General features: G+C 39.6%; 1 protein-coding gene across 3 annotated transcripts; it reads left to right on the top strand.

The window, feature by feature from the left end:
• The first annotated feature begins 14,450 nt into the window (after positions 1–14,450).
• MIB1 (MIB E3 ubiquitin protein ligase 1) lies at positions 14,451–115,699 on the top strand. Of its 3 annotated transcripts, none has more exons than XM_084620434.1 (21): positions 14,451–15,053; positions 22,422–22,593; positions 27,347–27,476; positions 29,892–29,996; positions 35,374–35,440; positions 36,295–36,499; positions 38,697–38,880; positions 42,584–42,728; positions 45,193–45,326; positions 46,449–46,556; positions 46,699–46,896; positions 50,498–50,649; positions 77,948–78,080; positions 79,043–79,129; positions 90,522–90,683; positions 95,799–95,980; positions 98,345–98,537; positions 100,149–100,227; positions 102,240–102,353; positions 103,723–103,823; positions 110,958–115,699. In XM_084620434.1, exons 1-21 carry the CDS (start codon positions 14,825–14,827, stop codon positions 111,096–111,098), a joined length of 3,021 nt encoding a protein of 1,006 aa, XP_084476560.1. In that variant the 5' UTR covers positions 14,451–14,824; the 3' UTR covers positions 111,099–115,699. The 3 variants fall into 3 exon arrangements, with proteins under 3 accessions (XP_084476560.1, XP_084476562.1, XP_084476561.1); XM_084620436.1 differs by lacking the exon at positions 110,958–115,699 and adding an exon at positions 107,277–107,527; XM_084620435.1 differs by lacking the exon at positions 110,958–115,699 and adding an exon at positions 107,274–107,527.
• The last annotated feature ends 8,753 nt before the right edge of the window (positions 115,700–124,452 follow it).

Genomic DNA, 124,452 nt, shown 5'->3' with positions numbered 1-124,452 from the left:
AAGACCCTGTGAAGTGACAGTAGTAGGTGTGCCAGTAACTGTTCTTCCATACAATGTTTCTTTGTACATAGCCCGTTTAAGTCTTCTAGTAATCCTCTGATATCTTCTCGGAGATACAAGAGAACAGACCACTTCTTGTTCCTAAGTACCCAATTCCAAGAGACACTAGAGTTGGGGGAGGGGAGGGAGGGAGAGAGGGGAACCCGGTGTGAACTTTGTTTATAGCTTTTTCAAAGGAACAGAGTCCAAAATTCCAAAGATACTTGCTACATTTACAATGCTCTTTGCCCTCCATTCCTTAGATACCTATTGGATCAACCTAGCTTTAACAGATTTAGAGGGAAGCCACAGATTTTTCTTTGATTTTGTATGCTTGTCTCTAAACCACGTTATTCAAACAGCTTACTCAACCTATTGTTTGTCTAGTCTCCTCTGTAACTAGTTGTTTTGTAAAAGTAATTTAAAAAGACCTCACTTCGGTGCTCTGCTATTTTTGCTGCAAAGTGGTTATGTGATGATGGGGGGCTTTGGGGAGAATTATTGGGTTTTTGGATTAGAGATGGTCTCCAATTACAGAAATAATGATCTTGTGGGTGGAGGGAGCCTAGCTAATTCCTTTTGTACTAGTTTCTTTTTTCAGAGGAAAATCAGGTGGCTATTGGAGCTGAGAAACCATCTTGAAGGAAGAGGCTGGTGGGGAGTAGCAGTCTGAGGGGAGAACTGGAACAGTGACAGGAGAATCAGGGTGTCTGGAAAAGGAGGAGTTGAAGCAACAGCCTGAGTAGGGGAGGAAATTTGAGAGGCAGCTTTGGCATGATCTGTTGTCATGGCCACCAATGGACAGGCCAGCTGGCCATAGTGGATAGTTGAAGAGGCTTGTGGGAAGAATTACTTGCAAAATGAAGAAGTGAGAAGAGTCTAGTGAGGAAGAGGGACTGAGGAAGAACAGCAAGAGACTGCCCAAAAAAAGCATCTGAGAGCAAATCGTTTGTAGCATGACAGGAATTTTGCAAGTTCTTTGCTCTCACTGTGATTCTGAATGGGCCACTAAATTGCTGCAAAAGTATGAAATGCTTAAAGGGAAAATTAGGCTTATGCACTCTGTTTCTTTGTGAGGAAGTTCTGAAAGTTTTTAACATTAAATTAAAAGAGGGTGCTTTTCTGCTTATCATTCAAGTCTTGTTTACCCTGGAAGACACTCAGGGGCTGAAGCACCCACGTGGAAAAAATGGTGGGTGCTGAGCACCCACCGGCAGCTCCCTCCCTCCAGTGCCTCCCACCAGCTGGCAGCCAGGCAGATCAGCACCTCCCACTTCCTCCTAGTGCCTCCCACCCGTTGCAATCAGCTGTTTCGTGGCACGCAGAAGGCTCTGGAGGGGAGGAGCGAGGATGTGGCGCGTTCAGGGGAGGGGGAGGAACTGTGCGAAAAGAAGTGGGGTGCGGGTGGGGCGGGAAGAGGTGGGGCAGGGGTGGGGCCTTGTGGGAAGGGGCGGGGTAGGGGCCGATGGGGCGTGGGGCAGAGCCAGGGATTGAGCACCTTCTGGCACTTTGGAAAGTCGGCACCTGTGCACATGGTTGGCCTGGGTCAGCTGTCTTGGGCTTGTAACGCTCAGGCTCTGGGGCTGAAAAATTGCTGTGTCGATGTTTGGGCTTGTGCTGGAGCCTGACCTCTGGGACCCTGGGAGGATAGAGGATAAATTACATTCAGCATCATGTGAGCTAATTGTCATTAAACCTAGCTTAGGCCACTGTTTAATCATTTTAGGTGACATGATGCCGAACTCTATTTGTACTGGTTTTTGCATCGTGTCTGGTCTCTGCATCGTGTCATCTAACGTAACTGTTCACAATCATGTTAAAATGGTAAAATTCTGTGGCATATACCAGGCTGATATCAGCCATGTTTGTTTGAAGTGCCCCCACTCTATTAGTAAATGTTGATCTTTCTGAGAAGGTTTGTGTTTGCTACTTCCTGAGCAAATGCTAAGCTGCAGAAATGCTAGAATATTCCTCAGTACTGTGGAACTTGCTGTAAAATCCACTTCTTGCCACAGGAATATGATCAAAATGTCATTTCTAGCCCTTATAGTTCTGAAGATTACCTCCAAAAGGTGACCTGAGTACAAACCAATTCAGCGGTGCCTTCCTGAATTTAAAGACAGCATGAAACAATAATTCAGAGATGGAGGAACTCCCCCATGAATTTGATAATTCTGAAACCTAAAGATGACAATTTGTGGCCTACTGACAATGTGAGACAGCATAAACTAAACTAAATTAGTATAAAAATGAACTACTGCATTGGCTATATTTCTCATATTCATCTCTAATCCAATTAAAACAACCATTTAAAAAAATTATCTGAAACTGCCACAGAACTTTGACAATTTTTACCAGACTGCCACAGAATCTAGGGACTTTCCCATAGAATGTGGGTTAAGTTTGCTGTGGAGTACATAGACCCTTGTCTATAGCTACAGTTGATGTAACACTCCCATTTAAACTCCCCTATTTTTAGTCCCTTATAAATATCTCAATTTTTTGTCTGAAAAGTTGCATGCTTAAATTAAGCACAGAAACAGAACATATTATACTGTTTTATAAAACTTTTAGTTATTTAAAAAACATCTCAAAGCAAACAGTGAAATTCTGGCTTCATTAAAGTCAATGGTAGCTTGGCCATTGACATCAGTGGAGTCAGGATTTCACACAAGGAGATTTTTTCCACCGAAAAAATGGTCTAGATTTCCTTTTGCATGATAGCTATGAAAACTACTTATAAAACTTTTTGTGTAATCTTGAATGAGGTGTGTGTGTGTGTATACACACATATATATGTTAAGAGTATGCACAGTGTATAACGCATAAAAATGCAGCAACATGCATTAAGGTGTGTGTTTTAGGGAATTTGTAGGAGCATTTGTTCATAAATGCATATCCAAATAACCACACCTGGTATGTGTGAAATCTAAGATACTAATCTATTAAAACTTACATTAATGTAATGTCAAGGTTGAGACTTCAATTGTTTATGTTAAAACATTAAAAAAATTAAGATTATTGTGTATGCTTGGCTTCCTCAAAGTTCATCATTACTTTAACAGATGATTTCATAGCAACTAAGCCATTGTTTGTCAGATATTATTTAGTACTTATATGGGGCCTGATCCAGGAAAGCCCATATGGACATGCTTAACTTTGAGCACATGGCAATGGCAGTCCTCAGGCACTTTTAAGTACATGCTTGAATACCTTGCTGTAGCCGGCCACTGATCTTAGCTCTTCAAAGCACTTCAGGAACACGAACTAATAGATTCTGACTTTACCCCTGTGAGTTATGTAGGTACAAATTACTATCACTTTTAGAGATGGGGAAACAGATACAGAGAAGAACTGAGTTCCTGGATGCCAGTCCCCTGATTGGACCATGCTTCTCTCTAATTTAAGGAAGTGCACTTTTTCCTGTATAAGCATAGATGCACGTGTTGTATGAAAATGTAACAAAACCCTACTGCATAATATTTGAAAGCATTTAATTGGTACATAACTTTGAACTCTACTAAAATACATTGGACTACTAGGCTGCACGAAGAACTTGTACGGCAGCACAGAGAATAAAGTAATTTACAAATAGAGAAAGCTGGTGTATGTGCTATTGTGTATATGTACGTCACTGGGTGGACTGGGATCCAAGAGGAAACTGGTTCAGGCCACTTGAACCTCATTAATAGACTCTGGAGAGGGCAGCTGGTCTCTGTAAAGAGCCAGAGGGGAACGGGAACCAGGAAGAAGAAGTTGTAGCAGAGTGAAGCTATCGAGAGTTAGAAGGCTCCTCCAGGCTGCATTGCATAGAACGTTTCATGAGAGTCTCAGACTTCAGGGACCAAAAAATTCTCACCAGGTAGGTCTGGGAGGTCTAGGCCTGCCAAAAGAAGGGAAGAACCAGAGTGAAGCTGGAACTTGAGTTAGATTCTCTCCTGGGAAAAGCCCCAGGACTGAGGTTGAGATGTCAGGGCAAAAAGACTCTAGCCATAGAGGGCTGGGAGTCACCTACCAAAAGCAAGGGAAGACTACCAAAAGGCGGGAAGGCCTGGCAGAGGTGCACAGGAGAGAAGGCTTCTCTCCTGGGAGAAGCCCCAGGATTGAATGTGTGGAATTGGTTATAAATAAATTAGGCCCAAAGGGAATGTTCTACAGACTCTGGACTGGCAGAGTTTATTTAAGGAGCCATGAAAAAGGGGATAGCTGATGCAGAGTATGGCAGAGCCACCCCTGGCTATGAGGAGGTGCTGGGGGGCAGCTAGGGTGACCAGATGTGCTGATTTTATAGGGACAGTCACGATATTTGGGGCTTTTTTTTAATATGGACTCATATTCTCCCCTCTCCCCCCGTCCTGATTTTTCACACCTGCAATCTGGTCACACTCAGGCAGCTGACCCTATTGCGTTGCACTAGATTATTAGAGGACTCTTAACTCTGACTTTTTGTCTGTCTTGTGACTTAAAATTTCAGCCTTCACACTTCATTAAGATTTTTCTCCTCAGCATATAATATAGATCAGCCTAGTAAATGGTTATAAAATCCACTTGACCTGTGAGAGGATCCCAATTTTTGGATTCTAAAGATGTGCCTGCCTGAGGTGGGAGCCCAAACTCCAAAGTCTACTCCAGAATAGGATCTAAGAATTCATTATTCTTCCCCTCAATCTGGCCCACTTTGCATCATTTTCTGTTGCCTATTTAAAGAGCACAGCTGCAGCTGCCATCTTGTTTCTGTTTGTGTGTGTGTGTGTGTGTGAGAGAGAGAGAGATGGGTTTGCAGGAGGCATAGCTCTCTAGAAGTAGATCAATAGCTCTCTAGAGGTAGAGTTTCAAAGCAAATAAGAAAGAAAACCATTCTAAGAGTCTCATGAGCCACGGTTACCTGCCTTAATGGTCCCTGTGACCTTGTCTTCACTAGCATTTTTTGTACAATCTCCCACTATTGCAGTTCCACTGGAATGGCAAAGGTGGGAACACTTGTGTAGACAGGCTGGTGTTTTAGGCCTGAATTAACTGTGTAACTTTAAAAACATCAGTGGTACTAAGCACATGCTTAAACACCCTGCTAAACTGGGATCCTAGCCACTTTTTCATTGAGATAAGATTAGATGACTTGGTGGTTAAAATGCTGAGAGCCTGTCTACACTCCCACTCCCACTTCTGGAAGTGCAAAAGTGAGAGATTTAAGAAAAATGATCATGTAGATAAGGACTCAGAATTTGTCCATATTAATTACATTGCATTTTGTGGCCACCTGTTATGGCCAGAAAAATAGCAGCTCCTTTATGGCCATTATCAACTGACTGTACTGTAAGTGATTGTGACTTTAGTTTGTGTGGGAAAGAACAGGATTAGCCGGGCAGAGTATTGGTATTCTTATGCTGAGGTTTGAAAAGGTGTAATAATAGTTTATCCTTGCCACTGACTGAGATAGTGTTCCTTTATAGTTCGATAAATGAAATTTACCATATCATTTAGCACTTATGTAGTGCTTTTAACTAATAGATTTTAAAGTACTTCACAAAGATAGAAAAGCATTTTTAGCCCACATTTCATGGGGAAGCTGAGGCAGACAGTGTCTACATGACTTGTAATGAAGAGGGTGAAACTGAAACAAAGTGCAAAAGTCAGCTCTCCAACATCACTTTCTACAAGCCATTACCCTCTGATCCCACTGAGGGTTACCAAAAGAAACTACAGCATTTGCTCAAGAAACTCCCTGAAAAAGCACAAGAACAAATCTGCACAGACACACCCCTGGAACTCCGACCGGGGGTATTCTATCTGCTACCCAAGATCCATAAACCTGGAAATCCTGGATGCCCCATCATCTCAGGCATTGGCACCCTGACAGCAGGATTGGCTGTCTATGTAGACTCCCTCCTCAGGCCCTAAGCTACCAGCACTCCCAGCTATCTTCGAGACACCACTGACTTCCTGAGGAAACTACAATTCATCGGTGATCTTCCTGAAAACACCATCCTGGCCACTATGGATGTAGAAGCCCTCTACACCAACATTCCACACAAAGATGGATTACAAGCAGTCAGGAACAGTATCCCTGATAATGTCACGGCAAACCTGGTGGCTGAACTTTGTGACTTTGTCCTCACCCATAACTATTTCACATTTGGGGACAATGTATACCTTCAAGTCAGCGGCACTGCTATGGGTACCCGCATGGCCCCACAGTATGCCAACATTTTTATGGCTGACTTAGAACAACGCTTCCTCAGCTCTCATCCTCTAATGCCCCTACTCTACTTGCGCATATTGATGACATCTTCATCATCTGGACCCATGGAAAAGAAGCCCTTGAGGAATTCCACCATGATTTCAACAATTTCCATCCCACCGTCAACCTCAGCCTGGACCAGTCCACACAAGAGATCCACTTCCTGGATACTACGGTGCTAATAAACGATGGTCACATAAACACCACCCTATACCGGAAACCTACTGACCGCTATTCCGACCTATATGCCTCCAGCTTTTACCCAGACCACACCACATGATCCATTGTCTACAGCCAAGCTCTACGATACAACCGCATTTGCTCCAATCCCTCAGACAGAGACAAACACCTACAAGATCTCTATCAAGCATTCTTACAACTACAATACCCATCTGCTGAAGTGAAGAAACAAATTGACAGAGCCAGAAGAGTACCCAGAAGTCACCTGCTACAGGACAGGTCCAACAAAGAAAATAACAGAATGCCACTAGCCATCACTTTCAGCCCCCAACTAAAACCTCTCCAACGCATCATCAAGGATCTACAACCTATCCTGAAGGATGACCCATCACTCTCACAAATCTTGGGAGACAGGCCAGTCCTTGCCTCAAGACAGCCCCGCAACCTGAAGCAAATACTCACCAGCAACCACATACCACACAACAGAACCACTAACCCAGGAACCTATCCTTGCAACAAAGTCCATTGCCAACTGTGTCCACATATCTATTCAGGGGACACCATCATAGGGCCTAATCACATCAGCCACACTATCAGAGGCTCGTTCACCTGCACATCTACCAATGTGATATATGCCATCATGTGCCAGCAATGCCCCTCTGCCATGTACATTGGTCAAACTGGACAGTCTCTACGTAAAAGAATAAATGGACACAAATCAGATGTCAAGAATTATTACATTCATAAATCAGTCGGAGAACACTTCAATTTCTCTGGTCACTCAATTACAGACCTAACGGTTGCAATATTACAACAAAAAGACTTCAAAAACAGACTCCAACAAGAGACTGCTGAATTGGAATTAATTTGCAAACTGGATACAATTAACTTAGGCTTGAATAGAGACTGGGAGTGGGTGTGTCATTACACAAAGTAAAACTATTTCCCCATGTTTATTCCCCCTCCCCCCTACTGCTCCTCAGATGTTCCTGTTAACTGCTGGAAATGGCCCACCTTGATTATCACTACAAAAGGTTTTCTTCCCTTCCCCCCCACCCGCCCAGCTCTCCTGCTAGTTATAGCTCATCTTAAGTGATCACTCTCCTTACAGTGTGTATGATAACACCCATTTTTTCATGTTCTGTGTGTATATAAATCTCCTCACTGTATTTTCCACTGAATGCATCCGATGAAGTGAGCTGTAGCTCACGAAAGCTTATGCTCAAATAAATTGGTTAGTCTCTAAGGTGCCACTAGTACTCCTTTTCTTTTAGTCAAATATATACATATCATGGCTTTAATGAATGACTATATATGGCCACAGGAAGGCAGCAAAGCCTGAGGAATAATAAGGCTCTGCTGTATTTTAAACCACAGATAGATTAAATGTGGCCTACAGAGGAAGCCATGACTGCCCTACAGCTGGTTGCAATTTTTAATGTCCATTTCTGATTAAAAAATTTTTAGTTGATCAAAAAAACTAAATTTTAGCTGGGCAAAATTTTCCACCTGAAGCATCAAAAACTTTCAGTGTTTGTTTTTTGTTTGTTTGTTTTTGACATTTCAACCCTTGCCCTCAAACAAAAGAATTGGTAGAGAGTCTTTGGCTAAAACAATTTTGTTTTGTATCAATTGTTGTCATGGGAATTTATTTCTCCTAACCAGCTCTAGGCTCCCCATAATTCTTAAAATAGAGATGGGGCCTGAGAAGACTGCAGGTCCCAGTTGGCAATGGTTGCTAAGGAGCCCCGGGGGAGGAGAGGAGATCTGGGATCCGAAGAGGGAGGTCCTGTGCTGGTAAAGTGGCTGCAGTGCAACCGTGAATTCCCCCACTTAGTGAAAGATCTTGCATTTGGCTGAGTTTGCTGAAAGATTTATAAATGTACATGCAATCGGACAAAGTCCAGTTACATCCTTCAATCTCAGTGACTCAACTGAGGTTTCATCCAGCTCATAACATTTCTATAGGCTGCATCTGTGTATTTAAGACAGGACAGCTACCATCTATTCCATTTTATGTCCTCAGCTCTTGAATAGTTGTGTCTGCAGCCTTCAGTGGAACAAGTTGGGGCATTTCTGCTTTAAACAGATAGTCGTAACTGACTGCAATGATACTAGTCATGTAACCAATGACTACTCAAGTAAATGTGTTTGAAGGATCAGGCTCAGTGCTTCTAAAAAGGTAATAACTGTTTTTATAGGAGTTCTTTAAAACCGAAGTGTGTCCAGAACTTAATTGGGAGACTAAATACCCTTTCTTTGTAAAGTGTAACACACAAGGCTAGAGTCTCACCTACAATCCACACATACATAACCCCAGAAAACAGAATAATAAAAACTAATAGCAATGTCTGGATTAAACGGTGCCTTTTAAAGGGCACTGCTTTTCTACGGAAGGTTCACTGGATAAGATAGGCCACAAAACGAAGTCTTGATTTGACAAAAGAATCAGAAGTTTTAGCCTTTCAGTTAGTCATGTAATCCTATCCCAAAATCAGCATACCAGGAGAGTATTTCATACACTGGATGGTATAAATTATATTTGGGAGCTTCCCCAGATGTTAGTCTTTGTCCGATTGCATGTACATTTATAAATCTTTCAGCAAACTCAGCCAAATCTTTCACTAAGTGGGGGAATTCACGTTTGCACTGCAGCCACTTTACAATGGTTGTGTTGCTAAGGAGACCTGGGGGAGGAGAGGAGATTTGGGATCCAAAGAGGGAGGTCCTGTGCTTCTTGCAGATCCTGGGGAATCAGTGAGATTTGGGGGCTGCCACTGAACCTGCCTCCACAGGAGGAACCCTGGAGAGCTTGTCCCCTGTAGTTTTTCCAGAAGTGTTTTTTCTCCCCACATAACAGTGACTAGTCTGTGCCATCTACTGGATGGAATCTGAACTGTCCAATGACAGGTTTCAGAGTAGCAGCCCTGTTAGTCTGTATCTGCAAAAAGAACAGGAGTACTTGTGGCACCTTAGAGACTAAGAAAGTTATTTGAGCATAAGCTTTCGTGAGCTACAGCCCACTTCATTGGATGCATGCAGTGGAAAATACAGCAGGAAGATTTTATATACACAGAGAACATGAAACAATGGGTGTTACCATACACACTATAATGACAGTGATCAGTTAAGGTGAACTATTACCAGCAGGAGAGAAAAAAATCTTTTTGTAGTGATAATCAAGATGGACCATTTCCAGCAGTTGACAAGAACATGTGAGGAACGTGTTTGGTGTAGCTTTAAGAAGACTCAACAGAGGGAGGGGAAGGGAATAGTTTTTGGGAGAACTTTTTTTTTAACTGATCACTTAGTAGTTCTGTTTCATATTTTTCTTTCTTTGATACCAGCCAGAGGAGAGATCATTAGAGTAGAGATTAGTAATAGAACGTTAACCAAAAGAAGTGAATTTTGAGAGGAATTTGAAGGTTAATTGGCTCACAGAGAGATGGGGGCTATTCAAGGACCTGACTTGGAAAGAAAGAGGGAAAGGTAGGGGCACAGCCGGACATGAAAAAGTAAGTAAAAGAGAACAAGAGCAAAGAGGTGAGTGGGTGGAGGTGTACATAGGACCTTGAGTATAAAGATGAAAAATCTGAATTCAATGCAACAAGAAACAGAAAGTGACTAAAGTGACATTTTCATAGATATTTGAGAATCTGCATTTTGTTTAGTGTGGGAAGAGAGGCAATGAAGCCATAAGGGAGAAGGTTGAAAAGGTCCTTATTGTGATTCCAGTTAAAAGTATTGACTTCTGCTTTTCACAGGATAAGCACATTTGGCATAGTTTCAGTTCTCTCTTAACAGGGTATCTGGCCCCTTAAATGAAACTGAGCCCAGCTCTCCTATCCCAGTCCAAGTGCATGGTCGATTGGTGAAATGGGGAGGGCAGGGCTGCACTTGGGACTTACAAATGAGAGCGAGCCTAAAGGCAAAGGAAAGGCCAGAACTTAGAGTCTAGAGAGAGGGTCAGAGTTCAGAAACAGAGCTGGGCTGAGAGCTGAAGAAGGGAGTGGTGAGAGCTCCGGAGTGGAGCCAAATCAGGCTGATGAAAGGAGAAGGCAGTCAAGGGGTCACCTACAAATTTCCCCAGGCCAGAGAGCCATGGCCAGAGAGGGCAGAAGGCTGATAGCAGAAGAGGGAGATGTCTGCTAGCTCTCTCAGCCAGCGAGATGAAGCTGGAGATCCCAAGGGGCTGAAGGCTAGGGGATAATGATGAGATCAGGGGTGAGCCTGCTAATGTCTCCTGGCAAGAGCTAGAACCAACCCTGAGAATGAAGCAGGGCAGAGATGCACCCCAGCTAGAGGGGCTGGGGTGAGAGGTGGTGAGAGATGCAGCACTGTATCTGAGAGTCTAGGTGGGGTGAGATACTGGAACTGTACCAGAGAGCTGGGACATGGTGAGAAATGGCAGAGCTGTATTTGCTTTTTATAGACTGTTGGACCTTGAAAGTAGTGTTTGGGTTTTGCTGGGAAATTGTGGACTATGGTTGTGGGACTCTTGTAATTAACCTATCAATGGGTTATTTATGTTTAGAAAGCTTGTGTGGAGTTACTGGGGACTCTGGAAGAGGGAAATAGATGTCGGGGCTGCTGGTGTGGTCACCCTGAGGCCACAAGGGGGTACCCTGTAAGCCACTTCCCTATGACTGGTCTCTATCTAGGTGTGTTCTCTTGTCCTAAGGATCGTTGAGACATCATCATACTTGTTACCTCCCAGGGGTCTTTCCTCACACAGCCTCTACACCTGTCATATCTAATTATGTGCTATGGATAGCTCATTCCTTGAAACCAGAATTTGTCCATACTTTTTGCAGCTTAATCTTGTTAACCCAAGAATTGTATTAAAAACAAAATATCCCACCACATCAGTTCTTTTGTTAACATGAGTACTCATCTTTTCAGGACCAAGATTTGGAAGGGACACTATTATTTAAAAGCACTGAACTCCTCTCACTCAGGCACAAGGAAGACCTCCTCAACAATTTTAGCCAAAGGGTAATAAAAAGTATGTGTTTTAGATCATCCTCAGCAAGGAACACCAGCTCTACGCTTGCTGATAATCAATATCTAAAAAGTAGAATGAATCAAATGAGAAAATTATGATCCTAGGGCCATCAATGGATCCTCAGTACATCAAAGACCCACAGTTGGAAAGAGAAAATGTTCTGGTAATTTGCCATTCACAACTCTTATGAATTTATGTACCGTTCTGGCTGAATGGCTGCAAAACGCCATATACTAACGTAATAAGCTTGGTACAAGCAAAATTCACTCTCAGCATAAAGACATCCAAGCAGTTTAAGAATGACACACCTTCCTGGCATGATACATGTTAATCTTTTAAAACTTCCACTGAAGAAGTGGAAATCAAACTCTGTGATAGGGAATGGATGTACAGAGGATACATTTTCATATTAAAGAAGATATTCCTTATGAGCAAATACTTTGGGGTCTTAGTATGGTGGAGGAAACAGTGACTAATGGGATCAGTGCTATAGTTGTTTAGAAGTTTTGTGTCACTACTGTGCTATACTGTGAGAAAGCTGTTTGCAAGAAAAGTCAGGAAATGCTTTCATAAGCTCTTCTACCGCTGGTGTGTAAAGGAAGTACAGAAAGGGAAATAATAACCTAGTTATGAGGCAAGCACAGCTACCTTTTAGCAGTTATTTTTCTCTTCTGCCTAATCACTTAATCCTGCCTAGGATGCTTAATACTCAGCATAGCAAATCCTTGTAAGGACAGACAAGAACAATGAGATAACATCAGTCAGTCTTCTTTTAGTTATATCTTCTGTCAATCACAATTTGGTTTCTTATTAGAATTGAAGGGGAAAACATTTTTTAAGATGGATAAACATCAACATGGCATGTGTGGAATTAAAGGAAACCCAAGAATAATCTTTAGAGTGAAATATGTGTGTGTGTAGATTTATTAAGAGCCATATTCTAGATCTTTGCGCAAAGTCGGGGTTTTGTGCAGGGGAACTTCATGGTGGGCCAGAGTTGGGTGAGGGTGCATACTCCTTTCCCCCTCAGTGTCTGAACCATTAGCATAGCTACTATGATAGCTTCTGGGCTGTTGTGCCTGCTGCATCCCCACCTACCTTGGGGTTTACAAAGGCACTAGCTCCATTGCCTTCTCTGTCCTGCCACTCCTCCAACACACACACAACTCCACCTTCTGCACTGCTGCAGAGCTAGAGCTCCAAAGTGAGCATGGAATACATAGAATCCTGTCAGACCACACCTCAGTCTACTTTAACTGCATAATGGAAGGGCAGGGTTCCATTGCCTTTAGAGATTTGGCCCTAAATATGCATGGAAATTCTGATAGATGTTCAACATTAAGGCTGTGGTGAAGTATTCCTTCTATTTGGTATCCCCTGCACAGGGTCCTATGCCAAAAAAGCTAGTGAACTTTTTATTTAGTGGATTGTCATGCTCTTCGTTGCCTATTAGACTTGTCATAAAATGTGAGTAAAAAGAAAAAAAAAGGATATTTCCTGAGCCTGTAATCAAGCAGCTGTGAAAAAAATAATCTTCTCACAGTGATGATCTCATATAATCTTCATCTTTTCTCTATTTTAATCTTGCTTTGAACACGAGTTTCATAGTATGAGGGCAAATGTGAGTTCAAAGCCATTAAAGATCTGGAAGAAACCCTCGCAAGGGGGAATCAATATGTTTTGTATTCCTGATCCCAATATTCTGATACAAATAACTACACAAAAGGCAATTCCTATATTTGCATGCTGTGATAGTAAAGGAGAGTGGGTCCTCATAGCCTTCTACATTTCCTTAATGGAGTTTGTCAACCTCATCCAATTAAATCTGTTGTTCTCAAGCCCCCATTTCCGATGTACAGTATCTACACTTGAGTCTCTCTATCCCCAGCACTCCTTACATTACATCTTGCACAGGTGTCTTCTCCTTTTCTCTGCCTCTCTCTCAAAGCTATTATTTCTCCTTCTCTCGCTGTCTTTGCAGTTCTTTCACCGTATTTTTTTCCAAGCTCCCTCTCTGTTCTCTTTCACCTTCTTTCTCTCCTCCATTTGCCTCTGATCTCTCCCCTTATTTCTTTTTCCCGGTTTCACTCTGCTTTCTCTCTCTCCCAAAGCATAGTTGACAACATGTGACCATTTTTGCCAGGAACAGTCCTCCTAATAAGCAGGGTCCTGCTGCCATTAGACAACCCTCCCCGCAGTCAGTGGATAGGTTGATGGGCATGTTGAGGAATTTTAGGTTATTTTATTTTTAGAAGGTGAGAATCAAAATGCCCCAGACAGTTGGCTGATTTGAAAAATCATCCCTTGAAAACAATGTTCCTTCCCACAGCTCACCATTCTCCTCCCCCCCCATCCCCCATGGTTTCCCTTTCCTCCCACTACAGTGACATTTACTTGCAGGGACAGTATATGCTTTCCTCTTGACTGTGCCCTACCCTCTTCCCCTGCTCCTCCCTCCAATGCCCATAACTGCCTGGTAGCAGCTCCATCCTGTCCTGGCTGAAATCAGTATAGCTGTAGAGGCAGATGCTGGCAGGGCGAAGCCGACTGCCATGGTCCCAAAACCATGTGAATCCTCTTCTAAGAAAATGAGGGGAAACTTAAAAATATCCAGCTGCAGGGGGGTGCAAGGCACCACTATTTTATTACGTATGTGTACTGGCTAGAGGCCCCGCTTTGGGAACGAGGACTTTTACTACCCGCAGCAAATGTAAAGCTCCACAGAGAGCAGTGGATGTGCATGATACTACATCAAAGAGGTTGGGGTGGTGCCCACCCTGCCAATAGACTGAAGCCAGGGCGGTCCACGCGCCCCGCCCCCACGCCGTGTGCAACGCTCGACTCCTCTCCCTAGGTGGCGCTGATGAGCGTCCCGCTCCTGCGTGGCACCGTTCTCCTTTCAGGCACAGGGGCCTCAGACGCGCATGCGCCGCGAGGGGCAGGCAGGCCGGGCCAGGCGGCCGCGCATGCGCCGTGTGTGTTCCTGGCCAGAGGATGAGGCGGCGATGGTGGTCTCGCTATTTCCCCGCCCCCCGGCTCCCGGTCGCCGAGGTGCCCGGATGTAGTGGATGAGGCAGCGTCAGGCTCGCTCCTGCCCCTGGGACGTGTAGACGAGTGGCGCGCGGCTCGAGCCAGGAGCGCCCAGCGCGGGGACCCGGGGGGAGAGCCAGAGCCTGCGCCGACCCACATCCTGCCCCCGCCGCCCTGCAGAGCGACCGGCCGGCTGCCCCGGCCAAGCGGAGAGGCCCCGCTCCCCTCCCCCAGTGCAGCCCCCGCGGAGACGCTCCCCGTGGCCGGGCCTCCCGCCGGGCCTCCCGCCGGGCCCCCGCCTCCTTCCACCGTGCGCGAGGAGCGGCCCCGGCATGAGCAGCGCCCGGAACAACCGCGTGATGGTGGAGGGGGTCGGGGCCCGGGTGGTGCGGGGCCCGGACTGGAAGTGGGGGAAGCAGGACGGCGGCGAGGGCCACGTGGGCACCGTGCGCAGCTTCGAGAGCCCCGAGGAGGTGGTGGTGGTTTGGGACAACGGCACCGCGGCCAATTACCGCTGCTCGGGGGCCTACGACCTGCGCATCCTGGACAGCGCCCCCACCGGTAAGGGCGCCCGGCCGCGGAGCGGGGCAGGGCGCTCCCTTCTTTCTCGCCCCGTTTGGGCAAGGGGCAGGAGGGGCTGGGGTGCTCGGTCAGAGCGGGGGTGCTGTGGACTGGACCAGTGGTTTCTTTCTCTTTTCCTCTCCAGGGTCCGAAATCCTCCCGCTGGAACTGATGGGATGAACTTCAGCCGCGGGGCGTTGTAGGCTGTAGGGGAAGTAGCCTGGACGTCTCTGTTGTGGACTTTTAAATCGTGATTAGATAAAGCGTTAGTAAATGTACAATAGGGAACAGTTCTTCTGCAGGAATGGGTGGGGTTGGAGGGAGGCGGTGGGACCCAAGATTTCTTTCATCTTTACTTTTTATTCTAAAAATCTCTCTCAAACTGGTTCAGTCACTTTGTATTGAGGGCAGCAAGATGTCTGGCAGCAGCCCTTTGTTAGAGCTAAACTCATCAGCTAATTTAAAACATACCTTACTTACATTACACTTTATTTCTACTTTGGAAACAGCCAGAGAATGTTAACACTCAGTTAAAATAATTAAGTTTTTAAAATTTGCTTATCTGTTTATGCTTTGAATTTACTCAACTTGGACAATGAGTCTAGAGCTGTTTAACTCTCATGTTCTCCTGCACTGACACTATGCGGCAAATTTGGTGGTGTAAATACTACAGGGAATGTTCAGGCTAACAAAAGCCAAACCCTGTGTTTTCATTTAAACTTTCAGAAAAAGAAAAATTCTAGTGGGCTCTTCTTTTCTTTTTTTTCCCTTCTTTTTTAAATTAAAATTTGGGCATAAGCTTACCTGACAGGATTGGTTCAGAGGAAGGATAATTGGTCAGATTTATTGGAATTTCTAGTGTTTTCATTTCATGTCTCATATTTGCATTTTGCCTTGAGAAGAGAAAATGAATGGGAGGAGGAGAAGGCCACTGGTCCAAATTATAGATACAAAGAAAAATGATGTAGAAAGCTTATGATGTTTGTTAATTTCTTTAGCAGACTTCATAAGATACAGAAACACAGAACTTATTAAAATTGTTAATACAAATGTGCAATAGAGAAAAAACTTTAGTCATATTGAACACTTGAGATGGATACCCATGATTCTAAATGTGGCACTGTTCTTCTCTACATATCCTTTTGCTGTGGTAGGATTGGACTAAGTATTCAGTAGGGATATGGTTTAGAAACGTAAGCTGAAATTTTTTTTGAATTGTTACAGAAACAATAAGGAAAGAGAGTGTGTGTGTGTTTCAGTCTTGACTGATTTTGCAAATGTTTATGCTTGTGGTTAACTTCATTCACATGAATGATCCTACTGAAACCCGTGGGCCTGCTCCTGCTTAAAATTAAGTATATGCATGTGTCTGCAGGGTTGGTACCTTAAATGCCTGCTGTTCTTGATCCAGTGTATAGACTTCAAAGGAGTATTGTCAACTTGAAATGTATCTGAAAGTTCTTAGCTACTGTAGTTGCAAGTGACTGTGGAGGTTTTCACCATTTTTTTTTTGCTATTTTTCAGTTTTTGTATTTTTGACTTGTAGATAGTATTTATTTCTGTCTCATGTATTAGCCTGATGACAGCATTCTTCTGCACTTGTTTGGGATAAGCTCATATTTTTGCTTCATGTCAGGCTCCACATGAGGGTGTTTGCAATAAAAGAGGAGTTAGGGGAGTTGTTGTTTCTGAGTTTTAGGCTAATGGATGTCTCTTCTTCATAGAACACCTGTATGGAGCCGGGGGTAGCTGGAGTTGGGATTGAGTGGTAAATCTCTTCTTCATGTCACAGTTCCTTTTGTGGAAGCGATAGAAATTTGGAAAGAAGGGGATGCAGCGGGGAGGTAGTATAGTCTAATAGAGAGGACACAGCATTAGGACTCTGGACCTTTAGGTTCTAATGTGTTTTGTCACTGTCCTGCTGTGTGACCTTGCTTGGGTAAGTCATGTCACCTCTATGCTGGCTTCTTGTCTTATGTAGATGAAACTCTTTCTCACTGTGTAATTGTCTGTCTAGCACAAGGGGGCCTTGATCTCAGTTGTGATGTTTAAGTACTATTGTAATACAAACAATAGCAAGAAATTGGGGAGGGGGGTGTTAGAATTTGGGAATCAGCACTTTAGTACTGTTAGAGTGGCAAGTGAGAAGGAATCCACAAAGGGAGGTTTCAGAGTAACAGCCATGTTAGTCTGTATTCACAAAAAGAAAAGGAGTACTTGTGGCACCTTAGAGACTAACCAATTTATTTGAGCATAAGCTTTTGTGAGCTACAGCTCACTTCATCGGATGCATACTGCGGAAAGTGTAGAAGATCTTTTTATATACACACAAAGCATGAAAAAATACCTCCTCCCACCCCACTCTCCTGCTGCTAATAGCTTATCTAAAGTGATCACTCTCCTTACAATAAGAAAAGGAGTACTTGTGGCACCTTAGAGACTAACCAATTTATTAGAGCATAAGCTTTTGTGAGCTACAGCTCACTTCCTCAGATGCATATCGTGGAAACTGCAGCGATATGCATCTGAGGAAGTGAGCTGTAGCTCACGAAAGCTTATGCTCTAATAAATTGGTTAGTCTCTAAGGTGCCACAAGTACTCCTTTTCTTTTTGCGAATACAGACTAACACGGCTGTCACTCTGAAACCTCTCCTTACAATGTGTATGATAATCAAGTTGGGCCATTTCCAGCTCAAATCCAGGTTTTCTCACCCCCCCCCCCACCCACAAACCCACTCTCCTGCTGGTAATAGCTTATCTAAAGTTCCTTACTGAAAAGACCACTATAAACATCAGCAAAGGAACAGAAAAACCTTCCTTTTTAAGAGAGAGAGAAAAAAAGAAAAAAGTGTGGGGTGGGGCGGGGGTAGAGGGAAGGGATGGAAAAGAAGGGGGGGGAAAAGCCCAAGTGGGACATATTGTTTGAATGGGGCTGTATCAGAAACTGGATATTTTTTAAATTTTAAGAAAATTTGAGTTGACAGTGTGTCTGAGGTTATGTCTTCACTGCAGAATTCAATCAAGTGTAGATAATTTGAGTTAACTCCTCGCAGGTTAGCCTACTTCCAGTGAGAGCACCATACTTTGAAATAAGTTGAACTACACAAAGTAGTTGTGTTAGCACCTGATGAATTGTACTAACTTGAGCTTTAACCTGTACCCCTCTACGGGCCAGCCAACTAAGGTTAAGAGCACTGCCATACTTGAGTTAAGGGTTTTTGTGTATAGATAGGGTTCAAGTTAATTCTGCAGTAAAGCAAGCCCAAAATATGTTTTATATGTTTCTGGAGATATACAAATAACTCTGATGTTTTATTATAATATATAATAAAATTAACCGATTTTACACTCCAACATTACTACCAGGATAATAAACCACTGAAATAAGTGCATTACAGCGTCTAGACAGATGAATAAAAATATAATTCCATGATTTTTCATTATCTTAAAATATTGATATTCATCTTGATTAATGCATAGGGACCTTGAAATGAAATTGCTTGTCTTGTAATTCTTTGAGATATACTGTTAAAATACTATTTATAAAATAAAAATTCAGTTGGTTTTCAAATAACTACAAGCATGCTAGCTCAATTTTATATTCATTCCTCATTCTGAATACCTAATAAAAGGAATTCTCAGTATAATACACACTGTGGATTTGTTTCCACTGTTGGAACTTTCTAGTTTTTCTACCAGATTGCCACAAAATCTATGGACTTTGTATAATCAATTCTGTTGATTGAAGTTCTTGAAGCCAAAATCTGTTCCTACTGTCAATCATAAAGAAACTTGAGCCCTGTAAACAGATTTAGACTTCAAACATAATTGAGTTTATTTTCCAAAAATGTTTGAGTTATATATAAAACGCTGAATTTAACCATTTGATTTCACTACTCACAGGCCTGTGCACTTGTCAGAATACAGCATTTTGTAGGCACATAGTAATTGACAGATGCTCTATGTATTTAAAAATTACTTATTTTAAATGTTTGACAGTAGTTATATATTTTAATCACTACTGCAAGGCTATATTAATGCTTCATAAGTATCAAATCTTGCAATTCCCTAGCATTTCTGCAATTTCTGTCTTGGTTAAAATGAAAATTGTCCTGCTGGATCATGGGGGAAAATGAAGCTTTTATTGCTTAATCAGCAATCTTACTCCAGACCAGAGTAACATTGCTTACTAAAACTCAGTGTTGTCTGAAGATTGTTCAGTGACTTCTGAAATGAAGTTCTTAGTCCGTGTCTAGAGGTATCGGCTAGACACCTCCATTTCAGGGACAAGCTACATTAGTGAGGCAGTTTTGGGAAACGTGCTCTTGCTGTATGTGTGTACTTCTTCGTTTTAGAGTAGCAGCCGTGTTAGTCAGTGTCCGCAAAAAGAAAAGGCTACAGCTCATGAAAGCTTATCCTCTAATAAATTTGTTAGTCTCTATGGTGCCACAAGTACTCCTTTTCTTCTTTGTTTTATGGATAAATAGAGATGGAGGCCTCAGTCATGACATCTGTATGGATAGACTTTATGCCATCATGGAGACCCAGTGGGTCTTGTGTGCTGGTATAATGTCTGATTGTAACCATTCAGTGTTCAAATGGCAAAGAACAAATCTGCGCCTTGACTTTGTCTCATAGGAAGCATTTTTGTGTTAGCTGTATTTCCGATCATGGTGATATTTCACTATGATATTGTATACTTGTTCAGTTTTTACAGGTTTGCTATTTATCACGGTTTTCTTCCACAAATATGTTTGTGTTAAACAAAAAAGGAACAGGAAACATACATAAATCTCAACTACAAAAATCTCAAAACCATTTTCAGAACTTTTTTAGTGCTAATATAAGGCAAGATTTATCAAAAAATATCACTGACTAATCTGTGATCTGTCAAAGTTGTAAAGTGAGTTTCTGCTTCTCTATTGTGAATATGCACATGGTTAGTATAAATAATTTATTGGATTAAAATGTCAGACTCTTCATTAAAAAATCTAACTTGAAGAGTCACGTTCCACATTTATTTACACCTGTCTTAATGGTTAAGTCCTGCCTTAAATATTTTATAATTTCAGTTGTTGAAACTTTATTTTCATTTAAGTGAACAATAAAATGTTTTATGTTGATGTAGCAACAGACAGCTTGATTCAACCAAAGAGAGAAATTGTGGATTGCCAAGATATTTGAGATTCATCATAACACCATGTGTTTTGGTTATATTTCTTCTGTATTAATTTTGATCAGATGAATGCTGCTGATAGTAAATAAACCAGTATGGAATTATATTAAAACAGTGGGTTTTTTTAAAGCTAATTCCCCCATTTGCTGCAGAATCACCTTGATTTTTTTTTTTTAAAAAAAAAAAGTCCTGTCTCTTTACCTCCCTGTCTGTATCCTTTCTCCTTGATAGGGCTGCCAGTATCTTGCATGATGTGAAGGTGGGGTGCATATTACTTTTTTAGAGTAGTCAATTGTAGCCCAACTTCAATTAAAAATGACAAATCCCTTTGCACCCCCCCACTTTCCCTTTCCCATTTTCTCAAGGAGTATAAATTGGTAGCCTCTTGGTGATCATTATTTTAACTTTCTGTATTGCACTAAACAAAATGCAATCTTGAATGTGGAGGGGGTTACTGAGTCAGGGATGTAAAAAGGAAGAGGATGATTTTAGATCAGTCAAGGAATTTAAACAATGAGGAGAGAAAAAAATAAGTTATTTTCCTTTAAGTCCCTTTGAGGTCGGCCCTGGGATGACATAAGAGGCAGAATAGGAAGTGGTTAGAGATTTTGCAGACTCTACGCGCAAAAAGGATTCACTTTTATTCACTTGTCCAATTGGCCGCGTCACTCCATTAAGACCTCAAAGTAGGAAATAAGGAGTTTGGTGCCTTTGAGTCATTTTTACCATTTAGTGTGGTTAAAAATGACATGCCTACTATACCTGGGTGTACAAGGGGGTCCTCAGAAGGCAGCCTTATGACTGTTTTCCACTGTTCCTGGTCTGGGGGAATCTTCACACGCAAGCTTAGATGTTTGCCATATATCTTTATAGGCAAAGAATGACAAAAGATGGGGTGAGAGGATATTTGTTTCGGAGCAGTGGCCAGGTGGGAAGGCAGTTCTCTTCCTCCCTTTCGCGGTCCCTTTCCCTCAAGCTGTTGGAAAAGGAGTACTGGTTCCTACCACTGTGGCCACTTTGCACGAGGGTTCCATCTTTCAAATCAGCATCTAGCTAGTAGGTAGCTGATAAATTTGAAGCCCTCACTCCCAAACCACTGTTCCTTCTGGACAAGAGAAGGAACCTTTTATTTTTTTGTCTGTTTCCTCTCTAATGTCAGAGATGCCTAGTTGTCTCAAGGCTGGGTAGCTGGGGCGGATTCTCTGCTACTATAACCCTTGTCTAGCATCCATTTTTGCGTTGTCCTGACTACTGAATAGCACCACTGCTTATCGCTTCTGGTGCTCATAACTTTCCTAACAGCAGTAGAATGAAGCTGACTAGATTCTTCTGCATTTCACTGCTGTTCACAGGGTTCTGAACAGCAGCAGTGAAAACTTTTAGGCCTGCTTGGTTCTTACTCTGCTATAGCTTGGAAAAGCTATGAGCATATGGAGAGGCTTTGGAGCTCTCTTTTGGCAGACTTAGGAAACAACGCTCCAGCGGTTTGCACGTGGTTCAGGTTTGCAAGTTACCTTAATAACCAAAAGAGCTAGCAACTTAATTTTTTAAAAATCAAAGCATAGATTCTATTGAATAATAGCAGTTGTCCATGAGAGCTTCCTACTGATCACAGGCAAGTACATTTTTCAAACTGTGGTTAAAAATATAGATGGACAGAATTTAAGGTCCTTTGTTGTCCTGCAGCTGTTAAATATAAATCAGACTAAAACATCAACTGTTAGATCCTTAACATAAACTGTGTCACTGCACAGTAGTTGTTACAGTTCCTTATTGAGCCATTAGTAGAGAATTAGCCTGACAGTTAAAACTCCCCAAGAGATTAGTATTTTTGATGGGGATTTCTGACAATTTAATCTCTAGAAGTTAAGGGAAACTTCATTATCTTTCCTCTTAGAATATCTGTATTGAGTATGTAGCTGGGAAAAAAAGAAATGTGGTCAGTAATATATATTGTTGAGAAGGGAAGGACCTTTCAGCCATGGACTAGCAACCAGAAAGATGAAGGATAGTCCCCAAACCTCTTCCCCCATCCATAATTCCTTGATTGGCATGGGCTAATATGGTTGCCCCTAGTGAACCTGCTTGCTCAAGTATTCTTTGATAACACATTTAATTTAATTTTTAATGGCAATAAAGATCTAAGTAGTATTTTTAAAAATCATACTGGTGTTACATTCTTGTTTTCATAGGTATCAAGCATGATGGGACTATGTGTGATACTTGTCGACAGCAACCAATCATTGGCATCAGATGGAAATGTGCTGAATGCACAAATTATGACCTATGCACAGTCTGTTATCATGGGGACAAACATCACTTGAGGCATCGTTTTTATAGAATAACCACACCAGGAAGTGAAAGGTAAAATGTGTGTTTTTTTTCCTGAGTTTAAATACAGGAAATAATTTATTGTAGATACATACTTTGTCTAACTGCTCATTTGGTTACTGTAAGTTAAGCGATATAACATATTTGCTCAAGACACAGATTCTGTTCCTGATTCTGCCACTGATTTATTTTGCAGCCTTAGACAAGTCACTTAACCTCTCTGTCATGCTTTCTTTCTGTAAAATGGGAATATGGTACTTTCCCTTTGTTAAATGCTTTGAGAATTACGATTAAAATCATTATGTAGGTGCTGAGTATTATGGTGTCTCAAACTCAGTATTTCTTTTTTTTCTTACAGCATTCTGTATTATTACTGTGTCAGAGTCCTAATTCACTAGCTGTACTTCTGGTTGTGATAAGGAAAGAAGGCAGAACAGTGTATTTCTTCGTGAAAGAAAAAGTTTCATATACAAGTAATGTCCATGAAAAGTCGTCATTCTTTCTGTGAAAGACTGAGACTGTTTTTCATATATTTTTCTGAAACAAATACACATTAAGTATAGTGTTTTCATACCTGAGCTTTTACATAGCAGGTATACATTTGGAGAGACATGAAATTTGAGCTTCCAAACTGTCCAGTAGAGTTCACAGTGTACTTTTCTGTTCACTTATCTTTGAAGCCTAACCATGACCACTTAAATGCCAAAAGTAATTGCTTTATTAACAATTCACCTATCTGTGCATTTCTGATGTTTGTACCACTGTAGTATATAGGCACCAAAATACATAATGTCAACAGGATAGCTGAATTAGAATTATGACTTCGCTGGAATATGAGGCATAAAGGATAAGTTGGGTCAGGGAGGGGAAGATGTCTTTTTCAAACACAGGTCTTTAATAATATTTAATAGAACACAGAAAGTGACCTGGAAGAGAAATTGATTTCTATACAAATATTTTTTTTTCAAATCTGCTTCTGTTTAAAATCCCATTGCATTGATAGGCAGAATGGTCTTCTTTATATTACTTCAGAGTGGTAGCCGTGTTAGTCTGTATCAGCAAAAACAACGAGGAGTATCTGTGGCAGATTAGAGACTAACAAATTTATTTATTTATTAGCCCACAAAATCTTATGCCCAGATAAATTTGTTAGTCTCTAAGGTGCCACAAGTACTCCTTGTTGTTTTTATATTGCTTGATAGTTGAACTTCCGAGTCCCTTTTAAAAAGAGGTATTTGATGTAGCCAAAATGTTTCTATGAGTTAGTCTGTTCCAGCACATGCCCTTTTCGTCTTGTTTTCCGAGGTAAGCAGTGATAGCAATCCATAGGCTCACCATATACTTATGCGCTCTTAGTGCTCATCCCCTTAGCTTCTTCCTGTAGCCCAGTTTGACTTCTGCCTTGATGCCGCTCATATACACAGAAAGGATGTGTTAGCTTCAAGAAACCTGTTGCTGTTGGAGCCACTTTAGCTGTGAAAAATAAACTGAAAATATGTAACTTTTTTTTGCCGTGGAATTTGAAGGAAGGTTCGAAAGAGGTAAGTGTTTAGAGATATTCCATTAGTGGGTGAAGGTAAGCTGAGAGCTCAGCCAATTTAATTCATGAGTCCAGAATAGTATGATGAACTGCATGCTGATGTCAAATCTACTATTGATAAATCTCTCAGTTTTGTAGACATTTTAAAAATTTTTTGACAGAAGGCTAAAATCCTGTTCCAAACAAAACATCTCTTTATGGAGTCCGTCACTCTCATTCATTCGCTGGACAGAAAAAGTAGAAGAAATCACTAATCACTTGATCTGCTGTTTGCGTAGTTTGCAATAGCAGCTTATTCCTTCTGTGGCTCCTCATCTGCTGACTGTGATAAATTCAGCAGAAGAATTTTATTCTCTTCCTAAAATGGTTGCGGGACATTGGGGGTGGATAGGAGAAATCTACAGTTCTGCTTAGATTAAAGATATGTTTTGTCTGCCAAAAAATCTCGGGCTTCATGCCATCGTGACTTTTAGGGAACAGAGTACGGGAGTATGGGCATTCAGAATAGTGACTCTTCAGAGAAAATTTTAATTTTACCTATTCAGGTCTGTCCCTATGTTATACCAATAAATTAAAAACCAGCAGGATCTTATTAAAGGGGAAAAGGCAAAATACCACATTCATTGTGAATACAGAAAGAATCATAGTAAGCAGTTAGTTATTGTTGTAACATTCCATTCAATCTCATATTTACACACACACACGTTCTGCAAGGTTGTTATCATAGTTACCAGCCTTAGAGTTGCTCAGGCCAAGCCACTGGCCAGGTGGCCTGGATATGAGGAGGGAGCAGGGCCTTGTCAGATGCTAATCTGATGCTCCTGGAAGTTGGTTTGTAGAATCAGACCCCAAAGTTCTCACTTTCTAGAGTCCATTTTTATAGGAATTTCTTCCTATGCCAGTCTATGGGAATTGCTTCATCATGCTGTTGCTGAATCAATCAGCAGATGAGACATTCCTGACGGCTCCGTGCTGCTAGATGTTATCTTGTTCTTTGGTTCTCTCATTCTTGAGGCTGTTGGGTGGTTATTTCCACTTGACGCCTTCTTCAGGCGATGGACACTGGATTCTTAGGCTGGCACCTCCCTGATCATTCAGTTATTATCCACACCAAGCATCCATCCACATACATCCTCTATCTCTATTTTAATCACAATTGTTAATACAACAAAAGGGTGGGGAGTCTCTGGGTGCTGTTTCTGTTACAGAGTATTGCTTTGAGTCTCTCTCTGTGTGAATTGCTTTGAGAACAGACTCTGTCTTAGAATGTACTAACACAATTAGCAGCTTGCAATTTTCACACATAGAGGGAGAGGAACAGTACCAAAAACCAAGAGACCTCTTAATTAGTGATATCCTGGAATTTAAACTATGGGGAATCAAACTCATTTGTGATTTTAATACAGAACTTCTTTAATATGATCCAACACCTACCTCCACTTGCAGTCAAGGAAGTACCCTGTTCAGGCAGATCCACTGGGGACATATAACTTACATTCTGCAGAAAATTGAGGGTGGGCTGGAGACGAGATTTTGAGAAGTGCACTACAGACAAATAAGAGTGATGGAAGACAAGTTGAAATATTGAGTGAAAGATTCCAAAATGTGCAATAGGAAGAAAAAAAATTGTCAAATGACCTCCAATATGAAAGCAAGGGGGAATAATAGCCTGATACCAAAATATAACTGTGATGGGTCCTGCCACCTGGGGTGCCATCTGGAACTGGAGTACAACTGAGCCCTCTGTTTTACCAGTCTGGGTTCCCTCCTCACACTCTGATGTTGTGACAAAGTGCAAAGCCTTCCAAGCTTGCACTCACACCATCATCCACAGGCAGGGGCCACACCCAGCTGTGTATATGAATGCATGAACTAACAATAGAGAGGCTTCAGCCAAAATATCCCCAGCCTAGGATGCCAGAGCTATATTGTCCTGCCCTGGTCAAGAACGTGACCAGTATATGAGAGTTATTACCCAGTCCGTCCCTTCCATCGATGTGGAGAGGAATAAGCACAAAGCCTTTGTTAACTGAGCTGAGATTTTTCCCCAAACACTTCACTCACACTACGCTGTTTTAGGTAAAAAAAGAAAAAAAAAATATATATATATATATATATATATATATATAAAATAGATTTATTAACTACAGAAATACAGCTTTTGAGTGATTGTAAGTGACCGCAGACAGATCAAAGTAGGTGTGTCCAGGTGTTGCGTTGTAGAGGGAGTGAGGCCTCTTGGTGATGTCACTTCCTCCTTTTATAGTTTCCTCCATATGGCGGGAACTCTTTTTGTTCCAAGCCAAGTTCCCAGCCCAGTTTTTGGAAAAATACATGTATCAAATGGAGTTCAGTAATCATGTGGTCTGGTCGCATGCCCGTGCATGCTTGATGAGTCATGGCAGCCATTATCCAGAGGCTGTCTGAAGCATCCCCTGGTGAGGGCAAGCCTTTTCCGTGGCCATTGTCTTTGTTGATGTGCTATTAGCATTGTCTAGCTTCTTCATTGTGGTACCTGAAAGGCTTGCTGTGGGTGCTTCCAACTTCACAACATCTTTAACAGACACGTAGCAAAACTTCATAACTTCACATACGATAGCACATACAATCCAACAGGATATTAACATTTAACAGATCAAGACTTTTAGAATGATACCTCACAACGCATACTTTGTACAAAACATACCATAATTATATGACAATGATGAATATGGGGGGTGCCAGGGTGTCACAATAACTATCAGAATAAAGAGGATACAGAATTAGGGGAAAATATAGATTTACGTAGATGTTGAAATTTGCTTAGAGCTGGCCCTGACAGGGGAAAAAAATACATTGTTTATAAATGAGTTTGCATTCTGCTTTACTGACTTTAACAATTCTGATAATACCCATATGTAGGTGTTAATACATTTTAGTGTTTTGGCAATATGATGCTACCAGGAACCCTGGAGATACAAACCAATAATCTTAATATTACTTAAAATATTAATGGCAAAAAAGTAAAATTTAGACATGGAAAGAAGAGCTTTTCACCATGTGATTTTTCAGAATGCTGAATTTTCAATACAATGTGCTGAGATTTCTCATAAAGATGAACTTACTCACTCAACCCTGCATTTCCTAGTTCTTTTCATTTTGAAGGATCTTTTAATGTTCAGTAATGTTAAGTGTTGGTTAAATGCTCCATTTCAGGACCTCTTGTGAGTTGCTTTTATTAACGTGTCATTTGATTTTTAACTTTAGGGTGCTGTTAGAGTCTCGTCGTAAATCAAAGAAAATTACAGCAAGAGGAATCTTTGCAGGTGCCAGGGTGGTACGAGGAGTTGATTGGCAATGGGAAGATCAAGATGGTGGCAATGGACGTAGGGGGAAGGTAAAAATGAAAATGGCTTAAGAAAATACATCACATATTACTTATGGGTAACAGCTGTTTAGATTACGTTGCTGTAAACTTCTGAAACTTAATGTTGTTTACCATTAAAGCGTTTGTTTTAAAGGGGTACCACTTATACTGCTGTAAGTTATTCTAGAACAGGCGTTCTCAAACTGGGGGTCATGATCCCTGAGGGGGTTCTGAAGTTATTACATGGGGGGTTGTGAGCTGCAGCCTCCATTCCAAATCCCACTTCACCTCCAGCATTTATAATGGTGTTAAATATTTTTTAAAAGTGTTTTAATTTACGGGGGGGCGGGGGGGAGGGTGTCACACTTAGAGGCTTGCTGTGTGAAGGGGTCACCAGTACAAAAGTTTGAGAACCACTCTTATAGAATGTAGTCTTAAGCTTAAATGATCAAAATTGAAAATATGAGACTTGCAGATTACCTGAATTCCTTGTTTTTGGAATGTTCATAAAAATAAAGATTATGGGTGAGCTTTAGGATCATTCAGGAGTTCATGTAAAAACTAAACATTCTCAGACATACCCACTCAATGAGCCTTTACAACACGGAATTTTGCTTTCTCTTCACTGCTATCAGACAAACCAAGTTGTCCTGTATATCACTGGCTCAGCAGGTTATTTTAAAATTTAAGTGCTTACTTAACAGGTTTCTACTTTGTAATCTGTTGTTTTGGGGGATCTTCCAGTTTTATTAGATTTTGGCTTTTTTGGAGTTTAGACAATTCTGGAAGTTCTTTAGTTGGAGGTACTACATTACTGACTTGTTCATGAAATAGCTTTATGTGCTAGCCTGATGTCTTGGAATAAAGACCTCTTCAGCATGTTAGAACTTAATATAAAATCAGATGCAGTTCTGTTAATTGACAAATCATGGCTCTAGGAAACAGAAACCGTAGAACATATGCAGGAGAATTAATTATGTGCCCAGAAGAACTTGATATAAATGTGGATTTTAAACGGGAAGTAAGGCATAATACAATTTCTTTCAGAGAGATTATAGAAAATGAGTAACTTTTATTATTTTAGTGAAATGATGCATTGAATCAAATTTATTTTGCTGTCTAAACATAATTTAAATAAAATATTTTGCTGTGCAAGCATAGTTACTGTGTATTCTTGTATTATGAAAAATCTATATACAATCTGGAATTAGCTATTTGGGGATCTGGTGATTACTAAAGGGAAACAACAAACTTGAAATCCAATTTTTAAAACATAAGTTAAAAGGAGTTTCAGATACTGCACCTTCAGACTAGATCTCCCTGACAATTTTTGTGTTTTTTCCTATTACATTTTCCTATTTTTTAAAACGATTTAAAATAAATAATTGATATATGAAAGATCTACACAGAGGAAGTTACAAGCAATAAATGGGAACTTAATTAAATATTGAATGGTCATTTTCCCCATGAAACCTGAAAAATAGAAATATTTCTCCTTTTTCCATTGGTAGTAATTATGGGTGTTGTAGCCATGGTAACGCATCTGGAGATGAGTGGCTTAATTACATAACACCATATCTGACTATGGCATGTTACAAAGCAAAGGTGGCATTACTGCTCTGAAGAGCTCACACACTTTAGGTCCTTCTCCTGCAAACACTTGTTCACTTAACTTTAACTAGTGGGACTATTTTCATGCTTAAAGAAAAGCACAGGAACAAATATTTTCAGGATGGGGTCTAAGAAAAGAGGGAGACAGCAAATAGTGAGAGAGGTGTTTGGATAAGTGTTAGGAGAAAGACAATGAAGACAATACATTCAAAAAGATGCTTGTGTGTTATGGATGCCTCTTCAGGGTTGCATTTGTTACATGACATCAGTATTTCAGAAATGCAAAGAAAAAATACAAAGACCCAATCTTTTCATCTTCACTCCCCTTCTATCCTAGTATTTAAAGACTGGGATTAGAATTAAAATTGGGTCATATAATACAGACTGCTACCTGCGGGCCACCAGCCTGATGTAACCAAAGTAGCTTAAAACAAAAACAAGTGCTGAGAATAAGTTGTTGCCATTTTTGGTATTTTCAGTGAGTTGTTTTTTCTAGTAAGGACTTGTAAAAGCGTTGTAAACCAGTAAATTTCATTTTGTACTTCTCTACCATTTTTAAACCAGTTTACTTGAAAAATATGTATCTTATGGAACTGGCAATCTGGATGTTTATTTCCTAGGGATAGCATTAATTAAGGTGTATGAACGTTGGTTTCGGTAGAAAATGATAAAATGGAGTTGGGGGACCTGGAGTTCTGGTTTTAAAAAAAAAAGCTTAAGTAAACTCTGCTATATCATGCTTTTAACTATAGGTAGAAATGGTAGAGGAAGTTTAAAGTTCAAAATATGTTGCTAAACTCTTGTAACCCATTTATCTATTTTTAAATTCAATAGGTAACTGAAATCCAGGACTGGAGTGCATCAAGCCCACACAGTGCAGCATATGTTTTATGGGACAATGGCGCTAAAAATCTTTATAGAGTTGGCTTTGAGGGCATGGTAAGGAGTAAAGCAACACAAAGGGTAAAATACTTGGAGGGGGGGAGAGGGTAGTAAGAATAGCTTATGCTGTGCTTTTATTCTCCTTTTGTGATATCCTTCTGTCTGTTTGCATGCTGTTAATCAGTTTATTGTGAATACAGCTGGATGGATCATGAATATGCATTAGGAAGGAAGTCTGATCTGAGACTTTATTAAACATCGGTGCAAATCATTTAAACATTTAAACAGAGCTAGCTTCTGCCTGAATATAACAGATATTTACATGTGCAAATGTAGTTTGCCTCCTAGCATTAATGTTTTACTTCAATTAGAATTGGTAAAAAATAGAAATATTTATTTATAAACTTCCTTAAAAGGCCCTTACTTTTTCTTTAATGCCTCAGAACTTTTTTTGAAAATCTCCTCAATGCCAAGTGTCGAGACTAGAACACTGCAAGTCTTTCAGTTGTCATTTAATTTTCACTGTGAAGAACACTCAAAACATTTTCAGATAGTTTGAGTATTTTTTTCCTACTTTGGAGTTATTGTGTTTCAGACTTTAGCATGAAGTTTCTCATTTTGATTTTACAACTTTTAGAGTATAACAAGACCACAAAAAGTGGGTCAGGTTTGGTCATGAGACTTCTGTTGATATCTTTGTTTCCTTTTTATGTGGTCTTACCCTAGTGTGAGCCAACAAAGTTTACTTGATTGTCAACTGCTGAGACATATTAATGAGCATTATCATTGCATTATTTCTGTTAATTTTTTTTTCTTGGTTATATATTGCAGAGAGGAGATATACTAACTTACATTAGAATGTCCTTCTATCATATTCCTGCAACAAGAATTACATTTAACAGGATGACAAAGCAGCTTTTGTAAAAATAGTAAATTTTGCACCATATCAGCACTTACAGGATAAAGTCTAGTTTAATTTAGGACAAAATCAAAATATAGCACTTTGTTACTTCTCCATCTGATTTTAATCTGATTATACCTCTTACTTGACTGAACAGGTTCATAATCTCAAAGGGGAATATTTATAATTGGGGGAATTATCAATATTCGTAGAATATCAGCTAAATGGATATTAGAGCTCTTAATAACCCAACCATAAATAGAATGGTTTAGTACGTGGAAGCCTCTTTGATAGATACTATCTTATACAAACCAGAGATGTTTGATCAGCCATTTAATAAAGAATAGTAACCCATTTTTACAAAGAACCTTCGATTAAAAAAAACCTGTGCATTGGCATTTTTATATCAAATGTGCTTTAATTTTCCATATTGACAGTTTATTTTTGACACTACATTTAAAACTTGCTGTAAATCAGTTTCTTCAGTAACTTACTATTTGTTTCAAAGTGTTTGTGTTTATCAGACATAATTGTGGATGGAAACAGAACTGAGGCTTCAACATTGTCTGCAGCAAACGGGCACTGTCCACGTTACAAGTTTAAATTATAATTTTGTGACCAGAAAGTGGACATGATCACTTAAGATACTAAGAAATATGGTTTAATGCTGCCATCACAGCCACCTTTGTGTATCCACACCTACCAGCTACACCATATTTATATGATAGGTTTCAGAGTAGCAGCCGTGTTAGTCTGTATTCGCAAAAAGAAAAGGAGTACTTGTGGCACCTTAGAGACTAACCAATTTATTTGAGCATCAGCTTTCGTGAGCTACAGCTCACTTCATCGGATGCATTCTGAATTCTGTAGCTCACGAAAGTTGATGCTCAAATAAATTGGTTAGTCTCTAAGGTGCCGCTAGTCCTCCTGTTATTTTTGCATATTTATATGTTAATTTTGGGATAATTAGGGCAGTTATCCGATGGTGCCTAGGGAAGTGATCGACTGCTAAAAGGATGTGTTCAGAAAAGCATTAACAGCACTGGGTGCAGCACAGTGTGGTGGACTCTGCTGCATGCAACTGGGGAGAAGAAGGCCTGCACTCAGACAATATGGTGCTGGTTAAAGGAACACAGCCATCTGCCATCTTAGCTCACTGGCAGAGGTGAAATGTGGTTAACTGACCATGGTTGCTAAAAGATTTTAAACATTTTGTTTGGATCCAAAAGCAAGTTAGAGCCTGTAACATGTTACAAACATGTTACCGCTATGGGGTGCTTTAAACCTACACATTTCTAAAATAGATCTTATGCCTTGGGAATTCACTTATTCACTCAGCTACCAAATTTCCTTTGCTAAATAACTTTAAAGATTGTTTGCATTTCTTCAGTGTTTGTTCTAGCTTCCCCCTTTTCTTTCTTTTCATTACGAAGGGCCTTCCCCTCAACTGTGGAGAGTTTGGAAGAAATAACTTAGGTTTAACATCCATTAATGTCAGAGTTCTCTTTAAGTTATCTCTATGTGGGGTATTTTCAGCAAGATTTGAATAGTTACAGTGCTGAGAGGGTGAAGGAAACTGAAAGGATCCATTGCCCTTGTTTTCCTTTGGGCATTATTTTGTACTTTTTCTCTTCCTGACTGCCATTTGAGGCCTGTTCATCCAGACACATTGTGGGTTACCTTAAAGTAGTAGATCAGAATTCTCTAAGAGGATTAAAAACAAAGCTTTTTGACACAGTTAATTTTTTGAATAAGAGAAATCTGTCATTACATCTAGGACATTGCTGGAGAATTTCATGCACAGAATTAGGGTAGTACACTATAGTAGAGGAAACCGCTTCATGGATCAGACCAGTGGCCTGTCCACTCCAGTAACTTGTCCCTGGCACTGATCAAACCTGATCCTTTAAGAGGGGAGTTGCAAGAAACCATGCAGTGTACAATTATGGAAACTTTTCATAGGGGTGTTTTCATCTTAACAGTTGCGGTTGGCATACTGCCTGAAGCATACGGGTTTTTAATCCTATCTAATGTTCTTGGCTTCTTTTGCCATATAAATCCTTTTTTTGAAACCTGCTAAACTCTTGGCTTCAACATCAAGTGGCAATGAATTCTATATATTAATTATGCATTCTGGTAAATATATTTCCTTTTATCTGTTTTAAATTTGCTGTCTTTCAGTTTCATTGAAAAGCTCCTTGTTCTTGTAGAGAGAGAAGAGAGTAGCTTGGAGTGTCTGATACACCTTCTCCATATCATTCCTTACTTGGTGTACCTCCATCTTTTCTCTAAACGGTCCCAATATTTTCAGTCTTTCCTGATACAGCAGACACTTATTGATTCTAATTATTTTTGACAGTTATCTCTGAACACTTGTTTCTGCTGTCATTTTTGACATGGGGTGATCAGCCTCATTTCTTGTTTTTAAATAGCCATCTTTCTAAAGTTTAGTGTCAGTACTAAGTTTTGGCATGATTCCGTGGCATGAACAACTGTAGTGAGGTACTGGTGGGTTGACCATTGTTACTGCTTCATTCAAGTTGTGTGTCTTTTAGGATTAAGTTAAAAATAGAATTAGTTTTAATAGGCTGCCCTTTAAATCAGTGGTAGAAAATTGTTAGTTACTACTTCAAGAAAAAAAAATCTACTACCTGTCCTTTGGTGCACGAAGTATCAATATTTTTATTATCCTGGTAATCAGGAAAAATCCTTGAGCGAAAGGAGGAGTGGAATTTTGAACAGCATTGGTTAAGCATAATATAAAGAAGAGGGAAGATGATCGTTCTATTGGTTTTGACTTGAATATTCCTTGTTATGTTGACAGAACATTGAGAGAATTGCTGTAGTCTGATACAATCTGAAATTTTGCTTACTTAGAATACATATGTATTAAAGGTTATCTATCCAAGAATAAGCCATACATATTGGAAAGCTGGCTTGCTTCTGCAAGTACAATACCAGATTCTCTAAAATACTGACCAAGTTACGCACTGTAGTGTGCAGTGAACGCAAGTATATAAAACAGACTATTATATGTATATATTTACCATATAAAATCCTAGTAAAGTGCATGAAATCTTGAAATCAAATCTTTTTGTGGACTCTGTAGTACAGATATTCTGTACTGACCATTGTATCAGAGGAGCTGTAGGAGTACAAAATTTGGTGCAGTTTTAAAAATGAATATATGCTTATACTGGCATCTGTTCTCGTGGATGTATATATAGTATCATTATTAAATAGTGGCATATAGCTTTAGGAAGCTGAGAATTTATTCGAGAGAAGGATTCAAATCATACTGTTTCTAGCACCTAGAGATAGTAGTGGCTAGGAGGTGGTATTGTGTGTTTAAAGGGTTGTAAGCATTATATTTGTCACTAACTTAAGGATCAGGAGAGGCATGAATGGATTTCAGTTCATCTCTCTTGCTAGAGAATAGTCTCATTGCAAGAGGCCTGGGGAAGCGAGAGAATGAGATACAGCCTTTATGAAAGCACGTTTAGCTTATATATCTTCCACCACCTGTTCTTTTGTTGTCTTTCTCCCATTACTATAGTCTGAATTGCATTGCCCAATCAGTTTTCTCTTCCCATCCCCATAAACATAGAATGACCTTTGCCTGATGGGAATTGTGTTCCATAAAGAGTAACACCAGATGGCAGCAATTTGGATTAGGGGATATGCAGAAGCTAAATGAAGGGGAAATTATGAGAACTTTTAATTGGGTTTATACAGTAGCTGTTCTTCACATTTAATTTTTTTCATGTTATGGAAGAGGCCCTTTTGGAGAAATAGCCAGTAGAACTTTTTAAAGAAAAAAAATCTGATTTTAGTTAAACACAGAATTCTGAAAGCAACCAAAATACCCTTTTATTCTGCTTTTTCTGATATTCTCCAGGGCCCAGAAGTTAGAAGTCAGGTTTGACTCTATAATAAGTTAAAATGAATGTCATAAACATCTTAAACAAAAAATGTATAGGCTTTATAATGGCAACACTGACACATCCTTACCCAAGCTGATGCTGCACAGGCAAGGCTATCATGTCCAGTATGGTATTCAGACATTCCTGAATTCTGTAGTGTTAATTTTGTGTTCTTCCTCTGCATGTATTGATTGCCTTTTTTTTTTTTTTTTTAAAGAAAGGTAATGTGAAACAGTTTAAAGCGTCTCTGTGCAATTCTAATAGCAATTATGAATATGAGGTTTCTTGGTCAGTGTAGTTTATTAGATTCTAAAAGCGTTAATTTGAGCCTTAAATTTAAAGCATTTGATAATACTGGTAACATTTATCAAATCCTATCAATGCCCAGCCCTACCTTAAAGGAATAGGTAGTAGAAATAGATGGGTTACAATTTTGGAAAATATTTGAAATTTTCTTTGCATTCAGAATTGGAGTAATGCATTTATTTTTGTATGCATGAGCTTTTCAACCTCTAATATTTCAGTGTATTTCTGTTCTGATTTCACAGATTTATGTCAACCTGCAAGTTCACTCTGTTAAAACTAAAATTGTCTAAATATCTTTCTTTAGTCTGACCTGAAATGTGTTCAGGATGCCAAAGGAGGCTCTTTCTACAGGGACCATTGTCCTGTGCTAGGTGAGTTGGAGAAGGAAAGAAATAGCTAGTTTTAAGTAAACAGAAACATTTCAGTGTCCCAAGTCAGTATTTAAGTTTGAGAACTGAACCAAAGTTAATCAACGTTCCTTAGTGGGATGCACCAAATAATTGAGATTTGAATGGTGGCATTTCTGTGCATTACCATGGTTAAATGCTGCAATGATAACTGGTATCTTAACTGATATGTTTCAACTGTCTGTAGATATGTTTGTCAAACAGTATACCAAATATGTAGCTGGTAAGTTGTTAAAGTTGGCTGTCTAGTTAATGTTTCTGGCTTACATGTGCTCAGCTTTTACATGTTTCTCTTAATAGCTAAAGATAATTGCACAGTTTTGTAGAATGGTTTAAACATCATTTTAATGCAGTATTGCAGATTTGTAAACATGAAGTCATCAGCATTTAAGTTTCTAACTAAATATCTATAATTAGTCGTACTGGCTTATTTTGTTACATAGGTTGTGAGCTATTCTATATAGGTTCTATACATATTCTATACATTGAACTCACCACTCTAGTATCTAAGCTGCGTGGTGGTATATGGTTGTACTTTATTACAAAAGTAGCTGCAGTTTTGTTTTTGAGTAGTTTGGTTTTTGAGGTGTAGGTGAGTTAAAAGATAAGGTCTAGTGAGGTTTGGTGCAGAAGTTCCTTAGTATATATAGTAGACAACATATGTAAACCTTGACTTAAGAGGGAAGGGAATGTGCCAAGCAGCAGATCTTTAAAACTAGGCACTTGGCAGGTGTTAGATATCTTCTTGAAGTTACCTTTATTGCACTTACCGATGTTGATTTGTATATTTCGTGTTCTTGTTTTTCATTCAATTTCAGGTGAGCAAAATGGTAACAGGAATCCTGGTGGGCTGCAGATTGGTGATCTGGTAAACATTGACCTTGATTTAGAAATTGTACAGTCTTTGCAGCATGGTCATGGGGGATGGACCGATGGCATGTTTGAGACCTTAACCACCACTGGCACAGTTTGTGGCATTGATGAAGATCATGACATAGTAGTACAGTATCCAAGCGGCAACAGGTTTGTTACATATTCTCAAACCTTTCCTATGACAGACTTCCTTTAACTTCACAAGTTGCAGGGCTTGAAAATTTTTTTTTTTACCCTTCTTTGGTTCTCACGACATCCCACCATCCAAATAAGAGTTTCTGTCTTCTTCCTGGCTTGTGTAATAAGGGGTTCCCATCTGCCACATCCCAATGATGATAATCTTTATAGCATGTGTGAGAGGTTTTGATGGGAAAGAGATTATTTGCAATTTTCTCACCTTTAACCTGCCTTCAGTTAAATATTCATGGTGTTTATGATATGAGGTCTTTTTTTCTAAAATGTCACTTTGAGTTTTATTTTAATGTATGTTGTCTGTCAGATAATTGTATTTATTAAAGTTATTAATTCTCTAAGTAATTAAAATGGTTACTTCCAAAAATTTCACAATATGAATATTTCACAGCTCCATGCACTAACCATGAAAACATGATTGCATATAGCTCTCAGTAGTGTTTATTTCTTTTGGCTGTGTCCTTAGGGAGCATTTTTTGAGAACTAGTGTACTACCATACAGTAGAGGCTAATGTGATAGTTATGTCCAGCATGAAGGCAGACAATCCCTTGTTTCATATATAATATGTATTGCCAAATGTGACCACTGGAGAACAAATTAAGACTCCCAGTAATTTCAACAGATCTATACTATAAAAGTATACTTAGTTTTATGTTTGGAACAAAACAGTAAAGATAAATAGCCTTGCAGAATAAATATACTCCGAGATGCTTAAATTTATTGTTATGAGATTTCACAGCAGAGCCCATCTACTCAGTGTTGTATCCTTGTTTCTCTTCCAAATTGTTAATCCAAGCTGCAAATTTTATCGCCTCTTGGGTTTGAACAGGTTCTTGCTTTCTGAAGATGCTGCTTTTACAAAGGAGAGTGAGGCGTAAGTGGTTCTGATCATGAATGACTAAGCTCTAGAGGATATTGCTTTTCTGCTATGTGAGCATGCATTGCCTTCCTAGTTTGTTAATGTAGTAAAAAGCATAAGGAAAAACATGCGTAGCTGAAAGTGATCACTTACTTTTCTCAACCTGAATATGTTTGTGCAGTTACATTAAGTTACAATAGCTAGTTATTTGGGTTTTGTTTTCAATAAGTTTTCTTAACTTTTAGGCAGCCGCCTTTCAGCAAACCATTTAGTTGAAGGGAGAAATGGTGTAAATCCTCTAGTCTCATGATTTTTTAGACAATATACTTTGTGTGATGATATTAAAAGCCAACCTGTAACTTGTTCATTGAAATATAGAGGTTTCTTACACAAACGTATATATTTATAATCTTTATATTTCTCCAAAATAAGAAACCTCCCATATTTCTAAAACAAAAGTGAACGGAAAGAGAATTGTATAGTGCTCAAAAGTGTTAGGCACTTGATGAGAACAAATGCATTTCCTACCATAGTAACCTTTTAAGCAACAGTTTGATTACAAAATCTGCTTTTGGTTTTCTGGGGTTGTGGTACTAGACACACATGGACCAGCTGCAGAAAAATAGCTCTGGACGCACATGTTTGTCTGTCATGTGCTGCTTTTTTAAGTGAATGTAAACTAGCATAACACGAACTAGGTGCACACAAACCAATACATTGCATGGTACAAATCAAAATAGTTTAACCAAATGTCGGGCTGCAGGCCGTACATCTGGTTGAAATAGCATATTCCTATCTGTCCAACCCCGTCTCTGAGGAAAGAAGAAAACCCTGTATTTAGATTCCAAGCCCTCTCCTTTCCCTATCAATTCTTGTCAGAGCAATCCATCCTTATCAGTTATCCTGTATTTTGAGAGGAATGCCAGACTCTCAGGCCACTAATCCCTGCCCTAGGTAATAAGTCCACACACACCCCTCCCCAAACAAACAAACCAAAACACAGTCACAACACAGCTGCCATTTTATGGCTGGCAGCTTTTTCCCTTAGGCTGCAAGAACCAACCATGGGAATGTTCTGACTGCTTCAGGTGCACCTCTCAGAAGATTATCCTTGCAACCACCAGCTGGTAAACTAAGTGGAAGGGATTAAAAGCAGCTAAGCCATAGTGTCCAATCACAAAAATTTCTGGGCACAAAAGCACAATTTAAGGCAACAAGTAACCTTTTAAAATATAGCCCCCACTTTTTATATTAAAAAAGAAAAGATCATTAATTTGAAATATATTATTTTCTAGGTGGACATTTAATCCAGCTGTTCTCACCAAAGCCAATGTTGTCCGAAGTGGAGATACTGCTCAAGGTGCAGAAGGAGGTACCTCACAGTTTCAAGTGGGTGACCTCGTTCAAGTTTGTTATGATTTAGAACGAATCAAGCTTCTTCAGAGAGGTCATGGAGAATGGGCTGAAGCAATGCTCCCTGTAAGTATGTGTGTACATACAATGGTATGTTGGCAGGGCTGGCCTTACCATGAGGTGAACTGAGGTGGCCGCCTCAGGTGCCAGACTGGGTTTGGGTGGGGTGCCGCTAGGGCCCAGAGTGTAGAAAATTTTGTCTGCTGCTGGTGCATATGTATTCTCTCTGCTGTAGATGCAGAGAGAAGGTGGAGTGCAGTGCTGGAGGAAGGAGGGCACAAGAGACATAACAGGCAGGCAGGAGAAAAGGTGAGAGGGAATAACAGAAAGCAGCAGGAGCTGCAGGGAAAGATAAGAGGCTCCTCCTCCTCTGTATGTCTCTAGTACCCCCAGGAGCCTGGACTGATTAGCTTCTCAGGGAGCTTCCTGTTTCTTGCTCTTTCCCTAAACCCACTTGAGGAGAAAAGGCAGTCAACTGAAGTAGTAGGAGCCAGTTAGGCCCTTAAGAGGCTGATATCTTCCCTTGCTCAGGCCCTGTTACCAGCCTGCGTATTTGTCCCCTTCAGTTGAATGTTGAGAGCCCCTATAGCTGGCACAGAACAGCAGTCATGAGTGAAAGAAGAAAACGCCCCTCTGGGGCAGCATTCAGAAAAAGAAAGAAAGTAAAGGAAACTTTTCTATCTAAGCAGGAAGGAGCTCTCCTGAGATACATAAACACAAATGTTCACGGTGAGTCTTCTGGCGCCAGTGAGGATGTGAGGAGATGCCTGATCTTCCAGTTAGTCAGAGTGCAGGTCACCTGGCAGCTACTGCAACATCCATATCTCCATCTCAAATGGATGTAACCATACACATTCCTGAAGAAAAGTGTAGATCAGAGAAGAGTGTGGTGGAGGCGCAAGAAACAGCTGTTGCTGAGTTTAGTTCCTTAAGTCTGGATGATCCAGGACTGTGGACCCACTTGAGCAGTAGCCTGAGGGACTTTGTGTTCCCCAAAGACAATGAAAATAGAAGTTTCCATGCAACACATTACTGGTGTGAAATCCCCAATGGTGACAATGTGGAGAGGCCATGGCTTATGTACTCAAAAACCCAGAATGCTGCATATTGTTTTTGTTGCAAACTCTTCCAGTCTAATGTTCCAGCCACATTGGGTTCTACAGGAACAAAGGACTGGAAAAATCTGGCTAGAAATCTGGCATGCCGTGAGAAGGCAGCAAATCACCAGAGAGCATTCCATAGGTGGAAAGAGCTTGAGATGAGACTAAGGTTAAAGGCCACCATAGATGATCAGCATCAAGAGAAGATTGCATCAGAGTCTCTTTACTAGCAAAATGTTCTGAAAAGGCTCATTGCCATTGTGAGCATGCTTGCTACCCCAAACCTAGCACTGCGTGGGACTTCAGATCAGCTGTATGTGCCAAACATCCTTAAAATTGTGGAGCTGATGGCTGAGGTTTGATGCTGTACTCCAGGAGCATCTAAGAAGAGTCACCACCCAAGAAATGTAGACACACCACTACCTTGGAAAAACAATTCAAAATGACATCATACAGTTACTGGCAACAAAAGTCGAACTGAAGATTGTGGCAGATCTGAAGTCAGCAAGATATTACTCTGTTATTCTGGACTGCACGCCTGACATCAGCCATACGGAACAAATGATTTTAATGGTGCCTTTTGTAACAGCAACAAAACCTAGTGAAAATGTCCCTGCAATGGTGACTGTCAGAGAGCATTTTCTAGAATTTATTGACATTGTCATACCAGCTTGCATAGTATCATCAAATGTGCTTCTTAAAAAGTTGGAAGATACAGGAATTGCGATAGCTGACATGAGAGCTCAGGGCTACGGTAATGGTGCCAACATGAGAGGAAAGAACAGAGGAGTGCAGAAACGGATCTGAGAGTTAAACCTGCAAGTTTTTTTTTGTCCCAGGCAGTTCTCATTCATTGAAGTTGGTGGTCAGTGATGCAGCATCAGCCTCTAGCGAGGCTGCTGAATTTTTTAATGTAATTCAAATCATCTGTGTATTTTTCTCTGCCTCAACTCATTGATGACAAATTTTGAAGCAACATCTGGGAACATCCTCTCTGACACGGAAACCACTGAGTGCCACACAATGGGAAAGTTGAGTGGAGGCGATAAAACCTATCAAACACCAAATTGGGAAGATAGATGATGCCATAGTTGCCATTATGGAGGCTAATGCTATGACAGGAACTGTTGTGGGAGAACAGTGGCAGAGAGAAATGGAATCACCAGAAACATACATAACTTCAAATTTCTGTGTGGCTTAGTGTTGTGGCATGACGTACTATTTGAAATAAATGTTGTAAGCAAGAGACTCCAAGGTGTTGACCTTGATATATCTGGAGCAATGGAACAACTGGACAAAGCAAAGTCATACCTACAGTCTTACCGGTCAGATGAGGGATTTCAAAATGTTCTGAAGAGTGCACAGAAGTTGGCAGAGGAACTTCACACTGAAGCTATTTTCCCACCCATTCAAGAATACAAGAGTCACCGAAGAAGACGACATTTTGATTATGAGGCGTGGGATAATCCCATAAGAGACCCGAAACAACAATTCAAAGTTAAATTCTTTAACCAGGTGCTAGATTTTGCAGTACCACCAGTTCAGGAACGTTTCATGCAGCTCAAGGAACACAGCAGTATATTTGGGATGTTGTATGATATTCCCAAACTCCTCACTGTATCTGAAGAAGACCTACACCAGCAATGCAGGGCACTAGACAGTGTTGACACATGATGGATGACATGTGCGATATTGATGTGAGTGATTTAGGTGATGAACTGAAAGCCTTTTCAAGATAGATTTCAGCAGGATCAACTCTAAAGGCTGTTCTGGAATATATGTTCACAAATAAGATGACCACCCTCTTTCCAAATGCTTTTGTTGCTTTTCGTATAATTCTAACGCTTCCTGTAACCGTTGCCAGTGGAGAACGCAGCTTCTTCAAGCTGAAGTTAATAAAAACATATCTACGCTCCACAATGACACAGAAGAGGCTGGTCAGCCTTGCAGCCATCTCAGCAGAGCATGAGCTGGCCCAGACTGTGGACCTTCAGGAAGCAGTTCAAATCTTTGCGACCAAGAAGGCACGGGAAGGACCACTTTGATTATTCAAACAGATAAAAATGCCAGTGTTTACTATGCAGACAAGAAAAGTTACATTTGCTGTTCAGGCTTTTGAAAGTTAAGTGTTACTTAAAATTTTTGAACAAGGCATTTTAAGTTGTTAGTTCTCCTTTATTGGGGTAGGTAGCAAAGCAGTACCATGAGAGGGAGTAGAACAGGAAGAAGGCAGAATTGAGACCTTTCAGAGTTTTGGCCCAAGTGAGGGGGGCATGGGAGCGTCATTTGAGCTCCTCGCCTCAGATACCAAAATGTGGGCTGGCCCTATATGTTGCTATGGTATTTTTAATTACACTTGGAAATGGTTAAACCTTCAAATTATTGGAGTTGGGGAGACATTTAGGCCTTGTCTAGACTAGGAAAAAAATGTACTTTTTTCAGTTGAATTAGGTAAATTGAGCTAGTATAATTCTGTGGAAAGCCCCACTTGGCAGCGTAGACTCAGTTTAACAATCTGTCTAGCCTATAACTCAGCCTGTTAGAATTAAGGTGAAGATGTTACTGATGTTAAAGTGGGGTTTCAGAAACCCTTTTACTTTATAAAACTGCCCATATGCTGTAATATGTTAACATCTAAATATCTTTACTTGGTCTCTTCCTTTATATAGACTTTAGGTAAAGTTGGCCGTGTCCAGCAGATTTATTCAGACAGTGACTTAAAGGTAGAGGTTTGTGGAACCTCTTGGACATACAATCCAGCAGCTGTCTCAAAGGTAGCATCAGCAGGATCGGCTATAAGCAATGCATCTGGTGGTAAGTTTGTGTACTATTTAGGAATGTGTGGTTTTGATAAATAAAATTGTGTAAACTTAAAAAAAATTGATGATAAATATTGGTATGGCGCCTATATGAAGCAAGAATAATAATCTCCAGGAAAGTAGTTCCTACTGAGGGCTGGGGAATACTCCTATTGCAAAAGAATTTCCATGCTGGATTGTACCTATTGTCCATCTAGTCCAGTATCTTGCTTTAGAGGAAAGTACAAGAAACCCTGTAGTAGGCAGATGTGGGATAATCCACTTCTCAAAAAAGTAATCTTCACCTCTATTAGCTAAAAATCTAAAGCACTGTTTATCAGAATACAAAGAAATAGTGCCTAAAGGCCCTGAGTCAGGATTGGAGTCCTATTGTGCTAAGCACTGCAAAAATATATAATAGTGTCTGCTCCGAAAGCTTACAATCAAGAGATGATAGGTGGGAGTGAGGTAAAGATGTAAAATGGATTCCGTGACTTTCAGAGACCTCCATGATATTTTCTGCTTCATCTTCAGCCTGGTGCCCTGGGGCAGTGGGTGTTCTGGAGCTGTTAGTCCCCCTTCCCTCACAGATAGGGGTGCCCCCCCTTTTTTTTAAAGTAAAAGTCACAGCCAGGTCACGGGCTTCTGTGAATTTTTGTTTATTGTCCATGACCTGTCCATTACTTTTACTAAAAATAACAGTGACAAAATTTTAACCTTCATTATGAGGCAGGAAGAATAGAAGTACCCAATCTATCTTCTCCATACTGTTCTTTATTTCGAGATGGACTTCTGAGAAACTTCTTTATTATTAAACCTGTGCTTTCTGCTTTGGCCATGCCTTGAGTCTCCTCTCCTAGCCATATTTGGCTTTGATGCCTCAAAAACATTCTGGGTAGTTCTCATACTTTCTCCCATTGCCTCCTATAGATGAATGCTAAGTCCCGTTCCCCTAATACATAAAAATTTCCTGCGAGAGATACAGTAGGGCTGCAAAAAGAACAGGAGTACTTGTGGCACCTTAGAGACTAACAGATTTATTAGAGCATAAGCTTTCGGGGGTTACAGCCCACTTCATTGGATGCATAGAATGGAACATATAGTAAGCGGGGACACACACACACACACACACACACACACACACACACACACACACACACACACACACACACACACACACACACACACACACACACACACACACACACACACACACACACACACACACACACACACACACACACACACACACACACACACACCATACAAACTGTAAGAGGCTAATTAATTAAGATGAGCTATTATCAGGACAAAAAAACTTCTGTAGTGATAATCAAGATGGCCCATTTAGACAGTTGACAAGAAGGTGTGAGGATAGCTAACATGGGAAATAGATTCAATATGTGTAATGACCCAGCCACTCCCACTCTCTATTCAGACCCAAGTTACTGGTATCTAGTTTGCATATTAATTCAAGCTCAGCAGTTTCTCGTTGGAGTCTGTTTTTGAAGCTTTTCTGTTGTAAAATGGCCACCCTTAAGTCTTTTACTGAGTGGCCAGAGAGGTTGAAGTCTTCTCCTACTGGTTTTTGAATGTTATGATTCCTGATGTCAGATTTGTCTATTTATTCTTTTGCATAGAGACTGTCCGGTTTGGCCAGTGTACATGGCAGAGGGGCATTGCTGGCACATGATGGCATATATCACAGTGGTAGATGTGCAGGTGAACGAGCCCCTGACGGCATGGCTAATGTGATTAGGTCCTATAATAGTGTCACTTGAATAAATATGCGGACAGAGTTGGCAATGGGCTTTGTTGCAAGGATAGGTTCCTGGGTTAGTGTTTTTGTTGCGTGGTGTGTGGTTGCTGGTGAGTATTTGCTTCAGGTTGGGGGGCTGTCTGTAAGCGAGGACTGGTCTGTCTCCCAAGATCTGTGAGAGTGAGGGATCATTTTTCAGGATAGGTCGTAGATCTTTGATGGTGTGCTGGAGAGGTTTTAGTTGGGGGCTGAAGGTGACAGCTAGTAGTGTTGTGTTATTTTCTTTGTTGGGCCTGTCCAGTAGGGCTGCAGTAGCTGTAAGATGAACTGTACAGCTGGCATGTCACTTTGTGCGTAAAGCCCTGGGGGAAAGTCTGTATTTTTAGTTAACTTCCTCTAAAAAAGCAGAAATCCAATACACCGGCCTGTAAATCATTAACATTTTTCCTCTAAGTCCTAGTCCCATCTATTTGTGTTGTCAAAGCCAATCAGACAGGAATCCTAACTGTAGAGTGAAACTGATCATCTTTGAGTAAATTTGAAGTTTCTGAACTGATGAGAAACTGATGTCAGTGAGTTAGAGCTTTGTAGTGCTGAAGTGCTATACTAAGTCATAAATTGAACAGCTACTTGTGTAAGTCTCTTCAGATAGGAAAAACAGCCAAATTTGTTGTTCTCTGTTTGGAGTTGTGATCTTACATGCTTTGTTTGATATCTGTAGAGAGATTGTCTCAACTTTTGAAGAAACTGTTCGAAACACAAGAATCTGGGGACCTCAATGAAGAACTTGTTAAAGCTGCTGCTAATGGAGATGTAGCTAAAGTGGAAGATTTGCTAAAGAGACCGGATGTGGATGTGAGTGTCTTTTGTGTGTGATTTCTAACGCACAGGAAACGCAAGAAATCCCAAATCCTCTGCTAGGGATTCCCCTTGCATGGATGAATCCCCCGTGTACAGAGAGCTGGCATACCTGGTTCCTGTCCCTCTGCTCCATAGCCTCTGGAGGTAGGGAAGGGGCTAGAAACCACTGTGTTGCAGCCATCCACAGTGAACATATTTTTTTGTGCCATATGCCACCTGGCATGAATTAGAGCAGCCTTCAAGCTACTCTAAGTAGGGTTGAAGTAGAGAATTGAGTAGTCGTAAATGGTGGCTGTCCTTAACTTCTCTTATCTCCTGGGTGGCTTTGTGGGGTAGGGAGAACCATCCTCATCAGGCACTTCCCTAGACTGCTGAGCCAATCAAGCTGCTAGCTTGTTCTTCCTGATGTTCTTGCAGGACAGTGAAGAAGCTTCTTCCTCCTTCCTATAGTCAAAACACTTAAGAATCATAGGGCTCAGCTTGATTTAGAATGTGTTTCAGTTCCCAATCAAATACATATTTTCTTTTTAATGCATTTGCTTTTGAGGTCCAGAGGTTGGTCATCACTGGCCTTAAATGTTAATTTGAATTTTAAATTAGTTCAGATTTGTACAAGCAATAAAAAGGAGTCTACATGCATGGCTATAAGTCCCCTACCATAAATTAGGGGAAAAATAAATTCTGCAGAATACAACTGATTCCCTTCCAAGAAACCTGATTCTCTTTAAGAGTCCACTTTTGCAGCAGCCTGACTAAAATCTTCAAGCTAGCAATTTAATATTAAACTTTGGCATAAGTAAAAATCAGAATAATGTTATTTCTTCATTCTTGCTAATGAATAAGAAGTGTAGAGATGGAAAAGGCCTAATAGATTGTACTGTCCCCAAATATGGTCTTGACTTTTCGTTTTCCATTATTTGAAAGCTGCTCTGATGTTTGGTATGTTAGCCCTGATGGAGATGATTTAGGCAGAGTGCAGGTGAAATGAAAGTTTCACAATAAACAGTTTTTATAACACGGATATTTGCTGATATTACTGGTAGTAAATATCTGATGTTCATGTGTATGTATTGATGTACACTGTAAGTTAACTTCTCATTCTTAATATACTTTCAGGTGAATGGGCAGTGTGCTGGACACACAGCTATGCAAGCAGCCAGTCAGAATGGACATGTTGACATTTTGAAATTACTTCTGAAACAGAATGTGGATGTGGAAGCGGAGGTAATTTAATTTAAAATATGGACTGGTTTTTCTCTAATGGTGGAAATGCAATAAAGATCCCTTAATTGGTCATTTTAAAGTAAGCCTTTTATAATTTTGTAGTACAAAAGGAATTTGTTTTAAATCAATGTTTACACTTTAGGACAAAGATGGAGACAGGGCTGTTCACCATGCAGCTTTTGGAGATGAAGGTGCTGTGATAGAGGTTTTGCACAGAGGCAGTGCAGATTTGAATGCTCGCAACAAACGCAGACAGACTCCACTTCATATTGCTGTTAACAAAGGTCATTTACAAGTTGTAAAGACCTTGCTGGACTTTGGCTGTCATCCTAGTCTCCAGGTAAAACAAATTTTGACTTTCATTTTTTGTCTTCAGACTGTAAGATTTATGCAAGTATGGTATATGCAAGCTGCATGTAGATGTATAAATCTTCCTTTTAAGGCTGATGCATTGAATTGTTTTCTGTATTTCATATTGAGATTTAAAATGCACCTCTCTTGCTCTAGGCATGTGTATAATATTTTAAGCCTATATAGATTGGGTCAATGTACAAATATGTTTGTTTAACATGCAGATTAACTCTCTTCATCCAGTCAGCACCCCTTATCTTTCCCCACATATGTAATCTGGTAAGAGAGGCTTTGCAGCATGACCTGAAGGCCATCAGATTTAGACTGTCAGAAAAAGGTAGAAAACAACGTCCAGAGTTGAATCCATCAGACAGTATGTCTGCCACCAGACTTCCATTCAAACATGATGTGTGTTACTGAGAGCCTCTGCTGCTATGATATTACACAAGGAGGAAAAACTGCCTCTGTAAACTAATTGGAAACTAGTGGAAACGGTGCTGCAAAAGGGAGAAATACTGCCTCAAAAATGAACAAATAAAACCACACTTCTAAATAAGCAGGCAGCTACATTCTGTCTGAGCTGAAGCTTCAGCATAGCTGCATGCACAGTGCATTGCACATGTAAAGCTAAAGATGAAAAAAGATGGATAAATGTGCTGAGGTCAACATCTGAAAGAAAGGGTTGTAAAGCCTTAGGCAAATATGAATGATACAACACACACTTACTGTTGCCATCTGGATATCCTTGTGCTTCAAACTCCACCCGTTTTTCCTATTTGTGCACCTGGGAAAGAAGAGTTGAGAACTTTCTTAAAGCAGATAATGTAGCAATTGCTATTTTCTCAGTTTATTTCCTCCTGGCTGCCTACTTCCATCTTACAAGGGCTGAGGTATTATTTACAAGTATTACTTCCATCTTACTGAAGTAGAGTCTCAGGTAGCTAACTTTAATCCAGACCCCAGTTTCTATAAGTGTTGGATATAACAACCAGCCTGTTCTATTTGGTTCAGTCATAGGGACAATTCAGTGAAATTCAAATGGCCTGTGATATAAAGGAGGCTGGACTATATCTACTGATCCCTTCTGGCCACAAACTCAATGAATCTATGAAATTATACCAGCCAGAGCCAATGAAAATCAGAAAATCCCTGTGACAGTAATACATTGTCAGATTCTGCACATCTGAAGAGACATCTAATGCAGATTCAGTTAAGCAATTGATTTCACTGAGATGGATGAGAATGCAGGAGGCATTTGGGGTTAGGACTTGGCTGTAGCTAACTGGCATGTTCTTTAACTCTCAAGCCAACCCACTGCACAAAGGAAAACAATTTAGTCTACCTACAATAAGCTCAAGAAATCTGATTAGTTGGAATGAGTAAACTATATCATTTCATTTTGGTGGGCCAGTGCAGGATGTCTGCCAAATTTGGCAGATATTTCAATTTTGGTGTCTGCTATTCCCACAGTAAAAGTTCTAAGGGATCCTTTTTACACTATGCTGACGTGTGCTGCTAATTGATAAGCACTAGTGATGAAATCCTGGCCCATCTGAAGTCAATTGCAAAACTCCTGATGACTTCAGTAGGGGCAAGATTTCACCCAGAAGCATGAATCCTGAGAATGGGTCTGTGCAGCAGCACAGTGAACTCAACTAAACACATTTTCCTACTTCAGACATTATAGAACACTTATTTTTAATTTGAATTGTTGGGTTTTTGAACAAATTATGCACAAGTTGTTTCGCTTTTGGAGTAATGGTATATTTTTTCTTTAATTTGGACTTTTCAAAACTAAAACCCTGGCAAGCTAAAAAGTGAATATAAATTCTTTGGTCAGGTGTGTGCTGAAAAATTTCTGGCACCTTTGAACCATGTATTGTCTGGTTGGTACTAGCCATAAATTATTTACAAAATTTAATGTTGCCCTATGAAATCTGTCCTTTTGCTTCATTAAGAAGACAACCTTGTACAAGTTTAACTATCCTGAGGGGTGCACGTTTTTCATTGATCTGCTTTGTTCATATTATTTTTATTAGAGGAGGTTTTAGCTTGAATTTTTGTATGGCAATTATGTCTCAAACGTGACTAAACTTATGTATATATTTGAAATTTATGCTAGTAGACATTTGAATTTTTATAAATCTTGAATTTTTATAAATCTTGAATTTAAAGAATTGCTTTAATGTCTAACTTTTTTGTGATGCATGACACTTTTTATAGCAAATGCATGCAGAAAAAATGGCAGTTAATGACCTTTGTAGGTGATACTGAACTACAAATTGCCTACATACTTGAAAAATGTGCATAGCTCTTCGTTGTGTGCAGATTACACAGATCTACCTCTACTCCAGATCTGAGTCTGTCTAGACTGAGATCTGTGCGTCTCTCTGACATCTCTTCATGGATATTCAGCAGACAGCTAAAGCTCAACATGACTATAACAGAGCTCTTAATTTCCTTTCTCCCTACTTCTTTCTTTCACTCAGTGGTCAACACAACCATCCTATTGCTCAGGCCTGTAACCTGGGAGTCCTCTTTGATTCAGACCTTTCTCTATGTCCTCACATTCAGCCTATGTGTAAATCTTGATTTTTTTTTTTTCTGCATAACATCTCTCAGATACAGCCTTTCCTACCCATCCACACAGTAAAAACTTTTGAGCTGACTCTGATAAACGCATGTCTCAATCATTGCAGCGTTCTTTTCCCTGGTGTTGATGTTGCATTCTTGCCCCAATCATATCTACTCAGAATGCCGCTTCAAAAGTCTTTCTCCTAATGTGTTGCTTTGAGATGTTGCCTGTCTTTGCATCCCTCCACTGGCTCCCTCCTCTCTATTGTATCAAACATAAACAACATGTCTTCATTTTCAAGGCCCTTGATGTCCTACCCTCTTCCTACCTATCATCTCTCATTCACTATTGAGATGTCAGCTCCCGCCTCTGCTAGGCCAATAATTCCAGCCTTGTTAATTTTTCAAAAAAGCACCTCCATGCTTTCTCATGTGGTGCCCTTGCTATTGGGGCAGGAGCTCCCCATAAACAGCTGCAAAGCTACCTCCTCCAAATTCCTCCCTAAAACTGTATTCTGCCATGTTACCTACTTAAAGCTTGTGAAGTGGGCCACTGATATGCTGAGACAGTTACCTATCATGCTGATTAATATTGTGTCATTGTTTCCTTCTACTTCCCTTCCTGTCTTACATTTAGATTGTGGGCTCATTGAGGTAGTGACAGTCTGTTCTGTATTTTGTTGTTTTATGTTTGTGTAGTGTTTAGTAGTGTGGTGTCCTGGTCCCTGATGCTATGGTAATACAATTAATAAATAAATACATATATATTAACTTCTCCTTCAGACTGTCCTTATTCTGTGATTAAACTTCACCAAAAACTATTTTGACCAAAAAGCAGTATAAGTGTGCAGCCTGGACTGAAGTTATAATTGTAAGTGCTGGAAAATGGTATTAAAAATTATCTTGTATTTGCATCTCATTAGTTCCTATAGTGACATGTGAGACCTTCTTTTCCCATAAATTTCCTTTTTAAATAGGTAAATGTGGAAGCTGAAGAAAATAATTTCTATTTTTAGGATTCTGAAGGAGATACTCCGCTTCATGATGCGATAAGTAAAAAGCGTGATGACATCCTGGCTGTACTGTTAGAAGCTGGGGCAGATGTTACTATTACAAACAATAATGGATTTAATGCTCTCCATCATGCTGCACTAAGAGGGAATCCCAGGTAAAGTCTTGTTATCTTTAGTGTTTAGTTCATGATATTTGATTAAAGGAGGAAAAATAAGAAAAACATTCTGGTATTGCTGTAACTTTTATAGTAGATTTATTACACTGAAATGTTGCAAGCCAGATTTTTATCCAAAAATGAAATTTTGGAGAGAGACTTTGTTAAAATGGTTCAGCTATTGAGTATGAAAAGGAAGAGTGAGATGGTTGGCTATGTGGTGAGGGGAAGCAGATGCTCTGCCAATCATTTTAAAAAACTTTTTTTTTGTATACAACCATTAACCTGAGGGTAGAAAGTTGAAATTTTGAATGGAACGAACCTTTATGAAGAAGAGCCATTGAGTATTTCAGTGAAAATTTGAGATTTGGGAGTTAAGAGGCTTTGAAAACTGCATTTTGCACATGCACAGTAACTGAGATAGAGATATTTTTATTGGTTGGGTTGTGCCTGCATGTATGGTAGATAAATATACTTGGGAATGTGGGTATTTCTGAAATTGTGCAGTGAGCAAGGGCTCCATAGGAGCACAGTGATTTGCATGGTTAATTGTGTTCTCATATAGTTCAAGGTATGCTCAGAGTGAATCAAAGGCTGTCCTGGCCTAATTAATTAATTAAATTAATTTAATTAAAAATTAATTAAATTAATTAAAATATTTCGCCTAGGAAATTTCATAAAAAGTACTTTGAGGGAATATTAGGCTTTCAGATATGAGAATGCCATGGTTGTGGTTCCATGTGTAACCGTAACTCTGTCCCCTTGTGTGATTATCACATTCCTGTCTTGAGTCTTTGATCTTAAGTTACTATTTTTCAAGTAATAATGTAATATAGGTTTATAATTTTTTTGACCTATGCGTAACAGTTCATTCTTTAATTGTTGACTTGTAACCATATTTTGTTGTGTTCAGTAACTACACATTTTTTATAAAATCTTCATTTGTATATAATTTTAGTAGTTGGCTTTTTTGCATGATTTAAGCTGTTTGGAAAGCTTTCACTGTCACTGCTTGTGAAGATTTATTTATGGATAAATTACATTGTCCAGAGTTTCAGTCCAGCACTTTCATTAGCATTAAGTGCAAATATAATGGAAAATGTGATGTCATTTGCATGCAACTAAAGCAGCATTTTATGAATAAATGAAGTGTTAATATTTTTATTTCATTGCTTGTTTGAGCTGAAAGGTAATGGATTGTTTAGTAACAGAAAAGCTAATGGAGTTGCACGTGGAATTGTGGGTATTGCTTGGCCTGTAGAATCTTTACTAATTTTTGTGGCTAATACATGGGAAGAGAACCACGACTGACTTTTAACTCTTACATTTTCATGACTGGCGGTTAGGAAAATATTTACTTGTAATTTGTAGTGTCCATATGGAATCAGACACACATAATAAACACAGAAGCACATAGTAACATTTTTAGTTGTGTTGAATGCAACTACACTTTAATCCAGTGGAAATGATGTTATGAAGAATAGGAAAAATTACACTCAATTTTTTTCTACAGCACTCATCACCATAGTATCTAAAATAGGAAACGCTTCAAGGAGCTAATCAAGACACTAGACAACACAATAGCTGCACTCATTTGAAGGCACTTGCCTTTCAGACAGAGTCTGAAGCCGTGTTATTTTACTAGATTAATCAGTGCTCCTTGTTATCTAGGTAGCAGCAGTAGCCAAAAATACCAACTTCTGTCTCCAGCTTGCCAGGATTCAATGGGTCTTGCTCTGAGGACCCTGTCTAGTGACTGTGGTCCATGTGTTATTCACCTCAAGATTAGATTCCCTGTATTTGGGGTCAAGACCACTCTTACTCATTGAGACTAACTGCTTATTGGGCCACTGAAGCTGTCTGATCCCAGGGGGGAAATTTTAGGAGTTGGAATCCTTCTCTTCCATGATGGAACCCAGTGTGTCATCACCCCACAGTAGATCCAAATGAGCTCTACTCTGACAGTTCTCAGAGTGCGGTGCAAACCCACATTTCATAGAAACATTCCTGCAGTAACAAGCTTAAGAACAGTGATTGAGAGGTGGGAACATATTCCAGGTATAAGTGATTGATTGAACCCTGCGGTGGTACCTAGATACTATTGTGACTGAAAAGGAAAGGGTAGATTTATGTAGGTAACTGAGGTGCTTGTATGGCTCTCATATATTTATATAACTGAATACCTCCTAAGTGGTTTTCGTTTTAATCTTTTTCTTTTTTCCTTCTTTCTTAACGTATCGAAGAAATAGTTTGATTATTTCATACAAAAATGTATGAGTGGGTGAGTATTTTCCACACTGATACGAGAAGAAATTAAGAGAAAATCTCATGAGGTTTGCATTTTGTTATGAAATTTTCATGGCCCCTCATCTCTTGCCAGAGTGGTTTGTGTAGTCCCAGGTGCAGTTTTGTCTGCAGCAGTCGCAAACTTCCACTATTGGTTGTCCGTTTCATTGCCCCTCCTGCTAGTCTCCTTCCAGTTAAAACTAGGGACCTGTTAGCTCGGATACTTCGTTCTTAACTGTTGTGTTGTATCATATATAGAGTGGCACTTTGTTAAATAGAAGGAACATAAACTATTTAAGGCTTTATAAGTCAAAACCAGCACATTAACTGGAAGTAAATTTAAAGGTAGTGCCGTCTTTGCACCTGATGAGTTCCCGTGGTGTCGTGTGAGATCTTGGTGTTTTACTAGATTATCTGTAATTTTCACATATCTTGAAGCCATAGACTTGTGTGGAGAATACTGCAGTAATCCAGTCTCAAGGTGACAAGGTCTCATGAGTAAGTGTGAAGACCACATCACAAAAGGACCCAAACCTCTTGCCAAATTTAGATAGATTTAATTTACTTCAGAAGTGCTTGGATTATACAGCAACGCTTACTATTAAGATTAGATGGATGATGGCAAGAGATCCCTAGACATCCAGAAGCATCCAGAAGCAGCTGTGCGTCTACTACCCCCCTACATTCCACTTTGAGAGGTTGCTAGTCCTACTAATAAACAGCAGGCAGACCTCGTTAAGAGTAACTGTGTAAACTCTACTAGAATCTTCAAGTGTGTCAACACCTTGTCAGTAGTATTGAAGGCAGTTGTTCTAAAAGACTTGTCATAGACATTTGACTCCAAGATTGTTCCCAACCACAACTATTGTGTTTTTCTCTCATATGGGGAGACTCCAGGATGGTATGGAGATGGGGTCAGACAGCTAAGGACTCTTAGAAGTTTCTGGAAGAGTTCTGTCATGACTCAGTCTCTTCTCTCCCCCCACAGGAGATTTGTGATAGTTGATGTATCAGTAAAGCAATGTTGTTTGTTTGAATAAAGGTTTAACGGCCTTTTTTAAAAGTTGGTCTCCAGCAATGGCCTTAGCACCTCTCTTTTGGCATTCACCTGCAAGTAGAGGCCTGGAACTAATGCACATTGTGGCTCATACATTCTAGCACACCAAGAGTGCCAGTGAGCATCGTGGCTGAAACTCAAGCAAAGATAACCCCTCTCCCCCCAAAATAAACCAATCAACTAACAAGCTGTTTTATGCTACGACTCTAGAGACCATTAAGTTAACAGAGCAATACACTTCCAGATGCTTTACCTTTAGCCTAGCTCTCACAAAACCTCGTGCAAATTTGGTCACTGGAGATAAATCATTGAGGTAAACGTGGTTCAACTTTGTTGATATTATTAGGCTATTATATCTAGCACATTGAATTATGTTGAATTGCAAAGTTTTAATATATTGCCATTTCAGTTTTTAATTTGATCATTGCTTATTTCCCAATGCCTTCTTTCTAATGTTTTGTTTTAATTGACAATCTGAAAAATCACTAAATGTTTAATTGATTTTTGGATATTAAGTAGAAAATATTAAATTAAAACAAGGCAGTAAATAGTTAACTGGTTTATAGTTTTAGATAATTCAGAATTTTTTTCTCCGCATTTGTCCTTCTATGAAAGTGTGCTTGTGCGGATACAGTAAGTGTGTCTTAATGATCATATGTTGATTACGGTCAATAATCAGAATCCTAATGCTTGAGTTTTAATTATTGTAACAAGTAGGATATTTTACCCCTATGTGTGTACATGTATGAAAGAACAATCAGTGTAGAATAACAGTTTTCTTGGCTTTTATAGTAGAATGTAAAATGTATACAATACAGTAGACCTTATTTCGTATGTGCCATAGATATACTTGATGCTTAAAGGAATTGCTGAGTAAGAAGAATCAATTATGTTCAAGATAGATGGAGGAAGTGTGTAGAAATTTCATTTTTATTTAACAGAGAACCTTGTTACAATTTTTGAGTCCACCTAAATAGACCACATTGTTACAAACTCATTAGCTTCAGCCTTTTAACCCTAAAGATAATGAACCCCATTGATCAAAGTTGTAAAGACATTTCTCTAATTTTGAGATATGTCCATTTCTTACATTAACCAGCTTTTACAAGAACCAAATAGAAACAAAAATAGGACTTGAGTATATATTACGGGTCAATCATATATTTTCCAAATTACCATAATCATGGTTATATTTAACTTGTCCAGAAATCTTCTGTTGCTTCAAATATTTTGAGCTAAAGAATGTAGCTGTGAAGAGTGAGTGAGTGCACTTGTCCCCATAGCCGCAACCGTCTTGATTCTGCATTCTGTCTTGGGAATAAAACTTAAAGAATAGTGGAATTAACATCTTAAATTGAATAGTCTTTTTGCACAAAAGAACTTCTTAAGTAATGGCTGTACAGATTACCATCCTTTGTTGGGCATCCATATTACCAGTTCATCAAAGGAATAATTCAAAGTTATAATTTTAGTATAGTTTAGCTTTAAGTGGGAACAGAAGCTGAATGTCTCACAGTTAGATGCACTTTTCAAATACTTTTCTTTAGTATTGTATGCCATATGTTTTGCTGCAGAGACTAATTTGTTCACAAACTAGTAATTACAATTTGGGAGATTATACATGTCTTTAAAATGGTGTTGGAAATCCTTTTGCTATTATCTGTTTTGGTATTTGTATTGGGTGAATTCATGTTATATATGGGTGAGGTACTGAACTGGTTGTTGGTGGTGGAATAGAGAAATGGGATTTGTCAAAAGTATGTTTAGCGTAAGAATTACAGGAGTACTTCGCGGGGGAGGGGGTGTTATTCTCAGACATATTTGGATGACTAAGTTGCCAGGGCAATAAGTTGGGTGTAGGGGAAGTGCTAATATTTTAGTAATTTTTCTAAAAGGATGAAAATTATCTTGACTTGGTATTTGCACTTAATTCAGTAAGTGCATGTGATCCAATTTGGGAAGCTGAACATAAAAGACATTCGCTTAAAGAAGGTATTAAAGTATAGAAATAAGTTCTAAAAATGCTTTCACAGAAGACTTTTCTAAATGTGAGTGGGGAGGGAATATAATCTCTCAGGGTTAGACCTGCGATTAGGTAGCGAATTAGAGTGTAGCATCAAGGTCAGTGACAAATTTATTAGCTGTTAATTGTAAATAATATTCTCAACATGTACAAAATGCAAATACACTTGCTACCCTTAGGAATTTCCTCTCTAGTACAGTATTGTTAGAAAAAGATTATCTGTGAAGCAGAATAAATATGATGATAGAGTACATTTCCCCCTCTCCCCCCTCCCTTTGTATGTGTTTTTAAAGCAGGAGGGAGAAACCTTTAGAAAAACCAGGAAGCAATACATGACTGAACAATCAATTTATTTGAATGCCTAATTCTTTTCTTATAGAAATTACCATTGGTACCATTTTTTTACTAAATAAGAACAGAAAGCGAAACACAAGTAATTCCACAATTAAATGTTTATCTAGAAATACAGCCTTTGGGACATCCTGAAGTATAACTGAATACCATACTTTCACATTTGTTTCTTTCTGTTGACAGTGTGCATTTAATCTGTCCAGAATAGTTGAAGCATGTTCAAAGTTGCCATTATACAAGTGTTAAGTCCATTATTGAAAATAGTTGATATCCTGTCGTGATCAATGCATAGCTACAGCTGGTTGAAGGGGACCAAATCCATTGAAGAGGTGATTTGGTTCCATTTTACCAGCTTTAGCAAAGCATTGGAGTGCAGGAAGGCTGTAACTTTTTATAACAACACAGCTGGGTTTTTTAACTGTACATGTATAATTTTAAAAGTACACACATTTTTCAGCTATAAATGTTATACTTATTGACACTTTGCTTTTGATTTTTAAAGTAATTGAAGATTTAACTTAAGTCATTTTTGGAGGGAGGGCAGGAAGGAAACATTTACCCCAGAATGCCTTATACAATTTACCAATCTGTTCTGTCTTCTAGCACCTTTGTAGGCACAATTTGTAACTATGGGTTAGCCTCATGTTAAAGTACAGTTGCAGTGTTAAAAGTTTTTTCTTTTGATTAATTTTGGAGTCGTGTTTGGATTTATGTATAGCGCCACTTATATTTATTCCTTTTACTCATTAAATTAAATTGCACTGGAGAAGGCAACACTCTTCCTGTCTCGCCACGCTCCCCCGCCCCCGCGTTATATCTTGCTGCTGCTTTAGTACAATAGTTGATTAGCACAAGTAACAGATTAGGTTGTGGAAAGAGGAGTATTGTAGCCTCTCTCTTATAAATGTCAAGTGCTTTTAATTCATTTTGGTACATTTCTGCTTAGCGTTCACTTTAGGAATTCCCATATATACACTATAGTAGACTGGAATTTTTTTCTGTTGACACTTCCTTTCTCTTTCTGTACAAACACCTGATGTTATCAATCTGGAATTTTCTTTATCTAAAGCCCTTTTAGGTGAAAGGTTCCTTAACACACTACATATCTTTTATAAGTAGAGTTAAACGTGCTTCTATTTCATGCATTTTCTTAAAGGTAATTTGTGCTGGTAAACTGCAATAGATACACTAAACAGACAAATATTGCATTTGAAGACCTGTGGGGGTTTTTTAAGCTTTGCCAGGGAGACATTAGTTCAAACCATGCACTAATAATGCTCCTGTCAAGTGTAGTCTTCATCTGTTTGTTGTGAAATCTAGTGATGAAATTTATGTAAATATATTTTTTACACCATCTATCCTAATAGAAACCTAGCAGGTGCGTCATTTGAACTTAAGCATTAAAGACAGCTATAAAAGTGGCTTCTATTTTTACCGGTTATACAGGAGCTGTGTTACAGATCCAGCTGCTCAAGTGTGCTTTTGGATGGCAATACAGTTTCATGTACTGGCCATATCGGGGCAAAAAAATGGCCATGGAAAACAGCAGTGTAGCATTTGATAATGTCAGCATCTGTTATCCCTGTCAGTCACACAGTTGAAATATTTGAGTTACAACAGTGTCAGCAGATGCCCAGAGTTCAGCATGTGCTCAGTTAAAATTGAACAGCTGACCTAAGTGATGGATGTGACATTTTAGAGTGACTGAGTATATTCTTAGAGATATGTTAACATGAGCTAGCAAGAAGCCATGTCAATATATAATTTTAACTTTTATATCTCTCTGAGAACTGTCATTTTGTTTCATAGTAGAATTGCTGTCTTATTATGGCCTAGCAAGAGAGGATTCAGCATCAGTGGCTCGCTATAAAGAGCCTGTCACAATAAGTTTGATCTTTAGTAAAGATAGTCAGATATGTAGACTGAAACCTACATATCAATTGCTGACATAAGAAGGAAAGCTTCAGAGAAGTAAATGAAGTTGTGTCCACTTACTCCAATAGTGAATTTGGCTCTGTCTGTAAATCTGTCAGTTACGAGCCTAGAAGCTAAACAGCATTACGAAACCCAGTAGAGTTGCTGATAGTTCAGCTTTTTTCCATTATAAAACAGCTTGTAATTTGGAGGTTGGAGTTCTATACAGGCTGCATTCCAAGATATTTGATCATGTGGAAAATAACTTTCAGACCAATTTATTAAAAATTACCTTATGACTACAGTTACATTACTTTGATTCCTTTTTATATAAGTGTAATTCTACAGTTCCAGCTCAATACTTGTTTGTAAAAAATATCTGGTGATACCTAATAATTTTTGGTATTTCGTAGTGATTAAAAAACATTTCATTTGAAAAATGGCACACGTATCCAATAAATTAATATTTTTGAAGGCATAATTATCCATTGGATCTCTTACATTTGAGATTTTCCTTTCCTGACACAAAAAATTATCCCAGAATTTTAAAATATTAAAATAAAAAACCGAGTGGACTCAGAATCTTTATTCTTTAATCTGGGCCAATTGTGCCTGTTACGACAAGCATATATGATATGCAAGGATTACTGTTCGGATTCTCGTGTAATATCTATACATGATTAGGTGCAGCATAAGTCATTCGTTACTTAAAAATTTCTTCGTGTTGAGTGATTTTAGTCAGAGCCTGAATATGTTCGTGTGTTTTAGTTAACATTAATTTTAGAAATAAATAAATGGCATGCTTCTGTTGACAGCTTCACCTTTCTTATTTTTCATATAGTTTTTACAATTACATCTTACCAAATTAAGGGTTTCATAATTTAAAACTGAAATTTTAGGTGAAGAGTTGAAGGAGCAGAAGTATAAATTGGATAATTTAATATGTAATTCAGAATTGCTTAACCAATTTTGTTAAAATTAGACTACAATTTTCAGAAAAATATAGGAATCCTGTGTTCTGTCATTCCTGTGTTTTTGTTTTGTAATCTGTCATTAGCCTTAATCCGCTGACTGGCAGCTGTGGCCTAGAAATCTCTGCATTGTCACTTTACATGCATGAACCTGACACTGCAGTTTATTCCATCCAAGCTCTCAGTGAGTTTAATAAGGGTTGATTTGGAGAAACACCAGACTTGTGTGTCTAAAGTATTAGAATTTGTATATGGTAATTTAAAATTATTTTGAAAACATTTTTCTCTTGTGTTTGCTAAATCAAAGACGAACTGCCAAGCAGTTTCTTACAACGGTGTTAATTACTCGGTAGACTCCATAGACTCAGTGTCTATGAATTATTAGGTAAACTTAATTTTGGAATCAGAGCATGGTCTGCAGACTTAAGATTTTTTTTTAAAAATCACATGCCTCATTTCTTCAGATAATCTTTAAAAAAGTCTGTTTTAGTTGAATAAAGTTAGGGTACAAAAGATTATCCTGAATAAGATTGACAATCAGTTTTGCAGATAGATTATATATTTTATCCAGAGTGTTCTGGTGTGATTGTTTGCATTTCCAAACTTATATTTTGAATTTATAAACAAAAACCCTGAAGTTTTTGTTCATAACTTATCTACAACCAATAACAGAACTTTCTCTACCCACCCTCTAAATAAGTGTCTTGGGATAATGTTTCATGATTCATAAGCAATAAGTGATTTTACTTTGGCAGTAGCAAGTGTCATCTGACCCATACCAAGTTAATTTGCCACATGAAAGTCATTCAAACAATAGGAGACCTGTTTCTTCCAGCTGCAGTTTAGTTTCCTCTTACTGGTTGTTCAGTGCCTGCCAAAAATACATACTTCTTTACATTCCATAGCATTGTATGTTCATATGGGTACATAAAGAAGTATGTACTCTGGGCAGGAATACATATAGTTGCTCAGCTATCTGTCAAATGAATCTGAAAGTATTTTGCTTTTTCGTTCCTTTCCTTGTTAGAAGATGCAGAATGCCTGTTGTCATTTCTTTAAAAGAACAATCTTGTAATAAACTTGTTATAAGCTAACTTTTTTACTAAGACTGAACTTTACAATGCAATTTACCTGCAAAGTGACTTAAAGTGTATTACAGTTCCATGTTCCGTGATGACATGGACATTTGAAGCACTTATCCAGATTTTTGTTGTCTCTTGGTGTTCATTCTGGCTGGCCAGTTTTGAAGGTAGAGCTGTCATTGATGGGTGGCTTTGCAAAGTACTTTCCTGGAATGGATAATTGTAGTCCACCATAAGAACTTCAGTTTTCTTTGAGTCTTCTGCCAGATTTCCATGGTGGTATACAGATTGCATTTAGTATCCTGAAGGGAAGTATAAACTCATCTAATATGATGGAAGGAAATAACCTTCACCCCTTTCCCCCCACTCAAAAAATCCTTCCCCCCAGGTCTAGTATCTCTACTGCAGATCCAGACTTAAAACAAAACAAAAAAAAAAACAACCAAAAACAAAAAAACCCTCCCACAATGCTGATGATCCTGCTAATTGAAAAGATGATGACATTGAATTTTTAAAAAAACTATTGTGGCAGGATTTGGGCTTTTAGCGGGCCATAGGTCATATGTGATAGCTAGTGCTTATTCAGCACTTCTGGAATAGTTTTTTTGAGTTTGTGTAGTCGCCCACCTGCTTCAGTCGCAGAATCTTTTTCAGGCTTGCAATATCAATGCCAGTTTACATAAATGATAAATGTTCACCTCTTTAAATTGAATTTTATCCCCTTTCATCACATTCTGTGGTTCAGAGGTACATGATCAGCTTTTAATGACCAGTAAACATGCAGTGTGCTGGCAGGGTGTGACCTTTAAAGAGCTGCCAGAAGTAGATTGAGTACCTAATTTATAGTTAGGTGTTTTTAAAAAAAAAAAAAAGTTGGTGTCCGTTATAGTAAGAGTAACCTTTGTCTTTCCCGTGTTAGAAACGCTAATTTGAAATAAGCTTAAAAATTAGTAAATTTAATAGTCCTGAGAAAAGGGGAGAGCAGTGGAAGTAAAAATTTCTGCAGCCCATGACAAAAAGCTAGTGCAGCTGATAGAGAGCAAATCAGAGTGTGGCAGTAGCTAGCACAGAACTACAAGGAGAAACAGCAATGCAGCATTAGAATTACAGCACGCACATTCTAGGTTTAAAATGGGTTGTTTTCTTGTACATCTAAGGTAGATCAGTAAAAATCCAACAAATATATTTTGGAGCTAAGCAGTGAATTACTGTACTATTGACTTTTTTAAATACAGTTTTAAAATGTTTGAGTTAGTTGTGATTTGTAAGGTAAGGTGATGCTTTTCACTAAAATTAAGTCATTTTGATTTTTTGAAATCATTGCATGGCAGTACACTACCAGAGCATATCTGATAAAAGATCTGTCCTGTATCTGCTGTGAAATTTGGACTAGAGTTTTCGCTAAGCCTGCTCTTTACACTACAAATGTTTGATACTTTAACACACTGAAATTAAGCTGTGCCCAGCATAGAGGTACGAGTATAACAATATAAACAATCTAGTAAATAATAGTTAAACATGCAGAAAGTCATAGGTATCCTTTAAATGTGCAGAATAACACAGGCCTCCTGTTGTTCCATTACCTGTAAGCTTAGTATCATACAGCTGGAAGAGAGGTAATGACCTAGAGAGATACATCAGCAGCAGCCATCTCATCCTGAGTGTTCCGTCTGATTCAGCTCTTCATTATATGCGAGGGGGAGTAGGGGGGAAGTGTCAGTGAATACAGTACCTTACCACCTTAAATAGATAAAACTTCAAAGCAAAATAGTGTGAACAGAGAAGCTTACTTGGTGCTGCTACCTTTCTTGGGTTGATAAAATATGGATGATGTTGCATAGAAATGAATACCTTGTGGCTGCTGGGCTAAGAATTAAGTGTCCAAGGAAAGATGCTAGGAAGCCCTGGGATGGTGAACTCAGCCCATTGGCAGATAAAAATAATCAGAGAAAAAGTTGGAGTGACCAAAAAAAAGAGAGATTTCTTCCAGCTCCTTAGATATTGCACTGCATGTGTTCTTGCTTGAGGTTAAGTTTCCAGGCTTAACTATAGGCAGATCTGTGTTGAAGCTACTTTCCATCTCCAGAGGTCAAGTCTGTTTGTGAGGTCAGGGCTCCCACATGCACACGGTAGAAGAAACTAACTGTATTTCCCACTCAGCGGGCATGAGCAAAACTGTTACAGCTTTATAGGCAGCTAAGCATTTGAAACATGCACTCCCAGGCAAACAGGCTCTCTTGTGCCTCTCTCTTCCCTGACCATATTTAGTCAACCATTGCAAAAAATAATCTCTCAGCTGTCGATTGTCGATCCAGACTCTGAGGGAGCCTCTATCTTGCTCTCTGCTCATTGATTATTCATCCTGCTGTCCCAACACTGTTTAGCCATTTGTCCTGATATTTTTTTAGCACTGCCAAATAAAGCCGTCTCTCATGTTTCCACTTATATTTCCCAGATTTTCACTGAGCATGCACTGCTACTAGTAAAGCCTGATGTGGCTGTCACTATACTTAGAAACGCTGCGGAGCAAAAAGAAAAAGCTCTGGTAGTAGCAAGATAGGGTCTTTAGGCAGATATGAAATCATAAATATCACTCTGCTGCCACAAAAAGATTGTGTAACCTGATTCCTTGGTCAAAAGTGCTGTGAATAACAATAGGCTTTTTAGCCTCAGGCCTAAGTGGCCTTGTAGTTTAATTATATAACTAGTTTTAAGTTTTTTTCTAGAAACCTTACATTTTATTTGACAGATAAGTTTTGTGCTCTTTGCCTGTTCCGAGCAAAATAAGAAATGGTTTGGCAAATGGAAAATATTTGTGCTTTATTAATAAACAAATGATCATTATGTAATGTGTTTATAATACTAATCTGCATAAATTTGCTTTTTAAAAAACTACTAACAAGCAGAGTGTCTGTATTTTGGAAAAACTTAAAATGTTTCTTGGTGAAGAAATTTAAAAAATATTCATTCTGCAGATTTCATTTCCATTCATATAAACCTCTCTTTTAACAAATACAGTTGCTATACTTTCAGAATCTGAAAACTAATTTTTGAATTTTAGTATGGAACAGTTATTTGCTCCAGAAGAGAATAACTAGGAATAACTGCTGACCATCTTCATTTAAGTACCACAGACAGTAGTAAGTAAAACCAAAATAACTCAGTTAAGACTTCCTGTGTCTTTCTAGACAAAAATCGCTTTGGAAGAATATGCTTTATGGTTCTTTGGGAAACCGTTATATGCACTCAGGTGCAGCATGAATACTTTTGCCAGCAGGAAGAAAAGAGTAAATGCCAAATATAACCAAACAATTCAATGTTTAGGATTAAACCTAGCTCCATAAATATAAGAAACCACTCCATCATTACCTCATCCTGATATACATAAGTGTTGCTTTTAATAAATTGAGTTACAGTATTTTCAAGATAGAAGGGTTGAGATGCAAAAGATTGACTGGAAGAGACCAATATTTCCTGAGGCCCTCCCCTTTCTTTGCTCCTTGGAGTGTAACTTGAATTAATCACATTGTGCAGCAACATCCTATTCCGTAGCTGAGGCTTCATCTGAGCTTTTCATTATAAACCCAGTGTCTTTCCCCTCACCTCTTTCAAAATCCACATGTCACAGAGGCCTCCAAATTAGTAGATTAGGCCTAGGGCGAATATATATTTCTACCAAATTTGAACAAAATTGTACAAGGGGTTCTTGAAAGATAACACCCTAAACAAGTGTATCCTAAAATTTTTTTAAGAACTTTCACATAAATAAAAAAAAGAACCTAGATTTTAGTTTTCAGTTCTCAGAGATCCAGTGCATGATACCAAAGATTACTTGATTAATCAAAGCTGAAAAGTTATTAACATTTTAAATAGGAACATTGCTGTGACTCATCATTCCGGCAAGTTTAATACGGAGTGTAAAATGATTGGAGATCTAATCTTTCATTCATACAAGACTTTAGTCCTTTTCCTTATGATAGACCTCAAAATGTAAATAAATTATTGGGAGGTTTTGTCATTTGTTAAAGAGAATATTCCCCTACTCTCCATCTTATTTTAGAACCTTAACCAGAGAGGAAGGATGCCTTTGGTAAAGTACGTGACTTTGAATCAGGAGATCTGGGGTCTCTTCCAATGTCAGTCAGATTTTGTGGTGATGTATGCATGCCCTGTCCCTTGTTGGGGTGGGCAGGGTGTGTGCTGATACTGTGGTTACAGCCTACCAGACTACCTTGGGTCTTGCCACAATGAGATTCAAGGCGATCGGGCGAAGTCCTGGACGACTGGAAAAAGGCTAATGTAGTACCCATCTTTAAAAAAGGGAAGAAGGATCCTGGGAACTACAGGCCAGTCAGCCTCACCTCAGTCCTTGGAAAAATCATGGAGCAGGTAGGTCCTCAAGGAATCAATTCTGAAGCACTTAGAGGAGAGGAAAGTGATCAGGAACAGTCAGCATGGATTCACCAAGGGCAAGTCTTGCCTGACTAATCTAATTGCCGTCTGTGACGAGATAACTGGCTCTGTGGATGAGGGGAAAGCAGTGGACGTGGTGTTGCTTGACTTTAGCAAAGCTTTTGACACGGTCTCCCACAGTATTCTTGCCAGCAAGTTAAAGAAGTTTGGGCTGGATGAATGGACTATAAGGTGGATAGAAAGCTGGCTAGATTGTCGGGCTCAACGGGTAGTGATCAATGGCTCCAAGTCTAGTTGGCAGCCGGTATCAAGTGGAGTGCCCCAAGGGTTGGTCCTGGGGCCGGTTTTGTTCAATATCTTCATAAATGATCTGGAGGATGGTGTGGATTGCACCCTCAGCAAGTTTGCAGATGACATGAAACTGGGAGGAGAGGTAGATATGGAGGGTAGGGATAGGATACAGAGGGCCCTAGACAAATTAGAGGATTGGGCCAAAAGAAATCTGATGAGGTTCAACAAGGACAGTGCAGAGTCCTGCACTTAGGACGGAAGAATCCCATGCACCGCTACAGGCTAGGGACCAAATGGCTCGGCAGCAGTTCTGCAGAAAAGGACCTAGGGGTTACAGTGGACGAGACGCTGGATATGAGTCAACAGTGTGCCCTTGTTGCCAAGAAGGCCAATGGCATTTTGGGCTGTATGAGTAGGCATTGCCAGCAGATCGAGGGACGTGATCGTTCCCCTCTATTCAACATTGGTGAGGCCTCATCTGGAGTACTGTGTCCAGTTTTGAGCCCCACACTACAAGAAGGATGTGGAAAAATTGGAAAGAGTCCAGCGGAGGGCAACAAAAATGATTAGGGGTCTGGAACACATGAGTTATGAGGAGAGGCTGAGGGAACTGGGATTGTTTAGTCTGCGGAAGAGAAGAATGAGGGGGGATTTGATAGCTGCTTTCAACTACCTGAAAGGGGGTTCCAAAGAGGATGGCTCTAGACTGTTCTCAGTGGTAGCAGATGACAGAACAAGGAGTGATGGTCTCAAGTTGCAGTTGGGAAGGTTTAGGCTGGATATTAGGAAAAACTTTTTCACTAGGAGGGTGGTGAAACAGTGGAATGCATTACCTAGGGAGGTGGTGGAATCTCCTTCCTTAGAAGTTTTTAAGGTCAGTCTTGACAAAGCCCTGGCTGGGATGATTTAGTTGGGGATGGTCCTGCTTCGAGCAGGGGGTTGGAGTAGATGACCTCCTGAGGTCCCTTCCAACCCTGATATTCTGTGATTCTATGATTAGGGTCTAAGCAGCAGCCCTCGGGTATAGAGCAGGATGGCCTAGTGGCCAGAGTCAATATGGCAGCCCTCAGATATGGGGCAGTGTGGCCTAGTGGCCAATACCTGGGGGACCATCACCAGGAGAGTGGTAGTCTGGGACCACCCGACTCCACTGGGCCCCGACCCAGGGCCTTAACAGTGGCGGAATGGTCTGCCACTGGGTCAGCAGGGAATCCCACCGAAACATTCTGACCTTGCACGGGTACGAGATACCCTTCCTCGCTCAACCTTCCTGGGTCACATCCTACTGCTCTTCCTGAAGCTGCAGTCCATGGGGCAGCGGAGTCTCCTGGCACCTCGGCGCAGGTAACTCCCTGGGACTCCAATGGCCACAGATCTCCGGTCCGGATCTTCAGATCTCCGGCTCCCGCAGGCAAGGGCTGTGACGGCTCCTCAGCTGGAGCTTCAGCCAAAGGTCCTTCCTCTCTGATGGTCAGACCAGACTGAGCAGGGCTGCCCCCTTTTATACTAGCATAGCATTTGGAGCATGCCCAGTACAGGCCGAGGGGTGGGACTTCCTCCACCCATAGTGTGGGGTTAATCCCTTCCGGCTCAGTGTGGGGTATGCATACCCTGTCACAGACTTCCTGTACGACACTGGGTAAAACACTTAATATCTCTGCCTTAGTTCTCCATCTAGAAAGTGGAGATACTTCCTTACCTCAGAGGGTGTGAATAATGAATTCATTACTGTTTGTGACATGCTCATATACAGTTGATAAACACTACCAAAAAGTCTGTAGCTAAAAACTGTGTTTAAGCAATATTTATCTGTTGATTGATACTGCAGAAGATGCAATATGTTGAAATTGTTAGAGCCATGCTAAACAGGTGGGGAGTAGGTTTCATTTTCATGAGGTTCTTGCCCTTACGAAAAGTTAACTAGTTTTCTCACTCCCTCCAAATCACGATCTTTCTCACCGAAACTTGGAAATTCTGAAAGCTTTGGCCCGCGCTGTATAGTTGGTTAAAAAAGAAATGAAATTTCTGCAAACATTCATTCCTTTTTTGGAATTGGATATTTGAATTTTAATCCAAAATTCAGAAAATATTAACGAGTTATAGTAGATAGCACGAGGTTAAATTGGAAAAATGACTAAACCCATGTCTACACTATCACTTACCTTGTCAAAACTTCTGCTGCTCAGGTGTGGAAAAAACACCCTCCTGAGCAACATAAGTTTTGTCGGCATAAGTGCTCGTGTGCTGTGTGGACAGGAGACGCTCTCCTGCTGACATAGCTACCGCTGCTTGTTGAACTGGTTTTGTTATGTCGATGGAAAAGCTCTCTCCTATCGGTATAACTTGGCTACACAGTACATGAGCGCTCTTACAACAACACAGCTGTATTGATACAGCTGTGCCCCTGTAAGCTTGTAACTTGTAGACATGGTCTAAATCATAGAGTTTAAGTCCAGAAGGGACCACCAAATCATCTAGTCTACCCTCTTGTATATTGAAGGCCACTAGCATTGCCCAGCACCTGCATACTCAACCGAACAACTAAAATTAGACCAGTGTTTTACAGCCCACAGGAAACTAGACTATTATGTGCCACAGGCAAATAAAAGGAAGGATCACCAAGGCCCCCATAATGGCAGAGAAATGATTAAATCGGATATATCCAGATAATCTTGGCAAGTGACACGTACCCACACACTGCAGAGGATGGTGAAACTGTTCTAATGGCACTGCCAGATTTCTTCCTGACCTGCATATGGTGATCAGTTAAACCCTGTGAATGTCAGCAAGAACCAGCCAGCCAAGCATCTGAGAGAGGAAGCTTGGTGCCCTCTCAGAGCCCTGGCCATAACCATCCAATGTTTCATCTCCATCTGTGGCCATCGCTGATCCTTCAGAGGAAGGAGATCAAAAAGACTTCTAAGAAAAATTTGTACAAATGAATATTTTATACACCAGAAAATTGAAAAATATTAAGTAGCTCGCTCTTTCTCAGTGTGGACTGTAAAACAGGCCATGTTTGAGGTTTCTAGCTTTGGCCAATTTTGAGTTGTCCAATTGAGCTGTCTGTGTTTGGAACATGTGAGAAAATCATGGTAGGTTTTCTTCATGTTTTTGTTACTCAAAAGTGGCTGATCTAATTTTGCTAAAGATTTCATTTAAAATAACCATATTGTAATCAAGTCTGGAAAATTTCAGACTAGAAAGAATTTTAGAAAGTTGAGCCAACTGAAAAAGGAGGCTTACAATGGAAACTTCAACTCAACCTTAATTATAAATAGGGTCCCTGCTGACAAACACTAAAGCCAGGTTTCAGAGTAACAGCTGTGTTAGTCTGTATTTGCAAAAAGAAAAGGAGTACGTGTGGCACCTTAGAGACTAACCAATTTATTTAAGCATAAGCTTTCGTGAGCTACAGCTCACTTCATCGGATGCATAAAGTGGAAAATACAGTGAGGATGTTTTTATACACACAGACCGTGAAAAAAAGTGAGGATGTTTTTATACACTAAAGCATAACTGTGTTATATGACTGGGAAGAAAATGGCAGGTAAAATGCAACCTTGATAGGTGTAAAGTAATGCACATTGGAAAAAATAATACCACATATACAGTTATGGGTTTTAAATTAGCTATTACCACTCAAGTAAGAGATCTTGGAGTCACCGTGGATAGTTCTCTGAAAATTTCCACAGTGTGCAGAAGGGGTAAAAAAGGCTAACAGTATGTTAGGAAGTATTAGGTCGCCCCTTCTCAAAAAAGATATAGTGGACCTGGAAAAGGTTAAGAGGAGAGTGATAAAGATAATTAAGAATATAGAACGGCTTCCATATGAGGACAGACTAAAAACAATAGGGCTGTTCAGTTTAAAAAAGAAACAACTGGGGAGGGAGTAATATGATACAGGTCTATAAAATCACAAATGGTGTGGAAAAAGTGAATAGAGAAGTGTGAAAGAGAAAATAAAAAACCATGGGTCACCCAATGAAATTAACAGACAGCAAGTTTAATACAAACAAGAGGAAGTACTTTTTTCACACAAGGCACAACTAATCACATGGAACTCTTTGTAGCTTGAAAGCGTGTCTCTCTTACCAACAGAAGTTGGTCTAATAAAAGATATTACCTCACCCATTTTGTCTCTCTCATATCCTGGGACCGACATAGCTACAGCCACACTCCATACATTCATGGAGGATAGGTCCATCAGTGATTAATAGTCAAGATGGTCGGGAATGCAACCCCACGGTTGGGGTGACCCTAAACCTCTCATTAACAGAAGTTTGGAGTGGAAGATAGTGTGGATCACTCCATAATTGCCCTGTTCTCTACACTCCACTGGACGCTCTGGTACTGGCTGCTGTCAAAGACAGGATACTACCCAAGATGGGCCATGATCTGATCTAGTATGGCAGGTCTTATGTTCTTAATGTACGTTAGTGCTGTAATAATCTTTAAATGCAATTTTAGTTGAGGATGATATGAATTTAGTATTTTAAGGCATTGAAAAATCTTATCTAGAATCTTCAAAAATTTTACATGAGCAGTATAATGTACACAGGTTGAAAATACTGAAGGCTGTATAAAATACTTCACAAGCTAACTTTGTTTATGGTTATTACTAGATTTATTGCTCTATAAAACAGTATTTAGGGGAATACTTTGTGTGTTTTGCAAGCGTGAGATATGAAAACAAGGTTTTATATACGTAAGGATTATGTTCCTGGTAAATGCAGTAATAAAAGTTGGCTGTTTTCATTACTACTTTGAAAATTGAATGCTGAAACAACTGTTGCGTAAAAGGAAAGTAACATTTATTCATCGAAATTACGTTGCCTTCTAGTATAACACATGGCTGTCCAAGTTAATACTGTTCTGAATGGTGACCAGCTACTGGTAAGAATTTTGGTAGGAGCGCTATAAAGTCCAACAAGCTAAAGTAGTATGATTTATGGGACAAGGGGACTTATGGGACAAGGGGAGCTACATTAAATTGTGATTAGGAAAGGTAATAGAACCACTGGAAATACGATAGAATTTGCCATTCTGGCTGAAATATTTGCAAGATTCAAGGGGTTTTGTCATACATCCTTCTTAACTCCATCCTCTCACCCAACTGCTTAGTGCTGGCTGAAAGAAATCCTGAGATGCTATCCTCCAACCTGTCCCTGCAGGGATGGAATCCACCTAGAGGTACAGCTGCACCTGCAAGTTGTTCACTAAGAGTAGCAAAGTAGAAGTATCTCGCCGCTATTAACCATAAATGTTGGATGCTATAATTTTCATTACACAATAGAAACCTATTCAGTATGTATTTTACAGCACACAGGTGTGTTAGGCAGTTCACAAGATAGTAAGACATAGAATCATAGAATATCAGGGTTGGAAGGGACCCCAGAAGGTCATCTAGTCCAACCCCCTGCTCGAAGCAGGACCAATTCCCAGTTAAATCATCCCAGCCAGGGCTTTGTCAAGCCTGACCTTAAAAACCTCTAAGGAAGGAGATTCTACCACCTCCCTAGGTAACGCATTCCAGTGTTTCACCACCCTCTTAGTGAAAAAGTTTTTCCTAATATCCAATCTAAACCTCCCCCACTGCAACTTGAGACCATTACTCCTTGTTCTGTCATCTGCTACCATTGAGAACAGCCTAGAGCCATCCTCTTTGGAACCCCCTTTCAGGTAGTTGAAAGCAGCTATCAAATCCCCCCTCATTCTTCTCTTCTGCAGGCTAAACAATCCCAGCTCCCTCAGCCTCTCCTCATAAGTCATGTGTTCCAGACCCCTAATCATTTTTGTTGCCCTTCGCTGGACTCTCTCCAATTTATCCACATCCTTCTTGTAGTGTGGGGCCCAAAACTGGACACAGTACTCCAGATGAGGCCTCACCAATGTCGAATAGAGAGGAACGATCACGTCCCTCGATCTGCTCGCTATGCCCCTACTTATACATCCCAAAATGCCATTGGCCTTCTTGGCAACAAGGGCACACTGCTGACTCCTATCCAGCTTCTCGTCCACTGTCACCCCTAGATCCTTTTCCGTAGAACTGCTGCCTAGCCATTCGGTCCCTAGTCTGTAGCTGTGCATTGGGTTCTTCCGTCCTAAGTGCAGGACCCTGCACTTATCCTTATTGAACCTCATCAGATTTCTTTTGGCCCAATCCTCCAATTTGTCTAGGTCCTTCTGTATCCTATCCCTCCCCTCCAGCGTATCTACCACTCCTCCCAGTTTAGTATCATCCGCAAATTTGCTGAGAGTGCAATGTACACCATCCTCCAGATCATTTATGAAGATATTGAACAAAACCGGCCCCAGGACCGACCCTTGGGGCACTCCACTTGATACCGGCTGCCAACTAGACACGGAGCCATTGATCACTACCCATTGAGCCCGACAATCTAGCCAGCTTTCTACCCACCTTATAGTGCATTCATCCAGCCCATACTTCCTTAACTTGCTGACAAGAATACTGTGGGAGACGGTGTCAAAAGCTTTGCTAAAGTCAAGAAACAATACATCCACTGCTTTCCCTTCATCCACAGAACCAGTAATCTCATCATAAAAGGCGATTAGATTAGTCAGGCATGACCTTCCCTTGGTGAATCCATGCTGGCTGTTCCTGATCACTTTCCTCTCATGTAAGTGCTTCAGGATTGATTCTTTGAGGACCTGCTCCATGATTTTTCCAAGGACTGAGGTGAGGCTGACTGGCCTGTAGTTCCCAGGATCCTCCTTCTTCCCTTTTTTAAAGATTGGCACTACATTAGCCTTTTTCCAGTCATCCGGGACTTCCCCGGTTCGCCACGAGTTTTCAAAGATAATGGCCAATGGCTCTGCAATCACAGCCGCCAATTCCTTCAGCACTCTCGGATGCAACTCGTCTGGCCCCATGGACTTGTGCACGTCCAGCTTTTCTAAATAGTCCCTAACCACCTCTATCTCCACAGAGGGCTGGCCATCTCTTCCCCATTTTGTGATGCCCAGCGCAGCAGTCTGGGAGCTGACCTTGTTAGTGAAGACAGAGGCAAAAAAAGCATTGAGTACATTAGCTTTTTCCACATCCTCTGTCACTAGGTTGCCTCCCTCATTCAGTAAGGGGCCCACACTTTCCTTGGCTTTCTTCTTGTTGCCAACATACCTGAAGAAACCCTTCTTGTTACTCTTGACATCTCTGGCTAGCTGCAGCTCCAGGTGCGATTTGGCCCTCCTGATATCATTCCTACATAGTGACATAGTCACCAAGGAGCTTAGTCTAACTTCAGATATGATACTTTGGAGGTTTGGGGCAACAAAACAGTGGGGATGGGCTGAAGGAGGAGTGAGAGGAGTAACAACAGTAAGATTGTTACTTAACAGCTAACGCACAGCATGGTGTATATAAAAATCTTTTTTTATATGAATAAAATAAATGTAAAACATGTATGTATTGTTTGTTCGCTTCTTGTAGGCATAATCACTTTGTTCCAAAACTTTGTTCCTACTTTTCCGAAAGTGGTGTATTGAGGGTTCCTCAGTGCCCCTGTTGAAGATTAAGAATGTACCCCTCAATTTTTTTCTGCTTTTATCCAACCACCCTTCAATCTCTCAAATCACACACCTTACATTTGCCATTCCTACGGACAAAAAGGGCTGGAATAGAATCCCTTCTGAGCCAGTCAGAGCTGCTCATTACTCAGTAGCCAGGGTCTTTGTGAAGTGACAGTTGATTTCATTTGTGGGCTGAGTGCACTATCTCGCCAAGTTACGGTTGTGAGAACTGTAACTTGGAATTTCCTGATTTTGGAGTTCTTCAGTCCCCACCCACAATATTGCATAGTTGGATTTTTCCCTAATTCACTTAAAGATTAGTTAAAAACTTAAACTAACTTAGTTTTTTCTTAAACTAAATAATTGTGAAACTGTCAAATATAATGTGAAGGAAAGATTGATATATATGTTTGTCCACTACTCTGTCCCAGTATTTGCTCCTGCCTGCACCTCAGCCAGGCTTTCTCATACAGAATTGTGCTTATAAATATAATTCCGTGCTTGAAGTTGAATTCTTCATGTACAACCTTGGATTTAAACTTGAAGAGTGGTCAGTTTGGATGAGCTATTACCAGCAGGAGAGTGAGTTTGTGTGGGGGGGTGGAGGGTGAGAAAACCTGGATTGGTGCTGGAAATGGCCCACCTGATGATCACTTTAGATAAGCTATTACCAGCAGGACAGTGGGGTGGGAGGAGGTATTGTTTCATATTCTCTGTGTATATATAAAGCCTGCTGCAGTTTCCACGATATGCATCTGAGGAAGTGAGCTGTAGCTCACGAAAGCTTATGCTCTAATAAATTGGTTAGTCTCTAAGGTGCCACAAGTACTCCTTTTCTTTCTACAAGTAGTCTAAGAAAACTGTCTTTTCATTGCCCTTGAAATGAATGTGGTAGTTAACTCTAATTGAAAAAATAAGTGTTCTGAGGACTCGGAAATGGATGGATTTCAATGTCATGGAGGAAAAAGAAAAAATCTTTGCAACATTCCTTACTGGCCACTTGTATAAAGAGTTGATGTGTTGAGCTGACTGACAAGAGGAGGGGAAGGGATCCAAACAGCCTGAGTTCATAGTTGGCAGCTGAAAAGGTGGTGCTTGCGTGGTTTGTGAGGTATGGAGCTTAAATAAAAAATGATCTTTCCTGATCAAGCTATTTGTATTTGGTACTCCAACTGTGATTGCTTATCTGGATCTGTTTGCAGCAGTCCTTCGTTTTTCTGCTCCCTAAAAATGATTGAGCCACAGGGAGATAGGAATTCCTTCATTGCTTCCTGTTTGTGAAAATGAGCTTGTGACTTGAATGTTGAACACTAATATTCCCATATTAAAAATCTACTTCCGGGATATCTGTTTGCCAAGGCTCAGGAAATCTGATAAGGCTCTTAGTAGAACTGATCCAGAAAATGTTTTCTTCCTAGCAAAAAAATCCCTTAACTTTTCATCAAAAAACGGAAAATCCGTGGAGACATTTATTTTTAACTTTTGTGGAAAAACTCGATTTTGTGAAAACCCCCATTTTCTGTCAGTGTCTTTATTTTGGTAGTTAAATAGTATAACAGTTAAAATTAGAACTAGAGTGTAGCTGAACATTGAGGAAAAATAAGAATTCTTAAAAATTGTATTTGGGGGGCCCATTGTCCATCCAAACTAAAGAATGCTCAGCATGAGCTAGTAAGTAGTACCAGTATCTAGACTAGGCTTACATAGCAATTACTTGGGTTTCTCTTAGTATGTGTTTAGCAGGAGAGGTAGCTCATCAATTTATTTTTGCTTTTTGCTTATTTTTTTAGCTGACTGTGCATATCTTCGAAATACAAGGTGGGTGAGGTAATATCTTGTATTGGACCAACTTCTATTGGTGAGAGAGACAAGCTTTTGAGCTTACATAGGGCTATTCTTCAGGTCCCACCCACCTTGTCTCTTACTTCTTCTAGTTTCTCTAATATCCTGGGACTAACACGGCTACAACAACACTGGATTGCTTGTATCTTTGACATGAAATCCAGGATTAACCTAGCCAAAAGAAATACAGTTCCCACAATAGATGGTTGAGTATCACACTATGCTCCTATTTTAATTTTGTATTCTAATAAAATGGCACATCCCTCAAATCCCGTGTTCCCACAACAATTGGTATCTCATAAATTGACAGAGACTGAAAAATGTAATCTATTAAAGCCTTAAGTGTAATTTTGACAACTAAAATTTCTCATGTCTGTGGACATCTCCACTTAAATGGACTTTAAACACATAGTTAAATGCTACAGGAAACATACATTCTTCTTCGAGTAGTGTCCCTGTGGGTGCTCCACTGTAAGTGTGTTGGCTCTTTTCCAACGCTATGCTGCGACTACACAAGCCATGGCAGTGCTTTAACGTTGCCAGTGAAGACATGCCCGGGCCTAGGAAGACAACCATGAGCCTCCTCGCAAGGCTTCTAAGAAGAGAGCCACAGTGAGCCCCGACCAAGACAAAAAAGATTGTTTGGTATCATTGGTACTGACATTTTTCCAGTTTCATCAAGAAACTTACGTTTGTTGTTGTTTTCTGTCTGAAGTAAATCCGTGAGTATGTGATGTGGTTAAGCGTCTGAGCATTGCTTTCCACTGTGCCTCTCAGCTAGAATTCCTTACAGGAGTGCTGTTTGTTTAAATACAAAAGGCCAGGAGGTTCATTGTGGAAGGGTCCATTATATGAAACATCTAGAAGAGCCTAGATCTCCATTTTGCAGGGTTAAGAAAGCTATTTGAATTTCAGAGTGTGGCAACCAATGTCTACTTTGCATGGCAGCCTACGAGATGCATACAGTCTCAACAGGTGGGAGGGAATGGGGCAACGTCAGCAGAGACTGCCTGAACACAAGATTTTAGCAGTTACTGCTGCTTCTAGAAGCCACAGCTGTTAGATGATCTTTGGTGTCTATAGGGGCAGTTCTCCAGATACCATTCCCAAAGACAAGACAGCGAGAGGATATGGGGCAATTTATTCCTACTCCACCCTAGAACTAAATCAGTAAAGTGGACAATGGGGAGAGTGCTGCTTTGGAGCTCAAAGTGAGTCCAGTGTGGCAAGTTTTGCCTGTTCTACTGACATACTCCATTCTACCGATTTTGAGTTAATTTGTTCTGTAGGTGTCTGATTTGTCACTACAAGGAATCCAAGTGGTCCTTCCTCCCCAATTTCTTGCTTCAGGTGGAGGATGATGAGTCCCCTGGGCCTGGGTAAGGAGAGAAGTGGAAGCAGAATTGAGGCTAATGCTGCAGGCTACTACACGTAGCCATACAGGGAGAAGAGTGAGGAAGCTCATTAAGCTATGTGGCTTCATTGCTGCTGGCTCTGAATTCCCAGGCAGCAGAGCTTCCCTAATTCTACTTGGCCTTCTTGAACAGTCTCCCCACCCTATTTTGGGGGCAGGAGTGATTCTCTCACACACACCCCCCTTTGGCTAGCCCATGCTAGAGGGAGGGAGAAGTGTGCACCCCATCCAGCTCCCAAACTCAGATCTTGGGTCTTCTGCTAATCCAGTCTATCTGGTGATGACATAGTAAGCAAATATCAGTAGAGATTGATGTTTATCCCTAAAAAGAGGGGTGGGGTTTCCTTTAGGTGGAGCCCAACACAGCTAACTTTAAAAATAAAAAATTAAAATCAAGATCAGTTTTACTCACTACCTTTATTTTAAAGAACGAGTCAGCAAAAAGTGTTGACATTTGGCTGCATCACGTTGTGCTACCACTGAATCCTGTGTGTTAAGAGGGGAAAGATATGCAATGTCAATCTGGTGGAGTGGAGCAGACTGGGTGGTATGTGAGCAGCATGAATGTTCTAACCATAATAACAGGGACACGATAACAGTTTTCAAGTACATAAAAGGTTGTTGCAAGGAGGAGGGAGAAAAATTGTTCTCCTTAACCTCTGAGGATAGGAAAAGAAGCAATGGGCTTAAATTGCAGCAAGGGCAGTTTAAGCTGGACATTAGGAAAAACTTCCTAATTGTCAGGGTGGTTAAGCACTGAAATAAATTGCCTCGGGAGGTTGTGGAATCTCTATCATTGGAGATTTTTAAGGGCAGGTTAGACCTGTCAGGGATGGCCTAGATAGATAATGCTTAGTCCTGGCATGAGTGCAGGGGACTGGACTAGATGACCTCAAGGTCCCTTCCAGTCTTACAATTCTGTGATTCTATAAGAGGTTGACATGGGACAGAAATTTGATAGAGAGAACAAATGATATTCTATACTGGTGAATTGTTCCCTCCCCCCCAGCAATGCAGCTTCAGTTTCAGTGTCATCACTTCTAGATACACTGGCTCTAAAAACACTTGTTATGGAATAACATTACTATAATTAACATAGTTATGTTAGTTTAAAATACTATTATTAGGGTTAGAATAATCACAGTAAAAAATGTCAGCTTCAGGTATGAGCCTTATGAGTTCAGTGTGTTGTGATATCTGTGTATAGTTTCAAAAGTACATATCTAGTATGTTTCAAAAGCTAGTCAATCCAGTAATGGTATTCATGTATGATACAGGTTGGGGTTACTTTGAAGAATTGCCTGGAGTCTAGTCACAAATAGTGTCAAATAGAAACTATTTTAAAAAGGCAACTGCTATATTCTCACAAACTTGAAAATGTTATCAAAACCTCATTAAACTATCACGAGCTTCTTCACAACCGTCTCACACATTTAGTACTGGCTACTGTAAGATAGGATATTAAGGTAGTTCGACCGCTGGTCCTGATTATTATGACAATACGTATATTGCATTAATACTCAACCTATAATTTCATTTGTTTTTATTTGTCTGAATTATTCCCCATTTTACCTCAGCACTTAGGATCTTTCTCAGTGAGAGGCTGTCATCGTTCCCTTCTGAGTCATAATGAGCCTAGTCAAGTCTTAAAATCTGAAATTTTAAAGTGGCATAATGCAACAAAACTCGCTTATTTGTAATTAAATGAAAGAAGATACTGATATTTTCAAATAGAATTACATTAAATTTTTGGAAAGGGGAAGGTTTATGTATGTCTATCAAAGAAAATAAGTATTTTAGCTTCATGTAATTGCAGTTGCTCTTAGATCTTTCAGAAGAAAAATTTAAGCTGGCTCCATAACTCTTCAGATGTTTTACAGAATACATTTTCTTGCTATTGGTGTTTGCCTTTTAAGTCAAGCAGCTTAATTCGGGATTTTTATGTTTAAAGCTCTTCAGTATACTTTTTTTTATACACTTCTAAAATTTGCTAGTTGAACTTAGTGACTTGTTTATAGTTCTGATATACGAATAATATATTTGTGATTCTGTGTTGTAGTCCAGTTATTATTCAACAGATATCTCTGCCCATGTTCCTGTAACACCCTTCTATAATTATTTCAGTGCAATGCGTGTATTGCTGTCCAAGCTACCACGGCCATGGATTGTGGATGAGAAGAAGGATGACGGCTATACTGCCTTACATTTGGCAGCACTCAATAATCACGTGGAAGTGGCTGAACTCTTGGTGCATCAGGTAAGGCTTTCCTCTCAGGAGGATTGAAATATGTCACATGTCTTTGATTAACCTTATTGAAGCAGATGCCTTGCCAAAGCAGCTGAGATAGCATTGGGCTGCATTCCCTTCGCTATGTGCCAAGTTTGCCCCTGGGATCATTATTATATTGGCTTAGTTGTAAGAGGTGCAGAGAGATGAAATTGCTCCAGTACTTTCCTAAACAAATTTAACCCTTTAGAGTCAGCAACTTGGAAATTGTGCAGTGAGTAATTTAAAAAATCATTATAATTAATTTAACAATGATCATCAATGTTTTCTCTTCCCTCTTTCACAGTCCAGTTGGACAATCCAGCAGGCAGTTCAACAGCATCCTGAATGTACAATTGTAGGGTTAAGAATGTTGAGCCTATTAAATGAGGTGACTGAGGATGAATCATTTATTTATAATTTAAGGATTCACTAATTATAGTTTTTTCAGTTAAAGTTTAAAAGCTATTAATCGAAGCCTTCAACCTTCTCCCCTTTATTCTACTTATAATTGTGAGGTTCTTGGTTTTCAATTTAGAGAATGGTTTTACATTCCTTAACTTAATCCCATAAATTAAACATGTAGGGACAAATTTTCAAAAATTCTCTGTACTTAAAATTGAGACTGTATTTTCAAAAAAGGGCATCTCCCATTTAGGGATCTGGAGTTGCTGTTGGGTGCTAAACACCTCTGAAAGCTAGCTACTTCATATCAATGCCTAGATGGAAGCTTAGTGCACTAGAAAAATTGACCCTGGTAATTTTTTCTAATCTCCCAAATCAAGGAGGTGTCACATTCAGAATTTGCTCTAATTAGCTACCTTACTTCTCTATTTTCTATTACTTTTCTATTTTCTATTACTCTATTTCTTACTTCTCTGTTATTTGCTTTAATTAGCTACCTTACTTCTAGATTTACTGTTGAAATCTGACATTCTTAACGTCTTTTTCAGGGCAATGCTAACCTGGATATCCAGAATGTAAACCAGCAGACTGCATTGCACCTTGCCGTTGAACGACAGCACACACAAATAGTTAGGGTAAGATATCTGTAATAAGCTATGTGGGTTAGCTTTATTCTGTTCAATGTGACTTTAGTCATTAACAGAAGGTGGAATTCAAGAGCCTTATTTATACTAGTATAACCACTTGTTTTAGCCTTTAAGAATAATTAAGATGTATCCTGAATTTAGATCAACTTTATTTAAACCTTCTTGGCATACTTAGTGACAAAGGAAATACCCCATCCACTTATGCTCTTATGGTGACAGATACTTTAATTGTGTCTTACTTTCATTGGGCTTTCTATAGAAGAAATAATTTCTAGTATCAACCAATCAAGAAACATGTTTTGTGAGGCAGCAAGGTTGAAAGATACATTTAGTATCAATCATGTATTTGTCTACCACTTAAGGTTTAGAAGTGCATGCTTGGATGCAGAAAAGCATTAATTTCTTTACATAACTAGCATAACAGATCCAGACTCTTCTTTCTGTCCACACAGCTGAAACTCTTTCATCCGTGTCTTTATCTCCCACCTTGATTATGGTAACCGCCATTTCTTTGGCCTCTCTGACATTTGCATCATCTTTCTCCAGTTCACTCAAAATGCAGTTGCTAAAAATACCTTCTTACAGGTTTTTTTTACCATCTTCTCTTTCAAAATCCCAGTGACTCCCCTTATTCACTGCATCAAGTTCAAGCTTATTATGATGGCCTTCAGGGCCTTATGTAATTTTTCCTCTGTGTACTTATTCACCTTGGTGGTGGTTATGTTCCCTCCACTTCTGCTCTGCTAGAGATGCCATTTGTTTACTTCTTCCATAACCATTTTTACTTCCATGTTCCATGTATGCATGCTGGCAACCCCCCACCCTCCTCCGAAACACTGTTCCTGAGCTAGTTCACAGATTATTACTGCCAACTTATTAATTAAATAATTTTATATTAATGAACACACACGTTTTCTCTATCATGCTGTTTGCTACCCTTTGAGTTAATTGGATAATCTTACTGTTCAAAGAGGTCTCTTCATTCTTCTCCCACAACAGTCTCAGTGCTTTCTTCCATTCTGTTCCTTAAAAACACAACACCTCCTTCAAATCCATCAGGCCACTACCATCTCATTTGTCACATCCTTCCTCGTCCCCATCTCTTCATATGTCTCTGGTTGTCTTAGATGCTAGCTCCCTCAGGGCAGGGCTTGTGTGTTTTATAGAATACCTTCCACAGTGGGAGTCCAGTCCATACTGTGGTCTCTTGGCACTACTAGTATATGCATTACAAATGATTTTTGTAAAGCCATTTAAAATTAAAAGTAACTAAGTATGTTTAACGTTAGCTTATATATAAGGTGCTAAATTTGTGTCTCTGACCTCTTAAACAGTAATCTCTGCTAGGTGGAATGTCACTTTGAGACCTTAAGTTCTGTGGTTATGTCCTCTGCGGGGACCTGTAGTCTGCAGTTTGCGGAGGATACAAACCCACAATGTGACAAGAATCGGGGAGGAAAGGGAGAATGAGAGATGAAGGTTGTGAAGGAGAAACTACTACAGATGTCAGATTTCCAATCTGTGATTTTTCACAAGTAGCATTTCTTTGCTAGATAAAACTAAAACAAAAAAGACTGGAATACTTATTGTCACAGCTTGTTCAGACTTCACAGAGCCAATAGATGGATAGTGAAATTATTCAGGTTAACACTCATGATAAAAGTTTGTCTCCTAATAGCCAAAGAAACAAGTTAAAGATTTATTTTTTTCATATTGAATATCCTCTTGGGGCACAATTTTGTGTGCGTTGTGAATATCTACCATTTTGTGCTTGCCATTTGTAAATACTTTTTTCTGATAATGCAGTGCAAACACAGTTATAACCACAAACAGAGGCCTAATTTGAAAATCAGGCCTTGGCAGTAAACAGTAATATTCATGTTTCCCAAAATAGGGTCGCAATAACCAGGATTATGAAAATTCACCCAACACCTACTAGGCTAGAGAGCTAAGCCTATTGACCAGGATGAAAAATACCTGTATTGCCACTTTTCCCGAAGGCTGTGACCTGATTCTTGTCCATTTCACAGCTGTTTAGTGTTCTGAATAGGTGCAGTTTTCACTCTGCACCTGGGTAAAGCCATGAGCAGCAACAGAGGCGCTGGAGCTATTCCCAGCTGTTTTGATTTAATAAAATAATACTGCACCTGTTCAGACTCAGGTCATATTTGGAAGATTACCTTTTAAATCATGTGTGCCCAAAACTGCTTGTTGAAATGAAAGTTGAGAGTTGATGGCACCCGTTTAGGAAAACTTCATCGCTCCCAAGGGTGAATGATGCAGAGCTTCCATCATTATTAAAATCCAGTTAGAACAATGATATTTAGCATATAGGGTAATTACTTCAATTTTATATAGTACTTTTCACACTTTACTGAAATGCTGTCACTTCCAGGGAGAAATGCAATACTAATTTAGGACAGGTAGGAAGAATACTTTTTTGTTGAAACTGCAGTGGAAATTTTAGTTGGGCAGATCATCTACTGGACCAAACTGAAGACTGAGTAGATAACCTGTATAAATGAGATATCTGGACACCATTTTTTGGACCATAAAAATCCATAGTACATCAATAAGATGGACACAGGCAATGCAGAGAACACTTGATGCATGTGAGCTTCTCCATTATTCGTATAACCTAACCTACGTAACTAGCTTTCTTTTCTTTCTTTCTTTTTTCTTAAAAATATCTTGTGATGAGTGGTAAATATTGTCTGTCTTCTTTGTACTTGTATTTATCATTATTAGAAAATGGTTTTTCTTACCCATAAGTGTTGACAGATGTGATCCCATTGCAGTGAAGCATATGATATGGCCCTATATCTGGAACTTCTTGCCCCCAGAAGAATATTTTTCATAGAATCAATGTCACTTGCATTCTTCAGGCTATTCTAAATTTATATTTGGTGAGCCTGTGTGCCCTTTTAGAGCTGGCATGATACTTTGTGGGCACAATGCTAATCTAAAAGATGAGCAGGAGAATAGGCATGTTGAAGAACTAGTAGTATGTGGTGTATCAGATTGGAGTGCTTATGTCCAAGAATGTTGAAATGGAACCCTAGCAGAGCATCCACACCTCAAAGCTGGATTAACTAAAAATCCTAAAATAACTTACGCAGCCATGCAAAGAATATATTGGCTCCCATGAATCAAAATTATTAATTCCTATTGGGTTCCTTCCAAAGTTGTAGCCTTATGCATCTATGAAGTAGAAGTTAAGGGTAGTATAGTTCTTTTAAGAGCCCTGTTGTCATGGGAAAGGGTAGGTCAGGCTGTTGTGCAGAGATTTGGGTTTCCATTGTTGCCCCGAGATCCATGCAGTTTTCAGGATGTTTGGTGTCATAGAGGGCTTACTTCTACCCGTTCTGCAAGGAAGGAGAGCAGAACCCAACAGTTACTAAAGAGAAACTTCTACAAGTGGAACTTGCAGGTTGTCCCCCTCATTTGGGAACAATAGCTTGAGAAAAACATACCAGTCACTGGCTACTGGGAAGGAATACAAGGAAAGGAGGAATGGGACCCACTTGTGAGGTCCAGAGGTAACACCATTTGCTGAATAAAGGGGAAGGTGCTAGGGTTTTTTACCTGGCTGCTGTCCCTGGACCTTGCTTTGCGGATAGGAAGGGCAGTCTTGTACATCATTTTCTGGCTATTAGGTCCTGAGGAAATTTAAGTTCCAAATTGCTCCGGGGTCTGGAAGGGAGAAAGGAGCTTTATTTGTTTGGTGTCTCTTTTCCTCTAGACCGGGGTGACCAACCTGAGCCTCAGAAGGAGCCAGAATTTACCAATGTACATTGCCAAAGAGCCAGAGTAATAAGTCAACAGCCCCCCATCAGTAATAGGTCAACAGCCCCCCTCCTCTGCTCCCAGCACCTGCTGCCCACTGGCAGCCCCGCTGATCAGTGCCTCCCTCTCCCTCTCCACACCTCCCAGTCAGCTGTTTTGTGGCTTGCAGAGGCTCAGAGGGGGAGGAGTGAGGGCACGGCAGGCTCGGGGAGGGTGCGGGAAGGGGTGGAGTGGGGACAGGGCCTGCGGCAGAGCCAGGAGTTGAGCAGTGAGCACCCCCTGGCATGTTGGAAAGTTGGTGCCTGTAGCTCCAGCCCTGGAGTTGGTGCCTAGACACGGAGCCGCGTGTTAACTTCGGAAGAGCCGCATGTGGCTCTGGAGCCACAGGTTGGCCGCCCCTGCTCTAGACCCTTCTGGCTCTTGTGTTTTATGGTGGGGGATTGTCTGCTACCAGACTCCTCTCAAAGAGTATCGTGGCTGCTGGAGGGGAGGGTTGTTCCTCTTGCTCCTCCTCATATCTCTGCTTTCTGGGGTCTTTTTGCCTCTGCTGCTACTCATGGTTTTTGCCGGTTCTTAGAAGTCTGAAGTTGATATTTTGACATTTTAACTGCTAACAGTTTTTTTTTAATAGCAGCGATGAAACTGACCATCTTGTTTTTCACACTGCTGTTGTGATCTATCTGTGGACTAGGGAAAGTAGTGCTGCTTCAACTCATATTTGACAGTTATCTTCACAAGCATATTGGCTAGCAACTTAATTTCTTTAAGAGTAAAGAATTTGTAAGTATTGTCAGGAGATATAATGGTGAATTTTTCAGTTCTTCAGCAGTTGGTTGTTTTATAATGTACAATGCCAGTATAAGTTGCTAATGATATGGGATATCTTCGTTATTTTTATCATTTCTTTTCTTAGAGTTTGACTTTATTTGGATTTACTTTGGAAATGTGTGTTAGACTGATATGTATCACATGTATGCTTATGACTTCACTAGAAAACTGTTACGAAGAAAAAAATTTAAACGAAACCTTGCGTTCTGTGTAGAGTGATGGCTTTAGGCTACACGCTCACTAAGGAAACTTTCCACTTGCACTTTCCACTTTTCAAGCCTCAGTGCAGGATATAATTGTACTCCTTAATCATAGAGGGGCTGATTCAGCAGTCCATTTCTGTTCAGCAAAACACTTAAGCACCTGTTTAACTTAAAGAAGATACTTAAATCTCACTGCCTTCAATGGGGTTTAAGCGTATCCTTAACTTTAAGCAGGTACTTAAGTGCTTTGCTGAATAATGATAGACGTATGCACACATTTAATTGCTCTGTTGATTTTGAGGCTATCGTAACTTTCTTATGGTGTAAAGATACATATCATGTAAAAATGTAATAATTCTGAACAATTTTATGGAAACCATTTGGAGATTCACCTTGTTAGCCTTCCTTTATTTCTGATATATTGCTTCTGTAGTGTTGCACTGTTTACATGTAGGATATCTCTCAAGTCTTAAAAAGCATGGTGTGGGTCTTCTGGCATGGTTTTTATCCTAGCTCCCCATCAAAATACAGCTTGAAATCAAGTTCATGCTGAAATAAAACATAGAGCAATTGAATATAACTAAAATCCTAATTGGAATTGGAGTACAAAGCCTGGAAAATACAGAATAAAATGTGAATATTCTATTTAAATTACAGTAAAATAAAGTCCTCCTTCAAGTGGTTGTCCTTACGCATATTCCACTCGAGGCACATGTGCACTTCATGTGTGTGAGACTACATCTACACTACAAACTAGAGGTGTGATTCCCAGTTCACATACACATTCTCGCATTAGCTCTCATCAAGCTAGCATGTGTGCGCGATCTGTGAATCACATCTGTAGTTTGTAGCATAGATATAGCCTGAGACTGGGAGATTTTTCATCAGCATTATACATCGGCCCATGCCTGTGCCCCCTGCTTCCCTGTCCTCTGAATTGAGATCACAATGGGTGGCACAGACCAATCACTTGTCCAGTTCCTTGGTATTGCCCATGGTACGAGAAGGAACCTCTTCAGTGTCTGCAGCTTTACGAGCAATCCTGCTCTGACTTATTTTTCTGTAAATAAACACTTTTAGATAGTTTTTAGTGAGTTAGATATTATTAGTAGGGTTCTGGGGGATTTCCCTCAATAGCTCCACCATTTGGAATACTTAGCATGCCCTAGATCTCGCCTTCAAGTGCTGCATGGCCTGCTTGGGTCTTCCTAGTTAGTGATTGCACAGTGGCTCCACCTTCCCTGCCACTCCCCATCATTAGGGGTTGGATATCATATCCTCGATGACCTGGCTGTGTATGCTGACCTGGATTCACCAATACACTCAGAACTGGTAATCACTAGGGATGTACCCACATCATTGGGCTGTCATTCTCCAGTATTGTTGGCCATTTGAGGCGTTACTAGGCATCCGGTACCATTGGCTCCCCGTGTGGAATTCTGAGAACTCGCACTTCTCTGGTGAGCTTGAAACGAAGACATTGGCTACACTGGCCGTATTGTGATGCAAGATTAGCCCTGAAAAAGGTTCCACAGTGTCTTGGGCATCCTCTCACTCTTGCAGGTTCAGTAGTTGCAGTGGACACTACTTCAGACTTCATGGGTCCAGTCCTTGGGGTTTTCCAAGAAAATTCAAGCTATGGCAGAGCATTTCCCCTTCAGGAGTGACGGTCTGCTCAGTGACAAAACGAATAAGTCACTGCATATCCTTAAGGATTCTCATGCTACCCTTTGCTTCTTGGGTATACATGTGACAGCACCTCAGAGAAAATGCTCCAAATCACCACCATTTAAACAGTACCCTGGTCCTCTGCCTTTTTACCACCAAAGCCTTACAAGCCTCCCAGAAAGTGCCAGAGTGGGCAGTGCAGCTGAGAGAAGATCCTTCCATTGTTCTCTCCCCAGTCTTCTGCCAAGAAACCCTGTTGATGGGACCCTCAAGAGCTACAAACAAAGTTCCCATATCACCCAGCATCCACTCTCCATTCAGTGACTGTCTGGCCTGTTTCTCCCTGGTGACGAGTCCTAGAAATCATTGTCATCAGCTATACAGTAGAATTTCTCTCTATTCCTACCATAAAAACCCCCTTCCTCTCATCCCTCTTCATGAACTCGTCTCAAGAGAGGATGCTCAGACAGGAGGTAGACTCCCTGTTTCAGCTAGGAACTCTAGAGCTTCCTCAGCATAGTGGGAAGGTTTTTTTATTCAAGGTATTTCCTCATCCCCAAAAGGATTGGAGACTGGAGACCCCATTCTAGAGACTGAAGTGCGTATGTTCATTTGCTTTTCAAGATTCAGAATGATCATCTCTATAATCCCCTCTCAGAGCAAAGGTGACTGGCTTGCAGCTCTTGATTGAAGGACTCCTATTTTCAGATAGACATTCACCCAGCACACAGGAGATTTACAGTGGGCCTAGACCATTACCAGTGCAGAGTTCTTCCCTTCCATTTTTTGACAGGCCCTAGAGTTTTCAAGAAGGTGCTATCCGTGGTGACAGCTTACCTGCATTGCCAGTATTTCCCTACCTTGATGATTGGCTGGTTACAAGTTGATCATACTGAGATATATGATGAACAACCCTATCACTTCTCAGCCTCCTTCAATCCTCAGGGCTCCAGGTAAAACAAGAAAAGTCCCTTTTAATTGCCACACAAACGATAGACTTTATTGAAGCAACTTTGGATTTGATTACAGCCACAGCATAGTTAGACCAGGACAGATTCCAAGCTGGGAGGGACCTCATCATCCAGCTTCGACTCAGCTCTCAGATGACAGTGATGCTGATGCTGCCTTCCCCTCTTACGTCATGTGGCCTCCTGTACCTATATGACACCGTTCATTAATTTTCCCACTCATGGAGCATAGAATCCTTTGGATCACCCGTGTCCAGAGAGCCTGGTCTCCTGCCAATGTTGTAGCCTGCTCCGTATTAAGACTATAATGTGGATGAGGTTGGAAGCCATGACATCACTTCAGTGTGTCTGAGGTAGCCTGTGAGGTCTTGTCCCTCCAGCTTTTGTTGGATCAAACATATCAAGCTGGCATGGATATAGACTCTGGCCAAGCCACCTGAGCCAGCTTTGAGTCACTTGGGAAAACACTTGGAGGGTGGTTGGTCCAACACCTGACATCCTTTTGTGTAACATGATGAAATCACCATGTGCCTTCAATACATCATTGCTGTTTCATGTTGAAAGCATCTAGCTGGCACATTTTTGTGTCTGTGGTGGCCTGGATTTCAGAGCTTTATAAAAGGACAGAAGCCACTGCTGCTTGATAGATGCTATCTTAGTCTGAGTTGATATGTGGCATTGACGCCATGGAGGCTTCCAAAGAGTCTGCATAACACCCACAGGCTTGCTGATTTGATATTTCATGTCAGCAAGGCAACCTCCCTTGGTGACAACAGAGCTAAGATACTCAATGAAATCAACTTCTTGTCCATTGATTATTATGGGTAGGGGTAGAAGTCTATCAGCCACTTTTGTCAGTTCAGTCTTCTTCCAAGTAGACCAAGCCTACTTGCGTCTTCTATAAATATATTCAGGGCATTGATGAGATTAGTTTGTGGGGATGTAAATATAGCTGAGTCATCTGTGTATTCCAGGTCTGTTATGCAGAAGTCATGCAATATCAACTCTGATATGCAATTAGTGACGGTTTCCCTCATTTGGTCAATAACTGTGTTGAACAGATCGGTACAGCCATGCACCCTTGATGGATGTTGTTGTTTGTTGTATTCAAAGCAGTTGGACATCTCAGTGAACACAGCTCTCACTTTCATGGTACATCTCTATGAGAAGGTTGAGGAGCTAGCCAGGCACACCAGCAGCTTGCAGGCAGAGCCCAAGGGAGCAATGATCAACAGTCAGGCAGCTTTTCAATCAATAAAGGCTATATGCATGCCTTCTCTTTCCTGGGCCAAAATTCTTAGGCTTTTTCAACAGTTTGTCTAATGGTAAAAATCTGTTCTGTGGATGATTGGCCGGGCATAAACGCAGCTTGCTGTAGGTGGTGTCGATTCCTTATACCAGACTTAACATGCTCAAGAAGAACCAGCATGAACAGTTTGCTTGGAATGGAAAGCAAAGTGATGCTGTGGCAATTGGCACACTAGGGCATTGCCTTTCCCTTTCAAAAATGGGAGAATAATCCCCTTTTCAGGGCTTCATCTTTGGTGTTTTCAGGCATGCTTATGGACAGTTTACTCTCTGAGACTCTGTTGCCCAGGCTGTCTCTGCTCAATTTCCCAGTGTTCTGACATCCTTTACCTGGTAGGAAGACAGAGAAACTGTATGGATAGCGGTTTCCTTTGTACCCCGTTCCAACTACAAAGAAGCTAATTATGGATGCCTCCCTACTGAATTGAAAATGCATCTGGACAAACTGTGGCTCAAGACGCTTGGTACCAGTAAGAATCTAAGCTTCACATCAATCTCCTCAAATTGCAAGCACTACACAAAGCCTGCAAAAGGTTCCTGCTCTTCATCCATGCCCTATACATTCAGGTCATGTTGGACGGTGTGACTACAGTATATTATATAACATACAGGAAGAAGCAAGATCCACTCCTCTTTGCATAGAAGTGATCAAGCTCTGGAATAGGTGTAGCTGACTCCAGATCACCATTTTTGGCAGTGCACCTATCAGTAATAATATACACTTCTGTGGACAGCCTCAGTTGGCACTTCCACAGAGACCACAAGTGTAAACTTCATGACTCAGTTGTACAGAGCATATTCTGTCAGCGGGGATTCCCATCATGGGACCTCTTTGTGTCCCGAGAGAATAAGAAATACCCGGCCTACTGGTTGTGAGCAGTTCTGGGGCACAACTCCTGGGGGGACATTTTTCCTAGTGCAGTGTTCAGACCTGCTCATGTATGATTTCCTCATCCATTTCTGTCTTACCTTGATTTCTGAGGAAAATCAAGCAGGGTAAAGCATCGGTAGGCCAAGTGGCACCCTGTTTTCTGAGGCAATTTTGTTTCAGCAGCATCCTTTCAGATGGCTTCTTATCTGTGCATATGAATCCATTTGTGTTGGACCTGCTGACTTAGGACAAAAAAAAATATCTCCCATCCCAATCCCAGCATCCCTCAATCTAAAAGCCCAGTATTTGGATGAACAGTAAGCTTAGAGAGGTCATGTTCAGAGGTGGTACAATCCATCATCAATAATAGCAGAAAGTCTCTACAAGAAAGTGGTACGCTGCAAAATGGAATAAAATTTTATCTGGTCCCCGCATCATCTGATATTTCCAAAGGTCTCACAGATTCCTATCATTCTGTACTATCTCCTCTTTAAAATGACTGGGTCTGTCTCACAGCTTGCTGCGAATGCACTTGGCAGTGATTAATGTTTTCCGTCCTCTGGTAGAAGGCCTTGCCAGAACCTCTCCTTGGGTATTGAAACTTATGCTGACTTAGGATCTTGATCTCATATTGTCAGCGCTCATGAATCTTCCATTGGAATCTTTAGCCTCCTGCCCCTTTCTTCATCTGTCTGTAAAGATGGCCTTTGTGACTGCGGTCCACTAGAAGAGTAGGTGATCTTGGGGGCCCTTATGGCAGACCCACCCTACACAGTTTTCTGTAAGGAGAAGGCTTTTTCAGGCTGCACCCTGTATTCATTAGAAAGACTCTCTAAATTCCATTAAATCAGATCATAGCCTACCTGGTTTCTGCCCAAAACTTCATGCAACTGGAGAAGACAGGAAGTCTCATTCTTTGGATGCTCCTCATATAGAGGACAAACCCTTCAGGAAATCTCTGAAGCTTTTTATCTCCTTTATTAAACAGATTAAATGGGAAGCAATCTCCTCACAAAGACATTCTAAGTGGATTTCAGATTGCAGCTTGCTTTTGCTATAAGCTGACAGTGAGAGCCCAGGCTAGATTCTCTTTTGGATGTTCCCCTTCTGGGTATCTGTAGTGTGGCAATATGGGCCTCTCTTGTACCTTTACTACGCATTGTGCCCTGATACAAGCTTCGTCAGCAGACACATCCTTTGGCACAGTAGTCCTGCAGTCTGTGATACAGCAGGGGTCCTGTGTCCTCTTCAATGAATACTGTTCGAGAGTCACCTCACGTGGAGTATACCCTGGGGCCCATCACATAGAAGAGAAATTCTGGTTACTTATCTTATGGTAACTGGAGTTTGAGATGTGTAATCCCTACGTGTATTCCATTACCCACTCTCCTTTCTGTCCACTTCAGATTCTTTCCTAAAGTGATTTGTGGTAGAGAAGGAACTGGAGAGGCGGTTGGTCCTTGCTGCCCCTCAGTTCAGAGGTAGAGGGCACAAGCACAGACCATCAGACACTACTAATGTAAAGTCTTCCGTACTCAGGTGTATTGAGTGCGTTTGCACCTGAAGTGGAATACACATAGGGACAACATGTCTCGATCAATTACTGTAAGGTAAATAATCAGAATTTCTTTATCATTTTCAGGCCTTTTAGGGTAATTAAAAGAACTGATTTTCCATTGCATTTTTTTCCTTAAAACAATATTGGTAGTTTTCTTTGTGTTATCTAAATAAGATTCTTTCTCTTTCAGCTCTTAGTCCGTGCAGGTGCTAAACTGGATATTCAGGATAAAGATGGGGATACTCCCCTACATGAAGCCCTGAGGCATCATACTTTGTCACAGCTTCGCCAGCTCCAAGACATGCAAGATGTGGGCAAGGTAGATACTGCTTGGGAGCCATCAAAGAACACAGTAAATAAAATTTGTTTATTACTTTCTTTCCCGTACACCTCTTTCTGTAGTCTAGTCTGAAGACTCTGTACTGTTGAACTGCTTGTTGTCAGCACAGATTTATTTAGAGACATTCTTCACCAAATTGCGGGGCCATATTAAAATCAAATTGTTACATATGCACTTTTTTATGCTTATTATTATTATTTCATTAACTCATCTGTTTTAAAGAAAAAGGTGTGTGTGCCCAAAATATTATCATAGACTTGTCTTTGGTAGTGAACTTGTATGAGTTCCAGGAATTTGGAAGAAATTATTTTAATAGAAACAAATGAGCAGTAATATAGTACAGAGATTAAGAATAAAATATGCTTTGATTTAACATCTTGCATGGCTTTGTTTGTAGCTTTCATGTATTATGTTTTATGTTTTGTGTTTTAGCTCTAAAACTTAGAGAAATTATGCGGGTTATTTGCATTTAGCTGTAGCTTAATCATGTTACCTAGTAAGTTATATTTGTGTCCTGACAAATTCATTTCAGAAGTCCATTCTGATGCGGCTGGTGTCTCACCAACTATGAAAAACAAGGATCAAAGTTAAATTGTTAATGCCCAGAAAACTAAGGATGGTCATTGATGTTGGGGAGAAGGGGAAAGAGATAAATAAGGCAACTATCTTATTGTGATAAAATTGCAGTTTAAATATTATTACAAGGATGTAAATCCATATACAGTAAATGGAGAAATAGGAGAGATCTTTCTAAAGGCACGTCTTCACTGGCAATGTTAAAGCACTGTCGCGTGTAGTCGCAGCATAGTGCTGGGAGAGCTCTCACAACGCTCTAAAAATGCTATCTCCACAAGGGGAATAGGTACCAGCGCTGGGAGCGCTGTCTACGCTGGCACTTTACAGCGCTAAAACTTGCAACGCTCAGGGGGGTGTTTTTTCACACCTCTTAGACTGAACTGGCATACCTTAGTACAAAGAATAATAACTACGCCTACTAGTGATGTTATAATTAAGGCAAAGGAGGTTATTTAAATTAAACTTCTAATTGAGAGACTTACACTTCTTCCTAATTAAAAAAATGACGCACAATGCTTCTGTCTAGAGATGAATTTTTTAAAGTTATTTCTTAGACACATCTTTTAAAAAGTCAAATGCTCTTGACTGCTATATTGCCTCATTTTAGAAAAATTTTATAGACTAGTCCTTTTTGAATGTTAAGTGCTTTGGTGATTTTAAAAACAAATCACATTTTAAAATGATCATTTTGTTACCATTGGTTTGCTATTGTGTGTGTATATTTGTCATTGTGTGTACATTACATTTCAGAAATTTTTGCTTTTATTGCACTTGATGCATAAAATATTTCTACACATCCACATATCTGTAGAGATACTGCTTAATACATCACTGAGTGATGTGTAAACATGCCATAGTGTAATTATAGGGTGCCTCAGTCAAAATTCTTGACTCTTGTTTTAAATCATAACATTACAATTCAGTTTAGCTTTGAAAAGCATTCTAGACAGTATAGTAGAACAATGTTTTTCTCAGTGACTCTAGCTCAAACTTGCTCAATTTAAAGTTAAAAATAGTTGGCTTTTTTCACCATGGCCAGTTCTGCTAACTCACCTGGGATCTGAAAGTCGGGTGGAATTCTTTCTTGATCATGCAACTTCACCTCTATTAATAAAGAATCTGTGGGACCAAACGTACACCAATTGCGACTCCCTCTCTTGATTGATTAAAGCAGAATTTCCTCCCTCAGTTACTTCTGTAAACCCTGCTAAAACAGTAGGGTTTTGTTGGTATAAGATTGAATTTTACCTTGCAATTGGAAGTAAAATTTTTTGTTGCTGCAGAAACCAGGAGTAGAATTCATACATCACATTCATGTCTGTGTTGACTCTGCAGGGCTAACAGATGTAAACAGAAGTAAAAACTATTTTCTGTCGCTAAAATATTTGATTCAGAATATACCAAAGGGTCAGATTTGCTGAGTAACAAAGTGCCTATTTTACGTAGTCATTTTTTATTGTAATTGTACATAATATTCCAGAGACAGTTTCATTTAAACAAAAGTTTTATAGGAAAAAAGGCAGCTATTCAAAACTGTAAATTCACTGTACATCATTAAAAAGTCAACATTTACTAATGTACCAACCTATATAAATAAGATAGGGATGTAACTGTTAACTCTGAAAATCATCTGTGTGATACTTAATAACTTTTTAATAGTAACCACTGTACAAGTAATAAAAGGAAGCAAAATTGGATGTATCAAGCAGGCATACCTGTCAAGATCAAAAAGTTATGAATAGGGCTATTAGGAAAAAATACACATTCTTAACTCAGTTGAAGTATACTTGCCTGAGTGTTCTATAGAAGGATTTGAAATACTATTTTTTAATGAATATTTACTGTTCCTCCTAAGTGATTGGCATATGTAAGGAAAAGTTGTAGCAGTATTACACAGAACTCCTCTTAAATAAGTGGGATAAAAGAACAATAAAGGGTCAGTTTCAGTTCTGTGGTCTGAAATGAACTTTGTGACAAGTTACTAAAAATGCTTTGTGTTTGAGAAGTTACATCTGAAGTAAGCATACAGTAAGCGTGACACACATGAATGTTCTTTCTCAGATTCAGCGCTGCATTGAATTGTTTTTTCAGTGACCACCCCTTTTCACTGGCAGCATCTGCATGAAATTGAAGCTTTTTTCCCCCCTTCTTTCTTTCTTTCTCTTTCTCTTTCTCTTTCTTTCTTACCAGTCTTCTCCTCATCTTAAGAGTGCCTGGTTAAGACATTCTTAAGAGAGGTTGGGTTGCCAAACTATTGTATTCCGTAGTCTTCCAATTTCTTTCAGGTGTGTACTTCACTTGGAAGTAATATATTGTCAGAACAGAACTTAAGTTTTTTTTTTGTTTTTTTTTTTTAAATCTTGGTTGAAAGTTAAGCTCATAAATACATATTTAAACACCTAAATAAGTGGTGAGCAACCAGCAGCAGCTCCCACTGAGGTCAGTCATGGGTCTGGGCTTTTCCCACTTATATTTACATGTATCCTTTGTCACAAGAAGAACTTTTGCATAACTAAAGGAAATATTTGGGAAGCATGCAGGATGTGGAGGAGACTGGTGCTTACATGCAAGGATTTTGTAATCTTGCTTGAATTGTCCACTTCATATAATGAGAGCAGTACCCATTTGAGAAGTCTAGCTAATGCATGCCTGGAAACTATCTTGAATCATTCTCCAAATATTGTTTGATATTGTTAATCCTGCAGAAATGTATCAAATCTAAGGAGGCCATCTCAATGCCCATCTGTTATTGCCTAAATAAGGCTAATATACAATAATTAATGTACGTTACAATATCAAATAGTTTAGGTACAGCAGAAGGCTGGTGTTTTCTTATTTCCTCTACTATTAAAAACCAAATTTAACTGTAAATTATTGTTTCAATAACAAGCCTTTTTAGGTTCACAGTCTACCCTCATGAGTGTATATTGCTCCCATTCAAGTCCGTTGGAGTTATGTGCACGCATGTAAAATATATGCAAATTTTATTGTATTGTATTTACTGGAGTTTTAAGGCCATCTCATGAAGAATTTGTATTATATCTTTAAGTAGGATAGTAATATGAATACCGAAGTTGGATTAAAACCTTTGAAAGAAGATTAATTGTAATCCCAGAATTTGGCCTTTTAAGTAGTAGTGTTTGCAACATTATTACATCCTCCCTCACATTAGGACAATGACCACTAAATGCTAACAGACAACATTAAGTTGCATAAAGTAGATCTGTATTTCTTGATTTTTATCTGAGAAATCTGATTTTTAGTAACTTCATTGTTAAAATCATCCAATAGCTGCTTTTTTTTTTTTTTTGAATGTGGGCCATCAGAGACTTCTGTAGCCCATACTACACAGTGAATCTAAGATTTAAAAGATCTTTGAAATATTTAGAATGAAAAGATGATTTCTTGCTCCACTGTAGCACTGAGGTTAAATTAAAGTTTTAAAGCTGTCAGTCCTTTGAGACTTCAGTGTCTGTAAAATGGTGATCAAGATATGAAATGTTACAACTGACTAAGCTATTGCAGAAGCAAGACTACAGTTACACTGGATGCTGTAAGTCTACTTTGAGGTAAAGGGTCTTGGTTTGTTTTCCCCACATGATGCGGTGGCTAGCAGGTTCTCAAAAAAACAAACAAAAACCCTCTTGATGTTCATGGAGCACATTCACCTATTTCTTTTCCCATTGCTCATAGTGGAAGTTGTTAATGTGAAAAGTTTATTTTACTAAAATTAAGTGTTCCATAGCTGGCTGTTTTATAATATAATATTGTTCTGTTATTGTATTTGTTATAATAGCGACCTTCATGTTTTACTCAGTTCCCAATTTACTGATGTTTTATTCAATTCAAAATAAGTGTCACAGTAGAAAGGGAAATCACTTCCTCTTTCATTTCTTCTGTTTTTCTTCCTTGGTACTTGTGATGTTATCCTTCTAGTTCTCCACCTGTCCATAGTCTTCCAGGATAGACATATTTTCAATGTTAAGTTGTGTGTTGTCCTAGTTCCTACTCTGCAGGTTTTAAATCTATAGAAGATCTTTATTATTGAAAGGCTGAAGTTTGCTGAAGGTGGCATAATGGATCCACACTCACATTAGATAAACGGCCTTACATTCTTTCCCTTAACTGTTTGGTCAAAGCAGGATAATTAGAAAAACTGGTATAAAGAAAACTGACGGGAATTATGTGCTACCATTAAGCTTTGCGACGGAGTTAGGGTTAGATTTGGAGAGCACTGGTTCTGTAACCCCAGAATACAGGTGCACAGAGATTACATTGTGTTTTGAAGACTTAGATGTTGTTGCCTTTAATGAATTAGTCTGTGCAGGGAACTTATCTGGTTGAAAATTGGGTAATTGTACAATGATTTTCATCTTAGAACTCCAGATAAGCTAAAAATGCATGCTCAGATAGAATCAAACTACTATTTAGAAAATATATTCTTATATATGTGCACATGTTAAATGGTCTGTTTTCCTTGAGTAGTAAGACTATATTCTCAAGTATTTAAATAGAGAATCTCAAGTCAGTTGTCTATTTACTTTCTTTCAGTTAATAATGGGACTTGGTACCCAGGGAGCAGAGAAGAAGAGTGCAGCATCTATTGCCTGCTTTCTGGCAGCAAACGGAGCTGACCTCAGTATTCGTAATAAGAAGGGTCAGTCTCCTCTTGACCTCTGCCCTGATCCTAGCCTCTGCAAAGCATTGGCTAAATGTCACAAAGAAAAAGTCAGGTTTGTATATAAATACAATATGGAATTTCTGAGCATCCTGTTTACAGGTCTTCATTTCCTTGGGATAGATCAATTGAAGTAGAATTAAAAAAAAAACACAAGTCTCTTTTTCAATTATTAGTCATAATAGACTACTGAAAATCAAGATAAAGGTAAGTAGTTATATTCTGCTGCATATGTCTTGAATGTTATTTACAAAATAATTAGTTGAAACTGAGGTCAACGAATTAAGTACAGAATGAGCATCAGTACAGAGCAAGCTTCCCTGTTCTGCTTGAGGCATGCGCAGCATGTCCCTCCTCATCTTATAGAGTAATTCTATATCCATGCCCTTTCAGTGTTCTTTCTCTGTATCAAGTACTGATACTTAAAAATAGTGGGGCATGGAAGTAGGCTATCTTCTAGGAAGTAGACTGGCTTCAATATTTTATGTATGCCATCAGCCACCCATTAAATAGTAAGTTTCCAGTTCCTGCTTGTCCAGGTTAGATTCACATTAGTGATTTAGAGGTCAAAGGCTCCTTTCATTAATTCTCAGATCCATATAGCCATCTCTGTTGAGTTGTACATTTTTTATCTCCATATTCTGATTTTTAAATTTCTAAATAAAATAAAAAGGAAATTTCTTATAAATTGTCTGCCCGGGTTTGGCAGGTATTTTCTTCTCAGCCTTCCTGTCTGCGTGGAACATGAGTCATTTGGCTGTTTTGTTTGTGCACAAGCACCTTTATTGGTGTAGTTAGCCCGCTGGAAGTAAAGTTTTGTTTAACATGTGCTCCCTCTGCTGGGTGTGCAGCAGCATAGAAAAAAAAAAAAGTCCTAGTTCAGCTGTTCTCAAACTGTGGGACAGGAACCCAAAGTGGGTTGCAACCTATGTTCCCTCTAAGCTGTTCAGCCACGCAGCTGCCTATTAAGCCCAGCGCAGGGGTTCAGGCTCCCCTCTCCACCAGCCCCAACTGCCGCTGCTGTGGGAGAGGCGCCCCGCCCCTTCGGCCCCAGCACCGAGGTGCCGCTGCTTGGGGAGAGTCACCCCTCCCTGCTGACCCCAGCGCCGAGTTGCCCCAGCTGGGGGAGAGGGGCCTCTCCCTCAGCCTGGCCCCAGCACCAAGCTGCTTTGGATTTGCTGCGGCTGGGGGAGAGGTGCTCCTCCCTCGGGCCAGCCCCAGTGCCGAGGTGTCCCAGAATTGCAGTGGCTGGGGGAAAGGTGCCCCTCCCTCAGCCCAGCCCAGGTCTGCTGGAGCTGCCGAGGAGAGGAGCCCCTCCCTCAGCCCAGCCCACCCTCACCGGAACTGCCGCAGCCAGGGAGAGGCACCTGTCCCTTGGCCTGAGCTACTGCACTGAGAGAGGGCTGGAGGGAGTTCTCTCTCCCCACCATAGCCAATGGGCAGCCTGCACCCCACACACCTCATCCCCGGCCCCACTCCAGAGCCTTCACCCCTAGCTGGAGTCCTCATCCCCTGCACTCAACCCTCTGCCCAGCCCTGAACCACCTCCAGAACCCCTCATCCTCAGCCCCACCCCAGAGTCTGCACTCCCAGCCAGAGCCCTCACCCGACTCCAACCCTCTGCCCCAGCCTTGAGCCCCTTCCCACACTCCGAATCCCTTGGCCCCACCCCTACCACATGAATTTTGTTATGTGCACCAATATGAAGGTTACGTGTGTCACATACCTCCATATGGATTCACATAACAAAATTCATTCCGCACATGGATGTAAAAAATTAGAGGGAACACTGGTCGTCGCAACCCCATTTTAAGGGAGTTGCCAGGGCTGGCTTAGATTTGCTGGGGCCAGAGACCCACCACCCGGGACCAAAGCCTTAGGGCATCAGGGCTTAGGTTGCAGGCTCCCTGCTGGGGCTGAAGCCCTTGGGCTTGGGCTTTGGCCTGCCTGCCCCGGGCAGTGGGGATCAGGCTTTGGCTTTGGCCACGCCACCCCGGGTGCTGTCAATCGGGCCCCCAGGCCTAGATAAATATTGACATAAAGATGGGAGTAGAAGTGTTCTCTCCTCATACACTCTCTAGATGCGTCTCCAACCCACTGTTATCAACTTTTTCTGCAGATTGATTTATCCAAGCACGTAGCTATGCTCCTGTCAGCCAGAAAATTACGTTGCTTGTACCTCATGTAAAATTAGAACTGTAATCTCCATACTGATGACACTGACCCCCAAATGCCTCAGCAGCTTTACATACAAGTTAACAGAAGGGGTGATACAATCTGTGCACAAACTAGACTGAGTAATACACATAAGAAAATGACTCGGGGTTTGAAGTACAGTATGATTTACAAAAGTGTTTTCAGAATATGCACAAAGTTGTAATGCTGACTTAAGCCTGACTATGAGGTGTTTTTTTTTTAGTGGACAGGTTGGCTCTCGAAGTCCGTCTATGATCAGCAATGACTCAGAAACTTTAGAAGAATGTATGGTGTGTTCAGACATGAAGAGAGATACGTTATTTGGCCCATGTGGACATATTGCTACTTGTTCCCTCTGCTCACCACGGGTCAAGAAATGCCTCATCTGTAAAGAGCAAGTCCAGTCCAGAACAAAGGTACTTAACACAATTTTTAATATTCCCGTTGTATTCTTCCTGCAGTTGTGATTTTTTTGTGAAAAGAAGAGACTGACTGTACTAACAAACTACACTGTCTCAGCTGCCATGGTTTCTCTCACATGTCTAGTTTGTCAGTGGTTAGAGCAGAGTGCAGCATTTCTCTGATATCGCTTCTTGTTGCACATTGCAAATGACAAAGGGTTAATGAGGACAGAGACAAGAATTATCTGTCTTAGGGAAGTGGCAGCAACTTTATTATAAGAATTCCGAAAGGTAGTAATCTTAAGGGGGGGAGCCACAGCCACCCAAACTAGTCAGCAGTCTTCCACCTTTTCAGTGCTCAAATTCAGAGCATCCTGACACATCCAGGCCTACCAAGAATGTCTTGTACCATGGCCCCAACTCCATGGAGACCACTGCCTGATCTATCAGGCCTCATACAAATGCCTTGGCCTCCATGTAAATCGAATCTCCTTTTCCAGCAAAGTGTGGCTTACACTATATTTACATTAAAGGTGCATGATTTCTGTGGTGCTGGGAGCATCAACCAAATCCCCCCGCCACCCCCTAATTTTCTTTCTGTTGAGAGAAATGTAGCCCATGGTACCAGGATCAGCCACCGGACGTGTAATCCTGTGAATTGAAGACAAAACAGTTATATTACGTGCTTATGCAGTCACTTCAAAATCCAAAGGTACCTGCACAGTGCAAACCATGCAGTTGCTTCAAAGCCCAGGTGTGCCCCCGATAGCTGTAACTATCACCCCCCCTCCCTTAATATGACATATAGCAAGCTACCTCATGCATACAGAGTGTCAAACTGATAACATATGCCACTAGTAAGCCTGAAGGGGGGGGGAAGGGAGGAGAGGAGGGGCTTTAAAATGGTGGAGAGTGGTTCAGAAAAGCTTACCTCCACCTCCTGTTGTCTCTGTGGGTGCCCTTCCCCCATCAGCCAGACAGCCCCACCACTTGTCACACTGGGAGTTGATCAAAGGAGGTTTCCAGTTGCTAACGTGTGTTACGAAAGCAAAAAGTACACCAATTACTTTACTTTTCTGCATAAGTAGTTGCTCTAGTTGTCACAAGGATGTTGTATGAATGGGAGGAGTGGTGGTCTGGGCATTCATGAATCAGTAGATGGGTGGTCCGTGTGACCATTTCTCTAAGATGTGGTTCACCCTTGAGAAAAGTTGAGAAATCCTGTCCTATACCACTTTGTTGGATTACAGCAGAAAGTCCTTCTAAACTAATTGAGCACCGTACAGCCAAGAAAAATGTGTGTACCAGCCTGGTGGCCTTATTCTCCTAGCTGGTATGATTTATAATTCCTAGATAACCAGTAATGCAAAGAGCATAAATATTGCCAGCTAGGACTTCTGGATACAGATATGGTAATCTCCCATTTAAATCCCACTTTTAGGTGGCGAATCAACTCTGTTTTTTCTTCCTAAATAGTTTTGTTGTAGCTAACATGGCACTAAGCATAGCTTGTTAAATTCCCTTTGCCCTGCTAAGGGGTGGAAGTAAGCAAATAGATATAAATTGAATAGATACAAAAAGGAAAGGAATCTTTCCCGTGTTATTCCTTACTGTTCTTTTCTGCAGATTGAAGAATGCGTGGTATGTTCAGACAAGAAAGCAGCAGTACTCTTCCAGCCTTGTGGTCACATGTGTGCTTGTGAGAGTAAGTAGCCTTGGCAGGTAATACCTTTCAAAATAATGATCATGCAACAAAAGATGTCTGTTAAAAATAGTCACTAAAAATTCTTTTAAAACGTTGACTTAATTGCAGGCTATTCAAGTAAATTGACTTTGGTCTGGTAATCAGAGCTTTGACGTTACTTGGAATGCAGTAAAACCACCTGCCTGTAATAAAGTTTAATTATTTGGAGGACAGATAACAGAACTGTAGCTGTTTAACTGGAAAATTGAGAGAGGAGATTTATTTCACCTACCTGCATTATTTTATTCTGACTGAGTTGTGGTAGTCAGTCCTGTTGTACATTTCTGTAAATAAATTAGCATTCATTTTTTTTTTTTTTTGAGATCTTTAGAACACATGTGATTCCTTTGACAGTTTTGTGAGGGCATCTAGCGGTGTAAATATAATTAAACTTTAATTGGTATAGAAACCAAACAATTTTTTAAAAGACATTTATGACTAAACCTTCCATTAACACCACATACAAAGATTCCAGCAAGACCTGTCTTTCCCCCAAAGATTTAGAATGGAGCATGTTTGCAAAGAGAATCTGCTGCCACACAGATCACTCTGATGTGATGTGTATGGTACAGAAACTGATGAGGAGAAAGAAAACACTTAAGGAGCCTCCAGAAACTTTCCCCCCTTTGTTTAATAAGATGAGGATGTAGTGATCATTTTGTCACCAGAACTTTCAAGAATTTTTGGGACATCTTGCTGTGGCTTTGCTGATGGTCAGTTGTCTATAGAATATTTATTTGTTGACATTATGGAGTTACATAAGAGAGGGAAGTTAGTCCTCCCCATAAACAGTGGCTTAATTGATCTTGCTCAGGAAATCTGGCATTATCTCTACTGCATTGATGTGACTCAGGTCTGACATATTCACTACCTTCACAGGCATCCAGCTCCAGACTCTTTGCAATGTGTGCAGTGGAGAGAGCATGGGTGGGGGAAGAGAGCTTTTCGGTTAATTCCCCAGGAGGTGAATAGCAAGAAGATAGATTACCATGGTGAAAGGTGTGATCATTGAAGTGCATATTGCCAATATCTGCTTTGTATTAGGAAGTGAAGGTTCTAAACATGGAAAAGTTTTTTCAGATTATTTCCTGTCGCATTTGAGGAAGGAAAGTAAGTCTGCTGAGCGAGAGGGTTAATGTGTGCCCCAGCACTCACTGAGAACTGTTTACAACTCTTACATTGGGTCCCAGTACAGTGTTGCTGCAATCATGTGACATCATTCTCTTCTTATAGAATTCCAGCCTTTCTCCTGTAATGTAAGCAAAAGATACAGATTTACCCTTCAAAGGGTTTGATCTTTTTTGTAGTAATTACTGATACCCATTTGCCCATTGGATGTAAGTGAATCAAGGGATATTTTTAGATAGAGGGAGAAAGTAGGTGTTTTCCCATTCATACACTTTCTTTGGTATAGCTTTTTAAAAAGGTTAAGTGGAAAATAGAAAAAATATTCCAGTACTGTTAATAAGGTCACGAAAGCAGCTGAAGTAAAAACTGCCAGTCTGTCATTAATTTTCACCATGATTATCAAAAATCTCAGAAATGCACATGATCTTACATTTAAATTCTGCAGTACCATTGTAAAATAGAGGTAATTAAAGATGAGGTGGTATTTATTCCAAATTGTGGATTTCTTGCTCTTGAAAGAGTAAGTTTGCTTGCAGAAAAAAAATCTATTCTTTCAAAATGCACTAAAATAAAAAAAGACAAACAATATGAATTTTTGTAGGTCACATGCAGTGTATTGTTTATAGATTCTTTGGGTCCTAACTAACTTTTGAATAGGCTTTGTGCTTATTTTTACATTATTTTTTTGCAAACACAGCTATTGGTGTTGTAACTACACATTGTCATTTTTTGTAGTATATTTGTGGATAGAATGAAACGAACTGATTAAACTCATGGATAGAATCGCAGAAACAAGAATAAAGAGACTAGCAGGCTACTGAGAGTAAATTGTCTGCTTTTCCCAGACTGTGCAAGCCTGATGAAGAAGTGTGTGCAGTGCCGGGCAGTGGTTGAGCGGAGAGTGCCTTTCATTATGTGTTGCGGAGGGAAAGGTACAGAAGATACCACTGATGACATTTGTGAGTGTTTTTCTTTTTTCTCTAATACTTCCATTCTCCTTTCATTGGGAAAAAAAAAAAAGGGGGATTGACCATATATCCCTCACATCATCCGTTTGAAGAAAAGTTTTAAAGAAAGTAGTTTTGTGTCAGCCTTCCACCTACTGTTTGTACTCACTATATGGGATAGTGGTAGATGCTGTTGTAGCATAGACCATGTCTGAAAAGGGCTGTTTCAATATCCAACAAGCATGATACCAGAAGCTGAAACATTGTAAGTGTGTATATATGTCAGTGATGATTTGAACCCTTCTCTTTAACTTCCAGAACTTCATGGCATTATAGCCATGTGACACATGGAGCAAAGTCTAAGAATTGCCAGTGAATATAATTGAAATACACAAATAAACTTACGCACATGGCCCCACACGAATTACAAATTTTAGCTTGACTTCTTGGCCTCTTTGACTAATTAGAGGAGTCCCAGTAGAAGTGGGAAATAGAACATTTTGTCTAGAATAAAACTGGCCAAATAATTTGTGATGTCAGAATTATTCAGTGAGTTCTGCCTTTTTCTGTTTGACTAATTCTTAAACAGTTTATAATTTTCTTGAATTTATTAAATTGTTCTGAGTTATTTCAAGTTACATGAATAATTTTTTGTAGTGTGTGTCTGTGTGTGGTTCATTTTATACTTGAAATTTGAGCTGTTGGTTAATTTAAATTGGAATAGCTACATGATATATTTGATCCCTGACGGGATGAGTATAACTCAGAATCACATTTCCAATGTGAACATTCAAGTTTAAAAATTCAAAATTTGCCTTTTGAAACTTTCCACTTTAAACTTGCTGTTTCTGTCAGTAAACTTGATTCCTGAACATTCACAAAGTGAATATGAAATAAGTGGAAACATAGCCAAACCAAGTTTTTTCAACAATTTGGACAAATATTTGCATGATATTTTTAGCAGTATTGATTCAGTCCCAGTCTGGAATTACCAAACAATGTAGCAATAGACACTAGGATTTTTTGCCCAAGAATTTTCACCAGTGGAGCATCACTTGTGGTTAGCAACCATGAAGGCATTCATATAGACGGGGCTCCAGGTAGTTGCTAGCATTTTAACTGCCACAGTGAGGGAAATATTTGTCAAAAACTGTAATTAAAGCTTCCCAGTAAATTCTTTTAGTTCAGGAATGGAATTCTAGTGAGTCATAATAAATATAATTTGATTATCAAAATATATTTGTTAGAAATAATGCTTCAATAATTCAGATAAATGGAAATAGTATTTTTGTGATTAGCAGACAAAAGTAATTATTCTTTATGTTGTAAGTGCTGCATAACGTGTTCTAGGCTTTTAATATTACTCTCCTCTGCATTTTAGCAAGTGGAAACATTCCAGTTTTACAGAAAGACAAGGACAACACCAATGTCAATGCAGATGTACAGAAGCTGCAGCAGCAGTTACAAGACATAAAGGAACAGGTAAAAGTGCCACATGTTCCTTTATATTGAACACCAAAACAAAATAAGGGAAATCTGTTTAAACTCTTCAGTTCTTATTTTTTGATTCAAATCAATTCAAATCAAATTCAAATCAAAGTCATTTTTGTTCTATGAAGTAAAGATGAGCTCTAGTGTGGCTAAAGGTTTTTTGTGACTTATCTGACTTTATGCATACAGTGTTCTTAATGACATTTCATTTCTTGACCCACCTATTTTAGTGTAACTGAACGGGCATATGTGACCCAAACAATAAATATAGGAATGAAGGGAGGCAAGGAATATTAACTCTATCTTTTGATCTCATAACGATGTACAGTGAAGATATTTTTTTCAAAGAACTTCATTAAATATGGGCATTTTTCTTCACAAAACTGTACGCACTGAGCTGATGCAGGAGTTGTGAGCCTGCCTATTCAGTAACAAACCACTTTTGAACACAAGTTGGCAGTTAGGGGGGATGTGCAGTCCCAATGCATTAGCATGCTCAAATGAGAATTATATTTATATATGGCTACAATATGAAATATTGATAGGTGTAAAACATTGCATACATAATTTTGAGATGCAGTAATTATAAATCTTTTATTACATAGATTTTACAATATCTTAAATATAAGGCTTTTTAAATTCTGTGCTTGGAAAAGGAGGAAAATTATAAAAATCTTGGATAGATTTAGCCTTTCAAAAGAAAAATTAAATATGGATGTCTTTGCAAGTGTTAAATAGTGCTAAAATAGTGACCTACAACCCCAATCTTGTTTTTTAAATTACTTAATGTGAAATGATTCAGACAAGCAACAACTATTCTCTTTGTCTTCTGTAATATGCAAAAGCCAAAAATCTCTTAACTCCAGGTGTTAATATTTTGTACAGAATAGATTAAATATTTATTAACATGGAGAACAAATATTTTGTGTGGTGAATTATTAAATTTTTCCCCCTTCTCTCCCTTTAAAGTCCCTCCCAAAAATTGTTTTTCTTCCTGTCTGTTGGGATCATGCAACATTATGTGTCCTGAACCATTGCCCGCCTTCAGCTACACTGCAATTTTTGTATGTCTATATACCTTTGCTGGGAAGCATGCTCAGCAGCAGTGGAGATTTACCTTTAAAGATGTACTGTCCTACATTTGTCACAGTTGAAATGTTTTGGTGAATAGAAGAGACTGATGAGAACTTAATTCACATTTAAATTGTCTTTTTATCTCTTGTGGATTTAGAGTAGTGTATAATGCTTCAAAGATGGCTGGTATCTGAGCTAATCCAGACAGCCCTACCTGAAAGTTCAGAGAGAAGATTTTGAATCACCTAGTTCTGGGCCACATCTGTAAATGCCTTTGAAAATTTGAGACCTGATGTACTGTCATATGTTAATGTGACGGGGTTGGGACTCACCACCACAGCGCCTCCTGCTGTTCACTCTGGAAATTAGCTCAGTTCATGCGGAGCACCCTCTGCTGGTGGTGTCCTGTCTGTCTCTGACCCTAGATTGGAGTCTCGACCCACGTTGCTCCCAGCTTGCGGCGTCCTCTTCAGGACGCTCCCCTCTGGCAGTGCCCACTGCTCTGGTCTCACTCCCTTCCGGGGGTTTGGTGTTATCAGCAGTCCTTCTCTTCACCCCAGCCACAATGGCCAACCACACCCCAAAGTCTGACCCCTTTTGGCAGGGGTCCAGTGCAATCTGTGATGGCCACTCCTAACAGCCAGGTGGAAGTGCAAGGGGGAAGGGGGGACCCAGGCCTGCCCTCTACTCTGGGTCCCAACCCAGGGACCATTTGGTGGCAGCCTTCCTGCCTGCCCTCCTTCTCTCCCTTTGTCCGTCTCTCTTCCTGGGCCGTTTCCCCTTCGGCCCCTTTGCACTGACTAGGCCCTTTTTCTCAGGGCCCACAGCCCGGCAGGTACCGGGCGGGAGTTCCCTTCTGCTCCCCCTGCCTGCCCAGCACTGCACTGTCCCTGGTGCTAGTCTCCTCGCGCAGGAGAGAGACCTTCACCCTCTGAAGGCCTGGGAGAGACCACCTGCTCCCTTCCTGGGCAGCCTTTATATAGGGCCTAGCCTACCCCTGATTAGCTCTTTAACAGGCCCTCCCTGATCGGCTGCCGCCTTGCGCAGCCGCTCTGGCCTGTTGAAGCCCAATCTGGCATGGGGGTGGGACACCATCCCACCACAGTTAACCTCAGAGACAAACCTATCAATAATTGTTACCCTCACCCTGGCAACTGGCTGAGACCCTCATTATTGAAAATCTTTGTTCAACTCAAAGCAGTTTCCAACCTAATCTCTGTCTGTATAAGGACAGGTAGACTAAAAAACTATACTTCTTTCTCACCAATAACATTTGAGGCTATTAACTCTGAAAATGTTTTCAAAAATCTGCTGATTATTTTTCTTTTTAATTTCATTCATTTTGGACAGTAAGAATACATTTAGTTTGTTTTTACTTTCTGGTTCTTGAGCAGTAAAGTGTTCCAAATTACAAATGTGAAGTTTAAATTCAAAAATCTGTTTAATTGGAAGTGTAAAAAAAAAACAAAAAACCATGAAAACTCTTCTACAGAGCTTAAGGTTATAAAAATATTTCTGCAGAAATTTAAATGCTTTATTTAAACTAATGTGAGTTGATTCCAGCAATGAATAGATGTGTGTACTGGTGTGAGCACAACTGTTCAATTTTTTTTAAAAATTTCCCCTTCGGTGATTATATCTCAGTTTTTTACTTCAAATATTGTATTCAGAAGCGGTATTCCAAAACACACATTAGTCCCTACCATCCTCTGTATTTCTTTTCACACATCTTGAGAAAAGATTTTACATCAACAGGAAGTTCAGATGCATTTATCAGTGAGAGTAGAACAGTGTCTTATTTTGTTGGGTTGATTTTCTACTTTTCTGGTCATCAAAAAGTTGACAGTGTTTAACAAAAATAAAATCTTCTTAATTTTTAATATTCTCTGTTGCCTGGATTTTTGCAGTACATTTACTGCCCAGTACTCTATTTTTAGGCTGATATTAAAATATGGTCACTTAACTATTCTCTTTGCTCCTCAGCAGGATGTTTTTGACCGTATCCTAATTGACTGCCATGTCAAGTAGTTACTTTGTTGAAATGATTCTGCTTGAAATCTAGCTTGTCTGAAATTGTAATTTGTTTCTTAGGGAACTGGCTGAACCTGTCTTGTTTGGAATCTTTTAATTTGTCTTCTAGGTGACTTTTCTGTATACTGTTGTGAGAGGGGCTAATGGGTGGCGGATTCTAGTTAATTGCTATTTTTCATAAAAAAAGATTCTTCAGTTGTACCTTAAATATGTGCCTAAAGTTATACCCAGAGTTCCATTTTAAACATTTTTTTTCATTTTCTGCTTTAAAGCTGCACTCCTAATGTGACATTCAGTATTCGTGTGTTCTTAAAACTTCTTATTTGTTCTTTTCAGCAGGTATACCTACGTTTCAACTCATGTCTTCAATGATAATCTAATACATTAGTGCAGCAACCTTTTAAAACAATTTCTGGTGCCAAGCAGAAGCGAGGCCTGATGTCAGCAAAGTCCACACACGATGACCACATCATTCTTCAGGGATTCCCTGAATGTGAACCATCTTTGACTGTGATTGCAGTTCCCGCCACCACATTTCATACGTAATCACCCTCATCTGTCTGTAATAAATACCTTATATATGTTCCTTCACCATACGTATGTCATTTCTTTTTATTTAAAATTAAAGTTTTGTAATGTCACTGTGCACCTGTATCTTGTGCCTGGAAACATACTGTCATCAGTAATAAAAGATTGTTATAGGTTCTAATATGACACCCATATCAGACAAAAACTAAAATCTTCTGCTAAAATTGACTTATTTGCAATATCATACCTGAGTGACAATCTCATGTTATTGCTAAGACCTTTCCATACTATCTTAACTCTGTCTCTGGATTACACCTGATTAGAACTGACTGGGTGCCTTTATGGTGGTATTTCAGAAGCAAGAATACATAATATATAAAAAGAAATCAAATACTTTCTCCAGGCACAGAATTTTCATTTGTTTCCCCCAAAAGATCTCCAGCTAATTTATTCATATAGGGTTGAGGTGATAGACATCGAATTTTGGTGCCAAAGCATGAGGCCAAATTAAAAGTATAGTCAAAATATCTGCCATTTGTTTGCTGTTGTTCTTGTTACAAAGCAGGGTGTAAGTCACCGATAGTCATGTAACTAGAGTACAGTTGGAGAGCAGGCAGGTAGGTTGATTGTTCTGTGCAAAGTTACTTAAAGCTGCTGCCATGTAAAGGTAAATAAACTAAACCATGTATGACACTGAAACGAAACTGGTCTCTACAATAAATATTCACCGTTTTTATGATAAGCAGGAAGAATCTGGATGATCTGCTCGTGCTGCCATACAATTGAAGAAAGACCTATTTTCTGATTTGAGATACCACCAGGGAATTTCTTCTAAATTGTGTGCGGCAATGAAATGAGTAAACAAAATAAAACAAAATTTTTACCCCCATTGCTTAGGCTGAATGCACTTTTATAGAGTCCTATGATGTGCATATATATTTGCAAATTACTCTGTAGTATATTGGAGAGAAACAGATTTTTTGTTCTAATTGTAAGATATATAGTCAGACCCCAAAGCAAACTATAGGGGTAAAGAACATACAGTGAGAAGGACTTGAATTCTGTTCTTGCAAGATGAAATTTAGGGTTTACACCCTGTATCCCTTCTAAAAGGGATACTTTAGGACTATTAAATTATGTACCGTCACCACAGGAAAGCTATTTCATGTTAATAAGTAATTAATGAAGAATTTCCCCATACTTCGGATTTTACAATACTATTAATTATAAGAATGATACTTAGTTGTACCAGGTGAGGATTTGGCTTGGGTGAGGAAGAGGGTGGATGGACTGATTTACAATCAGTCCCTTGCCGTGCTTTAGTGGAAGAAAATTACATACATTTTGAATTATTGAAAATCATGAATAGATATGGTGATGCCATACTATCCCTGACAACATTTGAATATGAAATATGCTTGTTGAGAATGTATAATTTTTTATAATTGCAAATTCATTCAAAAAGTTCAAGGTCTTATCTGGCAGAGGATGTGTCAACACTGCAATAAAAAACCTCTGGCATGAATCTCAGAGCTCAGGTCTCATTGCTCATTAGGCTGGGGCTGCAGGGCTAAAAAACTGCAGTTAGGTGTTTGGGTTTGGGCTGGGACCTGGACACTGAGACCTACCAGAGGGTTTCAGAGCCTGGGTTCCAGTCTGAGCCCTACACTGTAATTTTTAGCCCAGCGAGTCTGAATTCACTGACCCAGGCCAGTCCTGGCTATGCCACAGGTTTCTTACTTCATTGTAGCTCTACCCAGAAGATACCTTCTGGCAGCTCCTTAGATACGGTGATTTCACACGGATTGAAATAAGAGATAATTGGCCAAATTCTGATTTTAAACTCTGTGTAAACATGTTGAAGTCATGAGCCGTGATAACCAGGAGTTTACTAAACAATGTTTGTCCCTGCATTTAGTTGATTGCATAGAAGGCATGCCTTAAATTTTACATTTCATTGTGTGGACACTACTCTGGATATGTACACCTTTCCCTGGTGTAACACTACTTTGGTAAACCTGCAGTGATTTAAAGAGTAGATCAGAAAAAACAGTGCACAAGTGCAAGGTGATGGTGAAATAAATTTGTATTTGAAATGTGGGCCACAGTTAATAAGGGTCCAATTATACATGGTTTATAAAGGGTTTACAACATCTGTTCAGTTATAAGCATGTTACAGACATTAGTATGTGTCTCAGGTGGTTATAAGTACACTATAGATGTCAGTTTAAGAACATGAGTAGAAACTCCTCAGTAGACACAAGTTGTGGTTATAAGCAACCTGTTGATCTAACAATCTGTAACGATCGATTATTTATTAAAAATCTATTTATATATTACCCCTTTATAAACCATTTATAAATTAAACTTTAATGTGATTATGGTGAAGGAACAAACGTGCCTTGTAGTTGAATTTTTGCATATGATATAGGTGGAGGACACTGCAGGCACAGTCAAGGATGGTTCTCTAAGGGACAAACTTTCATGGTGAACAGTTGTAAGAGATCCTTTTGGGTATTGGTCTCACTTTATGTTCAATAGTAAAAACTGGTTTTAAAGGGTTGCTGTGTGGATCTGAGTTAGGGGTAAAAAGCTCAGATAAGTTGAGCAGCCCTCCATTGAAACATTACATTTTCACAGATGTTATCTGTATTTCTAAAAAACAGAACACATGCAGGATATGGTCCTATGCAAGTAATGATTATTCCTTTACAAGTAACATTGAAAGTACAGAATTAAAGCATACATTGGAGTACACCAGTTCCTTTTCTTCAAAAAGCTGGTACCTTACCTGTTGTTGGTAAAGCTTCTGAAAATATTGAGTTACTTAAGATTCCAAATCAGTGAGCAAATTACTTCCAAGAAGAAAATTGAAAGTCAGTTCACATCTATGGTGTTTAAACCATATTCATACTATTTCTGGGTCCAAGAGGTGTTTGGGGTGCGTGTGTGTGTGTGTGTGTGTGTGTGAGAGAGAGAGAGAGAGAGAGAGGTAAATGAGTAGGTAGAAATTTGAGGCATGGGTGGTAAATAATTTGTTCATTGAATTACATACATAAATGTCTGTGCTTGGTAGATTTCCCTGTTTCCTTAATATTGTATAAAGGAAACCAAAGGGGGATGCAGCTGAAAATTGCTTATTTACTCTGCTGTGAATTTAAATGATGCCATCAGATTTGTGTAGAAAGCTACTGTGGGGTTGGTTTTCTCATTTTGTGGTGGAGGAGTTGAAAAAATTCACTTGTTATCCCTTCATGAAACATATTTTAAACTGAGGATTAAATTAAATAGTGAATTTTCTATTTTGTATTTAATGTCAAAAGGCAGGTTATTGAATCTGTTGTCATTCTGTGGCTTGGTTTCTCTATCGCAGTGATCTCTGTTCACTCAACAGTTGCATATATTAAATTTTCTACAATTAATAGAATGCATACTTGATACTTTTTTCTCACCATTGCTCTCCCCTACCTAACTTGTCAAAATCTTTTACAGACCATGTGCCCGGTTTGTTTGGATCGTCTGAAGAATATGATCTTTCTCTGTGGCCACGGAACATGTCAGCTTTGTGGAGACCGAATGAGTGAATGCCCTATATGCCGCAAGGCTATAGAACGAAGAATCCTTTTGTATTAAACAATAAAACCAAGTATCATCTGTAGCTTATCAAATTGTCAGTACATTTTGGTCATCAAATCTCTGTAAGTTTGAAAGGCAGTTTAAGGTTCTAATGAAAACATTTCTAATACTGCAATACATATGTGCTATGTTGTAATTGCTTAAAGACTAAACACACCAGAAAAGAAAACAGTATTTGAACAGTCAACTTTTAGTTGTACTATCAAGAGACAGCTAAGATAAGGCTAACTTAATAAAGCAAGTCTTTCCCCTCCCCACCCCATTAAAGCACCAAGTGTAAAGGGACAATCCTGATTTTCTGTTTTGGTATCTTTAAAGTTTTTATATGTATGTATGGACTTTAATATCAGCCATCAAGTAATGTAGATTTTGTACTGCCAGTTGCTTTCACATATTTATTTTTTTAGCTCAAGTTTGACACCTCTTTAGCGTCTGCTTAATTGTCAAATGACAGAGAAAGTTATGCCTCATAGTACTATTGTCTTGAAAGGTACAGTAATGCAAAATCAGCACAATATATCCAAGTAGTATTCAGGACCATACCATTCCTATAAGATGACATCAAAATATAACCACGTGGATAACTTTGACTGTAATGTGCCCTACGTGCTCAGTGTGGGTTTAGAGGAGAATGTCAGTGGAAAGAAACACAAGTTTGCTTTAGGAATGTTATGCCCCCAAACCTGTACTTCAGTCTGACAGAATCAAATTAAACTAAATAAGGAACTTCTTAATCCTGTCAACAAAAAAAACTAATATATAGAATTGTGAGTGGAGAGTACTGATTGTTTTTCTTTACAAGGTATTTGAAAAATAAGTGTAGATCAGTTATCAATTTCACACCTAAAGAGTGTAGTTGATTAAAATATTTGGGGAACAAGTGTATAACCAGAGAGTAGGGAAATTATGGGTCTCATGATCTAAGGAAACTGGGTGATATATTTTTCCTTTGGATTCTGTAGAAATCAACTGTTCTTTAAATCATCTTTTCTGTTGCGGACTATGCATTTTTTACATAAATCAGTATGGTCTTCTATTAAACCAGTCTTACAGAATAAATATAGGGAAACAATAGTAACAGCAAAGGAGGTAAACTATATATTGCCCATTCATCTCAATGGAGTATTAATTTCAAATCCCAGCAGTGACCATTTAATAGCTAATATTAAGCAAGGGAGTGGTGATAAGTCAGTGGGTTTCCTGACACATGGATAGGTTACTTGAAACTGGTTGTCGGAGTTAGCTAGGATTTGTATTGCACTTATAGATGCTCTTGGCTTTTTGACTACTACCAGCAGCTCCAAAACATGAGTAAGAGCACAATCCAAATGTTCTTCAGGCTTTGATGGTGGGACTGCAGTCAGGATTTCAGGAAAGGAGTTAAATTTGGAGCTCTTACAGCCAAATGATGGCATATAAAAGCAATTCAGCAGTTACCTGAATTACTGATTGAATAGAATATGAAATCAGTGCTTGTTGTCTTTTAGCCTTGATTTGGACAATTTCTTTCAAGGATTGTGAAATACACAGTGGATTCAGTTAGGTGCCTTACTTGCAGCTAACACTGGTCTCCTTCATTTAACTCCTGTTACACATGGCAGGGACATGAAAGTGGGAATTGGTCTGGGGAAGATCCAGGTGAGAATGAAGTGATTCATAGTCAGCATTCTTCACCTGGAAAATCACGTGCTTACACAATGCATGATCTTCTGAAGTGTGTGATAAGCTTGTGTTGATCTTTGGAATTCTGCACACTTCAGCCAAAATCTCAGAAGAATTTATCAATGCTTTTTAAGTGTTGATCATGTAGTTAGAACACCTGTATGGTAGAAGGAAACTCTACAGTGGTTTCTTAGAAAATCAATACATAATGCATTAGCTGACAAAACAGTCCATGCCCCAAAATTTCTGATCCAACAGGTAGAGATGTTTCTTGCTCTTTTTAACTCAATCCAATCCAGTATTCTTTGTTCTGATGTTCCAGCAGTCATATATATATATCATATCTCACTCTGTGTTTGGTCATCTACAAAGCTTTCTGCTTTGCCTGGTGCTTTGAGTCCCTATTCTAAAATAGGCAGATCCCAGTAGCTTCTAAATAAAATCTTTGGTTGTCAGTAAATCTTGTCCTCAGTTTAGCAGTCCCACAACTGGTTTAATTGCTTTAGCTCTAGGAATTTTATATACTTTTGGAGTTGCAGCCTGGTTAGCTGAGGTTTCTGAATTCCAGTCTGAGAGAATTCTTACATTCTGTGTTCTTGTGTAATCAGAATAATTCTGGTATGATTTTTCCAACGTTTTTGGGGAAATGGTGTGGTAGCCCATGCTGCATACATTGCAGATTTTTTTCTCCCTTGACATAAGGGTCACCTGGCTTCTGTGGTTGGTGTTGCACAGCAGGACCCTTTGGCTTCTTGTCCCCCTGTTGGCCCTTCTCCAGAAGAACTGGTTCTGTCTAATACAGAGCAACACTGAACCCCTTGCTATGAATTTCATTCTCTTGTTTTAGGTCTCTGACATGGTTTTCTTTAACCCGGGGCAGAATCATTTTGAGCACTGTTTCGTACTTAAATTATTCAGAAAGGCCTCTCCATAAAGGCTCAGTACAAAGTACTTAATTAACAGTTAATCACCACTTCTGCACGATCTCTTGGTAAATGCAGTTCTCACTCAAAACCCCATTATGGTAGCTCAGTGCACTACTTACTACATAGCAGTCGATATTTTTATAATACTTAAGTAAATTGTGCTGGGGTTTTGTTTGCATTCAGCATTGGAACAAGCCAGTGGTAAGATCCTATTTTTTCATGCAATGTTCAGCTGTTTAAATAGTCTGAATTAAATCTTGTCTCTACTACAGTAGTGGGTGTTCTCATTTCATTGGAACCAGGATTTCACCCTCGATCATGTCTTTTGTGTCTGATCTTTTCAGGTTGTCTGAATTAATTTGATCCTGTGTTACCATCTGATGATGCAACTAATACTTGAACCGAATTTAACTGGGCATTAAGTATTTTCCTAAAGGACTAAATCAAGGCATCCAGGGGAGAAAACCGGTAGAAAAATGCTGAGCGTACTTCATCTGTGGAGAGCACAGATGTCAGGTGATAGAGGAGTTCAGTCGGATGTCAGGTGTGTAGGTGATAGAGGAGTTCAGTTCACAGTGGGCTTTATATTTTTCAACAGTTCCTCAGCTACAAAACTATAGCTGCTGTAAGACATAAATATATAAAATCTATGGCTATGTATATAAATAAAGTGAATAAAGGTGCTGCTCCAAGAGCTGTCCTTTCCACACCATGGTCCCTGGTTTGTCCCCATCAACACATTCAGACCTCTCACTATATATTTCTTTTTTTGTATTCAACTTGGTTGAGCAGTGTTGCATGCATGATTCCATGTCAAAAATTTAACTGGATATTATCACAAAGTCAAGCCAAATAGTTTAATTAGACAACTGCTTTTTTAAAATAAGTAATTAAGCAGTTTAACTTTGTAGCACTTATTGTTTAAGGTGCTAGTATTGGCATTCTGTTTACAGGTGAGAGTTTATCCCAATTGACATTATGAAGTCAGATATCGTACTTTCAATATGATTTTTAATTGATTTTAAGAAATGTTTGCCAAAACATTGTAGCATATGTAAATAGATGTTTAGACTTGTACACTATCTCTTCAGATTGTGATGTATGTTAAAGCTAAAGATTTAGGTAGCTTTGAAGAAACCAGCTGTATCAGACCATATTTATACAGTATATTCACATTACTTAGCAACAGTATGTCTGCAGCCTGATATTGTCTGAAAGGCTTGCATACTTCTATATGATACCTTTTATTTTTTTTCCTGTTTTAAAACAATCATAGGCTCAGAAGATAGGTGGGGGTCATGGCAAGTAGGGAAAGATGAGGATGGGTCAGTGTATGTCTGTGAGTGAATCACTGTACAGATTTTACTGAAACCGGGAACAAGTACTCGATAAAAGAAAAAAGAATCAGTAAACAGACAATTGGATTTAATGTACGTGTTTGAGAATTTCAGATATCACTTTTCTTATTCTTAGAACAATGCCCCAATATTAAGAGTTGTTTGGGAAATGCAATTGGTTGGAGGAACTTCAATGTATTCTTGTTACACAGTCAAGAAGATATCTACATTATAGTTTATTATTTGAGTGCAAAAGTTTTTTATTATTTGGGTGTTCAAAAGTTTGCTTGAACAGCTTTCCTTTCTGTATGGTAATCAGATTAAATTAGAGATGGCTGCTATACACAATAGTATTGTAAAGGAACTATGAAGAGACCTTAATTTTAAATTTGAGGGGTCTGTACAATAAGCTAAATAGCTTAAAGATGTCAGAACTTAATCACTTAACTTTCCAGCTTTTTCCCCCCAATTATGTACCATGACTTTTCAGGCCCATTGCTTAAATATATTGAATATCTCCTGCTCTACATTCAAGGCATTTGGCACTTTGCAGGATCTGAGTCACTGCTACATACTTTCATGTTTTGTTAAAATACTAGTTAAGTAGTTCTAGATGAGGACAAAATCCCATTTAAGAAAGAATAGGTATCCCCCCCCCCCAAAAAAAAATAAATTGGAAAGGTAATAAACACAAGTTACTTTGTAAATGTGAAAATTCCTTCAAAAACTAGTTTAACTATAAACTTTGGCCAAATTGGAATATAGAAAAATTGTGTGCCTTGTTAACATAGTCTTTAAAATGTTTTTAATCTTGTTCTAAAGATTTGTGAAACTAGCTTTTTAAAAAGAATCTGATTTGATATTGCCTTTATGTTGTGATAAGAATATTCACTGATACTGTGTAGATATTACCTAGAGATGGAGTTTTACTAAGGTATGCCCTACTTATTTATAACAGTATTACTTACAATTTATGGCTAGTGTAAACACTAAATTGTTTGAGAAAGTTACTTTGAGTTGTTGGTTTTGCTGAGCTTCTCTACAATATTGCAAATGTCAAAAGTTACATTTTGCTTTGTTAGTAGTTGCTGGTGAATTGTGTAGAGCCTGGACCATAACTTGTGTTATGAAGTTCTTACAGACCACTACAATGTTACTTTTAGTAACTCTGCCTTTTTTCTGTCAAAGTGTTCAGTTCTACAGTAATTGTTCTTTACCTTTAGAAAGGAGTGGGAGTTTTCTTAAACACTACAATTTAGTTTTGATACATCAGTTTTGGTGCCTGACTAGATGTGACATAAAGGATTATTGCTGACTGTATAAATAATGTACAGGAGGAATGTATCATTCCCCATAGTACTGTACATTCCTGTTTCCCTTCCCTAAGTTGCTGGAATTCATATACTATTTTCCTTTTACAATGCAGAATGTGTTTTGTTCACTGAGTAAAATACTGTTGTCTATAAAGTTCTATTGTGTGCCATTTTTATAGCTATAGCTGCAGTAAGTATGAGGGCTTTTTAACAACTTAAACACATTCATAAATGTTCTTCAGTGCATCTTGGAGAATATTAGAGGTTTAATGGTTGTATAGTGGCCTTGATAGAACAATTGAATTGGCAGCAGCCATAGATCCTTTACAGAATGGAAGTACATATGAATCTACAAACTGGGTTTATGCAGCATAAATGTATATGTAGCATACGTGTTGCATTTATGCCATTTATTTGTCTTTCTGTAAAGGAAAGTTAGCAGATTTAACTTTTGTTATGCTTTTGTTAAGTCTTGTTTATGATAACTACACCAATAGAGCAATTGTGATAGGGCCTGAGGATGGTATTCCAAATCAGACAAATAGCTGTTGGGGGAGAGGGTGGATAGAAAATTCTACATAATAACATTTTTAGTATGAAAGGAGAATCATTTTATAAACCAACTTCTCGCAAAAATTAGCTTAATAATTCAGACCTAGCAAATCTTTTTATAAACAAGTTTGCATGACATTTCATAGTTACGAAAGTGTAAGTCTTACTCTGGGCTCCTAGAAAGTATTTTCTTTGTCCCAAGCTTAGTGATGGATGCAACTTATTCTGTAGTAGAAATGGGTTTTACTGAACCACAACAACATTTTTTGCTCTTATTAGAAAATCAACTTTGTATTTTTGGTAAATTGTAGATTTGATATGACTGTTGACTGGATTAAATTCAAGTTGTGTGTGTGTGAATGTAGTTGATTTCTGTACTGCAAATAGCTTTACATAATTGCATTGATTAAAACTGCTTAGCAAGACCTAAGCTTTTCAAAACAAATGCTATTGTACCGTATTGTTAATAAAACTTATGATATAATGAGTCTCATTCTGACTTTTTTTAAACAAGCTTTGACTTACACTTGTTGCACTGAACTAACACCTATTAGAGGTTGTTAGAGGTTATGAGAAAGGGAGAGGCAGCTCATTTCTGCTCATTTGATTACAGCGTTCTTGAAAATCAGAAATCTTATTGGCATTAGACCCCAACAAAAAGTTAAAATTTTAAAATACTTTGAGAATGTAATCTAAGCAAATGTTTGGTATCTTTTCTGGGCTTTAGAATTTCACATAATAAAGCAGGCTAGGCACTATGGCTCTATAATAGGAAGAAAGCTCCTTGTCCAGACTGTGTTTTAAAGAACCAGAGTTGTTTAAATATACCACTGAACAGTGCATTTACAGCAACATGAAAAACATGGAGTGACTGAAATTGACTTGGAATGCACTAGAATAACATTCATATAAGTAACCATCTGGTTTGTTATATCTTCTCCTGAGTTTCTTTAGAGTGTGCCATATGCATGAGAAATAAAAGGCTTGATCATGTTCTTCATATTTTAAATCTGTGTGTAAATGCACATTTTCTGTAGCTCTTTGCACACTACGCACAGAGGCAGTAGAATTTTCATATGTTCTCCCATTTGTTTGTCATAGATGAGCTTACACAGTTTTAGCACTTTTAAGGGTGATCATTTTCATACTTTTGCCAAGTGATCAACTCAGACCTGTGCCCATGTTACAGACCTGCCTATGTAATGCAGACACTTCTGTCTATATCAAATTTCTGGAAGTTTGAGAGGCTACTGGGTATTTTGGGAGGTAAATAATGAGACAAAATCCTTCACGGCAGTTGCTTCCAGCGAACAGGTTAGCAAACGTGGAGGGTTGATCTTGGTGCACTTTCAATAACATTTTATCCCTGTTTAAAAGTTATACAGAGTTTACAGTGGCATGTCCTTGCATCGTGCTCTTCATGAGGTTGAAATAGGATCAGCGTCAGCAGCACAGTATAGCTCCCCTTCTTCCTGCCTCTGGGAAGCTATTCGCTGAGGTACACCTAAGCCATATTAGAAAACAAACGAAACAAATCCATAGGTAGTTGGCAACCAAAAACCAGTTTAATGGCAGTTAAAGTTGCGACAATAAACACCTGTCAACTCAAAACCTTAAAAGACTGGAAATCAGGGAAAAGATTTGTGCATTCCTTTGCACCTTCATATTAGCTGACCACCTGTGACAATCTGGTCAGTTGTCCTTGTAGCCAACATGGTCAAGAGTCTCAGCTGCTGAGGTGAAAATGACCAATGAAACCTTGCAAAAGGCTATTCTGGTGTCCTGTGAGATCAATCTGGAAAGTGCTCTATCCGCAAAGAGACTAGGTCCCTTTGGGATTTGTCACGACAATTCACCCTCCATGTTGTGTACAACACTGTTGATAACACATTCCAGAAGGTTTTTTCTGCCAGCAGATACAAAAAGCAGTATGTACCTAAAATTTGCACTCTAATGGAGAACTTTTAACAGTGACCTCAGGAGCGTCATGGAGTATGTGACAGTCAGATGTACTAAACTATTGATATAACTGATATAAAAGCATGTGAGGTCACTGTTAAATTTTTGTATTAGAATTGAAGATGGGGTACATATTTTGTTATCTTTTGGGAACGAAGGGTTTTTAAAAATCCTTTTAAGAAAAAGATCACAGTCACTCAGTTCACAGTCATACCTGGGCATAAACTGAAAGATCTTCCTTAAAAGTAAGAATGAAAGGTCTCCAGGATTAGAAGAGCAAAACAGAAAGAACTTCCTTTTGGACAGTGCTCCTTACATTATAAAAAGATTCAACAGGTTCTGAAGAATACATTGGGGGAGGTGGGGAAAACAGATCTTGTCATCACGCTCTGTTCAAGCCAGTGAGGTAGCTTAGACTTGGGGATTCTTGTTTGTTCTAAGAATAAAGCATCTTTGTAGTTTTGCTAATGTTAAAAGATTTTGGCTGAGATTTTCAAAGCTGTGCAGGGGATTTAGATGCAGTATGTGTCCAAAGGTTCCAAGTGGCTTTGAAAAAAAATCTGTCTTTAATCCTAAATTTGTTCTTAATTTTTAGAAGAGCAGGGGTTTTTTAGTTCTGAAACCACTGTCGTTTACTGAAGTGTTCTTACTACTACAGTATCCACCTGCTGAAGTGAAGAAACCGATTGACAGAGCCAGAAGAGTACCCAGAAGTCACCTACTACAGGACAGGCCCAACAAAAAAAAGGACCAGAACGCCACTAGCTGTCACCTTCAGCCCCCAACTAAAACCTCTCCAACGCATCATCAAGGATCTACAACTTATCCTGAAGGACGACCCATCACTCTCACAGATCTTGGGAGACAGGCCAGTCCTTGCTTGCAGACAGCCCCCCAACCTGAAGCAAGTACTCACCAGCAACCTCACAACAAAAACACTAACCAGGAATCTATCCTTGCAACAAAGCCCATTTCCAACTCTGTCCACATATCTATTCAGGGTACACCATCATAGGACCTAATCACATCAGCCACATTATCAGAGGCTTGTTCACCTGCACATCTACCAATGTGATATTTGCCATCATGTGCCAGCAATGCCCCACTGCCATGTACATTGGCCAAACTGGACAGTCTCTACGTAAAAGAATAAATGGACACAAATCAGACGTCAAGAATTATAACTTTCAAAAACCAGTCGGAGAACACTTCAATCTCCCTGGTCACTTGATTACAGACCTAAAAGTCACAGTATTACAACAAAAAACTTCAAAAACAGACTCCAATGAGACTCCCTGAATTGGAATTAATTTGTAAACTGGACACCATTAAATTAGGCTTGAATAAAGACTGGGGGTGGATGGGTCATTACACAAAGTAAAACTATTTCCCCATGTTTATTCCCCCTCTCCCCCCCCCCCCCACTGCTACTCTCACCTTCTTGTCAGCTGTTGGAAATGGGCCATCCTGATTATCACTACAAAAGGTTTTTTTCTCCTGCTGATAATAGCTCACCTTAATTGATCACTCTCATTATAGTGTGTGGCAACACCCATTTTTTCATGTTCTCTCTCTCTCTCTCTCTGTGTGTGTGTGTGTGTGTGTGTGTGTGTGTGTACCTTCTACTGTATTTTCCATTACATGCATCCGATAAAGTGGGTTTTAGCCCACGAAAGCTTATGCTCAAATAAATTTTAGTCTCTAAGATGCCACAAGTACTCCTCATTCTTTTTGCTGATACAGACTAACATGGCTACCCCTCTGAAATGTTTTATGGTGCTTTAAAAATCAAGAGCAATGCCAACTGAGAAAGTAACAGTTCAGAATTGCTACAAAAATTTTCACTGTTCTACCACTGCATACTTAATGCAACTACTTATAGTGATGTGAATTAATTTAAACTTAATTTGCTGCTCCTGCCATGCACAGATTAGTGTGACATTTAATTTGTGCTAATCTGTCCAAAACTGGGAAATCCACTTATGAGGATGTAACATCTCCTTGGACATCACAAGAAATTGAAATTGCCTGTTTTGGAGGATTTCCTTTTTTAATAAAAGCCGAATATTCTGCAAGAGATAACCGTGAACTTGAATTAAAACCTGAACTTACTTTCTAGGTGGAAATTGCACACATTTGGACTGTACTAATGTGTTTTTTCCACCAGGGGTCAGTAACATCACTCCACTGTGACAAGAACCTTAGATCTTTGTGTCATAATCACAAAGCAAACAAAGTATAAGGGTAATGATGATTGCATTAATATGGGTGGACTGGACCTTCACATGTCCCATTCTCCAAGCAGGAGCAAGTATAATTAACTTATTTGCTGACTAGTAAGCAGCCATAGTCTATCCTCTGACTCCCATGTGACATGCACATTGTTACTATTGATTAGGGCAAAGTTCCAATGGAGTGTTTACCTTTAGCTGTAGCTTAAAATATTCATTTAGTCTAGCACATATTTTTTCAAAAGCAAGAAGTTGGAGCAGATAAGATTCAAACAAGACTGTCCAGTGGACAGGAGAAGGGAACACTTGATTTTGGTTTCTCCTGCATTTGTGTCCTGTATGATCCAAAGAGTATCCCAAAACTTCATAGAGGCTTAGACCTGATTAATATTTCCCTCCACCCCTCCAATTCTATAGTGACACCACTAACGGTTAAACATGCTTTGAACCATATCAGCCTAGTCAGTGGAAGGAATGTCCAAATTCTCTAGGTCTCTCTGGGCGTGCAAGGCACCTGGAGACAGTGAATGCTCTTATCATTTGCACCACTCTATCCCATGGAAAGAAGTCAAGCAGACCAGACGACAAGGCTACCAGGAGAATTTCCCAAAATTTACACCAAAGTCATTTCTCAAAAAGGTGCTTGAGTCTGTTTAATTGTGAGAGGTTTTCAGTTTGGCACAGGCATCTACTTCAGATACTTCTTTGTGTGCAGTGAGTTGAGAGAGGGCCTCCTGATCTTCAGAACTCTGGGAGCTACACCATTTTCTTTTCTATACCTTGCCTTCTCTCCATCCTCCCATTTCAGTTCTTCTAAACTCCTTCTCCAGACTCCTCAATTTCTGCCTCCTTCTGTCAACCTGTTCACTGTGGGTAGCAGAATTTTTCACTCCTTTCCTCTCAAAGTCATTTCCTTGCATCTTCAGCTTCCAGCTGCCTCAGAGTGTGACTGACCAGGTGTCTTGGTATGGGCGAGTAGGACCCTCTTTCTACATATTAGTTCACTCTAAAACTGCATATAGTGAAATGTGAAATTCCTGAATTGCATATAGTGAGATTTCCCTCCACTATGAACTCATTCTACTTTTAGTCCCCTGAGAATATGACGATTGTCATTGCCCCCTCCATCTCAATGGCAGTGGTATGTAGAAGAGAAGTTAACGCTGCCCCCTGAGAGAGGGCTAAACCTAGATCCCACTGAGTTTTGCTATAGCTGCTTCCAGAGGGATATGAAGAGGATCAGGTAGGAATGACTGACTTTCCATAGGCTGGCTGCAGTTCCCACTTCCCACTGTACCTCCTCTTATAATGACATTCTCTTGGTGATAACCTGAGGAATTTTACTCTGAAAGGGTTGCATTGTATAGAAGTGAATGCTGGCCCCAGTCTTGCAAACGTTACTTATGTGAGTAGTTCTTAGAGTAATCCCATTTAGTTCAGTAGGACTATTTGTGTGAGCAAGCATTGTTTGCATGGTTATGGGTGGTGGGATTTGGCCTCTACCCCTTTCACAGTGTAGTGTGCTGGCTCTTTGTATGGAAGTACATTTGAAACTGCTTTCCCTGTAATACTCTCCCCACTAAGCTTTCATAATCCTCACACTGTCAATGATTGTAAGGTGTTTTGTGATAGTCTGTATGAAAGCTGTATAAAATAAATAGCAATTATGCTGAGTGCATTTCTTAATGTGCATGCTAAACTGTGTGCTGGCTCCTTGGCACAATAAAACCATCACTCTTCCCTTTCTCTCACCTCTCCGTGATGTGACAACTGAAATAAAAACATCTCTGATCCATTTGCCTATTTAGACAATGTGCTGTTCCAAGCACAAAGGGCCTTGCACTGGTTGGAAGTATCCACTCTACAGAACTAATGAAAAGTATTCCCACACGGAATTTGCCCAATCCATTGCACAGGAAACTGAAGTACTTGTTCCATATTTCTCTTGGTTCAGTCCAGCTGTAACAGAATCAATCACTGGTGTTCTGAGAAGCTAAGCTCTCACACTGCTCCAGCCAGGTGGCATGACAGATGGGGAAGAGGATGCTGCTCTTTCTTCTCTTTATACTAAGGGTCTACTGTAATGAGCACTGGCCCATGTGGATGGAGGGAAGCTAATTGTTTGTAACATTTTTGCGTAACTCTTTGGATGTCTGATAGTGAATTTTAACTATTTTCTCTCTTCCCATTTCTTCTCCAAGATCCCGAGATGGACATTTTTCAGGCTAGGGGCAAAGGGAAAGAGATCTGCCATATCATGTTCTCCCCACCACAGACCACCTGTTGCCTGTGGTCCCTCTGGGGTTTATACAGGTCCTCTTGGAGATAGGGGGAGAGAAATGGTAGCTCAGACCAATTTGATAGTTTGAGTTTTATTTGCGGGATGATAGGCTGCTGCATAGTGACCAAGAGCCAGGTCCATCTCCCATAGAAGTTGATGGGAGTGTTTTCACTAACAGTGGGTTTTGGCTTAGACCCTGAATGTGTAATTTATACTAATATTCTTTGTTCGTTTTTTTCTTTTCAAGGTGTCTGAGACACACTGCTCTGGCAGTGCCTAGATTATGAGCTGCAGTAAGGGTAAATATAAAAGCATTTATCTTACTGACTCTCTTTAAATGTTATACTAATTTTCTCTCTGTTTCTCTTTTTTGTTTTTAAATATAGAAGGCAGGAGAACACACAAGCCAAATTTAAAAATTATACCTCTAAAATAAAAATATTGTTAAATTATAGCTGCCATCTTTTAAAACATCGTATTTTAAAGATAAGTATGCTGTAAATATAAAAATGTATATTTTAATAAAACTTTTAATGCAAAAAAACCCAAGCCCCCTCCACAATATTTTAGTTTTATTCCTCTTAACATGTCATTGATTGCATATTTGACTTAAGTGGGGAACTGGTGGAGATCACCCAAAATCTGCATCAGCTGCTATCAGGTGGTGTAGGAAGGTCCAGAGGTTAGTGTGCTAGCCCAGGACTTAGGAGATCTGGGTTCAATTCCCAGATAACCATAGGTTTGCTGTCTGACCTTGGGCAAGTCACTTAAATTCCATATGTCCCATCTTACTTCCTGTAAAATGGGTATAATCACATTTCCCTTCCTCACAGGGATTTAGGAGAATAGATGCATTAAAGATTGTGAGGCCACATAAGTACTTATGATAGATAGGTGTGCTAGTATAATGGGATGGGAGGATTATGGGCAGACCTGAAATCACCTCAGTGGTCTTGGACCAGCTGAACTCAATACGCCATGGGATTGAAGAGGGCAGGTGATTAGTAGGTATAGAGTGGTCACTGAAAGGTGGGGAAAAGCATTGCAGGACTTGTCTGGGAAAACTGGCTGCAAATGTGCAGGTGCAAGG

Source organism: Lepidochelys olivacea (genome assembly GCF_965140295.1).
Source record: "Lepidochelys olivacea isolate rLepOli2 genome assembly, chromosome: 2".
Classification (NCBI taxonomy): domain Eukaryota; kingdom Metazoa; phylum Chordata; order Testudines; family Cheloniidae; genus Lepidochelys; species Lepidochelys olivacea.
This window is presented reverse-complemented; position numbering and strand designations above follow the sequence as displayed.

Coding starts and splice junctions, on each gene's coding strand:
- MIB1 (XM_084620434.1), top strand. CDS start 14,825: ATGAGCAGCGCCCGGAACAACCGCGTGATGGTGGAGGGGGTCGGGGCC. Junction 50,650..77,947: donor GCACTAAGAGGGAATCCCAG/GTAAAGTCTTGT, acceptor TAATTATTTCAG/TGCAATGCGTGTATTGCTGT. Junction 78,081..79,042: donor CTGAACTCTTGGTGCATCAG/GTAAGGCTTTCC, acceptor CGTCTTTTTCAG/GGCAATGCTAACCTGGATAT.